The following is a 121,896-nucleotide window of genomic DNA, read 5'->3' on the forward strand; positions in this document are numbered from 1 at the left end:
TGGAATTTTTCCCACTGACTGACAATGAACCACGTAATGTACAAACAGGACATGGTTCAGAGGAAAGGAAGTGGGTGGTACACTCACTAACTGCTAAGCAAGCTACTTAGCTCATTGAGCCTGTTTCCTCATTTGTAACCCGAGGATAACAGTATTATTTACTTCAATGGGATACTTGAGGGTTTAACAATATAGTACACATAAAGTACTTGGCATAGGCATTGATGTGATCAGTAAATTTCATAATACTTGTATAGTAGCTGTTATCTTATTTATTACAACTCTATCTGGAAATTCTGGTGCAATTTTCTTGGCATACAGACTGCCCAATAGGCTGGCTAAAGACTAGCAAGCCACTTGCCTCTGCTCACCCAGACCACTCTGGTTTCTGGTGCTTGTACGTGTGTGTGTTTGCACACATGCTAAATTGGTCTTTGCTTAATCCGATAGTTTCTGCCATCAGGCTTCAGTTTCTTTGGCTTTCTTTACCTTGCTTTATTCATGGGCAAAACAGAGAAGCTGTTTTAATATTTTGCTGTCTAACCTTTAAAATTATGGTGGAGGGTTCTGACAAAAAGTGATCCACTGGAAAGGGGATGGCAAACCACTTCAGTACTCTTGCCTTGAGAACCCCATGAACAGTATGAAAAGGCAAAAAGATAGGACACTGAAAGATGAAATCCCCATGACAGTAGGTGCCCAATATGCTAACTGGAGATCAGTGGAGAATTAATTCCAGAAAGAATGAAGAGACGGAGCCAAAGCAAAAACAACACCCAGTTGTGGGTGTGACTGGTGATGGAAGTAAAGTCTGATGTGTAAAGAGCAATATTGCATAGGAACCTGGAATGTTAGGTCCATGAATCAAGGCAAATTGGAAATAGTCAAACAGGAGATGGCAAAAGTGAACATTGATATTTTAGGAATCAGAAAACTAAAATGGACTGGAATGGGTGAATTTGACTCAGATGACCATTATATATACTATTGTAGGCAAGAATCCCTTAGAAGAAATGGAGTAGCCATCATAGTCAACAAAAGAATCTGAAATGCAGTACTTGGATGAAGTCTCTCGACAGAATGATCTCTGTTTGTTTCGAAGGCAAACCATTGAATATCACAGTAATCCAAGTCTGTGCCCCAACCAGTAATGCTGAAGAAGCTGAAGTTGAATGGTTCTAGGAAGACCTACAAGATCTTCTAGAAATAACATCCAAAAAAGATGTTCTTTTCATTACAGAGGACTGGAATGCAAAAGTAGGAAGTCAAGAGATACCTGGAATAACAGGCAAATTTGGCCTTGGAGTACAGAATGAATCAGGGCAAAGGCTAACAAAGTTTTGCCAAGAGAACACACTGGTCATAGCAAACACCCTCTTCTAAGAACACAAGAGATGACTCTACACATGGACATCACCAGATGGTCAACATTGAAATCAGATTGATTATATTCTTTGCAGCCGAAGATGGAGAAGCTCTATACAGTCAGCAAAAACAAGACTGGGAGCTGACTATGGCTCAGACCATGAATTCCTTATTGCCAAATTCAGATTGAAATTGAAGAAAGTAGGGAAAACCACTAGACCATTCAGGTATGACCTAAATCAAATCCCTTATGATTATACAGTGGAAGTGACAAATAGATTCAAGGGATAAGATCTGATAGAGTGACTGAAGAACTATGGACAGAAGTTTGTGACATTGGGCAGGCGGCAGAGCTCAAGACCATCCCCAAGAAAAAGAAATGCTAAAAGGCAAAATAGTGTCTGAAGAGACCTTACAAATAGCTGAGAAAAGAAGAGAAACTAAAGGCAAAGGAGAAAAGGAAAGATACACCCATCTGAATGCAGAGTTCCAAAGAATAGCAAGGAAAGATAAGATAGCCTTCCTCAGCGATCAATACAAAGAAATAATGGAAAACAATAGAATGGGAAAGTCTAGAGATATCTTCAAGAAAATTAGAGATACCAAGGAAACATTTCATGCAAAGATGGGCTCAATAAAGGACAGAACTAGTAGGGACATAACAGAAGCAGAAGATATTAAGAAGAGGTGGCAAGAATATACAGAAGATCTATACAAAAAAGATCTAAATGACCCAGATAACCACAACGGTGTGATCACTCACCTAGAGCTGCACAGCCTGGAATGTGAAGTCAAGTGGGCCTTAGGAAGCATCACTATGGACAAAGCTAGTGGAGGTGATGGAAATCCCGTTGAGCTATTTCAAATCCTAAAAGATGATGCTGTGGAAGTGTTGCACTCAATATGCCAGCAAATTTGGAAAACTCAGCTGTGGCCACAAGACTGGAAAAGGTCAATTTTCATTCCAATCCCAAAGAAAGGCAATGCCAAAGAATGTTCATACTACTGCGCAATTGCACTCATCTCACACGCTAGCATAGTAATTCTCAAAATTCTTCAAGCCAGGCTTCAGCAGTATGTGAACCGTGAACTTCCAGATGTTCATGCTGGATTTAGAAAAGGCATAGGAACCAGAGATCAAAGTGCCAACATCTGCTGGATTATCGAAAAAGCAAGAGAGTTCCAGAAAAACATCTGTTTCTGCTTTATTGACTATGCCAAAGCCTTTGACTGTGTGGATCATAACAAACTGTGGAAAATTCTTGAAGAGATTAGAATACCATACCACCTGACCTGCCTCCTGAGAAATCTGTATGCAGGTAAAGAAGCAACAGTTAGAACCGGACATGGAACAACAGACTGGTTCCAAATAGGGAAAGGAGTACGTCAAGGCTGTATATTGTCACTCTGCTTATTTAACTTCTATGCAGAGTACATCATGCAAAATGCCGGGCTGGATGAAGCACAAGCTGGAATCAAGATTGTCAGGAGAAATATCAATAACCTCAGATATGCAGATAACACCACCCTTATGACAGAAAGCGAAGAAGAACTAAAGAGCCTCTTGATGAAAGTGAAAGAGGAGAGTGAAAAAGTTGACTTAAATCTCAGCATTCAGAAAACTAAGATCATGGCATTTGGTCCCATCCCTTCATGGCAAATAGATGGGGAAACAATGGAAACAGTGACAGACTTTATTTTCTTGGGCTCCAAAATCACTGCAGATGGTGACTGCAGCCATGAAATTAAAAGATGCTTGCTCCTTAGAAGGAAAGTTATGACCAACCTAGATAGCATATTAAAAAACTTTACATTACTTTGCCAACAAAGGTCCATCTAGTCAAAGCTATAGTTTGTCCAGTAGTCATGTATGGATGTGAGAGTTGGACTATAAAGAAAGCTGAGCAGCGAAGAATTGATGCTTTTGAACTGTGGTATTGGAGAAGACTCTTGAGAGTCCCTTGGACTGCAAGAAGATCCAACCAGTCAATCCTAAAGGAGATCAGTCCTGAGTGTTCATTGGAAGGACTGATATTGAAGCTGAAACTCCACTACTTTAGCCACCTAGTGTTAAAAACTGACTCATTGGAAAAGACTCTGATGCTGGGAAGGATTGAAGGTGGGAGGAGAAGGAATGAAATGGTTGGATGGCATCACCGACTCTATGGACATGAATTTGAGTAAGGTCCAGAGTTGGTGATGGACAGGGAAGCCTGGTGTGCTTCAGTCCATGGGTTTGCAAACAGTCGGACATGAATGAGTGACTGAAGTGAACTGAACTGACCCTTAAAAGTTCCCAACAAAGCAATCATATTTCTGGACCTCCCTTAATTTGTCTCAGTCATCAAACTATTTCATGTCAGACATTACACAGGGAATCAGGCGTCAGTTGGACTAGATGGAAAAAAGTGACCCAACCAGCTGGCAGAATATTTTTGGAGTCTTGCCATACTTTAACTATGCCTCTGACAGTTTTGGAACTTTGACAGTCTTAAAATCACACAGCTTGCCCTCAGTATGTTTACCTTTTCTTTTTTTAGATTAGTCAGAGCAATACAATCAGCATTTGAACTTAAAAACTGAGCCCAAAACATTTTTTGTTGCTAAATACCACTAGCATACGTATCTCGGTTAACATTTACTCCCGAGTGACCCCACCTCTCTCACATTTCTACTGTCCCCTTTAAAGAGAAATGTGTGTGTTTACATGACATAGTATACAATTCAAATTGTACAACAGGTCATAAAATTAAAAGTGGGCTGCCCACCTCCCTCTCAGAGATAATCAGTTAGTTTCTTGTGTAAAATATACACTTAAACACTCAAGATAGCATATATAAATATTCTCAGCCAAATTTCCTGGAGAGAATTAACCTCTCTAAGGTATCAGCTGTGTGTAATAAATTAACTTTTCTCCTAGGCATCAGGAAGGGTATTATGTACCGTCCTTGGGAGAATTGAAGAAATAATTACAAATAATTTTCTGTGTGCTGTGTTTCAGATGAGGAACTCTAGCTGAGAAATGCTTTTATTTAACAATCTAGTTTGCAGATTATATACATGGATACAATAGAGCTGCTGTCTTCCTCCTACCCATTCTCATCCATTTCCATACTCTTCCTCTTGTACTTTTCTTCATTTTTCACCGAGTTATAAGTTATAAACTGTATACAGTGCACCTATCTTAAGTATACAGCATGAAGAGTCTTGTATTTGTGTACACCCATGTAACCACCATTCAGATGGTGATATAGAGCAATTTTATCACTTTCACACCCTCAGAGTCAACCTCTAGTTCTGTCACTACAATTCATCCTGCCTGTTTTGAAACTTTATATAAACAAGACCATATTTATATTTTCCTTCTTTCCCTCAACATATCAGGGAGATTTTCCATGTTGCTGAGCATATCAGTTATTGTTTTTATTGCTGAGTATTATTTCATTATGTTAATGGATTCACCTGTTGATGGACATTTGGATTGTTTCCAATTTGCGGCTATTTCGAATAAAGCTGCTAGGAACAGATTTACACGTGTCTTTTGATGGTTATGGGGGAAACACCTGGGAGCAGACTGGATCATAAGATAGGTCTGTGTCTAGCATTAGTGAACGTTACCCAACAGTTTTCCTAAATGGTTGTTCCAACTTAGTTTATTCTTTTTAACAGATGAATAGTTCTTGCCTGGAGAATCCCATGGACGGAGAAGCCTGGTAGGCTGCAGTCCATGGGGTTGCACAGAGTCGGACATGACCGAAGTGACTTAGCAGCAGCAGTATTATATGATTTTTCCATGATTTCTTTAAACTACTCCACTTTTAGTAGAAATATAAGTTGTTTCCAAGCATTTGCTATTACAGCATGTTTCAGATATTGTCCTTTTACATAAATCATTTTCACATATATAAGAAGAATATTTGCTGGATCCAAGGATATATGCATTTTTAATTTTAGTAAATATGAACTAATTGTCCCTAAAGTGTTTCAACTAGTCAACTGGCAATATTGGACATTGTCTCACCTCACACTCACAGATATAGTGTATCATAAACTGTTTTAAACTTCTCTGTCCAATGGGTATAAATTATAAATTATTTGTGCCTTTCATTTTAGTGTTCCTTATGATAAGTGATATTGAGTGCACTTGTATAAGTTTAGAAAGCATTAGTAGTTCCTTTTCTGTGACTTCTTTTAAAATATACTAATTATTCTTTTGAGTTGCTGGTCTTTTATTGATTTAGGGGAACTCTTTTTATACATTAAAGAGTCTTTTCTCTGTGATGTGCATTACAAATATCTCCCTTCAGGTTGTTGCTTGTCTGCCATCACGGTTAGTAACTGAAAGAGCATTTGAAATAGCCTTTATATCAGTTTCCAAAGCATATTACAAAGCTTAAGCCTACCCTTTCTTTCACCTCCCACAAGACAGGTCTTGATATTATTAGTGAATAAAAAGTTCATTCTCATCTATGCTCTCAATGCATTCTATGGATTTTCAAAAATAATCATTCCCTAATGCATACTCCAGAGAACTGAAAGGAAGCCTGTATACAAAAAAGCAATTAGGAGACATACAGAACATGAGCATGGCTGCTATCTTAATTTTAGGACAAGTTGCAATCTAGAAAGATTCTGTGTTAGGGTTACTTGTTCAGCTTTGAAAACTGTTTATATGTGGCAATCAGATGCCTTATGCTTCCTTTGCTATGCTATGCTAAGTTGCTTTAGTCGTGTCCAACTCTGTGTGACCCCATAGACGGCAGCCCACCAGGCTCCACCGTCCCTGGGATTCTCCAGGCAAGAACACTGGAGTGGGTTGCCATTTCCTTCTCCAATGCATGAAAGAGAAAAGTGAAAGTGAAGTCGCTCAGTCGTGTCCGACTCTTAGTGACCCCATGACTGCAGCCCACCAGGCTCCTCTGTCCTTGGATTTTCCAGGCAAGAGTACTGGAGAGGGATGCCATTGCCTTCTCCGTATGCTTCCTTTAGAGCAGCCCAAAGTAAGAGAGAGATTGATGGTCACAGCACACTGCTCCCAAATCCTTGGTCAATTTAGAGTACCTCATAAAATGCCCTCAAAATAAGGCATTATTCTAAATAGTTGTATCAGTGAGATGCTTCAGAACGATTAGTCTCATTCCTCAGGATGATTTCTCATCCCCCACTGACCTCTTCCATTAAAATCAAAGCATCGTAAGCTTACAGTGCACTCACTTTCTTCTCCATTAGCTTCTTTGCGGCCAAGTACCATTTATTATTTGTATCAGTTTCCTATTGCTGCCATAACAAATTGCCACACATTTAGCAGTTAAAACAATGCCCATTTAAAAAAAAAATCCTATAGTCCTGCAGGCTAAAAGTTCAGGTCACCATGGTTTGGCTGATTCCTCTGCTTTAAGTATTGTAAGACAGAAATCAGGGTGCAGCAGGGCTATGATTTTTCTGGAGCCTTTGGAGGTGAATCAGTTTCCAAGCTCATTCAGGTGGCTGGCAGAATTCAGTTCCTAGAGAGTGCAGAGGTTGCTGTTTCCTCTCTGGCCATCAGTGAGGAGCTCCTCGCAGTTCCTTCAGGCCACCTGCTTTCCTGTTTGATTGCCACCCCCCATCTTCAGACCCACAGCAGGGACTGACTCCTCATATTTTGAATCTCTCTGAGTTTCCCCTTCTGTGATACCTTGTTGCAGCTAAAAGAGGTTCTCTGCTTTTAAAGGCCTATGTGATTAGGTGGACACAACTGGATAATATAAAATCATCTTCCCTTTTAAGGTCTGTAACTTTAATTATGCCTGCAAAATCCCTTTTGCCATGTAAGGTCACATATTCAGAGGTTGTAGGGAGAGGACACAGACATCTTTGAGGGACCATTAATATGCTTACCTTATGTATTGTGCTTTTTCCTCCTCTCTCCCTCCTCCCCTTTATTTCTGTCTTTCCTTCTCTTTATTTTCTATTCACAGCATCTAGCACAATGCTGGGTTCATAATGTAAGAGAGTGAATATTGACTAGTTGAATGATCTTTTTAGAATTCTTCATCTTGAGGCTTTAGTCTAAATTCTCAGAATATATATTGAATCCAGAATTTGTCAGCTGGTTTATAAACTGCCAGAATATCAGAGTAGAAAAAGCACAAGGGGCTTCTCATTATCTTTCTCCTGCAACCAGGGATGGAGGCCTGCCTGGTCCAGGAGGGTGGCTTTGTGTTTCTTGATCTAAACAAACACTTAGGGTTGTTTGTGCTATGCGGGTCTCTGGGGACAGAACAGATAGACTTCTGCGATGACACAAGCCAAATTTGGACTCACCAGGGTTTTTAGAAAAACAGAAGAATCTTAGGCACTCGATAGAAAGCACTTTATTTTGGAACAAAGAAATACTGTGATAGAGGGAAAACTTTAGGTCATTGTTACCTTATCTTTGGTTATGGGGTCTTCTTGGCAGAGAGCAGAGATATCTTTGCATGAGAATTTGATCACAATCTACACAGAGGCAACTGAGAAAGACAAATTCTCATCGTTCCCCAGCAAATTTCAGTAAAGATAAATCCTTATGGTTAAATATTCTCAGTGGAATAAATAAGTATCTCCAAATTTCTTGAGCAAAGTGATTTTGACTAATATTTTAGCTCCCACTTCTTGGTTGGTATAAAGTAAAAGCATTATATCATTATTGCTTTTTTTTTTTTTTGCAATGGTCAAAGACTAATTTCAGTTCAGTTCAGTTCAGTTGCTCAGTTGTGTTCGACTCTTTGCAACCCTGTGGACTGCAGTATGCCAGGCTTCCCTGTCCATCACCAACTCCTGGAGCTTACTCAGACTCATGTCCATTGAATCAGTGATGCCATCCAACCATCTCATCCTCTGTCGTCCCTTCTCCTTCTGTCTTCGATCTTTCCCAGCAACAGGGTCTTTTCCAATGAGTCAGTTCTTCGCATCAGGTAGCCAAAGTATTGGAGCTTCAGCTTCAGCATCAGTCCTTCCAATGAATATTCAGGACTGGTTTCCTTTACGATTGACTTGTTTGATCTCCTTGTAGTCCTTTAGTTACCTTAAAATACTATTTATATTTATTTTAGAGAATTAGATATTTACTAGAGTTTTTATGTATGTTTACAGCACAGTCTTCCCCTGGGCTGCACCTTCCTTGAGCAAAGGATTCATCTTTAACCCAAGAATATAGTACATTGTTGGGCATATAATAGTTTCTTTTTTTTTTTTAAATAAAGGCTCAGAGAGTCAAATGAAAGTTATTTGCGCAGTAACTTGTACACACTACTGTCTGTTGGGTCCCATAACCAGAGACATATGGATGATGTATAAACATAAATGATAGTTGAAAGAAAATGTGCTTCTGTGTGGTAAAATTCTGGAATTATCAACACTGTTGACTTTAGTTGAATACAGATAAACATGGAACCTAAAACAGATCATCTGAATATCATTTCTCTGCTACTGACGAGAAAATAAGCAGCAGTAACCATTAGTAACAAGGTAACATTACCTAATCCAAAACTGCTATGTAATGAAACTCAACATCATTTGTGTCCTACCTCAATGATTAATATCAGGAAATGGCAACCCACTCCAGTATTCTTGCCTAGAGAATCCCAGGGATGGGGGCCTGCTGGGCTTCCATCTGTGGGGTCGCACAGAGTCGGACACGACTGAAGCGACTTAGCAGCAGTAGCAGCAGCAACAAGAAAGATTCATGAAAAGGGACATTTTAGGAAAGTAACATCTTTCAAGTTCTGAGTCAAAAGTTATTCCAGTTAGGGTCTTCTTGGGAATCATAGCAACCCCCTGCTCAGAGGGTGTGATTATAATTTCCATTAAGAACCAGGGGCATCTATGTCAGTGTTGAGTGAGAAACTGGATGAGGTGACTTGGTTTTGCAGCTTTCTGTGTGGGACCAGGCTAAGTATGTTCACCAAGTACATAAAGAAGTTCTCCCAAACCGAATGATGATTTGCTTATGGCCGCTGAACTTCCAGACTTTCAGAACTAAGAATATTTCTTAGGTAGAGATTGCCCTTTTAAATAAAGCTTTGCATATTAATGATGGGGCATCTCAGAATCATTTCTAAAATTCAGTGAAACAAGCACTGACAAAAATGACAAAGGAATAGTATTTCAAACTACTGAAAAATTAAAAAATAAAAAACCCTCCATCCTGTTATCTCTGGTTGCTTATCAGGAATGCAGAAGTGAGGAAATGACCAAATAGTGTGATTGAGATAATAATTTTACAAATCATCATAGTTAGAAGGCAAAAAAAGTATTTCATTTAAACAGAAGACTCCACTTATAGATTTTCTTATAATAATTACAGTCTAAGCTTTAAAGCCCAAGGACCTTAGAGTGTTGGAACTAGAAGGGATTTGGAGTACTTTCCAGTCCAAATCCCTTATGTTATAGGTCATGGAATTCCTGAAGTGAAGTGAAGTGAAGTGAAAGTCGCTCAGTCTTCTCTGACTCTTTGTGACCCCATGGAATTCTCCAGGCCAGAATACTGGAGTGGGCAGCCTATCCCTTCTCTAGGGGATCTTCCTGACCCAGGAATCGAACCAGGAATCGAATCTCCTGCATTGCAGGCAGATTCTTTACCAACTGAGCTTTCAGGCTTCTAAAACTTTTTCTAATGACAGTATTTTATAGTGGCATTTATAACAACCTATAAATTAAACTATTTTAACAGCTGATAATTTATTTTTAAATCATTCTGTAATCATGATTCTTTTGCTTTAATTTTTTAGCGAAAACTGGTCATGAAGAATGTTTTTAGATATTTTGACATAATTTTGATTCATATAAGAAGGATAGGGAAATACTAAATATTGATGGCACAGTAAAATCCTGCCTCTAACATGTCCAACTGCTTTAAATATGTATGTATTACATATACACGTAAAAGAGTGTGAAGCCTCTAGTCAGACAGTCCTGCTTTCAAATGCTATCTCTGTCATGTAGTAACTGTGTGATCCCAGCAAATTATTTACTCAGTAATCCCACATCTGTTAAAATGAGTTAAAAATGCCTGACTCAAAGAATTTTGTGAAGTTTAAGGGGAATTATGCAGGAGAATGTACCTAACACAGTACCTCTCAAAACATATAGCTTAATAGCTGCTTCTTTCATTCCTTCCATCCACAATCATTTATCTGTCTTTACCTACTATTTAAGTACATTCTGCATCATTTCATGATTTCTAAATGGATTAGTCCTATTCTCCTAATAGCTATGCCTTCTAATGCTCAGTCATGTCTGACTCTTTGCGACCCCATGGACTGTAGCCTTCCAGGCGCCTCTGTCCATGGAATTCTCCAGGCCAGAATACTGGAGTGGGTAGCCATTCCCTTCTCCAGGGGATATTCCCAACCCAGGGATCAAACCCAGGTATTCCGCATTGCAGGTGGATTCTTTACCATCTGAGCTGCAAGGGAAGCTCCCTAATAGCTCGAGGAAACACATTTTTTTTAAACATTTGTCAGACTTTATTTTTTGGGGCTCCAAAATCACTGCAGATGGTGACTGCAGCCATGAAATTAAAAGACGCTTACTCCTTGGAAGGAAAGTTATGACCAACCTAGATAGCATATTGAAAAGCAGAGACATTACTTTGCCAACAAAGGTCTGTCTAGTCAAGGCTATAGCTTTTCCTGTGGTCATGTATGGATGTGAGTGTTGGACTGTGAAGAAAGCTGAGCACCAAATTGATGCTTTTGAACTGTGGTGTTGGAGAAGACTCTTGAGAGTCCCTTGGACTGCAAGGAGATCCAAACAGCCCGTTCTGAAAGAGATCAGCCCTGGGATTTCTTTGGAAAGAATGATGCTAAAGCTGAAACTCCAGTACTTTGGCCACCTCATGTGAAGAGTTGACTCATTGGAAAAGACCCTGATGCTGGGAGGGATTAGGGGCAGGAGGAGAAGGGGACGACAGAGGATGAGATGGCTGGATGGCATCACTGACTCGATGGACGTGAGTCTGAGTGAACTCCGGGAGTTGGTGATGGACAGGGAGGCCTGGCGTGCTGCGGTTCATGGGGTTGCAGAGTCAGACACGACTGAGCGACTGAACTGAACTGAACTGGATAAGAAAAATAAATTTAAAACTTTTGTTCTTTAGGTGAAAACAGATTTTTCTAGATTAAATATTTCTTTCCTGGCAGAAGAAAAAGTTGCCATGTATAAGTTTTGGAGAATACTTTGAAAGTAGTCATTCAAGTCATGCTATAGGACTTTTTTCTGTTGCTTTCCCAGGAAGAGGGGATAATTGCGAATAATTCATTATTTTTCCTTCCTGAAGTCTAGGCAAATTAACATCAACTTCATTTCAACTTTGGCACTAAATCAAACTTGAGCTTGCTATGGTTAAGGAGTAAGAAAAATAATTTTAACACCTCAAATGAATTATAAAGCTAACAGCTGCCTTTAGAGCCTAAAGAAAGAAACTAGTTTGCTTTTATAACTCTCCACAGGTTCTGTGCATTTTTGAAGTTGAATATTGGTAATTTATTAAACATTTAGTAAAACTTCATTCTCTTGAACCAGTTGACCACTTAAAACTCTATTTCTGAAGAAAACGTGTGCTATTTTGTATTTATACATTAAGCAGATATTTTACCTACTTTTTATGGTTTTATGTCAGACATCAGGGATCCAAAAATCAAAAGTAATAACCCCCAGTCTGGTGATAAGACAAGCAGACATGGTGGTCTTACAATACAACATAACACGTACTAAATTAGAACAATCCTGCCTTTCTGGTCTCATCTTTATTACTCTTTCCTCTACCTCACTACCCTCTAGTTATCTCAATCACACTTTTCCTTTCCTTGAACACACCCACTGATCTATGCCTCAGTACCTTTGCACTTGCCTCCCACCCCCCATAGGGATGTGTATTCTCCATGTCTTTCAATTGCTGGCTCTATTTCATTATTCAGGTCTTAGCTCAAGTGTCAACTTTGTTCTCAGTCTTTACCACATCATTTTTTAATTCTTTATCTAAAAATGCCTTGCTTACTAATTTTTTATTTATATCTTGAATATGCAATTGTAATTGTAGAATTAAATTCCATAAGACAGTTCCTGGTCTATCTTGTTCATGGCTCTATCTCCAGTGCCTAGCCCTTTGCCTTGCTCATAGTAAGCAGATACTCAATAAATATTTATTGAATCAAATGAAGGGTGCCATGAGGAGTAACTGGGGCCATCAGGCAAACTTCACAGAGAGGGTAATGCTTGAGGCTTGAAAGACCATATTTAAAATATGGGATTAACACCCAAATTGGGGATTGTTTAGAAGAGGGATTTCTGGAAGTGTGACCATTTGCATAAACAGAGCAGAAGATGGTCCCATACTTCCAAGATAATAACTTCAGTTTTGGATAAGGTGAGTTTATGATGCCTATGAGTCATTCAGGTAGGGATGTGCCGTGGACACTTAGACAAAGGAGAAAATATCTGTCTTAGAGACAGAGGTTTCTGCTACTTTTTTACCTTGTAAAGCGACTCAGGACAGTTGCCAGTGAACTACTCCTAAGCATAAATCTTTCAGGGACTGCTTTAATAATTTTTCTATAATTAGCAGCACATTTTGTGAAAATTACTGAAAATAGGGTGAAGCCAAACTGAAATATAAAGCTAGAGTTTTAAAAGCTTAACTTTTGTTTATCTCATTAACTTATCTTATAAGAATATATTCATATATTTTTAGCCTAACTAAAGTTTATTTGTATATTTTCATTTATTTTATATTAATATATTTTACGCCTAACTCAGGTTGAAGCATCAAAATTCCTGACTGCATTCCATTTAAACATCATCAATTTAGACTTTGTTCATGTGTGTCCTTGAATCCCTGGGGGTAGGGGAGAAATTTAAAGTATATTGAAACTTATGAAAATTTGACAAAAAGAATTCAGGACATTTTAAACTACAAAACTATAAAAAGTAAATTTGTTGACAGAAGGAACAAAGAAGTTTCTGAACTTAGCAACCAATGAAGAATTACCATTTGTATGATTTGTGACAGAAAGAAATTTTCTTCCCTTGTCCAGCTCTTTGAAGGAAAAAGCCCTTCCCCACCCGTTTCCTGGACCTTCCGCTCTTCTCTCCCACCAGGAAGGACGCCTGACTCCTTGGAGGAGAAGTCAGTAGACTGCTCATCTGAACTTGAGGTTGTGAAGAGGGAGCACCAGAACTCCAAGGGGGATGAGAGGAGGAGAAACAAGAGAGGCCAAGAGTTAAGAGTGCCTCCTAGACGAGGGAAGCGGGGGAGACCCAAGCAGAGAGGCTTTCAGATGTCCGTCCCAGGGGATTCAGTGTGTAGGAGGCAACTGAGATACACAGCAGAGAACCACCTTGCACAACCCTCTGCACTTCTGATCTTGATTGTCTAAACCGAAGAATTCTCTCTCTGAAATTGAAAGTGAAGTCGCTCAGTTGTGTCCGACTCTTTGCGACCCCATGGGCAGTAGCCTGCACCAGGATCCTCCGTCCATGGGATTTTCTAGGCAAGAGTACTGGAGTGGGTTGCCATTTCCTTCTCCAGGGAATCTTCTCGACCCAGGGATTGAACCCAGGTCTCCCGCATTGTAGACAGAAGCTTTACCATCTGAGCCACCAGGGAAGTCCCTGGTGAGTGTTTAATTGAGTGTTTAACACTTTCAGCCCTTCAGGGCATAGTTAAGAGATTGCAGCTGGATGCTTTAAGGCTCTGATCTTTTGGTGCAAAATGAGGCAAGGATGCAAATGAAGACCTGGCAGTTTTTCTTGGACTCGTCATATTTCAGCTTCCTAATATGCACATGCTCAGAAGTCTCAGGAAAGTCTCACAGGACTTCCTAATCACATAGTCCAATTCTCACTGTTTTATTATGATGCCTTCCAGAATCAGCAAAAATAAAACTTTACACTTTTAAAAAATGATTAGAACATATTTTTAAACTCTAACAAGGTGTTTAATTTAGAATGAAAGAACAAAAACACACACTGCCAAAACCAAGATGAACCTGAGGTTATGAAATCTGTGTACTTTTACAACAATAGGCATGTAAATGAGTATATGTGTGTGGTATGGGTGGAGAGCTGGGGAAGAGAACCTTAGTTTTTCAGTTCTGTTTTCTGACAATATGTTATTAGCAGTATTTGGTGGAGTAACTGGCACATGATGTCATTCAAAACCATTTGCAAAATAAGTTAATCATTTCAGAGAATCTCACACTGTTTTAGGGCCAGTTTACATGTCTTTTTTACAGGTTGTTCTGCCTGTAGAACCATCTCATTTCCGTAAATTGCCAGAATTTACAGGCTAGAAGAAGGAAGATGAGTTGGTGTAAAGATCAAAAGAAGCCAGAAAGTTGGGCTAAGAAATTAAGGGGAGTCAAGAGGTGAAGGACTAACCGGTGTCTGTTGAGTCTGGAAATTTCTAGGCCTCTGTGCTCAGCAGAGGAAGTACAAGAGCATGATGATTAAGAGACAGAACTCTAGAGTCAGACTTCTTGAGTTCAAATCCCAGATCTACTCTTGACAGTACGTTAAGCAGTTGGCTGACTTTCTCTCCACCTCAGGTTTTCATCTGTGAAGTGAGGATACTTCACAGGTCTCTGTAAGCTGACTCCCTGCCCGTGGGGAATGCTTGCTTCCAAGTGCTGGTCTCTGAGTAATGAAGGGTTTTTGGTGAAAAGTAACGCAGTCCAGTCATGATTTAGATAGTCCAGTACTACTAAGTGACTTCTTTCAATATTTTTGCCTTCTTTCTCATGTTAAATAGGAATAACACAATCTGTTTCTTGAACTTTATAGGATATATTTTGGAAGATTTTCACAAGATGATAAAGAACAACAAAACATGTGAAGGTGTTATTTTTAAGTTCAAACACTTTTATCATACTTTGCATGTGTATTCCCATGTATTCCAGGGCACCACAGCATCTGATGTCTGAAAATTGTGGCAAGAGTTTACCTTCTTGAGTATCTCTACAAGGAGAGGAAGTAAATCACTCCAATTTTTTAAAAAGAAGAACTTCATACTAAAGATAAAAAGTCTTCGGGCTTCCAGTCAGCTGTTTCTCTCTTTGGTCAGCCTCGTCCTTCTATCTCCACTCTCCGTGAGTGGTCAGGTGAGAAGGGTGATGAGGCGAGGAAGGTGCCCCAAACTTCAACCCTGGGTATCTCAGGTGCGGTTGAATCCTGAAGTCTGAGGGTGACCATCCCACCATGAGATGACAGAACTTGGTTTAGCTATCAAGGCATTTAATTTCAAAACTAGATTTAGTATGTATAGAATTTTGTTTTAACCATGGCACAATAGCAAGGGATATTTAAGTCTGGAGACCTTTTCTTGTTACTCCATGTCTTAAATAAGATGCGTACTACCTTCACATGATAGTATATGTTCTGTCAGCTTTTTAGAGCACATTTCTGCATTTTCCCAGTGTTAGAGAGAGTATCCATTGATTAATCAATGTTAAAATTCACAATTTCCCATGGGGAAAAAAAAAAAACAACAACATTCTTCTTTGTTAAGGTTAATTAGCTAACACACACACATACACACTGGGATCTTTAAAATAAATTCCCTATACTTGTTTTGGAACAGCATTTACCACTCATATTATTTTTAAGGTTTTACACCACCATTCAGATAAGTTTGAAGGCAAGCAGAAGGCTAATTTTAAAATATGTTTTATATGGGTCTGTTTTGCATAGCAGGATAATCTGAATAAATCTTCCTTTGAGACATTCCTTCCATTTATCTCTCTTGTTTCTACAACAGCCAGCTTGTTCTTCACCTACAGGAGGGATAACAACATTTCCAGATGTTGGACAAAATACAAGATTGAGAGAACCATGGTCTTCAAAAGTTATTCATCTCTTACATTTGTCTTTTATCTCTCAAATGCTATGTTCATCATTATGTTTGATAGAGTGATGTAAATTAGAAGTTATCCTATATCCACTTTACATTCAGATTTCACATCTTCCTAAATGTAAATCTATTTTTCTTCCTTTCATTGCCAGTGTCCCCAACATGGATGGCTCGGTTCTTATCTTGTATTCCTTCCTGAGACTTACTGAATTCTCAAATGTGAAGGCACTTTTCTGAACTTACTTTCGGTGTTTGTCGGTGGTGGAGTGAAGGATCCTCATCTGTGCTGCCTTCAGCAGCTGTGTAAATACAGCTGGAAACTTGCAAGTGGACAGTGTTGATTGTAAGTTGGCTTCCTTATGCGTTTTGGAATGCTGTTCTGAGAACCACGAACCCTCGATTTCAGATGAGCCTTCACGGCTGCAACTTTCATATACATATTTAGTGTAACTTTCTGGGTTTGGACAAACCCTTGCCCTTAGTAGACATGTTATTCATTAGGCCTAGGCTTCTTCTTGGATTTTCTATTGATATTTTACAATATCCTGAAACTGATAACAAATAGAAATCTTACAAATCCTTTACTATCCTGGATGCTTATTATCATGTGGGTGTATTAGTCTGTTAGGGCTGCAATAACAAAATACCACAAACTGGGTGGCTTAAACAACAGCAGTTTATTTTCTCACAAATCTGGCGATCAAGGTGTCAGCAGAGTTGGTTTCTTTCAAGATGATCTCCTTGACTCATAGATGGAGCATCTTCTCCCAGCATCTGTACACAGTCTTTATTTTGTGTGTGCACCTGGGTCTGAGGGCGTCCCTGGTGGCTCAGACAGTAAAGTGTCCGCCTGTAATGCGGGAGACCTGGGTTCAATCCCTGGGTCGGGAAGATCCCCAGGAGAAGGAAATGGCAACCCACTCTAGTACTCTTACCTGGGAAATTCCATGGACGGAAGAGCCTGAAAGGCCACAGTCCATGGGGTTGCAAAGAGTCAGACACAACTGAGCTAGTTCACTGGTTCTTTGGTTCACAGGGTCTTAATTTCCTTCTTATAAGGACGCAAGTCACACTGGATTAGGGCCTACTCTTGTGAGGTATTTTATCATACATGCTCAGGCACTAAGTCATGACTGACTTTTTGCAACCCCATGGACTGTAGTCCACCAGGATCCTCTGTCCATGGGATTTCCCAGGCAAGAATACTGGAGTGGGTTGCCATTTCCTTTTCCAGGGGATCTTCCCGATCCAGGAATTGAAGCCATATCTCCTGTGTCTCATGCATTGGCAGGCAGATTCTATACTGGTGAGCCACCAGGGAAGCCCCATTTTACCTTAATCATCTCTTTAACACCAGGGGTCAGGACTTCAATATCTGAATTTTGGAGGGGACACAATCATAGGACATAGCACATCATAGGAGGGATGCATGAGGGAAAGGGAGGTTGTGGTAGGAAAATTATTCAAAGCTTGCTGTTGGGCTACTGAATGTATGAGTTCTATACTCAACAGGTACAAAGATGAGCTCATTTCACTTCCTTCTCTTCCCAGATCCACTCTTCTTGTATTTCCTATTTCAGGAGGAACCATCATCATCTAAGCAGTCATAGAGCTAGAAACCTGGAATCATCTTGGATTCTTTTCTCCAGCTAATCCCCATTACTCTGTTAAACTCCTCATGAATTGTGCGATTCTGCCTTGGAGAAGGCAATGGCACCCCACTCCAGTACTCTCGCCTGGAAAATCCCATGGATGCAGGAGCCTGGTGGGCTACAGTCCATGGGGTCGCTAAGAGTCGGACACGACTGAGCGACTTCACTTTCACTTTTCACTTTCATGCATTGGAGAAGGAAATGGCAACCCACTCCAGTGTTCTTGTCTGGAGAATCCCAGGGACGGGGGAGCCTGGTGGGATGCCGTTTAATGGGGTCGCACAGAGTTGGACACGACTGAAGTGACTTAGCAGTAGCAGCAGCCTTGGACTGTAATTTGACTTCCACCCTCATCTCCTTTCCCATGGTCTCTATCTTAATTGGGGACATTTATAATTAGTCACCCGGAATACTAAATCCCCTAATTTATCTTATTTCCCCAATTCTGCCCTTTCTCCCTACTAAAATTTATCCTCCAAACTGCTCTAATACTTTAACCAACAAAGGTCCATATAGTCAAAGCTATGGATGTGAGAGTTGGCCTATAAAGAAAGCTGAGCACTGAAAAATTGATGCTTTTGAACTGTGGTGTTGGAAAAGACTCTTGAGAGTCCCTAGGACTACAAGGAGATCCAATCCTAAAAGAAATCAGTCCTGAATATTCATTGGAAGGCTGATGCTGAAGCTGAAGCTCCAATACTTTGGCCACCATATGCAAGAACTGACTTATTGGAAGAGACCTTGGTGCTGGAAAAGATTGAAGACAGGAGGAGAAGGGGACGACAGAGGATGAGATGGTTGGATGGCATCACCGATTTGATGGACATGAGTTTGAGCAAACCCTGGGAGTTGGTAATGGACAGGGAAGACTGGTGTGCTGCAGTCCATGAGGTCACAAAGAGTTGGACACTTCTGAACTGAATTGAACTAAGGGCAAAAACCTGGTCATGTCAATTTTAGATTAAATTTCGTCAATGGTTCTATATTGCCTTAAGCATGGAATTCAAATTTCTTAGTTCTAACATGCAATATAATTACTTCCCTTCAGTCTGTTGGTCACATGCTCACATCTGGGTGAGCATTATTATATCCAGGCAATTCAATACACAGATTGGCTAAAATAATTAGTATCTACTCTTTAGGGTCACCTTCCCTGGAATCTGAGCGACTGAACTCCCTGGAATCATGGGTTGTATGGGAGAAGAATGGGGACCAAGACAAAATCAGGGTTTCATTAAGAATGTGGAAAAGGAAAGAGACAATGGTGTCAGGCAGGTAATCAAAAATGTCTTTAGTCTGTCCCTTCATGGAATTTGCAGCCTAGTGGTGAAGACAGAAAAATAAAGTAAAAGTTACAGGGCAGTATGATAAGAACATTTATAGAGTTTTGTACAGGGTGCATATTGAGCAGGAAGGTTTCTTTCTAAATTAAACCAGGGCTTCAAAGAAGATTTCCTAAAGGAGGAGATACACAACCCAAATTTGTGAAAAATGAGCAGGAGCTAACACACTGAAGAAGAGGGAAGAGGCACTGTGGCAACAGGAGCCACAAGTGAAAAGACTAGAGTCATGCAGGACTCACTGGGGAGCATCATTTGGGTTGACCAGAGAGGAACTAGAGACAAGGCCAGAAGCAGACATGGGACAAGCCACCATATGTCATGTAAGTTTTACTCTATAAAGTTACCTAGAATACTTCTATTATAGTCTATGAAGCTACTGTGTATGTAATGCTAACTAAATGCTAAACATGGTATGCAGTTCTACCTAATACAGCACACTGGGTTTAGAATGTAAACCCCAACTTAAAGATGAAGAAACTCAGACTAAAGGGTTAAACAATTTATCTAAGGTCATATATGCTTGGCTGGAACCGCGTTTATACACAACTTTTCACTTAGAATTCAAACTCACCTAACTTATTACATAAAGCAATGAGAGGCTTAAAAATAGTTTTCTTGCAGGAATATATATTTGAATATACGAAGATACATTCAATAACCATATATCTAAGAGAGATTGAAGGAAAACCTATATATAAAGCACATCTTCTCCTTCGACCAAGTCCTCTGATGGGCTCTTCTTTTGCATACATGTTAGAAATACAATAGAGCAATCAGGTTCTTATGCACGATTCTTCTGTCAGTGACTATCAACAGTCATTGATCAAATATTGTAGAGTGCAATATTGAACAGGAACCTGGAATGTTAGGTCCATGAATCAAGGCAAATTGGAAGTGGTCAAACAGGAGGTGGCAAGAGTAAATATTGACATTTTAGGCATCAGTGAACTAAAATGGACTGGAATGGGTGAATTTAACTCAGATGACCATTATATCTACGACTGTGGGCAAGAATCCATTAGAAAACATGGAGTAGGCATCATGATCAACAATAGAGTCTGAAATGCAGTACCTGGATGCAATCTCAAAAACGACAGAATGATCTCTGTTCATTTCCAAGGCAAACCATTCAATATCACAGTAATCCAAGTCTATGCCCCAACCAGTAATACTGAAGAAGCTGAAGTTGAACAGTTCTATGAAGACCTACAAGAACTTCTAGAACTAACATCCAAAAAAGATGTCCTTTACATTACAGGGGACTGGAACGCAAAAGGAGTAAGTCAAGAGATACCTGGAGTAACAGGCAAATTTGGCCTTGGAGTATAAAACAAAACAAGCCAAAGGTTAACAGAGTTTTTCCAAGAGAACGCACTGGCCATAGCAAACACCCTCTTCCAACAACACAAGAGAAGACTCTACACACGGACATCACCAGATGGTCAACACCGAAATCAGATTGATTATATTATTTGCAGCCAAAGATGGAGAAGCTCTATACAGTCAGCAAAAACAAGACTGGGAGCCGACTGTGGCTCAGACCATGAACTCCTTATTGCCAAATTCAGATTGAAATTGAAGAAAGTAGGGAAAACCACTAGACCATTCAGGTATGACCTAAATCAAATCCCTTATGATTATGCAGTAGAAGTGACAGAGTCAAGGGATTAGATCTGATAGATAGAGTGCCTGAAGAACTATGGATGGAGGTTTGTGACATTATACAGGAGGCAGGGATCAAGACCATCCCCAAGAAAAAGAAATTAAAAAAGGCAAAACGGTGTCTGAGGAGGCCTTACAAATAGCTGGGAAAAGAAGAGAAACTAAAGGCAAAGGATAAAAGGAAAGATATACCCATCTGAATGCACAGTTCCAAAGAATAGCAAGGAGAGATAAGAAAGCCTTCCTTAGCCATCAATGCAGAGAAATAGAGGAAAACAATAGAATGGGAAAGACTAGAGATCTCTTCAAGAAAATTAGAGATACCAAGGAAACATTTCATGCAAAGATGGGCACAATAAAGGACAGAAATTGTATGGACCTAACAAGCAGAAGATATTAAGAAGAGGTGGCAAGAATATGCAGAAGAACTATACAAAAAAGATCTTCATGTCCCAGATAACCATGATCGTGTGATCACTCACCTAGAGCCAGACCTCCCGGAATGCGAAGTCAAGTGGGCCTTAGGAAGCATCACTATGAACAGAGCTAGTGGAGGTGACGAAAATCCCATTGAGCTAATTCAAATCTTAAAAGACAATGCTGTGAAAGTGCTGTATTCAATATGCCAAATTTGGAAAACTCAGCCGTGGCCACAGGACTGGAAAAGGTCAGTTTTCATTCCAACCCCAAAGAAGGGCAATGCCAAAGAATGTTCATACTACTGCGCAACTGCACTCATCTCACACGCTAGCATAGTAATTCTCAAAATTCTCCAAGCCAGGCTTCAACAGTATGTGAACCGTGAACTTCCAGATGTTCAAGCTGGATTTAGAAAAGGCATAGGAACCAGAGATCAAAGTGCCAACATCTGCTGGATCATTGAAAAAGCAAGAGAGTTCCAGAAAAGCATCTACTTCTGCTTTATTGACTATGCCAAAGCGTTTGACTGTGTGGATCACAACAAACTGTGGAAAATTCTTGAAGAGATTGGAAAACCAGACCACCTGACCTGCCTCCTGAGAAATCTGTATGCAGGTAAAGAAGCAACAGTTAGAACCAGACATGGAAAAACAGACTGGTTCCAAATAGGGAAAGGAGTACGTCAAGGCTGTATATTGTCACTCTGCTTATTTAACTTCTATGCAGAGAACATCATGCAAAATGCTGGGCTGGATGAAGCACAAGCTGGAATCAAGACTGCTGGGAGAAATATCAATAACCTCAGATACACAGATGACACCATCCTTATGGCAGAAAGCAAAGAAGAATTAAAGAACCTCTTCATGAAAGTGAAAGAGGAGAGTGAAAAAGTTGGCTTAAACCTCAACATTCAGAAAACCAAGATCATGGCATTTGGTCCAATCACTTCATGGGAAATATATGCGGAAATAATGGAAACAGTGACAGATTTTATTTTGGGGGGCTCCAAAATCACTGCAGATGGCGACTGCAGCTGTGAAATTAAAAGACACTTGCTCCTTTGAAGAAAAGCTATGACCAACCTAGACAGCATATTAAAAAGCAGAGATATTACTTTGCCTAGTCAGCCTAGTCAAAGCTATGGTTTTTCCAGTAGTCATGTATGGATATGAGAGTTGGACTATAAAGAAAGCTGAGCACTGAAGTATTGATTCTTTTGAACTGTGGTGTTGGAGAAGACTCATGAGAGTCCCTTGGGCTTCAAAGAGATCCAACCAGTCCATCCTAAAGGAAATCAGTCCTGAATATTCATTGAAAGGACTGATGCTGAAGCTGAAACTCCAAAATTTGACCACCTAATAGGAAGAAGTGGCTCATTGGAAAAGACCCTGATCCTGGGAAAGATTGAAGGCGGGAGGAAAAGGGGATGACAGAAGATAAGATGGTTGGATGGCATCACCGACTCAATGGACATGAGTTTCAGTAAGTTCCAGGAGTTGGTGAATGGACAGGGAAGCCTGGCATGCTGCAGTCCATGGGGGTACAGAGTCGGACACAACTGAGGAGCTGAACTGAACTGAACTGATAGATCAAATGTTTTAGTTCATGCTCTCTTCCCAGTGAATGGTATGGCCCGCTATATCTTCCTCATTGGTTCCCTTGGCCCCATCGAAGAGTCATCTGACCCCAGATGTCAGAATATTCCTGAAATTGAGGCATTTTGGTTTGTCAGTGTTTGTATGAGTTTGTTTCCTAACTGTTAGTGGTGGCGGGATGAATATATGCCCTAAGTAATGAACCATACAGAAGCAAAGGACTGATAAACCATGATTGGGAAAGAAGTGGGGTGATAAAACTAGAATGTTAGATTGTGGTCACATTGTGGCAAATTTTAAGTAGAAGAGTAAGTATGTATGGTCTTTGTACTATAATGGAGCAGGGATTAAAAAGTATTTCAGGAGAGCAGATCTACCATGTCACCCACAGGATAGATGGGAGGGGTACCGAGCATGATAGCCAGGAGCAAGTGAGACAGCTGTCGCTGCATTTCTTGAGTGAGGTGCCATGGCGGGTGCCCCTATGCATGTCCCTAGTGGCTAGTGTAGTCTCCTGCACTCAGAGGACTCAAGAATGTTTCCTATAGTTGGTTTGCAATGGTTTTCTGGAACACAGTAAGTAGATTATGATTCTGACCCATTGTTCTTATTTCTTGAAAACTCCGTGTCACCTAGCTGTCTGTGATTAGACATAAAGAAAAATTAGCATATTATAATTTCCAAGTTTCCCTGTGTTTTGAAAGAATGTCATCTTAGGTAAGTTTTGCATAAACACTAAAGTCAATGTGTGTCCGAGGAAACCAGACTTGAAAGAGACACGTGTACCCCAGTGTTCATCGCACCTCTGTTTACAATAGCCAGGACATGGAAGCAACCTAGATGTCCATCGGCAGACGAATGTTTAAGAAAGCTGTGGTACATATACACAATGGAATATTACTCAGCTATTAAAAAGAATGCATTTGAATCAGCTTTAATGAGGTGCATGAAACTGGAGCCTATTATACAGAGCGAAGTAAGTCAGAAAGAAAAACACCAATACAGTATATTAACGCATATATATGGAATTTAGAAAGATGGTAACAATGATCCTATATGCAAGACAGCAAGAGACACAGATGTAAAGAACAGACTTTTGGACTCTGTGGGAGAAGGCAACGGTGGGATGATTTGAGAGAATAGCATTGAAACATGTATATTATCATATGTGAAACAGATCGCCAGTCCAGGTTCTATGCATGAGACAGGGTGCTCAGGGCTGGTGCGCTGGGATGACCCTGAGGGATGGGATGGGGAGGGAGGTGGGAGCGGGGTTCAGGATGGGGAACACATGTACCCCTATGGCTGATTCATGTCAAAGTATGGCAAAAACCACCACAATATTGTAAAGTAATTAGCCTCCAATTAAAATAAATTAAAAAAAATAAAGTCAATGTGTGTGTGGGTATGTTTGTAGAAATGCTTTCTTGTAGACATAACTTTTGAACATATTTTCCTGGGATAGATTTTTGGTCCATGTGGCAGTGCCCTCTTGGGTTTCAAATCTGATTCTGAGGTTACCTACGATCTCAGTGTTGGGGTGCCCTTTCAGACCTACAGAGGCAGCCCCCAGGCTTCTGCCCTATGCCACTGCCTCATTTACTCCCCAGACCTGCCTTCCATCATTTTCCGGGCAGGTGAACCCTGACCCTGAAGGCATTAGGGACATTCACTGAGACTTGTTTTTTCCCTTTGTTCCTAGTTATGGTTCCAAAGTAAGTTTTGTTGTTGTCCTTAGGAAAATATCTGTGATGTTTTAGATTGATTCAGGGAAGCTCCAAGTGGGCCCCTTCAACTTTACACCCGCTAGCAGTCTAATCAGTATTTGCTGCTACTTTTGTAGTGAAATGTTTAAGAACTTAGTTTTTCTAAGTCCATCCGCCCTTTCTTTTGATTGTTATAATGGAAAACATTGCTTTCAGTGATCAGAAGTAAAATGTTGATGGCAATTTTAAAAGACATTATGATCCTTCATATCTTTTTTCTTGGCAAAGCAATTTAATTAGGAAATAGCCCTGCCCTCTAACATCTGACAATTACCATAAAATTATATCCTGTTTGGTTGGCAACAAAATCAGCTTGTTCGAATTTGTAGCAAAATTTTGAGCTTTTAAATTACTGTAAAAAAGACAGTCATATTTTAAGCAAGAAAGATGAGGTTTTTAAAAAATCAGAAATGCAAAGAACCTCTTTTAAAATGCAATCTCCAGTTTTCAAAAGTACCATTTCAGTGGGGCTGAGAGTGGGAACCTACTAAATCTTGGGGAGGGTGTCTTGTGCTGATCATACCAGATCTCAGCCTCTTGCTGTTTGTGCACGCACGTGTGTGTGTGTGTGTGTGTGTGTGTGTGTGTGTGTGTGTGTGCGCGCGCGCACGCGCGCACAGCCACAGGGCCCCGGGGGTGCTAGGGCTGCGGGCTTCTTCGCTGCCGGGAGCGGGGCGCGCGTACCCGGCGGGGCCGACCCGGGCCGTGCGCAAACGCGGGCAAGGCCGGCTCTTTGTGTGTCAGTGCGGATCCGCGCCGCCGCGGGCACCATTTTCTGCTCCGCTCCGGACAGGCACATAAAAGGGAAGGCGGCTGCCGCCGGTCGCCGTCCTCTTTCCCTCAGATGCCCTCTGCTGCAGGTTTATTATTACAGTACGGGCCGCGCCGCCTCTCCCCGGGGCCCTGGCCAGCCGCCGGGCTGTGCAGCGCCCTGGCCGCCTTCACGCCTGGCGCGCCCCCAAACCGCCTCCTCCGCCTCCTTATTTGTCTGAAAAGCAACCGCACGTCGAGGCGGAGAAGCCCGCCAAGGGGGAGAGGCCGGGCCGGGTGTGTGCGCGCCGCGCTCCGGGGGCGGGGCCGGGGCGGCGCGCGGAGCCGCGGGCCCCTTTGTCCCCGGGCCCGGCAGGCGCAGGGGGGCGGCGCGGCGCTCGGGGTTCCCGGGTGCGGGGGGCCGGGGCGCGCGCGCGTTGGCCGCTCGCCGACCGGGCCCCGAGTCGCCGATTCCTGCCGAGTAAGCAGTCTGGCTCCGCCGCGGCCGCACAGTGGCAGCGAGGCTGGGGTGCTGGCGTGGCGCCAGCCCATCAGAATTAGCTCATTGTTCACTAGCACACTAGCAGCAGCAGAGAGAGAGAGAGAGAAACTGACTCTTAGAGAAAGAGACACACACTCTTGGAGAGAGAGCGCGAGGCAGGGAGACCTTCCCCCTCCTTTTTCCAAGGCTGCACTTCTTGGAAGTGAAGCCGGTTTGGGTTTTGTTTCCCTTCCCCCTCCTCCCTCCTTTTCCTCCACCCCTTTTCCCTCCCCCCGCCCCCTCCCCCCACCCCCCTTCCCCAGCTGTCTTTCTAGCATGATACCCTTTTTCATCCACATTTGTGTTTCAGGTGTAGAGAGGAGAGAGTGAACAGGGAACGGGGCTTTTGTCTGTAAGTATATACCATTCCCATCCCCGGCCGGGAGCGCTGCTTTCTCTTTTGTGTCGATTTCTTGCCGTTGCTCTTTGCTGGACTCCAACCCTGCAGAGTTCATGCTTCTTCCCTCTAAATTTTAAAGAACGGAAGCCTGTACTTAGAGAAATTCTGGCATTTTGGTCCCGCTGCATTAAGGCTGGAATTTGACTTGGGTGTTTTTTTTTCCCTAATGCACAAGTTAAGAGGGAGAAATCTGTTGGGAAGGGGTGGGGTTTTTCGCTTGTTGGTGTGATTTTTGTTCTTCTTGCTAATAAAGCATTGTTAGGAACTGTTTTGTTTCTTTGCATTAAATGCACTTCGGTGCATGCACACCCCCCCTCCCCTTTTATAAAGTGGATTTGTGTTCCTCCATCCTTAGTCTTTATTACTCTTTCAAAGCTGCTGCGCCTCCAAGGGTCTTTTCAGGCATTCGATCTTGCAACACTTTTCCCCTGCATTTTCTTATAAAGCAGCTGAACTTTGGGGGAGGGATGGCTTAAAAATAAGTGACTGCTTTTTGCTTGATGATGATAATAATCTGATTTGCATTTCTGTGTGTCTGTAATGCCATTATAGGAAAACTCGAAGAGCTTATAATACCCTGTTAGAGAACTTTGTTTCTCCATTCATCTTAATTTTTGTCATAACTTATGTTAACAAAAGAACTGTATTCTGACACAAAGGTTGAGAGGAAAATCACCGCAGCACGTACATTAATGTTTATTTGGTTTAGGGAGAAGGGCATAATGGTGTATATTCCTGACTTTTCCCCCTTAGTGTAGTGTTGTTTTTTTTTTTTTTAAACACGGAAGGTTATGTAATGCAGTGCCATTTCCAAAAATATCCACTCTGAGGCATTACACTACACGGTGCAAGGCTGATTCGTATTCTGCTGTCTTGATTGCAAATATACTGCCAGTAGTATGTCTGGGAACAAAGAGCGGCCAGAAAACAATCTATTTTTATCACTTGATTCTACTTTTAAGTTATTAAGCCTTTTAAACTCCTGCAATTTAAAGATGAACCCAACACTAAGAATAGCCCAGGACTCTGCAAAGCCAGGTACCAGGGATTCCTTTGTCCCCTATTTAAGCCTGCAGACCGTTTGAAAAGCTCTTTCAGAAGCTCCAGTGGTTACAATAATTTGCATGTAACTGAGCTTAACCACAGAAAATGATTATTTGTCTGTAACCTCTAAACAAGCATTTCTCATTTGCTGACCTATGGTAAGGCAATTTGTCTACTGTATTTAAACATATTTTGCAGGTTGGTTGGTCTCCTTGGACTGAAGAGAGGGAGGGTGCAAGGCCAAGACTGTTAAGGATTCTCAAAATGGTAAGAATTGGTCATCAGAGGAGATTCTCAATTGCTTCTTACCAGTCTTTATTCCATATAAATATCAACCACCCACCTTCATCTCCTCTGAACCCTTCATTGTTTCTACCCTATATGACCTTTCAGAGGTTCCTATCCAGCTTGGCAAGCTTCTGCAGTACAGCAATTTATATTAATTGGATGTGATGAATTAGGAATAAGATCTTTTGATTTTCAATCATTTTGAGTAGAAAACACAAATTCCTTTCAGAAGTGAAAAATTTTTAACTTGAACAACAGAAACTGTTCTGTTCTTTAAGAAGAGTGATAAATTGTGACATGCGTGGAAGAGGTGGCAAGCAATGGGGCTCAAACAAAGCAATGGGTCTTTTAGTAGAGAGAGCCAGAACTTATCCCAAAAGTAGGAGTCTGTGTCCAGCTAATCCAACAGCTATAGTATACGCTAAAGCGGTATATATGTAGAGCATGGACTTTTATGTTAATACACTCTATTGTCTCCCAAATATAATTACTGTTTTATTGTTGTCATTGATTTATAACTTCATTTATGAGAGACATCTGCTCAGTTTTAGAAGATAAGCGTGTTATCCTCTAAATGAAGGTGTAACTATTTCTGACAAGCATTATGATCCACAGAGGAGGCAGCTTAGTGTTCGATGATGGATTAAAGAAATAGATGAAATACACATTAAAAACAGTTGAATACATGTATTACTCTTTTTTGAAAAATTTCCTCTATGGAAATGAAGTTGAACTGAAAAAAAGAACATAAATGTCATGAAACTTTTTAGTTAAGTACAGCATGTCCTACTGCAGATGTTTATGCTCTTTAAAACACCTCTTTGCCACTTAAGAGTGTGTGGTTTCCAAATTTAGTTTTCGTTTTTTCTTTTAAACGAGGGAGGAATTTAATGAATCAAAATTGAATCCGATATACTTGATGTTTTCTTTGAGAGCAATCCAAGTATAAGCTTCCAAGGAGAAAAGTGAGTCAGAAGCAGTTAAATGAATTCTATTTGAATTCTGTTAATAAGTAAGCTGTTTATTTTTTGTGTATGCCTCACTTATCATTTCAACAGGTGGGTGTCAAAGCATCAAATAAAATAGATTTTGCTTGGGCATAGGTTGATAATGACCAAATTAAGTAACTTAAGGTAGAAGGCAAAAGGGATAAACAGGAAATTAATCAGTAGGTTTTGTGCAAATGGTTCCTAAATGGATATTAAATTCCTGACTAGCCATTGTCATAGGGTTCTAGGATGGTAATAAAATAACCTACTGTAAAGTGTTTTTATTTCGTTACCTTTTACTGTGATTGGCCACGCCACCTTGTCCTGTAGCTCTTTATCCCAGAACCTTACCCTGGAATAAAGAGGGTGTGAAGAGTCATGTGTGTTTTAATGTCAGGTGACCAGTTTGGTTAAACATCAGTCTGACCACTGATTCAGCCAAAATTAGTCCTATAGATCAAGCTCAAAGAATAAATATCGTGTTTCCATAGTAGTGAGCGGAGTAAGCTTTGTGGAAGGACAGCATGTGTGCCAAAGCCAAGAATGAAAGTTGGAACAGTTCTAATGCAGAAGAGCAAATTCGAATTATTGTTACATGTTGTCAATTTCGTACAGTTGTCATCTATTTATGGTGGCAGAATGAGAAATCAGTTTGTTGCTCTTGGAAGGATTTTTAGTCATGGAAAAATTCTCACAACTTTTTGGTGATCCTTTCATCAAGATGTCAGTCCCTTTTGGCACAAGCCCATTGCCTGAAATGAAACCACCGACAGTTATTGTCTGTGGGTGATTCCAAGTAACTTTCTAGCAATTTTCTTATTCTGGGAGGTCTGAGCACTTCAAAGTCTTTTCACATACTAATGTAAAAAAAAAATAAATTTTGATTGTCTTTTTTTTTTAAACTGAAATTAGAGGTGTCTTATACCTCCTTTTCTCCTTTTTGGAAAAATGAAGTTATTTTCTTTCCTTGATTAAAACAGGAATTACTTTGCTGATCTTTAAGTCTTTACTTAAAGACTTATCTCTTATATGATAGAAACTAGCTCTGGGGAAGCAGTGGACTTAACACCTAGTCACCTCTAGAACATATATAAACTTTTATGTATTTTCTGTGAGACATATCTTTCCATTTATATATAAACATGGATTTCCATATTTCAAAACACTAAAAAGGGTCTAATTTCAGTGTTTTTGACCTGTTTAGTAAAGGGCTTATTCCAAATACAAATTTATAATGAACTCATTCCAGAGTAAGAAATTAACTAGTAGACTCTAGGATCCAAAACAGAATGGTTCAATATTTAGGCATTTGACATACCCTAAAATGATGTTTCACAATGATAACTTTTTGCATTATGAAAAAAAACAACTGCGTTGTTAATCTATGAGGCGCTAATCACACTGTATTCCGTATACGGAACCCTTTGGGCACAACTCCAGGGGGCATCATTTACATAGGCTACAGAGTGCATCTGGGGTTGTGCATTTTAGGAGTGCTGTTACAAGTTTTAATTTTGAGTGTGGTTTGCCTTATCTTCATTTTCTAGAATGTTCTTTTTAATAACATCCCCCAGTTTTTTTGGTTTTCTAGTAAGCATAACTTTTTCTAGCACCCCACCCCCGACATGTCTTTGCAGTTAACAAGATATTGTGAGTCTGCAAAAATCCTCAGCATTTCTTTAATTTATATTTGGCTTTTTGTTAAATTTAATTTCTAAGATTATATTTAATATTGGTCCTTGGGATTTACTTAGTTGTTTTATTTTAAAGGCACTTGCTTTGGATACATCACTGAGAAGAAAATATTTCAAAAATAAGCAGATGGTCTTACTGAATAGTTTGAAAAAATAAATTATTTCATTCAGTGTCAAAGTTAAGTCCTGATTTTCAACATGACTTCCCTTTGTGCTGTAAACTTACCTCCTGGTACGAATGTGCCATGGATTCACAGTGGCAAAAGCTTGGGCTCATTATGTTTTAACAGAGACCTAGGAATTGGAACAATTTTAGATTCTCTCTAAGTCTGATGCTGAGCTTTTCAAAATGATGAGTTGACTCCATTGTACTGCTCATAGAGCTTTGCTTTCTGTACAGTCTGTGAAGTGGCATTCATGAACTTACAAGGAGACTCTTTCAATAATCTCTCCAGTAACATAAGGTTTTCTTGTTTAAAGAAAAAGAGAAAGATTGCAAAGGGATGAGGTACTGTTGGTAGCTGTGCCGTTGGGTTTTGGAATGTAAATTTACAAGTTACTTAGTGATTTTTTGATTGTGGGGATGCTGAAAAGTACCTAGGAGAGTAATTTTAGATGGTACTGTCTTCTCTTTTACCAGTGCTTCTAGCTCATTGTGAGGGGAGAATTGGGAATTGTTTGGGGAATTAGGACAGTAGGGATGGTCTATCTGGGTTTAGCCCCAGTCCCTCTTCCTCTTGAGCTAAATAGATAGGTCAGGCAGAAGAAGGTATTTGAGCAGAAATCTTGGAATAAACAGGTATTTAAAATATCATTCTATTTTTTTATTTGTTCTGTTTTAAACTGATGCAATTCTTAAAACTGGCATGTAAATCAGATCATCATAAATACACTGAAAGAATTCTCTTTATTTTAAACCCTAAGATGAATGGTTTTCCCACGTGGTGCAGTGGTAAAGAATCTGCTGGCCAATGCAGGAGATGCAGGAGACACGGGTTCAATCCTCGGGTCAGGAAGATCCCCTGAAGTAGGAAATGGCAACCCACTCCAGTATTCTTGCCTGGAAAATTCCATGGATAGAGGAACCTGGCTGTCTAGAGTCCATGGGGTTGCAAAGAGTCAGACATGACTGAGCACAACACAGTCTAAGATGAATACTTTAAAACAGGAAAATATACTTCTGAAATATGAACACTTTACTAATCCAAATGAATAACCTCCAGATGATGAGTTTTATACATTGTGCTCACTTACACTAGACTGACCAGGAGCCTTAGAGTGAGGTACTGTGGCTTCCCTGCTCTTGCACATATGTTTTTAAGTGCTGTTTCTGGCTGGTAAGTCTTTTAGGACCTTATCCTCACAACCAAAGTGAAATGGAGGGTTGAGATAATTATCTGAATAATTATGCTTAACACAAAATAACTTGATTTTGTCTGATTCATCTTGCTTTATTCAAAATGTTGCTGGAGTGATGCAGGAGTAGAAGGGATTTGCCTGAATTATCTGAATAATTCCTTTGTTATATGGGAAAAAGACTAGCAATAAGGAAATCTTACCAGTGAATCCAATTTGAATATACCAGAAGAAAATGTAATGGATGTAGCTGGACTGTATCATCTTAGTTGATCAAGATATATTTTAAAAATTCTGGCTTTAAACCACTCCTTTGCTTTATATTGGAAAATTCACTGTAAGTCTCAGTCCACATCTGTAGAAATTATGGTTCCTAAAAATCCTATTTCTTGGATCTAAATCTATCTGAAATGAGTATTTCTGGACATGTTTTGCACCTATGGACAGCTTCAAGAATCTCTCATCTCAGTGGTTTAAAAAACAGCAGTGATCCTGAAATTGATCTGTAGTGCATGACAGTATCAGCAGTTCTAATGGTTTGGGATTTAAACATTAGCATGGCTCTCAACTAAATTCTAAATATCAATTCAGTTATTAGTAGCAATGACATGGTATTAACCTGGTGTAACACTAGATTATACTCTTCTGCATTATTTCTTAGTTGGATCACATGCATTTCTTTCACTGACCAGCTAGACTGTAGACTTCCAGAAAGTTTAAAAACTTCATATGCAGTGTTTAATGAAATATTAAATATATGGTAGAAGCTCAGTAAATATTTGGTCCATACATGCTAATATCTGTTAAGTTGGACTTTTAAAAATATCCTTAATGACTTAATCTTGTTTAGTTTTGATGGACTAGAAGTAATTTTTATCCTTCCATTCTTCTGAAGAGCTAGGAAGTTGAAGTGAATGTGATGTTAGCTTCCACAGCAAATTATTTTCCATTATTTATTAGCAGAAGAAAAAAATTATGATTAAGCCATAAAGCCACTTGTCAAAAAAGTGTCTTGCAGTTGCTCACCTTTATCAACATTTAGAGCCATCCTCTGAACAACCTGATGTGATTCTAGCCCTCTAGGTTTGATCCAGCTGTGGTATTCAAAACTGACAACAACTTTTCACTATAGTCCTAAAAATCCCCTCTGGGATCCAGGAGAAACTTTGCTCCCAGTACTGGAACTTTAAAGCCTTTACTTATTTCCAGTATGATCTCATTCTGTGATACCATGTAAATGATCCCAAGAAAACAAAGTTGCCATGTATGGAAGCACTGAAGAAAATGAGAAGAGTTAGCAGTAGGATTGTGCGTCTCTTCCTATGTCAGCTGAACAAGCCTGTTTTTCTTTTTTTAGTATTTTCTTTGTGCTAAGTTTGTTGCATTATGGAATGTAGATTTATATTTTACTTGTGGCAGGACGACTAATATGCGTGATGAACTTTTACAATATAATCTAGTGCTAAATTGTAAGATGCAGAGGAGCGGTATCACTGGAGACTGGGAATTGGAGGTGAATTCTTTCTTTTAAGGAGGTTAAGCCATACCCAGAGATGACAGATACATGGTTTGTGTGCCATCTCTGCCTCCTCCTCTACTTGAGGCAGACATTGCGAATCAGTGTCTTAACACACATTATTATTATTATTCATCCTGAATATGATTTCCAAATCTTCACTGTCTTGTTACATTAACAACTGATTGGAGTCGGCACAAAATTTGAAACCTAGAAGGTCCTTGAGAGCAGGTACTGTGCCTTCTTGATGTTTTCAGGGCTTAGCAACTATCCTTAGTAAATATTGAGTGAGTGAAGAATGGGTAGATTTAGATGGGAGAAAAGCATATTTCTGATAAAAGAAATATATTTATTGGAAAGGTATGCTTACAGGAGCGAGCATAATACATGTTTACTGCATTAGTGAATGTCCTCCTCCCTCTATTCTCAAAGGCGGACCTCACACACTAGACCTAGAAGGCAAAGACTCCACTTGCTGAGCTAGAGGCAGCCACTGCGCAGGGATCTTGGAGATGGCCCCAGGCTCCCACTCAGGTTCCAGCCTGTCTCAGGCTCTTTGCATTTTGACTGTGCCCAACAGAAAAAAGCACACATGTTCATTCACATACACCTTATTTATTGCTGCCTCTCACTGTCCTTGGGCCGTGGTAGAGTGGTAAGAAGGAAGGTCCCTAGTTGGAAGGAATAGGGAAGGGAGCACACTTAACCTCTTTCTTGGGAGAAAGTGGCTGCACTTCCCCTGGTAAATGCCAGAGGATTCCTTAGTGTCCACGTGGCCAGAGAGGGCGGTGTTGCTGTGCCGGCTGTGAAAGCAGACCCCATTCTTCCCTTCTTTGCGGCTAGCCATGTGCTAATCAGTCGCAACCACGCAAACCCAGCTGGTTCTCTCTACTTCTTCCTGATTAGCCAGACGTACATATTCAGAATTCAAGCCAACGCTTACATCATCATAATAAAATTGTTTACAATTTGAGGCCTATGGACCGTTAATAATTTAGACAGTAGTCTAGTGATCATCATAAGGGAATCTCATCACATGTAACTCAAAAGTTGGGGAAAGCCAAGACCAAGAAGGATTTTTCTGGAATCTCTTCTGGAAACAGGACAGACTCAGAAGGCATCAGCTGCAAGATTTTCAATATGAAATGATTTTACCAGTTCTTCTGGACCCTTGAGGTGTGATTGGACTCATCCCCTAGATAGTAAGTGACATACATAAGTGCTGTTTCCTTAAATTCCTTATGCCTACTTTTAAATATTTTTTTCAACTTCTGTGTTTTAAACCTTCATAATCTGAATCTCTGTGGCTGAGCAGCCATTCCAGTAACTATGTGAACTCGTGTTTTATTTCTAGCTACTATAGCATTTATTTTCTTAGAAGGACCAGGCTACTTGTTATTCTCAACATGCCCCAGGAGGCCCTCCCCTCTGTGCCTTTGCTTACTCAGTCCTAGAAAGAATGCTCCTCCGGACAAATAAAGCTCTTCTTCCAGACTGAATTTAAATGACAACACCTCCTTGAAACTCTCCCCAGGACATGTAGCAGGAATGATCTGCTCCCTTGTACACTAAACGCACACACAACATTCTACTTGTGGCTGGCTTCTTTCTGCATGCCTTTCTACCCTCCAAGAATAAACGTGAAGCACGCTGACCACTAGTAAGTGAACATCGGACCTCTTCTTATGGTGCAGTTGAAGCTGTGATGCCTCTTTTTCCCCTTTTCCTGTATCAGGATGGTGAGTTCAGTTGTGGAACAGTTGAGAGGCAACTTTAGAACAGCTAGTGAAATTGACTGGCATTCTTTTCCTACAAAGTGAAAGGAACCCCTAACCTTCATGGACCTTGAAATAGATTACACCTCCATGAGCCAGTCTAACCACTGCTCCAATACCTGTGTAGGAACTGGCACATCCTTAGTTTGTTTAGTCGCTCAGTTGTGTCCAACTCTTTGCGACCCCATGGACTGTAGCCCACCAGCCTCCTCCGTCCATGGGATTTTCCAGGCAAGAAAATCCTGGAGTGGGTTGCCATTTCCTCCTCCGGAGGATCTTCTGACCCAGGGACCGAACCCGGGTCTCCCACATGGTAGGCTAGATGCTTTACCGCCTGAGCCACCAGGGAAGTCTAGTAACACATAATCTTTCTAAAAATCCTTCGGTCTTAATGCATTTGCCTAGAATTGCAAAGTGCAATTTAACATTGATAGCAAAAACACTTGCAGCGAATTCCTAAGCAGAAGCAATTCCTCTTATTGGTTACTAAGGCACATCCTTAGTAACCAATAAATGTCTGTGGAATAAATGAATGAGTGAGAGCTCAGGAATACATGGAGATCTATTATTTCTGGGCAGAGCCAGGTGGCTCACCTTGAGATTTACAACTCGTAGTAGCCCAACACTTTGCAGGGGTGTGACAGTTCTGATTATAAAATGTAGGACCCAGGAAATTAAGTCACTACACACAGGTGATGAATTTGTTGCTGAAAACCATCTCTCACTGAAAAAAGAAGGCTCAGTGTTAAGGAGGTAAGAGCGGAGAGTTAAGTGAAATGTAAACACGATACAAAACCAGCTCCTCAGTTCTGCGCTGCCTTCTGCACTCTTTAGACAGAAGAGGCCCTCAGAGTGTCCAGAAATTTAGTTTGATGTGGTCTGCTGGAAGAGGACTCTCAGCTTTAGGGTAGAGTCACGCGTCCATCCGGCTGGGGGATGTCACTGTGCTTCAGGTCATCAATGTCGTATTGCCAGCGGTCCACGGTTTGCCTCAGCAATCTGACTGAGTCAGTCATGACAGTAGAGCATCATCTGCTCTGGTTTCACAAGGTAATGAATTCTTTACAAATAAAATAATTGCCTGTTGTTACCTCGGAATGATTTCCGGTTTAAGCCTGGTGCCTAAGAAGTCGCTCAGTTCATGTCCAGCTCTTTGCCACCCCATGGACTGTAGCCTGCCAGGCTTCCCTGTCCATGGAATTCTCCAGGCGAGAATAGTGGAGTGGGTTGCCATGCCTTTCTCTGGGAGATCTTCCCAACCCAGGGATCAAACCCAGGTCTCCTGCATTGCAGGCAGATTGTTTACTGTCTGAGCCACCAGGGAAGCCCTAGATTTATGTAGCTGGAGGTATTTTTAAACCCTGGATTTTAACTGTGCTTGTTCAGTATTCATCCTAACTCTCATAGACTAAAATACAAGCATCACGCCTGTTTGAAAAGGAGAAGGGAAAGATATTTAAGAGAATGCGGTCAGTGAAAGGAAGGTCTGTTTGCTCCTTTTATGCTGAAATTGGGCATCAGAGCCATTGATTGGAAAGAAAGGGAGAATAGCTGAATAGTTGTTGCCAGTGAAAATATGAGCCAGAGACCTGTACCAATACGTAATTAAAACAAGAGGGAGGTGGATAATGTGCACAAAGTTTTGGTGTGGTTGCCCAGTTCTAGCTCTTGTCCCTTCTCCACTCCAGCCCGTACTCAGATCACCATCACACACCGCTGTCCTTTGATTACTAGGGCAGGTAGCAGCCTTCCTGTCTGAATTGTGTTTGATACAGTTCCAGCTGGGAAAAGTACTGCAGTCCACTCACCGAACAGGGGGAATTTACAAAAGTTGTGTTTAAAATGGATCCAGGCATTTTGTGGTCTCTGAATAAACCCATTGTCAGATATAGTAGGAATTAGGAGAAGATACTGTGTGTTTGGCAGCCAACATTCGAAACTGTCAAGGAAAAACTGGATTCTGTGGTTAGTTGAATAAAACTTATTGACTAAGATACTTAAAAACATGACCCAAGTAAGGGATTGTTATTAAGTACTTTTCCAAGAAGGACTATTTCTTGCCCTTCATTTAATTCATCATAGTGAAAGTTACCAAAAGGCTTATTGAGACCATGCTGGGAAAGTCTGCCGTCGGGCACATTCGCCAGGCAGTTGCCGAGCCTCTGTGTACCTGGTGCTGTGTGGGTTTGGCAGCACGTGTTTGAACGTTTAGCCTAGTGCCTGCTGCGTTGTGGGGACTCAGTTAACACTGGCTGAAAGAAGGAATGCTGGGCAGAGAATGGACCTACTATTTGAAACATGCAATCTCATGGACTTTCTGAGGTCGCATGGTTATGAGAATTAGAAATTGAAAAGATGAAGTTGTTAATTAACCCTCACCTTTCCTGAATAGATATCCCAAGATTTGGTGGCTTAGCTCTAAAGAAACTTTTTTTTTTTTTTTTTAATGTGTTTTCTTTGCTACTTTAGCACTTGCAACCCAAACTAATGGGGAATTGTCTTTCCTAAGATGTTCATTCTCTGGAGTTGAAAGCTACCTACCAAAATTCAATACTTCATAGAAAATAAGCATTTAGTAAATATTTCTTGACTTATTGATTGGATAATTAATATATATATACTCAACCAATTTAGTTAATACAGCATCAAAAATTCTGTCCACATCTTGGAGCCCTTCTCATCTTTGTAATTTTGATCTTTTATTACCTGGATTTGATTGTTTCCAAAGCCTGAATGCTCTGGACCCTATAAAAAAGCTGTATAACTGAAGCTCCATTTCACGGTGCCCTGTGGAGACTTGGGTCTAATTATACATCGTGGAATGCCTCTGGCCCTTGTATGTTTTGCTCGCTTCTTGATAATAGAATCTTAAATTATTCTGATCTTGTTATCAAGGTCTGGGAGTCAAATCTCTACATCTTTTCATTTCATCTTCATTAAGCCTATTCCTTTTTCTTTTTTTTTCATGAGGACTGCTTTTTAAACTTTAATTTTATTATACAGGATTAACTGTCTACACTGTCACAATCAATTCAATCAGAAATTCAATTAAATTTGGTTTTTGGCATCATAGAAACAATTCATCTGATAATTAATGTGAATTTGTCCCCAATTGATCAATGTTCTTATGTTGTTTAGACAAAACCAGAGGTTCGTCATGTCTTTGACTGAATGAATACAGTACTCTACATGTGGTTTGAGGATCACAAAACACTTTTCTTGTTACATGCTATTTGTTACCTTCATGATAGTAATAACTAATGATTGGCTTGTTCCCTCATCTCTGTGTTTCCATTTTTGTCATTAGAACTGATTGCATTTCTTAGACTATGTTAATTAAAAGTTCCCAACTGGAATCAGGTTAGATTTGTTTTTCTTTCGAATTACCATTCTTAATAGTTTATACATGCCTGTCTATCCTAATAAGTATTTATTTTCTTCCTCTTCAACTAGGATCACTTTATACTTACATGTTGTGTATGGTTTGCATACCTGCATATTATTGATCAAGAGTTTAATTCTCCTTTGACTAAACAGTTTGTTTTGAAATTGAAATTTTGAAAAGCAAAGTTACAGTGAACATGAGTTCTAATGGTATTTGTTGAAAGATATTCTGAATTAGATTGTCCATTGCCTGGTCATCAAAGAAGTTGTTTGAGAGTTTATTTAGGGGTCATATTGAAACAATTTGGCTTCTCAGCAAATACCCTTTGTAATTAGCTGCAGTGTTTGCTATATATTTGTATTGTGCTGAACCTTTCCTTCCAGGGAAAACTGAAAAAAGACAGAACCGTGGTGATCAGTGTTGCTTGGCTTTAATTAGACCCACAGTCTTAAGGTAGCCAAGTGAGAGCCGCTGCTCTAAACGTTGTCCTTCCCCAGTGACTGTAGCGACTGATGGACGCTGGCGAGCACGCCCTGTGTGCCTCCAACAGTGCTGAGTGTTTTAGGCAAGTTATTTTTTTTAATTATTTTAATTGAAGGCTAATTCCTTTACACTATTATGGTGGCTTTTGCCACACATTCACATGAATCAGCCACGGGTGTACATGTGCCCCCATCCTGAGCCCCCCTCCCACCTCCCTCCCCATCCCATCCCTCAGGGTCTTCCCAGTGCACCAGCCCTGAGCACCCTGCCTCATGCATCGAACCTGGACTGGCGATCTATTTCACATCTGATAATATACATGTTTCAATGCTATTCTCTCAGATCATCCCACCCTCGCCCTCTCCCACAGAGTCCAAAAGACCGTTCTATACCTCTGTGTCTCTTGCTGTCTCGCATATAGGGTCATCGTTACCATCTTTCTAAATTCCATATTTATGCCTAGGTATACTGTACTGGTGTTTTTCTTTCTGGCTTACTTCACTCTGTTATTTTTGAAGGGGAGCTATTTATCAGAAAACACACACACACACACAAAAGAAAATACAGCTAGCAGAGAAACAAATATTTCTGAGAAAACTACTCTTGATAGTAGGTGTCAACAATCCACTGAGTAGAGACGCTCAGCACCTACCGAGGGATAGAAAGCAGGCCCGCTCTCAGGGCCTCGTGGCGCCACTGCAGCTGGCTCCGGGGAACAGCAGACAAGACTGCTATGGACAGGCCGTGTTCTCTGAGAAGAGAGGCTGGATGTGCATCCTGTCTTCTCCATTTCTCGGCTGTGTGACCTTGGGCACGCTCCCTGACGGCGGAGCGTCCTCCTCTGTCAGACGGTGAGGCTGATGGTGTGACAGCTGACCCAGGCCCACTTGGTCCATCTGTGCTGACCCTGTTGCCGTGGCCTTACATGTGCTGATGCATTTCATCCTTTCAGCGGCACCCTGAAGATTAAAGGGGTGTGCCTAGAAAACGTGCCTAAAATTTAAAAACAAAAAATTATAATGGACTCCAGTGTGCAATTCCCACAGAAAACTGTGGCTCTCCAAACTTAAATATTCTGCCAGTGTGGGTTCCAACCACTCTCATGTCTTGCTCACAGTTCTCTTCCTTTGGAGAAGTATAGTTTTGCTGATTGGTTTACCATGGAAGAAGAACCGAAGGGAAAAGCCCCAAAGATGTCAATATCAGTGTCTTCTCTTGTCTCAGAATGCAGTCAGGATTTAGAATGAAGTTCTGAGTTTCCAATGCTGTCTTTTTCATGCTAATTAGAATATAAGTGATCCCTTTACCAGAGAATTTAGCCTCCTAATTTGGCATTCCTTTTGCTGTCATCTGCATGACTCTCCAGGTATTTATTGGTGACTCCTGGTCCCGAAACACCACGTCCATTTGGCTCGATGGCCACTGCCTTTGGTCGTCTCTGCTTCCTGTGGCACTGCCGGACTGGCCTTTATCAGGGAGAAGCCGCCTTCTGAGTCAGACCCCACTCAGTGGGCCTGAGAGTCCAGGTGGTGCACAGCGGCACATCTATCCTGACCTGCTCCTCTGTGCTCTCAGTTTTTTGCCAGTTTCCATATAGGAAAGTTCCCCAGAAGCCGCGCGGTGCCCCAGCACTTAGGATGTGCAGATACAGGTCTGGCTGTGTTCCCCTCTTTAAAGCCAAACTTCTTAAAAGATAATCAACTAGCGTCTGATTTAAACCAAGTTTAATTACATCCTCTCCATAATAGAAACCACTTTCCCTCCGAATTTGGTGATCTGTTGTGATGCTGTTTGCTGTTGAAGAGTTATCTCGTCTTCAAATGACCAAGACAGTACATGACAAGCACTGAACTGTGAGATGACTTTTGCTAAATGCTGAGCAGTTTGCAGCTGCCAACAGAAGAGGGTGCATTGATGGAAAGAGTGAATAAATTCTTTTGGAATGAGCACTTTGGGAGAAAATGCAAACTTTCTGGAAAAGTCAGTCTTGCATATGTCAGCAATAGGAATGCTTTGAAATTGTTCATAAGCTCATCAAAAGCAACTGACTATCTCATTATTCACCCAGATCAAGAAAAACCCCAAATCCATATGTCCAGATAAGTATTTATTTCACTAGCTTTTAATTTAGGGCTTTAGGAAAAAAGACCCTGAGATTCAAGGACTTTTTCTTTCACGTTGTTGGTGAAAACTTTCATAGATTTTAGTGAATAGCACAGTAACTTTAGAACAAGAAGAAAGAAAAATTAGCATTCTTGGTGAGTAGAAATCAGACTTCTTATAGTTACATGAAGGTGAAATTCAGTATACCTAAAATTACTCAAACTGGCTAATAAAAGCAAGTCTAGATGTTTCCTATTAACCTTGGAATGTGCTTGGAAAAGGTCCTGCTAATTCCAGATGTCTAGTATTGGAAAGGGTATCAGCAGCATGACTCATTTGTGGCAGAGAATACCGTTCAAAAATTCACAAGTGCAGTTTGGTGCACTCAGGCCCAATATGGTTTTCTTTTCTTCCTTACGGTGTTTATTCTGTCCTTCAGTCTTTTGCTCTCTTTCTTTCTGCCTCCCTCTTTCTTTCTTCCTCTCTTCCCTCCCTTCCTTCCCTTTCATCCTTCCTTCCTTCTCCTACCATAAAAGTAGGAGGAACATTGCAAAATGTGGTGTTTCTAATTTCTTGGTTGCAAATGAAAACCAATTTATATAAGGGAATAAGGTGGTCCAGACTTAGAACTCAGATGTGTTAAGTAAATATTTACTCTGGTTCCACTCCAGGGAGGTAAAAGATTTTATTAACATATTTGTTGAGGTCATGGGGCAAGGAAAAGCTTATGCTGTGCTTAAATGCCTGAGGGGCCTTTTCTTTCTTTTTTTTTTTCCTTGCTAGTTAACAAAGGCCAGTATTTTTTATCCTGCTGAAAAGAGCAAATGTCTTATTTTTGTGGCCTGTACTTTCTTCTTGTTCACTCACAAACTGCTTAATCTCAAACCAGAGTTTTAAAAAGCTGCTTTATTTTTTCCCTTTGTTCAGAAAATCTCTTCTTAGATATCCTTTATGAGATTTGTTTCCAAGCTTTCTTCTTGTGCTTTTTCTCCTGGTTTACTTTGGGCTGTTATCAGCTGTTTGTACTTTGTTTTGTCTTCATCACTGAAAAGAAAAATCGCCCATTAAAAGTCTAGATTTGAAGTGTTGAACTTAATTCCTTGAGTCCAGTCCACAATTTGGCTCTGCTTAGCATACCAGGCTGACCTCCAGCACAGGGGAGGGTGCCTTGGCAGAAATCTGAGAATTCCTCGATCAGTAACTCCCTTTTTTGGATTTATGGAGCCTTTAGGTGGATTGCTTTGTGCTAAGCATTTTCCTATTGGAAAGGAATGAGGCTGGGATGAGAGGAGTTTGCACAGCACAAAATGTTTGCAGCCGACCTCCGGTTCAGCGTGCGGGGTTCACCAGCTGCTGCTGCATCCTGTCTTGAAGCACGCGCCATCCAAAGCCCCAAACTCACATCATGAACGGTTTCAAAGAGCGGTGACAAAGCAAAGTTGGGTAATGTTAACCTTTTGTGGCTTGCTTCTGACTTGATTCCTTGCTCCTCTTTAAGTCTTTGTTTTTATTCTTAGAAATCAAATTTTAAAAGACTCAGCAGCCAAACAGGCAGAACATTATACTGTGGTACAGAGTGACTGTGAAAGCTCTTTGTGCTGACGATTAATTTCACTTGTAAACACTTTCATTTTGTTGCCAGCGAGGAGACTTCCTTTTCCTTTCTCTGCCTAGTTGAAATCTAGAAATGAAATTCCACAGCTGTCAGGCTCCCACATATTCATCAGCGGCCTCTCAAGATGGCTTCACAACAGGCAGAGTGAATCTAGAGGATTCTACTGTTAAACTCTGAACACCACTTGTTTCAAACACCCCAGTTCACAAAGGAAAGAAATGAATCCTTTGCCTGCCTGACATGTCATCATGGGCAGTAACATAATCTGCTGCATAATATGAGTAAAATGTGGACATTTTCTGAGCCCATAGTAAACATCTGCGCCCAAAGCAAAGTTAATTCGATGGGCTTAATCAGCTTGTGTGCTGTGAACCACGGTTGTCTCCCCCACCCCCATTTCTACAGGTTAAGAACTTCAGTTTAGTTCAGTCACTCAGTCGTGTCCGACTCTTTGCGACCCCATGAATTGCTCTGGAGTTATTTCTCCACTGATCTCCAGTAGCATATTGGGCACCTACTGACCTGGGGAGTTCCTCTTTCAGTATCTTATCATTTTGCCTCTTGATACTGTTCATGACTTATCAGGCCATAAAAAACCAAGAGTGTCAGCATGTATTGTAGTGCAGCAGTGTCCCCAAAGACCATCCCTTCCTTTCTAGCAGGAGGGCATTTGTGGTTGAGTGCAATAGTCAAGTGTTTGTAATGCTTTCTCTGCGATTATCCATTGGTTACCACAGCCAGCTTGTGTATGTGTGTGTGTGTGTGTGTGTGCATGCATGCACGCACACTTAAATTAGATCCCTGCACGTTTCACTTAGTTCTCAAACCAGAATGTTTGCCAACTTAGGGACCAACTAACACATTTATTTTACTTTCTAGAATGTGCAGAGATGACGTCCAGTGTGTGAATGACCCGACGTTTTTCTTTTTGTCTTTTAGTTGCAGTGCCTTTTCCGCACTGTGTACGCCATCTCCAAGCAGCATTCACAGGGGTAGGCAGAGCTCTAAGACTTGGTCTCTAGAGAGACAGCTCAGCGCATCATCTTTTGGCACCATCTAATCCTTGATGTAATACTGTTCAGAGAAAATGATCCTTGTAACTCATTTATGGTTTCACTTTACATTCTGCCCTCTCACATGACCAGTCACACCTGGGAGCAGACCAGCTTTTGAGGGAGATTCTTAATAGGGCCACTTCAAAGGGTATTTGCAGAAATGAAGTGCATGTGTGTGCACATAAATTCTGTCTTACAGTACTGGGTTTCATAACCTCCCAGCCAATTAGGCAGAATAGAAGATGTACACACACACATACACGTGTGCACACACACACACACACACTCACACACAGAGTAATTGGCAGAGAGATTATACTCTCTTTACACTCTTTATACACTCCTTTGCTGCTCAAAGAATTAATTATGCAGGTTGGACATCTGCTGCTCTGGTTCACTCTTCTAATTACAGGGGGTGGGCACCTATCTTTGATAAATCATAAAAGGGCCATTGTTTAAGCACATAGAACCCCACAAAGGCTAGAAAATAATGTTATAATTATGGTTGTTAACAACCAAGCCATGCAGCATCTTCATCACAGTTTTCTGAGAAGGTATGTTCACTGGTAAAGTAAGCAACATATATATATATACATTTAGGCTCCAAATAAAGCCATGATCCTGCCTTTGAAGATTGTTCTCATCTAACAGTCTCCCCAAAGAAATACTGATAAAGATGGTAAGTGAGTAAAGGGAAATATGGATTAAGAAACAGGTAATAAATAGATGTAATTCAAAATTTTCATGCAGTATGGTAGAAGTGATAGGAATCATGTCAATTAGATTGATTCTGAATATGGACTATGTTGTTATTCTTTAGTTGCTAAGTTGTGTCTAACTCTTTTCTACCCCATGGACTGTAGCTCACCAAGCTCCTCTGTCCATGGGATTTCTGAGACAAGAATACTGGAGTGGGTTTCCATTTCCTTCTCCAGGGGATCTTCCTGACCCAGGGATTGAACACACATCTCCTGCATTGGCAGGTGGATTCTTTACCACTGAGCCACCAGGGAAGCCCTAAACTTTGGTTTATTTCTTACAAGATATTCCCATGTGCTTGCATTTCTGAGATGCTCACACCACCGCCACCACCAAGAGAGAATTTGGTGAAGCTTAAAAAAGGAAGTTGGTTTAATAGGTGTTTATGAAGAACACAAACTTGAATCCAGAAAACTGAATATATGGGAAACAATTTAAGCCATGTGTCCACTTACAGAGCATCATTTGACATATGCCAAGAAGAATGAGCAGCTTTGGCGTCCAGCAAGAACAGGTGACCTCCAAAAAGATAGGTCAGCTTATCCTTTTTTCTGACCTACTTGTTATCAGCACTTGAAAGGCCCTCAACCTTCTGTCTTCCTTGGCTTGCATCTGGCAGCCTTTACATACCCTTGCAGATCTGCTCCCTGCCACCCTCCTTTCCTCTGTTGACAACACTCTGGATGTCTTGCTAATTGTTGGTTTTGTTTGTTTTTTAAATCTGTTGATAGATATTCTGAGAACTATTACATTTGACATAACCTATACTTTAAAAACAATTGCACGTAAAGCACACTCTTCATTTCTAGTCAAGGCTGTGGCTTTTCCAGGAGTCGAGTATGGATGTGAGAGTTGGACCATAAAGAAAGCTGAGTGCTGAAGAATTGATGCTGTTGAACTGTGGTGTTGGAGAAGACTCTTGAAAGTCCCTTGCACTGTAAGGAGATCAAGCCAGTCAATCCTAAAGGAAATCAGTCCGGAATATTCATTGGAAGGACTGATGCTGAAGCTGAAGCTCCAATACTTTGGCCACCTAATGCATAGAACTGACTCACTGGAAGAGTCAGTCTTTCTGCTGGGAAAGATTGAAGGCAGAAGGAGAAGGGGACGGCAGAGGATGAGATGGTTGGATAGCATCACCGACTTGATGGACTTGAGTTTGAGCAATCTCCGGAAGGTGGTGATGGACAGGGAGGCCTGGCGTGCTGCAGTCCTTGGGGTCACAAAGAGTCGGACACCACTGAGCAACTGAACTGAACTGACTCATTTCCTAGGGCTGTCAAAACAGAGTACCACGACTAGATGACTTAAACAACAGAAGTTTATTTTCCACAGTTCTGGAATCTTGAAGTCTGCAGTCAGCGTTGGTTTCTTCTGAGTCCTCTCTCCTTGGCTTGTAGATGGCCATCTATCTCCCAGTGTCCTCGTGTGTCTTCCGTGTGTGCATGTGTGTACTAATTTCCTCTGCTTATAAATAACCAGTCATATGGATTAGGGTCCACCCATATGACCTTAGTTTAACTTAATTACCTCTTTATATACCCTATCTCTATATACAAGTATTAGGGGTCAGGATTTCACATATGGGCATTAGGGGGAACACAATTCAGCCCATACCACATTTAAATGATCTTTTAGATCTTTAAGTGATCTTGAAAATGATCTTTTAGAGGATCTATCACCCCACTGTCTCCCTCCCCTGCCCCTTGATTTGAGACTCTAGGTGACAGGAGCTCTGTCTCTCTTCTGGTGGTATCCAGAGTCTAACTGTCCAGCACACTGCAAGTATTTCAAAAACTCTTGGTGAATGCCGGCATGGACAGAGGTATTCTGAGTTATCTGATAGTAAAGATAATGATTATCATTGATATTTTTTCCCTTAAGTTATTCATATTTAGCTAGTTCAGTTCAGTCACTTAGTCATGTCCGACTCTTTGCGACCCCATGGACTGCAGCACCCCAGGCCTCCCTGTCCATCACCAACTCCCGGAGTTTTCCCAAATGTCCATTGAGTCAGTGATGCCATTAAACCATCTCATCCTCTGTCGTCCCCTTCTCCTCCTGCCCTCAATCTTTGCCAGCATCAGGGTCTTTTCAAAAGAGTCAGCTCTTTGCATCAGGTGGCCAAAGTATTGGAGTTTCAGCTTCAGCATCAGTCCTTCCAATGAACATCCAGGACTAATCTTCTTTAGAATGGACTGGTTGGATCTCCTTGTAGTTCAAGGGACTCTCGAGAGTCTTCTCCAACACCACAACTCAAAAGCATCAGTTCTTCAGTGCTCAGCTTTCTTTATAGTCCAACTCTCGCATCCATACATAACTATTGGAAAAACCATAGCCTTGACTAGACGGACCTTTGTTGGCAAAGTAATGTCTCTGCTTTTTAATATGCTGTCTAGGTTGGTCATAACTTTCCTTCCAAGAAGTAAGCGTCTTTTAATTTCATGGCTGCAATCACCATCTGCAGTGATTTTGGAGCCCCCCAAAATAAAGTCTGTCACTCTTTCCACTGTTTCCCCATCTATTTGCCATGAAGTGATGGGACCAGATGCCATGATCTTCGTTTTCTGAATGTTGAGCTTTAAGCCAACTTTTTCACTCTCCTCTTTCACTTTCATCAAGAGGCTCTTTACTTCTTCACTTTCTGCCATAAGGGTGGTGTCATCTGCACATCTGAGGTTATTGATATTTCTCCCGGCAATGATTCCAGCTTGTGCTTCATCCAGTCCAGCATTTCTCATGATGTACTCTGCATATAAGTTAAATAAGCAGGGTGACAATATACAGCCTTGACGTACTCCTTTTCCGATTTGGAACCAGTCTGTTGTTCCATGTCCAGTTCTAACTGTTGCTTCCTGACCTGCATACAAGTTTTTCAAGAGGCAGGTCAGGTAGTCTGGTATTCCCATCTCTTGAAGAGTTTTCCACAGTTTATTGTGATCCACACAGTCAAAGGCTTTGGTATAGTCAATAAAGCAGAAATAGATGTTTTTCTGGAACTCTCTTGCTTTTTTGATGATCCAGCAGATGTTGGCAATTTGATCTCTGGTTCCTCTGCCATTTCTAAAACCAGCTTGAACATCTGGAAGTTCACAGTTCACGTATTTCTGAAGCCTGGTTTGGAGAATTTTGAGCATGACCTTACTAGCATGTGAGATGAGTGCAATTGTGTGATAGTTTGAGCAGTCTTTGGCATTTCCTTTCTTTGGGATTGGAATGATATTGGTGATAGAATATTGGAATTATTGGAATAATTGAAATTACTGGTGATAGAGGCAAGGTCCAATGCTGTAAAGAGCAATATTGCATAGGAACCTGAATGTTAGGTCCATGAATCAAGGCAAATTGGAAGTGGTCAAACAGGAGATGACAAGAGTGAACGTCGACATTCTAGGAATCAGTGAACTAAAATGGACTGTAATGGGTGAATTTAATTCAGATGACCATTATATCTACTACTGTGGGCAGAAATCCTTTAGAAGAAATGCAGTAGCCATCATGGTCAACAAAAGAGTCCGAAATGCAGTACTTAGATACAATCTCAAAAATGACAGAATGATCTCTGTTCGTTTCCAAGGCAAACCATTGAATGTCACAGTAATCCAAGTCTATGCCCCAACCAGTAACGCTGAAGAAACTGAAGTTGAACGGTTCTATGAAGACCTACAAGACCTTCTAGAACTAACAACCCCCAAAGATGTCCTTTTCATTATAGGGGACTGAAATGCAAAAGTAGAAGTCTAGAAACACCTGGAATAACAGGCAAATTTGGCCTTGGAGTACAGAATGAAGCAGGGCAAAGGCTAATGAGAGTTCTGCCAAGAGAATGCACTGGTCATAGCAAACACCCTCTTCCAACAACACAAGAGAAGACTCTACACATGGACATCACCAGATGGTCAACACCAAAATCAGATTGATTATATTCTTTGCAGCCAAAGATGGAGAAGCTCTATATAGTCAGCAAAAACAAGACCAGGAGTGGACTGTGGCTCAGATCATGAACTTCTTATTGCCAAATTCAGACAAGTTGAAGAAAGTGGGGAAAACCACTAGACCATTCAGATATGACCTAAATCAAATCCCTTATGATTATACAATGGAAGTGGGAAATAGATTTAAGGGACTAGATTTGATAGAGTGCCTGATGAACTATGGACAGAGGTTCATGACATTGTACATGAGACAGGGATCAAGACCATCCCCAAGAAAAAGAAATGCAAAAAAGCAAAATGGCTGTCTGAGGAGGCCTTATAAATAGCTGTGAAAAGAAGAGAAGCGAAGAGCAAAGGAGAAAAGGAAAGATATACGCATTTGAATGCAGAGGTCCATAGAATAGCAAGAAGAGATAAGCCTTCCTTTGATCAATGCAAATAAATAAAGCGAAATAAAAGAATGGGAAAGACTAGATATCTCTAAGAAAATTAGAGATACCAAGGGAACATTTCATGCAAAGTTGGGCTCAATAATGAACAAAAATTGTATGGAGCTGACAGAAGCAGAAGATATTACGAAGAGGTGGCAAGAATAAACAGAAGAACTATACAAAAAATATCTTCTCGACCCAGATAATCACGATGGTATGACCACTGACCTAGAGCCAGACATCCTGGAATGTGAAGTCAAGTGGGCCTTAGGAAGCATCACTATGAACAAAGCTAGTTGAGGTGATGGAATTCCAGTTGAGCTATTTCAAATCCTGAAAGATGATGCTGTGAAAGTGCTGCACTCAATATGTCAGCAAATTTGAAAAACTCAGCAGTGGCCACAGGACTGGATAAGGTCAGGTTTCATTTCAATCCCAAAGAAAGGAAATGCCAAAGAATGCCCAAAAAAGTCATTCATATTAGAGTCTTCAAAATACCACAGGTATAGGAAAGAATGGAGCTGTTATGTAGGTAGCATGGATTTCCAATAATCTACCACCCTTTCCCAAAACCAAAAAATAGAAGTTTATTCCCCTTTAGGTTTCTGTGTCCAGGAATTTGCTGAGTTCTTAAGAGACCAGCCAGGCAGGTGTTAATAATGTAAATGAGATTCTTCTGTCTCTGCCATTTTGGGGTTAAAATTCTGACTCTGAAGAAGACTATATGAATTTATCACAAAGCCAAAATTACATTTGTCTTTCCTAACACCTACGATGATTATGATTCACACACTAAAAAAAAAAAAAGCCTAATTAGAAATGCCTTTGGTCACTTTATAGCTAAATTGATATGTTGCACAAGAGCAAATTTGAGGTATGGAAGGAAGTTTGCTTACTCATGAGTTGCTAACAGATACTTACGTTCCTGAGTTCATTGGCAAATATTATTGGCTGTTTAGCTTTTAAAGAAGAAAGTTCTTAGGAAAAAGTATAAAAAGTATTGTGACTAAGTATAAGAATTTCTGAGAGGCAAGCTATTTTCCCCTACAAATCCAGCCTGGGTTGCTTTAGTATTGATGCTTTGGACCTAGAAGTTAGATGCTAATGTAGTGTCATTTTGTTAAAATAGTATATCACAGAAAAGCAGAAGAACACATATATAACATTTAATTGATTTTGCTTTTCACTGCATCCATATGCCTACTAAGCTTATATATGTATTTCTATCAATATTTTTGGTTTACAGTGAAATACTTTTTCTTGCTAATACCTGTCATGTTTTTAATTATACTTAAAGCATGCCTTTAAAAGCAGTAATATAGAGATGCCATCATCTTTTATCTGTTTATATTAAGTGAACTTACAGTGGATCCCAATCTGAGATCTCCTAAAATTTCCTAGAGTGGGATTTTGTGTACTGTGACTTTCTTTTAAGCCTCAAAGCACAGCGTGTGTATCGAAGATTGCAGTTTTGTTTTCTTCACCCATTCTTGGTTGAAGAGAATGTCATGGTGGTTGTTTGTCCCAAATGAGGCAGATGGTGGAATTTTACTAGAAGGAGCTGAGCAGAGGAGGGGAAAGCTGAGCAAGAGGAAGGAGTTTGAGATTGGCGGAACCACATGGCCCAGAAAGCGGGCCCAGTCCAAAGTCAGCAAACAAGCCCAGTTCTTGCAGGAGGAGCTTTCCAATATTTAAGACCTAAATGTGTATGGTGGCTGTGGGCTGGTGTAATTTTGAAAGAGAGGTTGTAGGCAGTTTGCATTCTGGAATAATTTGAGGGCATCTTTAAGGTGCCAATAACTGAAATCCCGCTTTAGAACTGGGAATCTGGCTTGAGTTTGAGCCTTATCCTGTACACTGTGTGACCGTTCTGAGTGGCAGTTTCCTTTTCTCTGTAATGATAAGACCTATTCACAACTTAGAATCAGGATAAATTAGGTAATGTACACAAAATTGCTTTGTTCAGTGGCATGTGCCGTAAATGCTACTGGAGTTGAGCAAAGATAGTTTCTGTTAGACTGTCCCACAGAACCTACACAGCCATCCACATTTCATGCCTCAGACCAGATGGACTGACATTGGGACATTGATATCGTTGCAGTGAGCCCAATGATTAGGCTACCACATCTAATGCTTTCAAAAACAAACCACAAAAAGATGCATAAGTATTTGATAACTGATTAATGAAGTGAGATTCTTAATGTCATTTATTAAATGTAAAGCTTATTTACAGCATTTATAGAATCAGATCTGCAGGGGATCTCATCTAATTTTCTCCCTCCCTTCAAGAAGGGCTGTATCAAATGTAAATTAGCCTTGGCAGATGGTGATTGGATTCAGTTTCTAAATTTCTTAAGGAAGATTTCACAGTTTTCCTCTCTAAATTCTTTCAGTAATTTAACAATTCTTATGCCAAGTTCTTCCTTACAGCTGACCTAAATCTGTACTTGTAAAAGTCCTTCCTTATCCCCCTCCTCCTGTCTTTACCAGAGATAGAGAACAGCTGGCCAGCAGCCTTCTTATGATAATAACCCTTTTCAGTATTGAAAAAAGAGTTACTCAGTTGGACTCAGTCGTTCCATCTCGTCCACCCCTGCACCACCACCCCATTCATCAGCTATTCTCTGAATCATTCATGATGATGATGCCATCCCTCGCCCTGTCCCTGTCTCAGACCCTTGATACTTTCAAGCAGCTGGGCAGACCTGTGACTCTGGGGAGGAGGCAGGCTGCCTCTTCCTCTCCTCCCTATGCTTTGTGCATCATTGAGCCTTCTAACAAATGAATCGGGATAACCCTTAACAGTGTTGGGCGAGTACATGACACATTTATCTCATAAACATGGAGTTTTGCAAGGATACTAATCACAGGTTGCTTTGAAAATTGGGCCTCCCCAGTGCCTTAGTTTGCTTAGCCAGTCAGGCCATGACGCTACCACTTTGCGTGCTAAAGATAACACTGATTGATATCTCTGCTCTCTTGAACTTAGTCTTGGAAGACACTGAGCTAAAACTCTCCTGAGTGTAGAATCTGCACACTGACTGAAAGAGAGAATGGGCTTCCCCAGCTTTCTAAGTTACAATTGGGAAATAAGTGACCATTGAGGACAATTGAGCTCATTAAGCTGATCCCAAGAGGTTTCAGAGTGGCTCCTCTTTTTAATCTGAATGTGTATGCTTTTATGTCTCTCTAGGTTTATTACCCAGAGCTTTCTGTCTGGGTCTGTCAAGAACCATTTCCAGACAAAGAAATGGAGGGAAGGCTTCCTAAGGTAAGATCTCCAGCTGACATTTTGTTATGGTGCTTTTTTTTTTTTAAAATATAGAAACAAACAACAACAGCTATTCCTCATTTTAATACTCATTACTGTCTACTATAATAATCCATTAACCTGATACCATAATCCATAACCTATTATCATCTTGGAAATAACATGTAGTACAAAAAAGAAAAAGAATATCCTGATATCCTGTGATTCTTACAATTCATATTATCTTTCTTTCTTGATGCCCGAAGTCCAAAGCAAATTTTCATTTAAGAACAATGGAACCAATTCGTCATATATACATTTTATAGGTTTTTTAATTTGTTCCATTCCGATGTAGATAAATCCAAATATGAATACATCTAACTAAAAGGTCTCTTAAAAGTATAGATGATAATTTTTTCAGTAATAAAACCTGACTATCTGATAAAATTACCCATGAAACAAAACAGAAAGAATATTAAAAAGCTGCTATATTTTTTCTTCTAAGTTTTAGGCCCAAAAGTATTTTCTGTAATTGCTCAGACATTTTCAGTGTGACAGTTCTCTGCCATAAGAAAATTTGTAAAATTTACATTGTAGATTTCAGCAGCATTTCAAAACAACAACAAAAACATTTACCAGTTTTTACTGTAGATACCTTTGAACTTTGCTTGTTAGGGTAAATTTCAATTTGACCTTAAGCAAGGAGGATTGTATTTTTTACCACTGACCTGTTGATTCTGCAATTACAAAAATAGAGACCATTGAAAATACAATTTCCATTTAAAAATTTCTTAAGTGTAATTGACCAATGGAGAGGACTCCCTAACTATTGCTGCCATTTCAGCTTTGGTAAACTATCTTACTTGCCCTTAATGGTTTCAGCAATTCCCTACCTTTTACTGACAGGCAGACATTAGTTAAAGAGATTATGTTGACTGGCAGTTTGCACTGAAAGAAAACAGTCCTAAATCACTTTTAATCTTTCAGAGAATTTCTGAAGGTCAAGGTCGAAATCATTGGCAAGAAAGTACGTGAACTAAATGATTTGGTCCCAGCCTGGGCCAGACTTTTTCTGATCTTGTAGAGTTGGAGTGGAGGTGAGCAAAAATACAGGAGCTTTATTTAAAACACACTCACACCCAAGCACTGCAGCACCAGGGTTGCAGTGGTCTAGATGTTCTTTGCTGGACCACCTCAGGGCATAATTCCCCGGAGTAGCTGAGGTTAAGATGTGATCATGGAAGGGAAGAGGGGGAGTATAGCTTTTTCATTAGTTCCTGCCCCATTCAGGAGTCCAGAGTTCTTATCTTTGATACATCAACCAGACAAGCAAGACTGGCCAAATTCCTCAGTGAGGTCAACATGCCTCCCTTTCCTCTTGAAAGGCCATCTGAGTCCTAGGCCTTGTCTGCATTGAGGTATGCTCCAGGGGGCTGATGGATCCTGGAATTCAGGTCTTCTGTTATTTTGAGTTCTTTCCTCTCTAAATATATGAATAGTATTTTAAGCATAATATATTTGTCCTTTTTCTAGCTGTTGCCTTCTGGAAAAGTACATCTTTGCATAATCATAAGAAAAACAATCCTGGCTTACTTGGCCCAAAACACATTACTGAGTAACTGGGGGCCTCATGTACTAACAGTCGTCGGCAGGGAGAGCCACCCAGGAGCACAGTCTCGGGGGCCCCCAGAAACGTATCTGTATCTCCTCCTCCAGCCTTTTGGTTTATTCAAGTTCCTCAGTCCTGTAGGGACCATTATATGAGGGATGATGGAGGAAAATAGGACAATTTTTGCATAAAATTCTTCCAAGGTCTAACCTTGGAAGACATCTTCCTGTCTCTTTGAAATACCTCCTTCTCTTGTTGCAGAAGCTTGAAATTCCTTCAGTGGGGGCAAAGATATCTTTTTTGCTTTCTTTCTCTCTCTCTCTTTTTTTAATGAATAGGAGATAGGGACTGAAATCTAGCGAATCCCAGCCTCCAAAGGAAGGGCGCACAGAGCGTTAGCTCCCCAGAAGCTCCCAGGGTGTCTGATATCAGAACTCCCTGCAAGGCTTGTCACCACCGCTCTGCTGTCCTCCAGTTACTTGGGTGGCTCCCATATAGCATGTTAATTTGGGGGCAGGCTGGAGGGACTGCTTTTGTCTCTCTTGCCTTAAAATCTAATAACTGTTCAGTCCATTATAGGCATGCAGAATGTGAATAATGAAGGAAGGACACATCTGAATATTTGGGGGTCTTGAAAGAGAGAAAAAAATACTAAAAATGGTAAATTCGAATCTGAAATAATCTCCTTCAAATTTTGTTTTCCTGGAAGAACTTCTTTCCAAATTACCCATATCCCACCCAGCTCCCACCCATCCTCCATCCATTTTGTTGTATTTTTTTTTTTCATGGAAATATGAGGGTAATGAGACTGACACATAAAAAGACTAACTGATGTTCTGTACATTCACTTAGGAGTAGGTCTGAAGTAGGCAGTTTTAAGGCCAGCCATGATGGTAAGTGAAGTGTGTTACGAACTTTTGATTTCCTTTTCTAGGCCTATGACAGTTAGCATTGAATTCTTCATTTGTCTAAAACTTGTTTGTCATACCCTGAACCGTGACGCTAACTGGTTGATACGAGAGGAGAAACAAACATTATTTTAAAGACATCGGGTTTCAGTGGATTTCTTTTTTAAATACTGGGATTGCATGCCAAATTTCAAAATTGAAATTATTTTCACAAAAGAAAGGAATTGTTTGATATAATGCTTTTGGATATTTTTCTGGATCCCTTAGGGCATGTAAATGATGAATAAAATTTTAATTTTCTGGTTTGGCCCTTTTGGCATTTAATGATACCAAAACAACCTCTAAATCACAGACTAAGACTGGAGCATTAAAGTACATACTGAGGGGATTTTATATACATTCTGAAAATGTTACATGCTCTAAAAGTCTGAGATATTTTTTAAAAAATTTAGATAAAACAGATGTTTAATATGAGAACTCTGTACGGTAAATAAAACTTCTTAAAGCTGAATTCTCTGTTACATTTAGTTCACTCTGCGGTTGCTGAGTGAACTGAACAATTTGGTTTCAAGTTGTTTGGATGTCTCTGATTTCTGAATTCTTCAGTTCAGTTCAGTCGCTCAGTCATGTCCAACTCTTTGCAACCCCAGGGACTGCACCTTGCCAGGCTTCCCTGTCCATCACCAACTCCTGGAGCTTTCTCAAACTCATTGAGTTGGTGATACCATCCAACCGTCTCATCCTCTGTCGTCGCCTTCTTCTCCTGCCTTCAATCTTTCTCAGCATCAGGGTCTTTTCCAATGAGTCAGTTCTTCACATCAGGTGGCCAAAGTATTGGAGCTTCAGCTTCAGAATAAGTCCTTCCAATGAATATTCAGTACTGATTTCCTTTAGGATTGACTGGTTTGATCTCCTTGCAGTCCAAAGGACTCTCAAGAGTCTTTTCCAACACCACAGTTCAAAGGCATCAATTCTTTGGCTCTCAGCTTTCTTTATGGTCCAACTCTCACATCCATACATGACTACTGAAAAAAACCATAGCTTTGATTAGATGGACCTTTGTTGGCAAAGTAGTGTCTCTGCTTTTTAATATGCTGTCTAGATTGGTCATAGCTTTTCTTCCAAAGAGCAAGTGTCTTTTAATTTCATGGCTGCAGTCACCATCTGCAGTGATTTTGGAGCCCAAGAAAATAAAGTTTCTCACTGTTTCTATTGTTTCCCCATCTATTTGCCATGAAGGGATGGGACCGAATGCCATGGTCTTAGTTTTTTGAATGTTGAGTTTCTTAAAAAGATTCAAATATGGTAATTTGTAGATTACAAAGCATGATTATCACTTTAACTCAAGTACCTATGTCCAGTCAAATTGGCTTATTATAACTATCCTTTTAGAACATGTGGCCTTAACAAAAAGAGAACAACAACAACAAAAAATCCTAACAGATCTTTTAAAACCATAATGGATTTTTTTTTTCCCGAGAAAATTCCTGTACTTAATGGTTAGGCTAAAAGAGACTCTTGTCATATGTTCACTGTTTTCATTCCTGAGTGGGACATAACATCTGGTTTTGATAAGACCTTTATTTTGTGGCATCGCTTGGGCAGATGGGCCTCCTTGTCCTGTCCACCTGCTGTTTGGCTGTGGTGGGGATCTCCTCCCTGTGGGCGCTCAATGGGTCCTCAGTCACAGTGTATTTGGATTCTCCTAGTCAGATACACAAATCCTCACTCATCAGGGTTGTGAGGATAGACTAGAAGAGCTGCAGCCAGTCCCAACTAGCTGAGTCTCCCGCTCTCTGGGCCTGGTCTCCCTCTCGTCGCCTCTCTTCTGCAGCTTCTGCCTCCCCAGCCCTGGCCCACATGATTTACCCCCCAAACACTCCCCTGTCTTTAGTGCCCACTTTTGGTCCTCACTGTAAGGCCTCTAGGGCCTGGGCCACTTGCTTCTAGAATAAAATGTTCATAAATTATATTTGTTGCAGTTGTGATATGCTTTAAATATTTTTACTATGTATTATAAAACAATTATCCCTTTCCACCACAGCCATTCAACTCTTAAAAAAAAAAAACCCAAAGCGTTAACACTCCTAGGAACTCCTCTCACCCAGCCTTCTGTCAGGCCGTATTTGATCCCGGAAACTGTCTTTAGAAACCCAACTGTGGGGAATGCTGCCTCCCACATGGCTGGGCTCAGCCCTTAGAGAAGCCCTTGATTCTACTGCAGCCAAGGCAGCTAGTGTTTAATTATTTCATGCCCTCACAGACCTAATATTTACATTCAGGTGAACTGTGTTTAATATGTAAACTCTGCAAAATGTGGGGAGTTCAAGGATAAAAGTTGGGAGGAAGAAGCAAAAATGTTCAAATGGTTTTCAAAGCGTGACTCAGTGTGATTCTTTCTGTGTGTGTCTGTCTGTGTGCTCTTCAGGGACGACTTCCTGTCCCCAAGGAAGTGAACCGCAAGAAGGATGGCGGGATCGGGGATGCCTCCCTGACTCCACTTGGCAGCAATGAACTCCACTCCCCAGGAACCAGTTACCTCCACTCTTTTTAATCACCTCCATTTGTATTACATATGGTGTATGGGTATTGATGAGGTCATGGTATCATATATGGGATTTTTTTCTGTGTAAATCATCAAGTATAAGAAGAAACTATGGGACTCTGAGCCTTGCTTTAGAGATGTACAGTGGACAAATAGGTATCATCAAACCAGTTTTTAATCATTCTGACTCAAGTGAAAACGCTCAGAATTTCACACTGTGAATCCACGTTTACAACCCTTACAGGTGGGCCTTCAGGCCTGGTTTGCTACGACGATGTCTTCCACAACTCAACCCCCCTCTGCTCTCACACAACCGGTCCACTTCTGCCTTTTCACTCACACAGCTCCTGACTGCTTCTTGCAGAGGCTGAGAGTCCCCTTTTTTTTTTTTTTTTTTTTTTTTCATTTAGATGTAACAAGCCTAGTAGTTTATGTTCATCAATTGTCTGTATATCTCTATATTTTATCCATGTACTCTTTTGATGTATAGAAGTAGTTTGAAACTCATTGTTTCCTTGTGGTAAGTGACCGAGATGCTGCCACAGGACCTGAGACACTGATGAATGGTGCTATTTTGGACTTTCAACATGCTCCTTGGCGAGGTAGCTCTGATGGAGTTATTTTTTATTTTCATGTTCTAAGAAGGTGTTGGTACTCTGTTTCCCTGAATGTCGTTCTCTAGACTGGATTGACTTGTTCTCCTTGTGTCTTCAGTGTGGCTTTCTTCTTCAGCGTTGTAGGTTGAGCGAGTGCCACCGCAGAGCAGGAGACTCCCGTCTCGCGGGCTGGCACTCCCGGACACGCAGTCACTGTAGCGGGAGCAATCACAAAACTGTAATTTCCTTACCAAATCTCTTCCTTTCAGTAGCCTCGCCTGCCTAACTTAGTGAACGAAAAGCAATAATTTGACAGGCGTTTTTAGGTGTCTCTTTTGGTTCTTTCATTTGAAAAAATATTCAGGGGGAAAGGGGAAAACGTTTATTTTTTTTCTTTTTATAAATGCCCTCTGGGGGGGAAAAATTAGCATCTCAGTAGGAACATGAAAGTTACACCTTTCCCAAAAATTAGGTTGAAGAAACTGTCTTTACCCCCCACCCCCAAAAATTTTTTTTTAAAAGGCAGAGCACTCTTTTTCAACAGTCCTGATAAGCAAGGTGTAGATTTTACATTTTTGTCCTTGCTCCCAATGAAATGGATAAACAAAAATACAATCAGACAATACCATCTACTCATGGAATGTTGTTGTGTTAGCCAGTCTGAAAGCCCACCTTGATTTTTATATAACTGTCTTCTAGCTCTTCCTTTGACAGGGCAGGCTTTGTTCTGAACTGTTCCGCTTCTGACTGTTACACATCGACTGACGCATGCGCTGCACTTCTTCGTTCTCTTCTCGCTCCCCATTGGCCTGAGTTTCCTGTGCATTTCCCCCTACCTCCTTTGTTAGAGTAGGTGTATCCGCTGTGTAAATAGAGCAAGAAAACAGTATTCTGCATCTGTGGCATTTACGTAGAGTTGCAGTTGTGTACTGCTGAATATGCAGGCTTTTGTAACAATGTGATCTTTACTGATGCACTCACGACAAGTACCCAATGTATTTTAGCTATTTTAGTAGTATTTGTTCAATAAATATGCAAGCTGTATGGTAACTGGCTTGGCTCATCATTGGAAATGCCTACTTTTGAATACTTACACTGTCTCATGTTAATTCATGTGCTCTCAGAGACCCAAAAGTAGATCCAAGGGCAAATATCAATAGAGATAGAATCAGCTCTGCCTTTCATGCATTTTCCCTTCTGAGGGTTTTATGAGATAAGGGCCTAGGCAACGGCTCATTGGGATGGTATTTGTAGAGCTGCCTATGGATACAAAGGAGAATTAAACCAAGCCCCTTTTATTTCTGTACTTTTGTTTTTCTCTTTCCATGCACTCCCTCACACCTCAAAACATTCTTTTTTGCCCTTGCCATAAAGACTTACTCTGTGGTGTTTTTTACCCTTACCAAAAGATACTTGCTTCTTCATGGAATATTTGCACATACACACAAAAATGTATAAATGTATAAGAAAAGTTTTGTAAGTGGGTAGAATTTTGAGATAGAATTTTAAGTCATGAATTCACATGTACCCAGCTACCTGTTATCTAGATCTTATCTAGATCTAGAGAAGCATCACCAGAACCTTCTGGAGGTGTCCTGGAATGCTGAAACCCAACAATTCAGGGAATTTATTCTCTCCCTGTGTATGAGAAATGCCAGCTGGTCCCTCCTCATCTATTATCTGTGAAACCTCATTTGGGTTTACATATTAATACAAGTTGTTAAATTGACTGGTAGGGGTTAGCTCTTTGTTCCGTTTCACCAGAACAGGGGCTAAGGAGCAGATCTCTAAGAGCCAGAGAGAGATAGGAGAGGAGCCAAAGGTAGCATTGCCCCAAGCTGGGAGTTCAGGCTTTGGAGAAAGGGGATCGGATGCTATCTGGGGAATCTTGGTTTTTGACACCTCTGTTTGTGTCAGGAGGGACTTTTAAATTGGGAGTTGCTTTTGAAATTAATGCATATCTCAGATTTTGGTTAAGATTCTTATTTTATCTTAATGTTTAATCTTATTAAGAGAAAGGAGCTTTAGGGCAGAATTGCCTACCAGAAAAAATCTCAGCTGCCTACCAGATAATCGGAATTTGCTCAACTTGGAAGAAAAGTTTTAAATAGGGCTACACTGTTTTGGTAATCCCACCCGAGGTTGGTGCTTCTAAATGTAAGAGAAGTGCTCTTCAAATACAATTACCTTTCATCTTATAATGTTACCATTTTCCTCACTCAGGAGGCTCCCATCACTTGTATGTGTTATCACAGCTGTGAGGGGTTACATCTTGCCTTCTTGCTCTTGTTAAACTCAGAAAACGTGATGGGGCCAGGCCAGGGGGATGGTAGTCTGGGTTGCTTGATGCCCCTCTGTATTCATCTTTTGCCACCTAATTTAACAACCACACTTGACACCTTGGAACAACAGAAGTTTATTTTCTCCCGAATTCCGTTGTTCAGGGGTCAGGAGCAGCTGAGCTAGTGGCTATGGCAGAGCATTTCTTCTGGGTTTGGAGTCAAGAGGTCAGCAGGCTGCAATTATCTGAAGGCTTAACCAGGGCTGGAAAGTCAGCTCCCAGTGTCGCTCGCTCACATGGTTGTTGGCAGGAGAATTCAGTTCTCCCACGCATGGGCTTCTCCACAGGGCCACTCAAGTGTGCTCATGACCTCTGGCTTTCCCCACAGTGAGTAATTTAAGAGAGAGCTGGGAGCAAGCCATAATGCCTGTGACCTGTTCTCAGAAGTTACCATCATCCATCATACTCTATTCATTAGAAGCGAGTCACTAAGTATAGCTCACCGTCATGGAGAGGGAATTAAGCTCTACCTCCTGAAGGGAGGAGTATCAAAAAATTTGTGGACACATTTGAAAACCAGCGCACCATCTGAAGTTAAACCCTCAGGGTAATCGTAGGCCGGGGGCTGAAAGTGAGAACGGCTGATAGTAGACTCATAGTTATTTCTTTGATTGAAGAAGTTTTGCAATCTTTGGAGCTCCAGAGGCTGAAGGCAGAAGAGGAGAGCATCCAGGAACTATAATACTGTTTCTTAACCCAAGTGCTATTGACTTTCAAAGGAATATTTAGAAACTGTTATTGGAAGCTATCAAAACAGGGATGCTAGAATAAATGATGTTTAAAGTTCCATCCAACTCAATGGCTTGGGTTTGATGATGACAACTCCCTCGTTCCCTATGAAGCTTGAAACACTAGATAATTGACCATGCATTTCAATGTAAATTTGCAGGATCCATGTTGTGAAAATCAGCTACAACTTGTTCAGGGTTAATAAAGCTATGGTTTTTCCATATGGTTTCCACATCATGTATGGATGTGAGAGTTGGACTATAAAGAAAGCTGAGCACTGAAGAATTGATGCTTTTGAACTGTGGTGTTGGAGAAGACTCTTGAGAGTCCCTTGGACTGCAAGGAGATCCAACCAGTCCATCCTAAAAGAAATCAGTCCTGAATATTCATTGGAAGGACTGATGCTGAAACTGAAACTCCAATACTTTGGCTACCTGATGTGAAGAACTGACTCATTGAAAGAGACCCTGATGCTGGGAAAGATTGAAGACAGGAGAAGTAGGGAACGACAGAAGATGAGATGGTTGGATGGCATCACTGACTCGATGGACATGAATTTCAGTAAGCTCCAAGAGTTGGTGATGGACAGGGAAGCCTGGGGTGCTGCAGTCCATGGGGTCCCAAAGAGTCAGACACGACTGAGTGTCTGAACTGAACTGAATAAACTGCTGAAGTGGAGCTAAAAAACTGGAGCACTAGCCAGAGTCAGAGCAGGAGGCCCAAACTGATTAAAGACTGTGCTTTGTTCTCTCTCTAGAGGTAAAAATATTACCCTGTGGACTTTGGGCAGAGATTGCTAACCAAAAACCATGGACTAGATATAACCTGCAGACTTGTTTTGCCTGCAAAATGTGTTTTATAAAATTGTTGATTTAATTTCCACCATTTACAAATTGGAAGATTTCACATGAAAATTCAGGTTTGGGGCTTCCCTTGAAAAATGAGAGCTGAGTAGTGGCCTCCATCTCTGATGAGGCATGGCCCCTCACACATCCAGTCCTCACCCTGCTTATCTTCTCGTACCCTGTCTGCTTTGTTCATTTACCTCCCCTGCCTCACTCTGTTGGCATGTGAGTTTGCAACAGGAATCTTCTAATTTCAGAGATGCTGATGTGCGTATTTACACCCACAAATGGTCAAAGGACCTTCTAAGATCTTTGTTTGATAGTTGTGAAGGCCAGACTGGAAACAGAGGCTTCTTGTTACTGGTCCCCAGACAGAGCTGCTGCAGTTCCCTCTGCATCTCCAGGCCCTCTTCTCAACTTTTGAGTTACCCTCCCCCGTTGACTGAGAGTTCCAGGCTAAAACACCTAGGACTGGGTCAGGTTAGACTACATATAGGTCTGAAAAATGCATGGTCCTCAAACCAGGGTATGTGTACCTCAGGGCATGTGAAGTCTTTCCCAGGAGTCTATGCTCATAGATAGTTTTAAGGAAACTCATTTCTAGATCTTCTATGCATACTGGACTCCTTCCTGAGATTGTTCTGCTGAGAATGAGCCTATGTTTATAATAGTCCTCTCCACATTACTTTAAAAAAGATACAGGTCTCATGCATACCAAGTCTTAATATAAGACATTGTACTTAATATGACACAAAAACCGTAGATGTGGCAAAGAGGAAGGTTCCTTTAATGATTAATCATAAATCCATTATGCTTTGGGCTTTCCCTTCTTATACACATTCAAAGTGATAGATTAGAAAACAGAAATGAGGTGTTTGGATTCATGGGATTTCAGAATTCAGATAATTGGTAAAATGCAGTGATGGAAATAATGACAATTTTTATTTAATACTTTGTCCTCCTGACTCTTGTCAAAAAATGCCTCACCCTTAAGGGAGAGTCCTAAGAGGCGGAAGCAAAGAGAAAATCAATAAGAAACACTGAATACCCAAAATGGCTTGTTCATGTGATTTTAAGCATTTTTTACCCACTGGTCTCCATACTTATCCATAGGATATTTCTTACCTGGAAAGAAAGTACCTAGAACAGCTAGCGCAGTAAAAGCTTGCATTGCTGATTATTCTAAATGTAATCAGGATGCCTTTTGAAAATACTCAATTTTTACAAGATAAAAATGAGTAAAATTCAAGGATTAAAAAATTTTCATATGGTCTCTTTCAGACTTGATGTGCATTAGTTAATAAAACTGTCAAAACCTGTGGTATCAAACCATAGCATAAAATACTTGTTTGAATTATAGTCAAGTCAACTTTCATCATATCCTATCTTATAAAATGTTTAATATGTTTTTCATAACATCATCAAAAATATTAGTGTGCTGCTAGACTGATCAGAAGCCTAAAACCCTTCTATTATTTGTGGCGCTTCCCATTTTTTCACAAGTTCTTATTTATCCTCCAAAGTCAGTCAGCAGCATTCAATAGCCTCATTCAGTTTTACTAGAGACATGTCATGCCTTTCATCATTCTTACTTGATTGAAGAAAGTATAAGGATAATTTTGTTTTTATAACTTATTTAAACATGGAATAATTAATTATGTTAGGTTCATATCATTTTAATTATGATTGGTTTCAGTGGTCAGTTTCACAATATAGACTTTTAATGCTCATTCATTTTTTATAATAATCCTCAACATAACTATCTGAATTGAAAAATGAATTCAAAGTGTTTTTCTACAGAGAGTGTATCTGATTTGACTAATAGGTTTGACAGTGAAGACTGGCTCTGCCAATGATGTTTGTGATGGACAAGTTCTGTTAATGGGCTAAATCTGCAACTCTAAGGTAATGATAATATGGTTAAGGCAAGAAATATGATAAAAATATTTTATCAAAAAGCTTTGTTTTGGCAAAAGTGTAATGAAATTAATATCTATCTATTATTCCTTTCATTTCTGAAGACATGGGATTTTAAAAGGTGGGTTTAGGTGAAAGTATTACAACATAATTAACAATCATTTGATAAATCTTAGCAAAGATCTTTCTTCCCAGAAATTGAGAAAGTCAATTAGATTTTAATGATGAGAACAAATCTCTTTGCAAGTCAGGGTGCTTTCCAATTCGTTGCTTATTTAAAAAAATGCAGAAGGACCTAATCAAGTTGTCAGGTGAAAGAAGATTAAAAATATGTTTTGATAGTAGATCATCATATGAATTTTGGCATATAACATGGAAGGAGTTCAAAGAGTTAAATTACATTACTATCATAAAACATTTTCAGTTCCTACAGTTTACAGCTTAAAAACATACAAAAGAAATAGAATTGATGAGAACCTGTGTCTCATTTTAGCATTAAGTAATATTCATCTACAGATGCTTGAACTAATTGAAAAAATTCATCATCTTATTAAGGTGTATTTTCATTCTAATTTAAACTTTTGTATTTAATAATAAATATAATATATTAATACAGTTTTAGTTAGTAGTGAATTGCTAATAATGCTAATTCATACAACCAGCTTGTTTTAATGCTTACAGTTTTATGATCACAGAACATAAAAGTTTTAAAATTTAGATACATTTTTTACTGCAGATAAATGTGATAGGTTGATCAATAAAGTCTTATAAAAATATTATTAATTACAACTCTTGGAACTGGAATAAAAATTTAAGTTCATGAAAAAAACATCAAATTTCTGCAAGTTAAAAAATTGTTTTTAAAAATGAAATTATGGCTTATCAGTTGCCACAGTGTTTAGACTTGATTGCATACATTCATGAAAGAAATTCAACTTTTATGTTAGAAATGTTTCAAATTATAACCTTTGAAAGTATTTAAATTTAAGATGAAAAACTTTACTGTTAACTTAGAAATTGCAGGCTGGAAATACTCTATTAAGATTCTCTTTTCCAAATTTTTAATTTTAATTTTTTTTGCATTTTGGCCACCCTGCACAGCATGTGGGATGGTTCCCTGACCAGGGATTGAACTCAGGCCTCCCCAGCGAAAGCACCAGTTCCTAACAAGTAGGCCACCAGGGAACTCCCAAGAGTCTCTTTTTTTAGAACAAAAATATTTTAATATCTCTGAACTAGATAACCACCTGTATCCTGGGCTTTGAGGAACTCACTTTTGGCCAGAAGTACTTCTTCCCCAGCCACAATGCCTGAATTCTCCCATTATTCTGCACGGAGAAGCTTTGACGTTTGCTGGCCATGAACTTAGTGTGCTTCAGGGAACAAGGCTCCCAGGGAACATGGGGAAAGGAAAGAAAGACGGAGACTACCTGGTTCCCCAAGCCCCTGACTGCAAAGGGAAACAGGAGGAAGGTCTCAGGGATCGGTCTTCCTGGGCTGCAAATTCATTAAGTCGGTAATTATTCTTAGAGCCTTTACTTCATTCATTTGATTTTCAAGGTCAAATCTCTTTAGTGATAATCCTTTTCTTCCAGAGTCTTTTAAACACTTCAGTATATCTCTGTTCAGCTGCGTCAGAGGTCACAGGAGAGGGGGACCCGGATCGGTGAGAAGTGGGATTGTACAGCAGGCTTCTAACCCTCGAATCCTTGGGACCCCAGCAGCCCTGGAGAAAACCTTAGAACATTAGAGTAGAAAATAGGGTCTTTTTTTCTTTTATCATGAATGTGTCCATTAGGCTTACCTCTGAGCATAGCTACATAGAGGCAATACGCAATTAATCTATTCCCTTTCACAGCACACAGTGCCATTAATAGACAGCTTAGCTATTTCACTGAGAGACCCATGTGGCTATGTGAAAGCCTCATGGAATAGAGCGTTTTAAGAATGCATTAATTTGTGATTCCTTCAAGTTGGGCAGCTTTAATTACTAGTTGGAACCTTTTTGAGCCCAACACTTTTACTTTCCACCCACCCTTTGGTCCTAGCTGAGTTCTCAGCGCTACAGAGACTAAGTGGGCTCTTTGCTTCCACACAACAGCCTTTCATGTCCTGTTCCTCTGCCTTTTGCTCTTCCAGGCAGAACTGCCTCCATTCCTTTAGCCAGTTTCCTTGGGATCTGTTTTCTGGAGCTTTCACCACCCCTATTGCCCTCTTAGAAGAACCCTTGTTTGTGGCTGACCTTGTAGCCGCGGTGTGGGAAGGTTCAAGGGCGGAAGCTTCCGTCAGGAGCACACTGTGTGCGTGCTGGCCATCAGGGTGGCCTGTGACGCGGCTCAGCTGAGGCACTGGGGGCCCCGTTGCTGACCTGGTAGCTGCTGCAGGGCCCCATGTGCCCTGCTCCCAAGTCTTCCTTAGGCTCCTCACCAGTGCCTCTCTCAGGGCCACGAGAAGACAGGAGACAGACAGGCCTCTTTTCTCAGAGGCCCTAGACCTCCTCCCATTCCCTCCTCTCCCTGGGCTGTTTGTGCCTAAGATTCTGGATATCTGGGAGAGGGGAGCTAGCAAGGGTACTTCCTCAGGCCTCTGCGGAAACCACCTCCCCAGCTCACTCCTCCAAATCCCAAAGCCATCTTCCGAAAAACAAGTGTTCCCTGCAGAGTTGAGGGGCACCACTTTCTTGGAGAGAAGGGTAACTGGTATGCTCTAATTTGTCATTAACAGCTAGGATCTGCTTTGTCAGATGTGATAATGAGAGAGCATTTGATGTGGTTCTTGTGGAGGAGGACTAGCTCCGAGGGACATTTAAAAACTGTGGTAGCAGCTCCTGGGAAGAGTGTGAAAAATAGCCGCTTGCTCATTGTCTGTGTAGGACACTTGAGTGACTGTCACTTATATGATTTCACATGTGGCTCCTCGGCAATGATGCGATGCGAGGTCAGAATCGTTAGCTCGGCTCAGGGATAATTAGCTGCCCACAATGAAATAGCTTGTCTGAGATGGCAGAGCCTCTTCCTTAATCTGTGTATTTCCTACATGCTCATAAGTGGCTGTTGGGAATGTAACACAGTATTAAATATAGAACCTACATGTTACTCATCAATCCTACACCTAGGTGTATAGCCAAAGAATTGAAAATATGTGTACACAGAACAAATGTACATGGCGACATTATTCATGTTCACCAAAAAGTAGAAATGACTTAAATGTCTATAAGTTGATGACTAGCCAAGCAAAATGTGATATATCCATACAGTTTAATATTGTACAGCAATAAAAAAGCAATGAAACACTGATACCTCTACAATGTGGATGAACCTTGAACACCTTATACCCAAATCAGTCCCATAACGTTATATATTATATGATTTTATTTATATTAAATATCCCAAATAGGCAAATGCAGAAAAATAGAAAGTAGGTTAGAAGTTGCCAGGGGTGAGGAAGGAGAGAATGGAAAGTGGTTGCTAATAAATACGGGTGATTACCATGTTCTGGAATTACATAAGTGTCATGATTATACAATCTTCTGAATATACTTAAAACTACTAAATTGTACATCTTAAAATGATGAGTTTTATGATATATTACTTATATCTCAGTTTTACAAAATACGATAGTAAAAAACCAAGCTATCCAAATAGAAAATGGCAAAAGGCATGAAAAGAATTTCAACATAGAGAATATACAGATGGCAAATAAGATTTGAAGATTATTCAACATCATTAGCCATTAGAGAAATGCAAATGAAAACCACAATGGGATACCACTATACAGCTATCAGAATAACTAAAATAAGAATGGGGCCAACACCAAATGCTGGTGGGGGTGAGGAAAAACCGCAGCACTCTTACATTGCTGGAGGGGGAAAAGGTTCAGTCCCTGTGGAAAAGTTTCTCAGTTTCCTAAAAAATTAAACATTCAACTAACGTATGACCCAGCAATTGCACATCTCTTGAGAAATGCAAAGTTCTGTTCATGTAAACACACCTAAGCCTGAATGTTTACGGCAGCTTGATTCATCATTCCCTCAAAGTGAAAGCAACCCAGATACCTTTCAAAGGGCTGGCTAAACAAACTGTGTATACCCATATCATGGAATACTACTCTTGGAATAAAAAGAAATGAATTATTGATAAATGCAACAACCTGGATGAATCTCCAGAGAATTAGGCTGAGTGAGAAAAAGCCAATCCTAAAAACTTACGTACCGTATGATTCTATTTACATAACTTCTTTGAAATGGCAAAAAGTGGACAAATAGATAACAGATAGGGGCTAAAAAGAGGCCGTGGGAATGATCAAGTGATTAAAAGCATGACAAGAGGGATCCTTATAGTGATGGAAACCTTCTGCATTTTAACTGTCTCAACATCAGCATTCTGATCGTGATACTGTGCTACAGTTTTGCAAGATATTATCACTGGGAAAACTGGGTAAAGAGTACATAAAATCCCGCTGCATTAGTTCTTACAACTGCATGTGAGAGTACAATGATCTCAAAATAAAAAGTTTAATTTAAAAAGTTTAGGAATAAGGAAGATTGAATGGCTGCAAAAAATTCAGTTATGGCAAACTTTCTTATCAATTACCTTATTTTTCACACTCTGAATAATGCTGTGATGAACCTCTTTGCCCCCAAAAGTATATATGGTCGTGTTTCCTTATTATATTTTGCCAAACTGCTTTCTCAAAAGCTGGTATCAAGTTACACTCTTATCAACAGGGTAGACATAGATGCCTGTCCTAGGGTATACTCACCAGATTTGCGGTATTTGCCTGGTTTCCTACCAACTCATTTTGTAAGAGTAAAATAGTACTTCATTGCCTCTACTGGCTTTTTTTTCATATTAGGGAGGATGAACATTTTTAAATGTTTATAAATCATTTGTATTATTTTATGATTAGTCTACTCATCAAGAATCAAGGGATTCCTCTAACTCTTCATGCATGAAGCAATGGGCACAGGAAACATGAGCTGGTTAAAAATTGATTGTAAAATTTTAAAACATGGAGTAAAAGTAACAGATTTGGGTGTTAGGGGAATTCTGAGGTGAAATGTAAATTCCGAGTTAGTGATGGACAGGGAGGCCTGGCGTGCTGCAGTCCATGGGGTCGCAAAGAGTCGGACACGACTGAGCGACTGAACTGATAAGCAAGAAATGGGGAGAATGAGCAGACATAACCGGGAAAGGTCAGAGATGGGGCCATACATGATTTAAGCCTGGGAGAAGTCAGGAAATGATGTCTGTACAGATAGAGGCATTATAGCAGGAACTTCCTAAATCAAGGGCTAGTTGTAGTCTCTCAGAGGAGAGAAGGGGCCCGGGGTGGGTAAATATACAAAAATCATGCAAGAATCCAATGGCTTAGAAATACAAATGGCAGAAATCTAGAGAAGTAGCCCAGGGCACTACTTTAATCCCAGAAACAAGGTCCTATTGTATCTTTTAAAACAAGTAGAGAATGAGGGTTGTTTGAGGGTGTGTGTCTACCGCTGTAAAGTGGAGAACGGGGAATGTCAGACTGGTGGACGTTTGGTTCACCTGAAAGAAACATGAAAGCAGGAAATCACACCGCTTGTAGCAGGAATAAAGGTGCAGCAAAAGAACACTGCACCGTTTTTCTTAAAAAGGACAGAGTTAGACATGAAGAAAAAGTGATTTCTCCAGACCAACCTTCTCAATCTGTAAAACTGCAAGGCTAGAGAACCCTTCTGTGACCACCCGTGGATAATCACATCTCAATTACACCTACAAGAAAAGAAAAGGGGCCCATAGTACAGACTCTGTGTGCTGGAGAGAAGGACAGAGACCTCTCTATATCTAATCTTCCACCCTCAGCAGGAATCTCCTCTGAAACCTTAGATAAACCTCTGATAAGTCCACAGACAGCTTCATCTTGAATACTGACCTTGACAGGAATTTATTTCAGCAAAAGATAGCTTCATCTATTTTTATAATACTATAATTGCCAGAAAATTCTTTTTCTGAATTGACTATTTTCTTATTTCTCATTCTTACCCATAAACTCTAGTTCTCTCTCTGTAATTACACAGAACAATGACAATCATAGTTTATGTTTAATATATATTTATTTATATTTAATGAGTGCTGGCTATTTGACACTGTGTACATTATATACATTATTGCCTTTAGTCCCCACAGCAATCTTAAAAATAGGTAGTTTTTTTTTTTTTTTTTTTTCAATTATCCCTGCCTTATAGATGAAGAAATGGAGGGCAGAGAGATTATGTAAAATTCCCAAGTTGGTGAATGGGGACAGCCAATATTTGAGCCCAGGCTTTTTTTAGTTTCTGCTAAGCTGCCTCACAGGTCTGAGCCCATGCCTTCATAAGAGCCCTGCCAGTGTTGGAAGCCAGCTCCTCCATAAGAAACACAGATTTCTGCCACTAAAATATTGTTGAATCTGCCTCTAGAAACTTCTCTTTGAAAAGTATGGTCAGATGACATAAAAGGATAGATTGTATGAACTGTTTTGTGCTTATTTACTGATAGATGTTTGCTTATTAGACGTCTGATAGACATGTGGAAGAATTTGTTTGGAGACCTGCTTTCAATATGACTTAGTAGTGACTTTGTAGGGAGACAACTAATCTCACCCATTTCTATTATCTGCCAAAACATCTGCATTATCTACAAAAACAAACTAAAAAGAACCTCAGTGAATGATCAAACAGCTCGGGACAGCCAGCAACAATTGGTTCTAGAGATAGGTTTACAAGAGTGAGGAGGATACACCAAGGGACCTGACCCGTGTGGAGTGGAGGGGAGTGATGGGCTCCCTCTCTGACCATGGACCTCTCTGCTCAGTCCCAAGACCGCAGCCGCTCTCAGCACACTCAGCGTCCTGAGACCAGTGGAGCTTCAAGGACTCAGCCTCCAGCCCTCGTCATTTTCACACTTGCTGCTGGGCCATCCCAACTTTGGACAAGCTGATGTGAGATTTTGGTTCACTCAAGGCTAGCTTGTCTATGTATAAAAGACTATTCAGGTGTTGACTTTGTTTTCAAAGATTGATATTCACTTTATTAAAGTCACTACTTTTTAATAACTTCATTCTTCCTCAGGTTCTAAATTCAGTTTATAAATCCTGTTATTCAAGTTGTGCCTAGCAGTTTTAGCAGTTACTCTAATGGCCTTTGAACAATATTTGATCCATTTAAAACCAGTTAATTAAATACTTTCACATATTTTACATTGCATATATAAATTTAATATATTTTATTTCCATTTAATTTGATTGCCTGATTGGCAGACTTTCCAAGTACTGAGTATTTCATATAAATCTAATAAATTGAGTTTATAAATATCATGAACCATGAGTTAAATGTTGAAATATTGTATTATATAGTTAGTAAGAATTCCACTGCAAACCAGACATCTGAATCGATTACTTCAGACAATTTACACTGAAGTTACAAAGCTGTCATTCAAATGCAATTCCTAACATAAGTGTGTAAAATATTGAATTTTAAGTTTTCTTGATGCAAAAATATTAGTATTATTGGGTTTTAATTTTCTACAATATTTCTCTACTCAGTTTTCAATTCTGAGACTGTAAGATGCTTACCTTTTAAGGAGGGCAAGTACCATCCTAGTTAACTAATAACTAGAGTGTTTAATCAGGACCTTGATGAGATGCAGTACACCTTTTTAATACTTGATTCCATAACTTTAAGAGTGGCGTGCCATGTATCTACATTTTTGGATTCAAGGCACACACATTATGTCTTTTTCCCTGAGTCTGCTCATAGAAATCTGTTAACTCCCCATTCATGTGCCAAATTGACCACATGATTGATTCTCTGTCTCCCAACGTCTATCTATACATAATCATCTTCCTGCCCAGGCTGAAAGACCTCTGACCAGGCCAGATCCCTGCATTATTTTTCATTGACTTTCTAAAATTACAAATAATAAAATGAATTTTGGAGGTCTCTCCTATGACTTGAAGTTGTAGGTGATATGAAAATTTTACTGACAATCTTATTTTAACCTAATCTTAGGTTTTTATCTTGTCAAACTTAGGCTGAAATCATTTTGGATGGTAACTCTGCCATCTTGTCCAGTTTCATGTTATCCTTGAACGTGATCAACTTCTCATTCTTATCTGAGATATTGATGAGAGTTTTGACTGGAATGGAGCATGCATGGAACCTTGGGACATCTCTCTTCAGGTTGCCTTTGGTCTATCAGTCAGCTTCCTTCAAAGATGTCATCCCTGTCTGCTCCTGGGCGTCATCTGGGGAGCTTACCAAAACCTGACTTCTGGAATCCACTCCAGGGTCTAAAGGACCGTGGCACAGGCATCTTGGACCTTTAACAGCTTCCTAGGCTGCTCTTAAGCAACTGTTTCAGCACTAGTCTAAGGATTAGCTTTTGCCACTGCTGCTTCTGTTTCCCTGACTTGATTATGAGGACAGAACTTAGACTTTGTCAAGTGCCTTGCTTAAGTCTGGCCTCACTAGGTCTAAAGCACCCCCATCTACCTGTAGGGTAATCATAGCCGTAAAAGGAAACCGTATCTTGGCATGACTTTTCTTTATGACACAGACTGGCTCTAAACGTTTGCCTCCTGCTTCATCACGAACTCAGAAAAATCCCCTGAGAAAGACATTAAATGGATTAGTCTTCAGCATTTACCATAGTCTCCCTTTTAAACACTTAGGTCCTTCCCTCCCTCTGTATTGCCCCTCCCCCACTGAATCCTCCAGCTCTGTCTTTGGTCTCCGAGGTTAGTTTCTCAATAATTATCTGTGATGAATCACTGACCTTATCGTCAGCTTTCTTTTATCCATGAATATAAATTTTCCAGGTCTGAAAAAACAAGCATAAACAAAATAGGTATATATTTTAAAAAATAAAACCATACCAAAATGAATTCTAGCATCAAGATGTGAAAAATAGGCTCTGGATCAATAACTCTAGTTGCCTTGAATACTTAAAAATAACTTGTCCAGTTTTTATCTGAATTGTACTCTGGCAAAATGATCTTTCTGTATTTAAGGTTGTTAATAACTTTGCTGCTTCTACTGTTCTCTTTGTGTTCTTATTTTCTGGTATTCCCAAAAGCCCGACCCTTTCCCCCAGCTGCTACCTACCCCTCTCCACACCCAAGCCCTGCCCTGCCTCTGTCTACACTCACTATCCATTCTTTCTGGTTTAGAATAATACTTATAATAGAAATGCATTTTATCTTATGGAAAACACTGTCACAGAACATGATCTCCTTTCCAAATCCCCAGTTTGTATGGGCATCTGTGACTACCAGTCTGAGATGTGTGACTCTAAATCTCCCTGGCCAACCACCTATCTTGAAAATCTCTTCTTCCAACTGGGAAAGATATTTGCTAACATGCCTATGATAACCTCTTCATGGAGGGCTTTTTCTTGGTCCCTTTCCTGGTCCACCCTGACCACCGTAGAACATCCTCCTGACTCAGGGCTCCATTCTTCCTTCGTCCCCTTTCTTCTCAACCTCCCTCACTTCACTCCAATTTCTGCTTTATCCAAAAGCTCAAATTTCTTTATTTTCTCTCACAAAAGGCTTCAATGGCCCAATTGGTAAGAGACTTGACTCATACTGATTAAACATGAGCGCAAATCTTCAACTACAAAAAAAACTATCTTTACTTTCCCAATAAGGCAGTTTTCATCCTCAGAAACACAATTACTTTATCCACTGACTGGGATGAACAGGGCACATTTATGTTCCATCCTGGGGAAGGTTACTTTACGTCTTAGAATGTGCCAAGAAATGAAAAATGAGTGAGATTTTATCCCCACAACACGTTTATTCGCATCCTGAATTTTATGTCAGCTCGCCTTTATAGGTGAGTATGCAGATAGGTGGTAAGAAGGTGAGTGGGCATGGTGGGGAGGTGCTAGGTCAGGGGAAGGAGAGGATGTGGACAGGAGTGGGAGGCTGGGGATTAGAAAGTAGGAGTACGGGTGGTACTCTGCAAGCTTGAGCCTTCCTAGAGCTGGGAAGATACCTGCAGCAGTCCAAACCTCTTAGAATTCTCTTGTCCATTATCCCTTAAAACCCACCACTTGAATTCCTGCCTTCATTCTTTTTTTCCCTTGTGTTTGCAAGGAAGCACACTGATTTTCCTTAGTACACTGACTGCTTATAAGAGTTCTTTGATTCCAGAGAGAAGCAGGTGATTCTAAGTAGAAATAAATAGCACCAAGTTTTGTAAATGCGTAACTCTTATTATGACACTAAGCAAAGAATTTTGCAAGGTAAATTTTAGCCTCATCATAGCAGAAGACATCATATGCAGAGAAGATTGCCAATAATGGAAATGAGACTCAGAAAATATAATAGCAGTGTTTTTGAATACTATGGAGTTCAATGGAAATTTTGAATAAACAGATAATTGGATTTATTATTCTGTAATAGAGGAATCATGGTACTAGACAGAGTATAAAGGTGTCATCTTGTGGTTCTCATTCCAGGGTTAACAGAGGCAGTATTGTTGACAAAAGTAAATGGAATTATGTTCATTTAAAAAGCATCTACAAAAAACTGTCAATTAGAAAACCTTTGTTAAGCATTATTGAATGTATTTCCTTGGTCTCCTGTAAGATCTCATTTTTAGCAACTTTAAAGAAGAGAATGAGGTTGGTACTCACCATCTACCACCCACCCACACACACAAGCCACCCAATTTCAAGACACCTGGAACCACCCATAAGGCCTCATATTAAGTTCAGGGAGTTTTTTTTTTGTTTTTTTTTTTTAATTTTAGAATTTTTGCATATATTTGCATGTTGACTTTTAAACATATGGAATCATACATACAAAAATAAGTTTGATAGCATCCTGCTGTTTTGGTGGCCAAACTCGATTCAAAGAATTATCACGTGTAAAGAATTCTAAATTGATTAGATCCTGGAGTATAGGAGAAAAGAAATATATAGAGAGACACAGAGATTTAAGGAAACAAATGGGCTATATGAAAAGAAATTTACACCATGAATGGTCTAATTAAATCTACTTAAAAATATTCCTTTGTTAATATTGCCTGTAAGCTTGTATCCAATTCAATAACAAAAAGGTGGGTTTTTTCCTCACTCCTCAACCTGGGAATTCTGGGAGATTTCCTTAAGCTTACTGTCACACTGCAGAAGCACCTGAAAGAGTCAGATGTAGACAACTGTGGAATCATGACATCCTAATATCATTGAGAAACATTTTTATGTGACTGCTGGCATTTTGTGGAAAAGAAAGTAAGTGTAAAGCAGTTAGTTTCTAAAACAATAATTATGAGGCAGGATTTCCTTAGCTTTCAGTTTCCTCTGAAAGAAGAATGTCTTATGTTTTGGTCTCTTACCAAATGCCCATTATTGACCTCCCTTGTTTCCAGAAGTCACATAATATCTGTTGCTGTATTTTCAGAACAGGTTTCTCTCCTTTCTTCCAATCATCAAAGCAAAACATAACTGTAAAATCAAGTTCAAATGTTCAGAGAGGGTGAAAATGTTCCAAAATCACATAGGCAAGTAATAACCTATCTTCCAGATCCTTCTGTTTGCATATATAACCTATTACACACATATAATTTGTTTTAAAAAGCCAAATTGTTTTATATGTACTGAATAAAACTTGCTTTTTTTTAAAACTTAAAACATTGTGAATGTTTTCCATGCCTGTTTATGCATCTCCCTCTTGTTTTGAATGTCTGCTTAATATTCTGTCTTTTTTGCTATATCATAATTTAACTATCATATTGATAGACTTTTAAGTTGTTTCCAATTATTCATTACTATAGATATTTCCATAATAATCATACTTATGTAAATTATCTTTGTGCCTGTATGTGGACATTGCAGTGAAGAAGAGAGGTTAGACTGTTTCAAGAAATGAAATTGTCAGGAGTAATACATATAATAGAATATTACTCAGGCATAAAAAAAAAGAATGAAATCTTGCCTTTTGTGACAACATGGAAGGGTCTAGAAGGAATTATGCTAAGAGAAATAAGTCAGATAGAGAAAGATAAATACTGTATGATTTCACTCATATGTGGAATATAAACCAACAAACATATTAAAATAGAAACAGACTCACAGATACAGAGAACAAGCTAGTGATTGACAGACAGGAGGGGGTTGTGGATTGTATATAACAGGTAAAGGGGATTAGAACATACAAACTTCCAGTAATGACATGGAGGTGGTAATGTACAGCACAGGAACTATAGTCAATAAAGATGGAATAAATTTGTATGGTAACAGTTGTTTACTAAACCTATCATGGTGATCAGATTATAATGTATATAAATGTTGGGTCACTATATTGTACACCTGGAACTAATGTAATATCTTATTATATTGACAGTACTTCAATACAAAAAGAAAAAGAAAAAAATAATCTTTTGTGACATGTGAAAATAATATGAAGTTCAAATACCAGTATCCAAAAACAAAGTTTTACCTGAATTTTAAATAAAAGCTATTACCCTGCCCTAAGGATACAGTCTTAGATGAACCCTGAATTATAGATACTCAAACATAATGTTATAAGGTTATAGAAATGAAAAAGATAGATTCCCTTTTAGGGAAATCTCCAGAACCTGTGAATATGTTACTTTACATATAAAGGACATATAAAGGTATAAAGGACTTTGAAGACATGATTAAAGATCTTGAGATGAGGTTTCTGGGACTATTCATATGAACCCAGAGTAATCACAGAATTCTTATAAGAGGCAGACCAGAGGGACAGTGAGGAGTGGTGCGATGGCAGAAGTGGAGAGAGATTTAAAGATACACGCCTGCTGCCTTTGAAGATGGAAAGAGTGTGGGTGGCTTCCAGAAGCTTGGGAAAGCCAAGGAAACCGCTTCTAGAACTTGCAGAAGGAACACAGACCTGCCAATCGTTTAATGGTAGCCCAGTGAAAGCCATTTCAGACTTCTGCCTCCCAGGATTATAAAGGTATAAATTGGTGTTGTTTTAGTTTGGGGTAATTGGCACTAGAATGCAGATGATTAGGGACAGTTAAATGGAAGATAGTATTTCAACTGACTTTGATGTATAGCTAGGATTCTGATAGAAATGAGAAATGGAATTCTCAGCAAGAGAGCAGCATGGGCAAAAGGCACAGAGGTGAGAAAGTATCAGGTATGTCTGATAGATATTAAAAAGCATGGGCGCCAGTAAGGAAGGAGAGCCTGGGAGACACAAAACAATACCTGACCTTACACGCTCTGTGAGCAGGGAGTGCTTACATGACCTCAGAGAGGAGGCGGAGGAGATCCTCTGTGGCAAGGCCTTGGAAAAATAATATGTGTCTGGTAGCTCAACTAGAGTTAAGTGAAGGATGGGAGGGATGCTCTACCAAGGGGAATGGGATAGCAAAGAGCAAGAATCCATCACTGACAAGAAGGGGCAGGGTAAGGAGCTGCTGGGTGGAGAGGAAGCAGGGAGGTTCAGGGCATGCTAAAGGATGCCTCTAATAACAAGCCAAGGGTTGTGACCTTCTGCAGGGAAACACTGAAGGGATTTGAGGAGGCTAGTAATAGGAGCTGTAATTTGTATCCCTTTGTTCCCTATAGAATGAGCGTGCAAAGCCACGTCATGTCCTTTAGCTGCTCCAGGGCTGGCTGGTGAGGGGAATGGACAATTTTTGAGGCAGGGAAAGAAGAGTAGCGAGCAGCTTCATGTTTTTTGGCTGCAAAGCTCACATCCTCAGACCTTATTTGGTGTGGCATGCAGACAGCTGACTTGTGTAGTCTGGAGGCTTGAGTGGCCCTGTGGGATGGGTGGGACATTGGAGTAACCCTTGTGAGCCACTTGGTATAGTATCAAGAACCCTGAGCTAGAAATCAGGGAACCTGATTATGCTGCTAAGTTGCTGATGAGAGGCAGAGGGCACTGTTGGGTGAATGGTCTTCTCGAAGACATGGGTCCTTGCTGGAGACTGAGGGAAAGAGAGCAGAATGGGACGCCGCAGATGGATGAGGGCACTGTGCTGTGCTCGTCCATGCAGAAGTACAGCACAGTCGTATGCACGTAGCCCAAAATAAGCGACCAGCCAAATTCTAGCATATCACGAGAAAAATAACTGGGCTTCAAACAGTTGCAGAGGGTTCCCCCTGGAAATTTGCATTTTGACCAGCATTAATTTTCAGATTTCAAGGGACGCACCATACAAGTCTTCATCCGTTAGGCAAGAATTCCTGAATCAGCCGTAAGCTAAGTAGTCTTCCAGCTGGAGCTGTGACTAACACTGGAAATCAAAATTTCAAGGGGAATCCAGGGTCACCATTCAGAATTCAGTCTGTGTATTTGCTTGCAAATTGTTGGAATATCAGGCCTCTTCCTTAGACTAGCTATGGGGCAGAGGATTCAGTAATATAGAGTTCATTCAAATTCAGGCACTACAACAGGGGAGTGACTTGACACAGGAAAGTCCTTCGGACAGTGAAATATACCAGAAACACTGCCTTTCTGCCCTGGAAAATGTTGATGGTTATGTTGCACTGGAATTTTCCTGGAAGATTTAACTGAACCATTTCTTTTGGTCCCATCTAGAGTATTCTCGGAGAAGGCAATGGCACCCCACTCCAGTACTCTTGCCTGGAAAATCCTATGGACGGAGGAGCCTGCTGGGCTGCAGTCCATGGGGTCACTAAGAGTCGGACATGACAGAGCGACTTCACTTTCACTTTTCACTTTCATGCATTTCTTGCCTGGAGAATCCCAGGGACAGGAAAGCCTGGTGGGCTGCCGTCTATGGGGTTGCACAGAGTCGGACACAACTGAAGCGACTTAGCAGCAGCAGCAGCTTTATGCTTTGGTGAATCAAATTGGTCTCCTTAGATGTCATCTTCAATCAATGAAATTGAAGGTGAACCTGGGGCAATGCCAGTTAAGTTGTAGCATAAGAACAAGAGCAAAGGGAGATCACTCAATAGAAACAAGATCATTTTTTAATACATTGTGGTTGTTGTTATGTATCAGTGAATTGAAGAAATAAGCCTGTGCCAACCAAACTTATTACTATGTAGCCATTAATTGTTCATTGCTAAAAGACAGCTGGCTTCCAACCTGAAAATCCAGAACTTGCTTTCTGCTGCCATTAAAAATAACTGCATGGGCATATTTTATGCTTATGCCAAGAATATTTGTTCTAGAAAGTAAAATTCAGAGAGCTCTGAGGAACTTTGAAGTAGATGGTAAAGCAAATAGTATGTCAACATTCTGACATGGAAAATTCTGAAAGAGATGGGAATACCAGACCACCTGACCTGCCTCTTGAGAAACCTGTATGCAGGTCAGGAAGCAACAGTTAGAACTGGACATGGAACAACAGACTGGTTCCAAATAAGAAAAGGAGTATGTCAAGGCTGTATATTGTCACCCTACTTATTTAACTTACATGCAGAGTACATCATAAGAAACGCTGGGCTGGAGGAAGCACAAGCTGGAATCAAGATTGCCAGGAGAAATATCGATAACCTCAGATATGAAGATGACACCACCCTTATGACTGAAAGTGAAGAAGAACTAAAGAGCCTCTTGATGAAAGTGAAAGAGGAGAGTGAAAAAGTTGGCTTATAGCTCAACATTCAGAAAACTAAGATCATGGCATCCAGTCCCATCACTTCATGGCAAATAGATGGAGAAACAGTGGAAACAGTGGCTGACTTTATTTTGGGGGGCTCCAAAATCACTGTAGATGGTGATTGCAGCCATGAAATTAAGACGCTTACTCCTTGGAAAGAAAGTTATGACCAACCTAGACAGCATATTAAAAAGCAGAGACATTACTTTACCAACAAAGGTCCGTCTAGTCAAGGCTATGGTTTTTCCAGTAGTCATGTATGGGTGCGAGAGTTAGACTATAAAGAAAGCTGAGTGCCGAAGAATTGATGCTTTTGAGCTGTGGTGTTGGAGAAGACTCTTGAGAGTCCCTTGGACTGCAAGGAGATCCAACCAGTCCATTCTAAAGGAAATCAGTCCTGAATATTCATTGAAAGGACTGATGTTGAAGCTGAAACTTCAATACTTTGGCCACCTGATGCGAAGAGCTGACTCATTGGAAATGACCCTGATGCTGGGAAAGATTGAAGGTGGGAGGAGAAGGGGACAACAGAGAATGAGATGGTTGGATGGCATTACTGACTCAATGGGCATGAGTTTGAGTAAACTCTGGGAGTTGGTGATGGACAGGGAGGCCTGGCGTGCTGCAGTCCATGGGGTCGCAAAGAGCTGGACACGACTGAGTGACTAAAGTGAACTGAAATGATGTGAACATCCTGGATACTTTGTGTAATTTTCTAGGCCACTATTAACACAAGGAATGAAGCACTGGAAAGCTGCCAGAGAAATGAGCAGCGATGTTGGAGTGCTTTGCCTTGAGTGTGTTTGGATGAAGTGGTGGATGTCCCAGAGGCAGTTGGGAAGTCGAGTGCAGAAAGCAGATTTCTGTGCAGCAAGCCAGGCATCTCTCAGCCATGTTCTTCCTGCTGGGCCTACCAGAGGCTTCTTTCATTTTCTGATTTTAACCCTGCAGTCCTTCCCGCCACACCATTCCACCAAACCCTAATGAAGCCTCTCTATGGAAATCTTCAAGGAAGTTAGCATCAAGGAGATAGCTTAGGATTTTCAGAAAGACAGTCAGTGAAAACCAATGAGGTGTTTGCAGACAAGAGAGAGGATCAGAATAAAGAGGAGAAAGGCTGTTACCCTGATGGTGATGTCACCTGTATCTCCTTTTTTTTGAGACTTCAGGGCCTAGATGTTAATTGCATTTTGACATCTATAGTAACCCCTGAATTGTGTTCCTCCCAAATTCATAAGTTGAAGCCCTAGGCTCCAGGACCTCAGAATACAACTGTATTTGCAGATAATTTTAAAGAGGTGATTGTGAGGTTATTAGGGTTTCCTCATGGGGCTTACAGGACTGGTGTCCTACAAGAGGCTGGAGAGACACCAGGGTTGTGTGAGCACAGAGAGCTACGTGAGAAGGTCTGCAGCAGGAAGGTGGCCATCTGCAAGCAAAGGAAAGAGGCCTCAGAAGAAACCAGTCCTGCTGACACCTTGACTTCAGACTTCTAGCCTCCAGACTGGGAGAAAAACGCATTTTGTTTAAATCATGCAGTCTGTACTATCATTTTATGGTGGTCCTAGCAAATGAAGACAGCTCCAGTGTTGGCAAACTCTCTAGCTTTTTGGGTAACTTTTCCTTTTAATTCAAACAACAATGACAGTAAAACAAACAACCCTCTCCCCACTCCAAAAACTATATATATATAAATAATGATAGTCTGAAATCCCATCCTGTGCCTTGTGGAGATCTCATGTTCTCATATTCTCTACCCCTCACCACCCTGGTGAATTTTGAGAATTTGCTTAGAAATGATTTTTCTTTTCCATTAAATGAATTGGTCTCCCCTGTACCCTTCAGGTGGCTTTCTTGCTCTGACTGATATTCCTTGTTTATTAATCATTCATCTTTTGCTATCTTGTAACTTGTGAAGTGAAATTTGCTCAGTCATGTCTGACTCTTTACGACCCTGCAGACTATAGCCCACCGGGCTCCTCTCTCCATTGAATTCTCCAAGCAAGAATACTCGACGGGGTAGCCTTTCTCTTCTCCAGGGGATCTTCCCAACCCAGGGATCAAACTCAGGTCTCCTGCATTGCAGGCAGATTTTTTTACCATCTGAGCCACCTTTATTTTCTTAGGCTCCAAAATGGGCATGAATAGTTCCTCCAAGTATCAGGGAGTCTGTGTCAATGTTTAACAAAGGCTTATTGAGATATTAGATATAAGAGGAGGCAATGATGATGCAAAAAAAGAGAAAATTTAAAACTGGTTTCTAGACAGGATGTCTTCTGGAATCTCATCCTAGGGGCTTCCGTAGGCGGTCTTGGTCCTGAGCTCCCTATACCCTGTCATGAAGGGATCTCCTGACCTCTGTGCACATGACTAAGCTTATTCTCCTTTAGCCAGAGTGGAGACCTGTCAGTCTCACTGACAGGTGAGTGACTGTCAGCTCAGTCCCAAAGAAAAGGGAATAGTTCTTCTTTATAAAGTTGGGATCAAAGCATGATTTATTTTCTCCCTGGGTGTATGGTCGACAGAGGAAAATCCCACCCTTTATAGGATAGCCTCACACCCACTCCCAGGGTGTGACACCCCCACCCCCACAGCAAGGCAACTTTATGACTCTGTGCTTCATTTCCCAGAGTCTGGCACGTAGTTGTGTAACTAAAAGGAGTAGTTAGATAGGAGACAGTATGTGAGATTCATTAATTAAAAATGAATCTTAAAAAAAAAATCACAAAATGTCTGTGATGTGTAAGAGACTCCATTCCTGGGTTTAGTAGAGGGTGAAAGAATCATGCCTTAGAGTATTGCTTTCCCAGAGGGTTTCTTCATGGTGGCTGAAAGTTGTGAACAAATAAGAAATGTTTCCCCATGAAAGAAGAACATTTAGGGATAAGGAGAGACATCACTCAAAAGTATATGCTTTTCTCATATTCTTCTTTCCTAATTATAATCTTGCAACACCCCTACCATAATGATTACAACCATAAAATAGACCTCCTAAGCTAGACTGGTAATTCCACTTCACTGTAAAAATAACAACAGCAGCATCTATAAAAGTAGTAAAGATCTAAGTGAAAGTCGCTCGTCTGTGGCTAAAGAGGCCACTCTTTGCAACCCCATGGATTATACAGTCCATGGAATTCTTCAGGCCAGAATACTGGAGTGGGTAGCCTATCACTTCTCCAGGGGATCTTCCCAACCCAGGGATCGAACCCAGGTCTCCTGTATTGTGGGCAGTTTACCAGCTGAGCCACAAGGGAAGCCCAAGAATACTGGAGTGGGTAGCCTATCCCTTCTCCATCAGATCTTCCTGACCCAGGAATTGAACCAGGATCTCCTGGATTGCAGGTGGATTCTTTACCAACTGAGCTATGAGGGGAGCCCAGTAAAGATACAGACACCATCAATTGGGGTCTTAAAATGTGAGAGGCATTGCCCTATTGCTTTACAAAAATTATCTTGATTGGTCTTCATCACAATTTATTCTGAAGTAGACTTCCCTGGTGGCTCAGACTGTAAAGAATCCACATGCAATGCAGGTGACCTGGGTTGGGAAGTTCCCCTGGAGGAGGGCATGGCAACCCACTCCAGTATTCTTGCCTGGAGAACCCCCATGGACAGAGGAGCCTGGCAGGCTACAGTCCATGGGGTCGCAAAGAATTGGACACAACTGAGCAACCAAGCGCACACACCGGCAATGTTACCTTCAATTTTTAGGTGAAGAACCTGTGTTTAGAAAGTGAAACAATTTAACCATTAACCTCATCTCTCAGAAAGAGTTGTTTTCTTTTTTAACCTTTATTCTCTTTACTTTTCCTTCCTAAGCTGATTCCAGGGCTCTCCTTTTGTCTAAGAGAACATGATGCTGACCGTATCTTTCTTATATGGATACTGGCATTCCTCTTAGCCAGGATCATACATAATGATAGTTTGTTTTTTCCCCCAGGAAAAACCTATTATCCTGAATTGATTTTGGAAACATAAAATGGTTTTAAGGTGGGCAATTTAATTAATTTGGATTAAGATTCAGTGAGAGGCTTAAGAGGCCACTATGGCGATTGCATCACCATGAGAGGACCGAGTTGAACGAGAGACTGTCTCTGCTTCAAGGATTCTGCATTAGTACTGTCAACAGAAGCCACCTCTTTAGGAACAAATTCCCTGTACATGGGCTGTATGGGGCACATGCTCTCTGTAAAAGGTTTCAAGTGGAATGCTTTGAGGTGCTAAGCTTATTCTTGGTGCTCTGAGAATAGGAAATGAATTCCTCTACATCATCCATTTCAAATGTCATCTGGAAACAATTAAGGGCCAACAGCTCTTCAAAATGACTCACAAGTGATACTCTTGGCAATTGGTGGCCAAATGTTTGTGGAGAAGAGAAAAACCCACTCTTTTCTAACCACAAATGAAAATACAGTAATTGCTAAAAACAGCTCCTCCTTAAATGGTCTTTTGGGGAAGGGCCAAGGTGACAGGCTGTGCAGGTAGTCAGGTAACTAGAAAGCACATACTTTACAGCAGTCACTAGTCTAAGTAATCCCCAATTTACTGGCAAAACACCAAGGAAAGGAATTAACAGATTGGGCAATGACAAACCATGGGCAGCCAAAGGGTGAAGCTATTAAAATTTCTTGGTTTGGAAAATGAGGTCAAGAAATGTAGCATTGCACAATAGCATCTTATTTTGAAAGAAAAATTACTTATATACCTTTCAGAAAAACTGATAATCACTAGTCAATATTTGTAGTAGGCAATATCTCTCTGGTGAGAATGATGTTATTATTTATGCATATTAATTTTGTAAAGCTCATAGTCTTATGAAATCTGCTTTCTGGGTGACGGAAAAAAGACAGTAGCATGCCAGTGTGGCATCATTCCAGTTTGGAATCCAATGGGATCATCCCAATCATGGCTGTGTTGTGATTCTCATCATCCTTAGATGCTTTGGCCTTTGCGGACCCCTTCTCTATTTAAAAGTTAAAATTGAATTCACAACTTCATTGGTATAAAGACAAACAATTCAGACTAGATTCATTGTTGTATATTCATATTCAGTATAGTCTTTTTCCCTTTTGATTTTAAAAGAAAGTAAAATGATATTTTTGGAGGATCCTAAAAGGATTAATATGATGAGCTCTAGGCACTGTGCCTAAATGGATAGGTCGGCCCTGTGCCCAACTGAAAATACTCTTTACCTGACTCTCTTGCAGCTGAATATAGCCTTGTGACATCAGCTCAGAGTTTCTTGGAAATTCTGGAAGGGGTGATGCTTCCTTCTTCCTTATTCTTTCTGTCTAGAATTAAGGACACGAAACCCACAGATACAGCAGCCATCTCGTAACAAGGAGATGATAATGTTTTCTTTTTTGTTTGTTTGTTTTTTTTTTGTTTTTTTTAATTTTTTTTAAATTTTATTTTATTTTTAAACTTTACAAAATTGTATTAGTTTTGCAATGTTTTCTTATTAAGGAGAGTAGAGCAGAAAATAGAAGTCTTGCTTCTAAGGGCACTTTGAGTTGCAGTGTTAGACATATGGAGAAGGCAATGGTACCCCACTCCAGTACTCTTGCCTGGAAAATCCCATGGATGGAGGAGCCTGGTAGGCTGCAGTCCATGGGGTCGCTAAGAGTCGGACACGACTGAGCGACTTCACTTTCACTTTTCACTTTCATGCATTGGAGGAGGAAATGGCAACCCACTCCAGCGTTCTTGCCTGGAGAATCCCAGGGACGTGGAAGCCTGGTGGGCTGCCGTCTGTGGGGTTGCACAGAGTCGGACACGACTGAAGCGACTTAGCAGCAGCCACAGCAGTTAGACATACATCTTGTTAGATAAGGGGGGCGGTCAGGAAAAAAATCCTACTTGTTTAAACTGGTGGGGATTTGGCTTTTTGATATGAGCAGCTGTCTTCTAACTCGTGATGCTGCAGGGCCTCAGCACCATTCTCAGCAGTAAGTGCAATGTCAGGACTTTACACAAACCTGTTCCAAAATCAGGAAGCAGCCTGAGGACCTGGAAACGTGTAATATCTACTGGCACAGAGAGTGACTACAAGACTTACTAGTTCTCTGAGAAAAAATACAGAATGAAGAAGTTTTGCCCTTTCCAGGTGTGATTACAAAGCTGATGGACCCTAAGAAACCATACTTACTTAACAAACCCACAGAAGCCTTCAATTAATCACAACACACGGGACCTTGAGATCCAGGCTTCAGCTGCCTATACTCAGTGGTTACGTCTGCAGTTACTGAGGGATCTGAAAGGGAAAAGTATGATGGGAAAGAGAATGAACTCCATTTTTTCAGTGACATTTGGCTGCCAGTAAGGACCCTTTGGCACTGGGGTAAAAAGCTCCAGGGCCTATACAGAAGGACAGAGATCTCTGCCGGAGAAGGTCAGTGGACAAACTTGAGGTGGGCTCTGTTCCTGCTCTTTCATAATCTGAGGAGCAGGCAGTAATGTGTTCCTGGATCCTGGGGTTGAGCTGGGTGCCTTAGCAAGTCTGTAGTAGCAAGTGAAAAACTCAACTATGTGAAATAAAAGCTGTATGAGAAAAGTTTCTTGCTGGAATTCATAGGGTAAATGAGTTAGAAGTTGAAGACGTGAAGAACAGTAGTCCCTGTGAGTCTATTATGAGAAAGACAATTTATCTTTAGATGAAATACTTTGGGGAAGACCCTACTCTACCTGGGGCTGGCGACTAGGGTAATATTTTTTACAAATTCATTTTTATTTATAATATTTTGTCACTTTTTTATTCAACAAACATTTATTCACTGCTAGTGTGTGACTGATGCTGAAGCCCCAATACTTTGGCCACCTGATGCAAAGACCTGACTCACTGGAAAAGACCCTGATGATGGGAAAGACTGAAGGCAGGAGAAAAGGGAGGGTGACAGAGAATGAGATGGTTGGATGGCATCACCAAATCAATGCACATGAGTTTAAGCAAACTCCAGGAGATAGTGAAGGACAGGGAAGACTGCCATGCTGCAGTTCACGGGGTTGCAAAGAGTTGGCCATGACGTAGTGACTGAACAACAAGTGTGAGTCAGACACTGAAAGAAACAGACTACATTCCTGCATTGAGGAGGGTGAATGAGCTGGTAGTGTAACAGAACGTAGCCCTGTCTGTGGCTGTGCAGCATTTCCCCCCACCTCCTCCAATTACTGGGAAATTAGTGGTTAATTACCCAGGGATATTAGTGGTCCTGTTCAGCCATTGATCAGTGCTCGTGGGCCCCTCCATCAAGTGGCTGTCATTGAGTGACCGTTAGTGGTTCTGTTCAGCCATTGGTTGACACTGGGCCCCTCCCACAAACAACCATCAATGAGCCAGTTAGTGGTTCCATTCAGCCAACGGTGGTGGTCATCAGGCGGAGAGTGAGGTAAGAGGCAGATACCAGCCTTCTCCTCAGGACCCTCCGGTTCACCCTGCCTCAGGCCAGCCTGTGAGCTGGGGGGGCCCAGAGAACAGGCTGGGGGCCGTGTCCTGCAGGGCTCCAGAGCTCTCACCACAGCCGCCCAGTGGCGCGGTCCAGTCCCGGAGGCAGCAGTGAACCTCCCCCACCATTCCTGTCTCTGCGGCCTAATGGCAGCAGGGTCCGCATGGGATGCAGCCTGTGGGACCTGGTCTCCACCATATGGGCGGCCTCAGGAGCCTGAGGGCCAGTTGGGTCCTGGGTGTCTGGCTCTGTCAGCGATGACAGCTGGGCAGGGTCTGGGGACCTGGCCTTGAGGAAGCCACCCGCTGAGCCTTGCCTCCTTTTAGCCAGGACCAGGACCTCTGAGAGGAAAGCTGTGCCTCCGGACCTCCCCCTTTCTTGTCAGGACAGAGGATAACATTCATTAGCTGGAGATTTACAGAAACATCATTACCTGAACGTGACCTGACCTCTAGAACAAAGGCTCTGATACCAAGAAGTTTGTAACAACTAACCAGTTTGTAACTAACTCTCCCAAACCTTTGCAAGGAAAGGGTTTTGCTAAGAGGTTTGGGGGATTTGGGGCTTTTTAAGGCATGAACCTCCTGTCTCCTTGCATGCTATGCTATGCTATGCTATGCTAAGTCACTTCAGTCGTGTCCGACTCTGTGCAACCCCATAGACGGTAGCCCACCAGGCTCCCCCGTCCCTGGGATTCTCCAGGCAAGAACACTGGAGTGGGTTGCCATTTCCTTCTCCAATGCATGAAAGTGAAAAGTGAAAGTGAAGTCGCTCAGTCGTGTCCGACTCTTCGCGACCCCATGGACTGCAGCCTAACAGGCTCCTTTGTCCATGGGATTTTCCAAGCAAGAGTACTGGAGTGGGGTTCCATTGCCTTCTCCGGTCTCCTTGCATGGCCCTCAATAAACCTTTCTCTGTTCCAAACTCTAATGCTTTGGTATTGTTTGGCCTCACTGCCTGGGGCACATGGACTTGCAGTTTCAGTGCAGTAGGGCAGATTGGATGAAAGTGAAGACAAAAGACAACAAGCTGCCAATACCTGTAGTGAAAATAAAATGGAGGTGGCAGGTAGTTTGAGGATTTAAAACAGTGGTTCCTAAGCATGTTTGGATTATTAGAATCACCTGTTCAGTTCAGTGGCTCAGTCGTGTCTGACTTTGCAACCCCATGGACTGCATGCAGCACGCCGGTCTTCCCTAACTCCTGGAGCCTGCTCAAACTCACATCCATCTAGTCAGCAATGCCATACATACCACCTGAGGATCCCCTGAAAATCACCCGAGGATCTTTTAAAACTCCCAAGGCCAGGCTGTACCTCAGACCAGACATAAGCTGACATGAGACGTAGGCACCAGTATACTTTGAAGATTGCTATGTGATTCCAACGTGCAGACAAGTTTGGCAACCCCTGATACGGAGGAGGGGGGTGGCCCTCTTCCTCTTAAAAAAAAAAAAAAACAAAAAAACAGTATTCTGAGCTGAGCCACACAATCACACTGCTCGAAGTGGGAACTTGTTAGAAAAATAGAACCTTGGGATCCACCCCAGAACTACTGGATCAGGCTCTCCTTTTAGCAAGATGCTCGGGTGATGGTAGATGCAGCAAAGTCCAAGAAGCACTGCAAAGCAGTTGTCCTCCAAGTGTGGGCCACAGATCAGTATCACTAGAAATGTGTTGAAAATGCAAATTTTCATTCCTATTCCTGACCCACTGAGTCAAACATTTGGGGGATTGGACCCCACTGACTGTGCTGTTACAAACTCACCATGTGCTTCTGATTCACACTGATGTTTGAGAGACCCTGGCTCAAAATAGGAGTATGTTTTCTACAGATGAAGATGAGTGGATGTCAAGAGCATGGACTCATGAAATTCAGATGAGCTGTTAGGGAATCAGGATTGAAAACATGTGGGAAGAAAGATTGGAGAAGTAGCCCAGGAAGAAAATTGAAGAAAATTGAAGGCCCTCAATCATCTTCCAAAATGTACCTCGAAGGTGATATGTATAAAAATACTGCCAGGTGAAATTTTTTTTATCCTTCTCTGTATGATTGACCTCAAAGAAAGTTAAGAAAAAATACAAACAGATTCACCCTTCTTCATTTGGGGTTTGCAACCCTAAATGGGCCATCCATCTGCACTCTCCAACTTGTTCCTTCTTCTTCTTCTCTGGATATCTATTTTCAGACATTTGATTCACTCCTAAAGAATAAAGGTTTACTGAAATTAGAAATACTCAGAGAAATGAACTAAGGGCTCTAGACAATCTGAAAAAAAATATTTTCAGCATTACAGAATTTATAGTCTTGCTAGTTAACTGATAGGAAGAGGATAGAATTCATCTGTATGTAAAGGCTCTGGTTTGTATGATTGAAAGTCAGCTGAAATAGATGAAATTGTTTTTTAGTCAAGATAAATTGTACTTTACCATTTCTTGATGAAAGGATGCATTATAATTCTATATGATTAGTTGTTCTGAAATGAATTATTTCAAAAGGGCTTTGGTCTATGTGTATTATGCAAATATAGTGTGAATATGCATGTGTGTATATGCGCAAACAATTCAGAAACAGGAAAATATTAGTTTTCTCTGATTGGTAGAATTTTAGATAATGGGTAATTTTTCCTTTTATGAAGGAAAAATTTGTATCTTTTTATGAAGGCACATTTGTATCTTCTACAGTAAGCATGTGTAACTTGTACAGTAAGTTTCTTTTTCAAGAAGAAAAGTTACATTAGAAAGTAAGTAGAATAAAGTTCTGCTCCATATGATGGAAATAAAACCTACAGAGGCCCTGAGTAAGGAGCTACCAGTACTGGAGAGGAACTCCAGGCAACCCCACTCTGCCCCTGGGCTGCCAATCTCACTCCAGTTAATCCCCTTTTTATCCACTTTTATACTGAGATTCTTTACAAGCTTAAAAATAGATTTGATATCAATTTAATGTTTAAAAATCTCTGACCTGGCTCCTTGAATGATCCTGAAATAACAGGTTTTTTAACTGCAGTCTGGACAGGACAGGGGGAGCTCCTATGGAATAAAGCCATCCTGCATTTTTGAGAAAGGGAAGACCCATTTGCTTTCCTTGTCAGATGTAGAGATGGTAAGGTGGACATTCACATAGGAAGATTATGTGGACATCCGTCCACTGAGTTATGGTTCTCCAGAGAAATAGAATTATATGTATATACACACACAGAGAGACACACAAACACACACGCGCACACACATAAAAATACATGGGCTTCCCTGGTGGCCCAGATGGTAAAGAATCTGCCTGTAATGCAGGAGATCTGGGTTCAATCCCAGGGTTGAGAAGGTCCCCTAGAGAAGGGAATGGCTATCCACTCTAGTATTCTTGCCTGGAGAATTCAATGGACAGAGGAGCCTGGTGGGCTACAGTCCATGAGGTTGCAAAGAGTTGGACACAACTGAGTGACTTTCACTTTTGCTTTATATATATACATATGTATGTATTCGTTGTGAGAAGTTGGCTCATGTGATTATGGAGGCTGACAAGTCCCCAGATCTGCAGTTAGCAGGCTGGAGCTCCAGGAAAGCTACTGGTGTGGTTCCAAGGCAAAGGCCAACAGGCTTGACATCCAAGAAAGTCACTGTTTCACTTGAGGTGCAAAGGCAGGGGAAGGAAATGGCAACCCACTCCAGTGTTTTTGCCTGGAGAATCCCATGGACAGGAGCCTGGTGGGCTGCCGTCTATGGGGTCGCACAGAGTCGGACACGACTGACGTGACTTAGCAGCAGCAGCAAAGGCAGGAAAAAAATGCATTTTCCAGCTTGAAGCCAATCAGGAAGGAGGAGTCCTTTCCTATTTGGAGAGTATCAGTCTTTCCTTCTACTCAGGCCTTCACGTGATTTGAGGTCCACACACTAAGAAGGGTAGTTTGCTTCACTAAGTTTATTGATTTAAATATTAAACACATCCAAAATCACTGTCACAGAAACACTCAGAATAATGTTTGACCAAGCATCTATGAAACTTATGACCCACTCAAGTTGACACATGAAGGTAACCATCATATCCACTTAGAAAACTGTGACCTCAATGGAGGTCAGACCACCTCTAAAGAACCTGGGCTTTTCCTGAATTACTTACTTTTTGCCCCAACAAATTTGCTTTCCAGGCTGTTCACCAGAACTGGCCCTGCTGCCTCCATTAACAGAGTCTGTAGGGCTTGAGGCCAACCTGAAGACTCTTCTTGGAGAATCATGTACTGCTGTCTGGGGCACCAGGATCTGGCATTATCATCAAAGTACCCGGAAAGACCAGGCATTCATGGTTATCTGGCATCACCTCCCTGTGTTCCCCTCCATGGCTGGCCCGCTGCTCTGAGAAGCATGGTCCTGTAGAATGTAGAGGAAAGATGAGCAAGTCTGGAATCAAGAGACTTATTACCTTTGTTTCCTTAGACAAATAACATTTTAGTCTCTTTTTATCTAACTGTGAAATGGGAATACCCACAGCCCTCATAAGATTTTGTGAATCTTAAATTAGTACTAATCATCAAAAACTATACAAATGGCACTTCCTATTATTTTTAGTAGCTAGAACTAAATTCATATGAAAGAATCATTGACACTACTATTTTTACAGTGTAATGACTATTTGGAGTGTAAACTTCTGGAAGACAGAAACCAGTCCACACAACTGTATAGTAGGTGGGCAGGTAATATCCTTATACAGATAATGTCCTTAATACAAATGTTGCTGATGACAAAAGAATAGTCTTTTAATCTTTATCCTTAATACAAATGTTGCTGATGACAAAAGAATAATCTTTTAATCTTTTTCAATTGGCTTAAAATTTCCTTATTTATGGCACACTAAATATGTCTCCACAGAAAAAGGATTGCCAGATAAAATTCAGGATGCCCAATTAAATTTGAATTTCAAATAAATAATGACTACTTTTTTAGTACAAGTATGCCCCATGCAAATCGTTTGCTGTTTATCCAAAATTCAAATTTAACTAGGCATTCTGTATTTTTATTTGTTAAATCTGGCAACTTATTCAGAAAGGCAGTTGGCAAAATTTCATGTTAAAATTGAACATTAACATTTTCTTAGATGATGAATACTTAAAACATACTATATGAAAAATACTATATTTAAGAGTTTTTAATGGTCATGCAACTGTTTGGCATTTAAAAATGATTTACTTAAAAAGGTAATGGACCTAAATATGTTATAACCTTACTAGTTTCAAGATGAGGACAATAATATTTAATGTACAGGACTGTTTCCATGTTTACCTGGGATTACATGTGAGAAAGTTCTTTGTAAATTAGACCCTGAAAAAGAGTCTCAGAGGAGCATGGACATTGCTATCTTTCATTCTCACTGTTGCCATTTATTGCTGTGTGACTTTGGAAAATCTACTTAACTTTTCTATGCCTCATTTTCTCATTTATAATATAAGGACAATAGTAAAACTGACCAATAGGAGTTTTATGAGGAGGGAAAAATAAAACACATATGTAATGCTTCATGCATAATAAAGCACTTCGTATAAACCTTAGACTTAAAAAAAAATCTAGAAAGTGACCCTTTATAGAAAATCAGTAATATGCAGGGAAATTATGGTCCTAACTCCAAGCATACAGACAAAGGTCCACATAGTCACGGCGATGATATTCCCAGTGAGAGCTGGACCATAAAGAAGGCAGAATGCCAAAAAATTGATGCCTTCGAACTGTGGTGCTGGAGAAGACTTCTGAAAGTCTCTTGGAAGCAAGAAGATCAAACCAGTCAACCACAGGGGAAATCAAACCTGAGTACTCATTGGAAGGACTGATGCTGAAGCACCAGTATTTTGGTCTTCTCATGCGAACAGCCAACTCATTAGATAAGTCCCTGATGCTGGGAAAGATTGAGGGCAGAAGGAGAAGAGGGAGTCAGAAGATGAGATGGCTAGACGGCATCACCAATGCAATGGGTATGAACTTGGGCAAACTTCGGGAGATGGTGAGGGATAGGGAGGCCTGGTGTGCTGCAGTCCATGGGGTTGCAGAGTCGGACACGACTGGGCAAACTGAACAACAACAATTCCAAGTATAAACTCTTCCTGTGTCTGAAGTTTCCTTAGAATAGAGCATGTTTTGCTTCCGTGCCATCAAGTGCTCAGCCCTTGCTGTTGACAGGATGGGCTAAGACATGGGGCTCTCACCACAGGTCCTCTTAGTGAATATAAAGGTAGCAACTCTCTTTCTGCTCTGAACATGTCCTTACAGGCTTTCCTGCAAATGTGTCAAGCTTCCAAAAGTTTATATCAGTCCATATCACTGTTTTAACTTTGAAAACAGCATTAATATAACCATCAGGAAAATACAGCATGTTTTACAATTGCTGCCTTAACTTTAGAAATCAACCTGATGGGGATACAGTCATGCTTCTTGTTACCTCAGAGCCTTGGCATGCTCCCTCTGCAAAAAGAAGCCAAGAGAAATCATTAAGCATGAGCTCACCTGTGAGGTCAGGCCCTCAGACCACTAGGCTTAGGGAGGGATTGTAGTGGGCTTGCCTGTCTCGAGGGGGTTTGAAAAGTTAGGTTTAAGAGCAAAGATTGTAAGGTAAAAGGCTATACATCTTTTTCTTTTGGTAGATTCTAGGTTCCTCATGACTAATAAATATTTACATTAAACTCATGACCAATGAATATGTATGCTCTCAAATGTTCCTTCAGGAATTATTCAGGTTTTCCTGGTACTTCATGAAAAGAAGGAATGATTGGATCACAATCTCCCAAATTTTCTCCCAAGGTTCAAGTTTATTTGATTAACTAGGTGATCAACAGCCATTTGTTCCATTAATTATGTTCTCTCATGTTAATACGGTTATCTTAAATTCCACATTTTAAAAGTAAATATTACTACTTCGGCATAGAGGCATGCTTTATTGTATGAATCGCCAAGTTTTTAAAATAGAGCTTTAAAAAAAAAAAGATGAGATTGATAAAGTTAAGACAAAAAATGGAGTTGGACTCTCAGACTCCTTCTTTATGGCCAGCTCTGCCTGATGGCATCATGCCTTCTCACACCCCCTCATCCCCACCCACTCACATTTTACTGAGCAGCTGTGCCAGGATTTCATACAGGAAAGGCTTTATGCCACATGGTTTTTTCAGACATCACATCTAAATCATCTTCATTAGCCTTGAAAACTTGGATCCCTAGCAGGGTTTCTGGCACCCCAAACAGCAGAAGCCCTGTGTGTGAGCTTGAGGCATGAAGCCACAGCCGCAATGGCATCCTCTGGTTGAAATGCATTTTCAACAACTTGTGTGCCACTGAATGCTGCTTCTTGCCTCCTTTTGGTGACAGGAAACTTCAAAAGATTTGGGTGTATAAGATTTACAATGCATTGTTGAACAGAGGAAATCATGCGTCCTTTGGAAGTTTCCTGGTGTTTAAGGAGATGTGCGATGGTCATGTTTTCTAATGTAAATATCAGAATCTTTGACTGTATTTGTTGAAGTAAAGGGACAGAATATCTAAAATCAGAATTATGGATGGTAAGTATGCCTCTCAGGAGTCAAAAGACCAATGATCTTTTTTTTTTTTTTGCTTCAGTATCAGCTAGGAAGTCAGTCTTCTGGTCTCTTCCCAGTTCTCTCTCGATTTTTCTAGTCTCTCTCCAGTGTTTTATGTTTAGAAAGATTCTTTTTTCTCCCCCTGAATTATTTGTCTATAACCCAGGCCACAGGGAAAAACATCAAGATATCAGAAGCCATGCTGCTGGAAAACTTACTAGATGAAAAACTCTTTTGGCTCCCAAACATAAACATGCAAACTTGAGCAGATTTCATGGTCCCTGAGAAGCACCCCTAACCCTAGAATCGGCTCTGTGCTCCTCAGTCAATGTTAACCCTACTCTTACCCTAAAAATATTGCTTTTCCAGGATAATAGTAGTAATAATAATACTGATAATGATAACAGTTGTTATCAAGCTCTGACATTTAGCCAGAGCTTCCCAAGTGTTGGAGGACTTGCAAACTCATTTAAATGTCCGTGTAGTTTCCTTTAAAGTCTTCCTGGAAGTTTTGAGAGCTTCTCTGAGGATAACATATTTTTGAATTTAGAGTAAAACTGTATTTTATTAGAAACAATATTTAGAATTTCAGGAGGAAAAAGTCAGAAAATATGAATAATCAAGACAAAAGGAAGAGCTGAAAGCACCCTCCATCTCTTGCTCTGCATTGCTCACCAGCAGAGTCCCCGGGGAAGCAGTGCTCTTCCAAGGCAGAGGCCAGGAGGAAGTGCCCTCCCATGCAGTGGGTCCAGAGGTCCCCATGGGCTGTATGCCTCCCAGGCTTTGAGGACTGAAACTTGGAATCCTAGCCCTTGAACTGAATCCTCCGTCCCTGCACTCATCCTCACCGCACCCCCTGCCCTAACCTGGAAAAGTTAAGGAGAGGGCCAGGGTGCCAGATATCTGCACAGGAGGAGTTCAGGTATGGAAGGCTAAGATGTATTTGTGATGGGCAGCTGGAGAGCTTGTCTTAGAAGCTGCATTTGCACACAGGCATACTACATTTACCCAGAGAATATTTAAGAAATGGATATAATTGATGTTGGATTCTGACAGAGACTGTGATGGGGCAAAAATCCTCCTATGATAACCCTTGATGTTGGCTTGTGGTTGACCCCACAAGGGAGAGAAACTTAATAGCACTTGTGCTCAGTTAGCCAAGAGAGAAAAGGTAGCCGGGAGGCAGGAAGAGGCAGTTGCGGCAGAGAAAGGGGCCCAGGACAAAAGCTCTTATGTCATCTGCAGGCCTGGGGCTGGTTCCCCCGGGACCCAAGCGGAGCAAACTCAGTTTGCTTGCTTTTGTCCTTAATGAATTAGAAGGAAGTCAAGGAAGCCTGTGTGATTGTAAGTCAGGGAAATGGAGTGGCTATTAAAAGCTTGCAACATCAAACTTTCCCACTGGAACTGAGCCAACCCGGGGCAGATGTGTCAAGCATCTGCTTTTGGCTGCTTTCCTCGTTCACTCAAGGAAGGGGGCAGGGGTAAGCAAGAAGCGGGTGCAGAAAGATGCAAATGTTGTTGGTAATGTTGCATCCAATCCCAAGTGGGGAGACCTACAGGTAAATGGAGCCCCACTTAGATAACAGTCTGGAAAACAAGAGCAAAGACAGAAAACCAAACAGCTCTCTGCATAGGAATGAGAGGGGAAGGGGGCAAACTTGGTGGAAAGTCAGGGCTGCCTAGAGGCAGAACAAATAACCACAGGCTGGAAAAGTACAGTGGAGGGGAAATGTGGGCTCGGCAGATTCCTCACAGGGTTCAGGGTGATTTTCCTTGGCATCCTATCAATTCTGTTGCTGTTGCCTCTGAGTTGGACCATCTCGTGCTCTAAGTAAGCACATTCTCCATATTTTCACTAATGGGGAGTGGGGAGAGCTTTCTGAGGCCCACAGGAGGCCCGGAAACCATAAAGGAAAAGGTTGACAGATTGGAATAGTTAAAAAGTCAAAACTTTTACTTGGCAAAATCAGCTCACATGAACAAATTTAAAAGTCAAATGAAGACTGTGGGAAAATATTTGCAACACATAGAAAAGACAAAGAGTTAACATCCATCAGAGCTAAAAAGCTCCTCCAAAACAGTATATAGAAAGATGAAAGGGGAAAAAATGAACAAATGATAAGAGGCATTTTAGAGAAGAAATTACGGAGACAATAACATTTGAAAAATGCCCAAACTCACTAACAGTGATAGTAATTGAAATTAAAACAATAGTTCTTTTTTTTCTGGTTAAGTTGGCAAAAATTGAGTAAGTTTTTGATGATATATAGAATAAGAAGATAAAGCCCTTTACATTTTGTTAATAGGTGTGACCATTTCAAAAGAGAATTTGGTAGAATTTATTAAATTTAAAATAAGCACATTTTCCAACCAAGCAGTCCCACATACAAGATTCTGTTTCAGAAAAGCTCTGCCTCTAGAGGGAAAGAGGTGTGTGTGTGAGGTGTGTGTGTGTGTAACAGCCCAAAACTGGAGATAAACTAAATGCTAGAAATAGAGAAGTGGACAAATAAATCATAGAACATTCACACCAAGGAATATTCCAGGACCACCAAAAAGATGAGTTGGATCTGAATGTATAGACATATAGTATGTTAAACTGAAAAAAGGACTCAGAAATATATTACATACTTATTAGGTATATAAAATACATAGTATATATGTACATATATAGTATAATCCTATTTTATGAAAATCAAAGCAAATATTTTATCTGTGTTTGTATACATAGTATAAAAAAAGTGTATACATAGACATACACACTGCAAACTAATGAAAGTGATTAGATGTCAGGGGATGAGGCAATTAACTAAAAGAAAATTGTTATATTTCTGTGTTGCTTGAATTTGTTGCTATAGCCTCTGTTACTGTCTTAGTTAAAAAGCACAATGAAGTGATGTAAACACATGCAGGCACATGCAGGCACAGGTGCACTCCTATTACCCTCCTCTGGTAAGCAGCATGCTAGTTGTAGAGTAAGAATGTGGTATATAGAACAAAACCCTTTGCTGTTTTTTCAAGATTGCTGACTGGCAGTAATGGGCAATTGTGGAGACAGTTCTCAACTGGGAACCAAAGAAACTGGACACTGCCTCCCCCACCCCAACTCCTGATGGTAAGATGATACACCTCAGCAGAACCTCAAGCAGCATTCCCCACATTGCCATCTCAGAGCTTGTAAAACAACAAGAAGTCACATTCTTTAGAATTCCTACCTCATTAGAGTCCTTCTGAGGTCAAGTATGTAGAGTATTTGAAAAGTGGTTGGCAAACAGTAGGTGATAGTAGATTTTTATTACTGAAGTGGTCAGAAATCTAGTGTGAAAAGAAGGGGATTTCAGCTTCCATCTGCTTTCCCAAAGGCTGAAGTCTTCTATTTCTGCTTTATTGACTATGCCAAAGCCTTTGACTGTGTGGACCACAATAAACTGTGGAAAATTCTTAAAGAGATGGGAATACCAGACCACCTGACCTGCCTCTTGAGAAATCTGTATGCAGGTCAGGAAGCAACAGTTAGAACTGGACATGGAACAACAGACTGGTTCCAAATAGGAAAAGGAGTACATCAAGGCTGTATATTGTCACCCTGCTTATTTAACTTATATGAAGAGTACATCATGAGAAATGCTGGGCTGGATGAAGCACAAGCTGGAATCAAGATTGTTGGAAGAAATATCAATAACCTCAGATATGCAGGTGACACCACCCTTATGGCAGAAAGTGAAGAAAAACTAAAGAGGCTCTTGATGAAAGTGAAAGAGGAGAGTGAAAAAGTTGGCTTATAGCTCAACATTCAGAAAACGAAGATCATGGCATCCGGTCCCATCACTTCATGGCAAATAGATGGGGAAACAGTGACTGACTTTATTTTTTGGGGCTCCAGAATCACTGCAAATGGTGACTGCAGCCATGAAGTTAAAAGATGCTTACTCCTTGGAAGAAAAGTTATGTCTAACCTCAGTTCAGTTCAGTCACTCAGTCATGTCCGACTCTTTGCGACCCCATGAATTGCAGCACGCCAGGCCTCCCTGTCCATCACCAACTCCCGGAGTTTACTCAAACTCACGTCCATCAAGTCAGTGATGCCATCCAGCCATCTCATCCTCTGTGGTCCCCTTCTCCTCCTGCCCCCAATCCCTCCCAGCATCACACTCTTTTCCAATGAGTCAACTCTTCGCATGAGGTGGCCAAAGTACTGGAGTTTCAGTTTGAGCATCATTCCTTCCAAAGAACACCCAGGGCTGATCTCCTTTAGAATGGATAATTGGATCTCCTTGCAGTCCAAGGGACTCTCAAGAGTCTTCTCCAACACCACAGTTCAAAAGCATCAATTCTTCGGTGCTCAGCTCTCTTCACAGTCCAACTCTCACATCCATACATGACCACAGGAAAAACCATAGCCTTGACCAGATGGACCTTTGTTGGCAAAGTAATGTCTCTGCTTTTCAATATGCTATCTAGGTTGGCCATAACTTTCCTTCCAAGGAGTAAGCGTCTTTTAATTTCATGGCTGCAGTCACCATCTGCAGTGATTTTGGAGCCCAGAGAATAAAGTCTGACACTGTTTCCACTGTTTCCCCATCTATTTGCCATGAAGTGATGGGACTGGATGCTATGATCTTCGTTTTCTGAATGTTGAGTTTTAAGCCAACTTTTTCACTCTCCTCTTTCACTTTCATCAAGAGGCTTTTGAGTTCTTCTTCACTTTCTGCCATAAGGGTGGTGTCATCTGCATATCTGAGGTTATTGATATTTCTCCTGACAATCTTGATTCCAGCTTGTGCTTCATCCAGCCCAGCATATTAAAAAGCTGAAACATTACTTTGCCAACAAAGGTCCATCTAGTCAAGGCTATGATTTTTCCAGTAGTCATGTATGGATGTGAGAGTTGGACTATAAAGAAAGCTGAGCACCGAAGAATTGATGCTTTTGAACTGTGGTGTTGGAGAAGACTCTTGAGAGTCCCTTGGACTGCAAGGAGATCCAATCAGTTCATCCTAAAGAAAATCAATCCTGAATATTCATTGGAAGGATTGATGCTGAAGCTGAAACTCCAATACTTTGGCCATCTAATGCAAAGAACTGACTCATTGGAAAGACCCTGATGCTGGGAAAGATTGAAGGTGGGAGAAGAAGGGGATGACAGAGGATGAGATGGTTGGATGGCATCACCAACTCAATGGGCATGAGTTTGAGTAAACTCTGGGAATTGGTGATGGACAAGGAGGCCTGGGCTGCTGCAGTCCATGGGGTCACAAAGAGTCAGACATGACTGAGTGACTGAACTGAACTCAAGTCTTCTATGTTTTTTTCTGGTGAAATGTGGGCAAGTGACCTAAAGGGGAGTTTGGAATTTCCTTCCTCCTGGATGGTTACAGGCAGTGTTACTGGAGTGGGGAAGGGGTCTTAGGAAGAATCAGAGAAGGGATGGGAATGGCAAAAAGGCAAGACCACTCCCCTGATTTCTCATGAAATCAAGCCAAGGTGAACCATGAGATCTTTAGCCTTCCTAAACCTAGGCCAACTGCAGAAGAAGGGAACACAGCGACTCACTGGTCATTCCATGGGATTTCCAATTGAAGTGACAAGTATTTACAAGGTGAGAGGAAGAAAATGGCGCTGAGAAATGCAATCCCCAACATAGTAAGGACAGGCTGGGCCCCAACTGTCCATGATGGAGCTGAGCAGAGACCCTGAGGGATGTAGAGTTTGGCAATTGTCAATACCATCTCCTGGATGCTCTCATGTTAGGAGTAATTATTCTAATAAGTTGGCAGATTCCCTTTGTTTTCAGCTTCTCACCAGAAGGTTAAAACTAGGTGGTAGAAAATATGGAAAGAAACTTGAAATAAGAGTATTTTGAGGTTGAAATGATAAGTATAATTTTTATAATTGAATTGGACTAAAAAAAAATCACTGCACTAGATAAATTTAAAGTGGAAAGAGAAAAAGGTGAGGACTCTGTTCTATGCTGATTTTGCAGTATGTGTCTACTTGTAGTAGGAGGAGGGCTTGCAGGAAAAAAAAAAAAAAAAAAGGTCAGGAGTTTGAGGCCAAGAAATGTATGTGTAGTTCCTGAAATTATGCTCACAATTCCCTTCTTCCATCTGCCAGTCTCTGTTCCTTCTCTTTGATCCTAAGGAGACATTTCCTTCCCTCATTCATGGAGTCATATAGTTTAAAGGGATCCCAGATAAAGAAATTAGTTCATCTTTAAGGTAAAAAGGATCAGGAGAGCTTTTTCTTATTGTTGGCTTATTCATTTTAAAGTACCATACTTTTAAGGCAATGTACTAGAAAGAGAAGTGAAAATGAAATACAGAGATTTAAGGGGTCTGGAACAAATATCTTAACCTTCCTTGGGCTCAGTTTCCTCATCTATAAAATCTGGCATTAGTACAATTAGATAAACTCCTAGATTTCCTCTAGTTCTTACATTATTTCAGCTTTACTTCATAGAACTGAAAGGGACCCGGGCTGGCATCTAGTCAAAACCCTTACCCTATATAAAAATGTTAGATGGGAAAAGTCAAGAGATATATTGAATTTCATGAATGAATGTCTTTGTCTTAGAATAAACTGAAACTTTCCTTGAAATATACATTATATAGATTAAAAAATGGTTTCCTCCAGCCACATTACCCGTTCCTTTTGTATGTGACTACAGCATTTATCCATCAAAGCGCTCTGAGCTGGACTCCAGGGTGAGGTTCCTGAAAGTTCCCTGAAGAGGAGCATAATGGTTCTGCACCACCAACACACTTAGGCAGAGACCAGGGATGCTCAAGAGTAAACACTATTAGGATTAGGTTATGCCGGTGGCAGCAGCGGACACACTCCTAAATCCAGGAGCTTGACAAACACAAAGGATTATGTTTTGGTCATGTGAAGTGCGTGGGTCAGCACGGCTGTCTGTCATCCAGTGACTCAAGAGTCCAGGCTCTGTCCATCTTGTGCTGCGAGCATCTCACTATGAGACTCCAGGGGCATCCTGCAGGGGAGGAGATGGATGGAGAACGCACACTGACTGCTCAGAGCCTAGGTCAGAAGTGCCGTATCCCTTCTGCTCTCATTCTTAACTACCAGAACTCAGTGACAAGTCTCCAGCTCATGTGAAAGTCCCCTGGAAAGTGTCAGCACATGGACAGTCAGTGAGCACTAGCTGTCTCTGGCTTCCCCGGTGACTCAGGGGTAAAAAACCCACCTGCCAATGCAGGCGACTCAGGGTTGATCCCAGGGTCGGGAAGATCCCCTGGAGATGGAAATGGCAACCCACTCCAGTATCCTTGTGTGGAACATCCCATGGACAGAAGAGCCCGACTAGCTACAGACCATGGGGTCGCAAAAGAGACAGACGTGATTTGGGGACTAAACCACCACCACAAGCTGTCTCTGGATGACTCAATCAGGGACACAAAATTACCAAGTGAAGAGCTGGTCCCTGCCTCCCATTTTTGGAGTGGGTGGCCAAAAACCTCAGTTTTTAATTTGATACTCTTTTAAACTTCTCCAAAAAGATATTAGTTTGGGACAACTGAGGAATATTGCTAAGAAGTAGATCTTCTCAACTGCAGCTCATCCCACATAGAGATGGAGCTGCCTTTAAGTGGCAGCATCATGCTGTTTCTTCACAACATCTTGAGGACAACTAAAATCCTCATGTCATTGTTCAGAGGAAATGCTGCCAAGCTGGGCTTCACATTTTCTAAGTGGCCTCGTCACTCGACTTTAAACCTAAACACAGGACTTTCTGTTTATTCTGTTCAGTGTCATCCTGTTATTTTCAGACACTTGCTTCAGCCTTCTGAATTTTTCATTTTATCATTTATCATAATAGCTATTTCTTCAGAATTTGCATCCTACACTCCCTGGATGAGTATGTCTTCGGTGTCTACATCCAAGTTCTTGAAAAATATAGGCCAAGGGCAGAGCCTCCAGTGGAACCCCAGAGACACCTCCCCGAGGGGCATCACAATTCATTACTAAGCACAGTGGGTCCATTTGTTCCACTAGCTTCAGGTCTTCCTCACTTCCTACACTATCAACCAGTTCATATTTCTCTGAGTTCTCAAGGATTTCTTGAGATTTCATGACCTGCTTGGATGAAAACTGAATTCCTTGACCTACTCCTACTCCTTCATAGTCTACTGGTTGATGGCGCCACCCAGCCACGTGCTGGAACCCTGGGCGCAGTCCTGATCCTTCCCCTCCCTCGCCTCCTTCAGAAGGGGACGGCAGAGAGCAGGGTGGTGCTGCTGGCCTTCTGGACCACTGCTCCCTCCTGGTGCCCTGGCAGCGGCCTCTAAGCGTCTCTGTGTGTCTCTGGTCTTTTCTCCTCCTGTCCTTCCTCTTCATCCTCACTGGAGTTCTTTCAAAACTGTGGGTCATATTCTCTAACACCCCTGGATAAAACCACCCAAATTCTATAGTGTAAGGGCAATATTAAAAAGACTTAACAAGTAGTTGAGCATGAGCAATGATCAAAGAGAAGGCCAGCAGGAAAAAAGTGGGGCAGCCCCCTAAGGGCTCCTAGAAGCTCCCTCCCACAGCTTCCACCCCGGGCAGTGGTTTTAGCAGACCCCGCATTTGCATCTCAACAGGGTAGTTCTCTTTTCTCCTTCCTTTCAAAGCTCCTTCTTGTCTCCTCTGAGGCTGGAAAGTTGTTCTTGTCATCATGCATTTTGTCCCACTCTCTGGCTTTTGGTAAAAAAAAACTGGCTAGTCTTTCGGGCTTTACTCTATTGAGTCAGAATCGAGGTTTTAGCATTCAAAAATAAATAAATAAATACAACAAAAGCTACCCCCCAGCTTCTCTCCTCCCCTAAGCGCCAGGCTCTTAGAACTGAAAGCTTTCAAGGCTTGCTTTTTATATTCTCAGCCAGAAATTGGGCTCTGTTCTGACTGGATCCTTTTGTGTCTTTTCTTTAGGGGCAGTCAACCTTCATCTCTTGGTCTGGATAAATGGTGAAAGAGTCACAAGGTAAAAAAAAAAAAAGATTTTCTGAGAAAGAAAAAGACTTCTCATAGTATTTCAAAATATTATTCCAATTCTTTGTTGATCTGTCCACCAACTCTACTAAATTCAGCTTCATGTGGGCAGGAACCAATGTTTGATTGACTTCTGCTTTCCCAGTGCCTAAGATGTATTAGACGCTCATTAAATGCTTATTGACTGAGTGATTAAACCAGTGAACAAAGGGTAGACCATATCTATGGCATTTTGCTAATTTTCCAGTATATTTTATAAAAAAGGAAATGGAATAATTTGACTTAGCTCCTCTGTTTTTGCTTGGCTCAGACTGCACAAATAGGAAAATGTATTGCTTCTTCTGAACAGGATTTCAGAAACCACAGTGATTTCAAGACCACATCCATGGCAATCAGTTTTTGTAGGGAAAAAAATCAGAATGTGCGCATAAGGAAAGAGAGAATGTAATAACAGTCTTTGCAGCTACAATTAGCGTACTAATTGTAATTTTTCAAATAGAAAAAAAAAAGCATTTTGTTGTTTTCTCATCTTTATGGCTATTTTCTCCTATTATTATTTAATTCATGTAATTTTATAAAAGTGAATCAGTAGCTTTGTCTGGACCCTTCTTTTCAAAGCCTGCCCAACCTACTGGACTCCCCATCCCAGAACTGGGCCTTAAGAATGGGTATATCAACATAACAACAAGTAAAATTGTATTTCTAGGGTGCTAAGTATTAGACCTTCTTCATTGTTATTTCTAGAGAAACTAGTTTTCTCCTTTATGTGATTCCCTCCTTTCTTTATGTGACATTTAAAAATGAATTATCATCGACCCTGCATGGTCATTAACAGATCACAGTGGCTCAGTGCCGCCGATGGAGGCACACAGCTGGTGCCACATCCAAGGCGTTCAGGTGAGAGCCATCCTTGCTGTGCTTGTAGAAAGCCATGTAACAAAGAGCAGGGGAGCCAGTGAGTTCTGGATCCAGAATTTGAATGACTGCTGGACCTCTTGCTTGGCAGGAATTACTTCTGAGTATGAGTGGAGTATTTTATACAACGTTGAAGATAACACCAATTGTTGATTAACCTGGTGACTCTCTACCTGTATCCTTTGATCTCTCTGAAAGAAGCGGTGGATGAGAAAGTAGGTGTGAGACTAGCCCACAGCACGAGCCTAGCCCAGGGCTGCCCCAGCCTACCGGGCCTGCTGGGGCAGAGGCGCCCTCCTCCCCTCCAAGCCATGTGCTTTTCTCCAAAAGGCACAGCCTTTGCAGCCAGAAGCCCTTTTGAGCCCTCTGAGGGGCTATGCTTTCCCATCAGACGGGCCCACAGGCTCTTAGGTGAGGAGGCCTTTTGTTACCCCATCTCCAGTGGCTGGATCATCATACAACTAGGCAAGCTATGACAAGTACCGGAGGAGATTTTCTTAATGCATCGCCGGGCTACTATATTAACCGTGTGTGTGTGAACAACTAAATATAGTGGGTTTTCTTTATCTCCTGGTTTCATTTTTATACCCAGTTCTTGAAAAGACATTTTACTCATTCTTAGTTCAGAAAAAAATTAGGCCCACTTCGCAGTTCAGCTGTTTTCAATTATGCTACTCCACCCACTCTCTGTTTTTCTGGGCATTCATTTACCCGCTGCAGGATTTATAAAGCACCCCTCTGCTCTTTCCCAGCCACTGCGGTCACACTGCCTCCACACACCTAATAAGTACCTCAGGAAGCTTGCTAGTTCTGCATCAGAGACTGTGCCAAGTGGAACATAAGCCCCTCTTCTTTCCCGCCTCCCCCCATTCCCAAACATTTGTTGGTATATGAATATCAGCCCACAGATGATATTTTGCAGGAATCATTATGTTTATTCATATCTTTAAATCAGCTTAAATCTGCCCTGAGCCCTCCTCCATCAAGGCTGGAGGGAAATACAATTTCAATCATTATTGGGACTCCCTACTTTCAGGACCTGGGCAAAGGAACTTAACATATTGCTCAAGAACACAGGTTTGTCCCTCTGGTCGTGGGCCACAGATTCCTTGCTGGCTGCTGCTGTGATGTGTGTTGTTTCAGCCCAGCTGGGGCCATCGGCCCCCGAGGCCATCCTCGGGTTCGCCCTGGAGCCAGGGAAGGAGCCCCTTCGGCCGAGGGCCACCTTTCCCAGATGCTGTCCGCTATCATCCTTGGGCCTGTTCTCTCCCCAGGCTTCTGTCAAAGAGCAGCGGGTGAGCCCCACATTAGAGAGGTGCTGACCCTCATCCTTACCATTTTGGGAAATCTCTCTTCCCCTTGAAAGTCACCATCTTGTCTCTCTTTCCTCTCTGGGACACCTGGCACAATTTCTTCAGAGGGGTTGAGCTTTCACAAAAGGCCAAAAAGGCCTTTGATGTCAAGTTTTCTGGTGTGCAAAATCCCTGATGCAAGCAAAGTGTTAGAAGGCTTGAAATGAGAAGATGGAAAAATACTGTGAGTCAATTATTTGCTCAAATATTATCCTGTTTGCTCTTTTTTAGATGAATAAACTCTAGTTAAGAGAACCACCTAGGGGAGACCTGGCAGGGAGGAAAAGGCAGTTGTGACATGCAGACATCTGTAGCGGAGCCGGGAGAGGCATGGTGGTGGCTACAGGCAGCGATTTCTCACAATACCCCTGCACTGAATGCCTCTATGAGGCATCTGGACTCTACTCTTCACTGCTGCTCCACTAGTATTTCTTCCTTTGTACCGTGCTTATCTCTTTTTCTTTATTCATTGCGTTTTCCTTCTTTTCCTTTCCTTGACATAACTTCAAGTTGGGCTTACCATTCAGTTTGATATTCCTTGTTAAGGTTTCCAGATACCATGAAGGACTGGTTGCTAGTCACTGAGCCAACTTCATAAGGAAAACAGCCCTCAATCCAGTCATTGTAATATTCAGATGACCAGATCAGATTGAATGTGATTAGAAGGTTGAGCAATCACCCTGCAAGTGTTTGAGCCAGTTTAATGCATAACTGTCTCCTTAATTACGGAGTCAAATGCAACATTAGCTTTTAGCTACAATCTGGGCCTCTCAGGCTGTTTGCATGATTGCTATCTTCTTGCCTTCTCTCAACTTGTAGCAAAAGGGAATTTCTGGGCCATTGTTTTCCATTTCACTTATTTTCCATATTTATGCCAGTAAAATATTTATAAATGTTTAAGTTTGTGAAAGCTGTTTGGTGGTTTAGTTGCTAAGTTGTGTCTGACTCTGTTTATTATATTTCTATTATCCACCTTTGTTGTAGAACATCTGCTTTCTTTCATATGCTCATTACAAAAAAAAGTTTTTGAGTTAAATGTACCATAAGCTTACACAATTTTGCAGTACATGATTTCCTGTGTACTTTTTTTCCATCAAAAATTGCTTTTCACTTCTTTAGTCCACATTTTTTATTCTATGAAACAGAGGTCAACACATTATTTCCTGTGGGCCGAATCTAGGCCATGGCTCTAGTTTTGTAAATAATGTTTTGCTGGAAGACAGCCACGCCTGTTCTTAAGTGTTGTCTATGGCCGCTTCCATGTTGTAGTGCCAGAGTGGGTAGTCATGATGAAGGCTGTCTGACATGCAAAGCCGAAACTATTACTACCTATATTTTTCCAGAAAATGATTGCTTATCCTAGGTATGGTACAATAACCAAAAATTGTTTCCATTGCAAAATCTTAGAATTCCAGAGGTGGAAAAGATATGAGCCTAAGAACTGCATTTTACAGAAGATAAACAGGCCCATGCAAGAGTCAGCTTTTACTGAATGCTATTATGTGCCAAGCACTGTGTCTTAGGAAAGACAAGCATTGTGTCTTAGGAAAGACTATCTCATTGTCTACAACCAGTGGGAGACACTGGTTATTTCTGGGAGAGAGACTTTAGAGTCTAAGAAAGTCGTTGCAACATTCAGCCTCTAAGTGCAGGAATTTCCTGGAAATCCCATAGAAAGTAAATGTCAAAAACTAAAGCCAGTGCTTGGTTTCCTGTTCTCCCATGCCGTCTATTAAAAGCAAAGATGTTTATTGACCTTTGTGTTCTGTGACCCAGGGAAGCAGAGGTCTTCTTCGCATGTCTTTTCTAAATCTTGACTGAAAATATACTGCCCATTGGCTGGGGTAAGACATCTGCTCTAGCATGCCTGGCATAAGTTTTTTCTCGGGTGAGTCACACAACTATGGCTCTGTTCCCTGAGAATTTGCTTGAAGCTTGACTTAACCTGTTAAAAATCTGCGGAGAGTGGAAGTGGACCACTATTAGAGGCCCCTCTATTCCCATGAGGAAATAGGACTCTTTCTCATCAAGTCAGCTTGTGGCTTAGCCTTCCCTGTGTGCAAAAAGTAGAACAGGAACTTCTATGTGGGGTCATAAAAATTCCTAACTAACATTTCCAATAGAATGTTGACAATAGACTGTAAGAATGATCAACTCCAAGTTAAGCTTTCATTGATGACACGAATACTTGAAGCTTCATGATCACTGGGCTCCACATAGTCAGGATCCCCAGGGCCTCAACATGGGGGCCTGGTCCCACTGCCTTAGGGACATATACTTCTCACTTTTTAGTCAATCTTACCTTTGTGTATTAACACCTTAGTATTTGCAAATTTGTTCTCTCTTCAGGTTTCTGCTTTGTCCTTCCTAAATATTTTTCCTGAAATGAAGGCCTTCCCAGTCCTAAATCCAGGCTGCTACACTACTAGAGAAAGTATCCCCCAACTGGGCAGATGAGAGTCTCCACGGAAATATGGTCCTCATCTTCAGCTGGGAGCTTGGAGTGGAACAGCCTGTCCATCTGTTTCCCTAGTCAACTCATATTCTGATTTCCCCCTCAAAACTCCCCCCAAACTTCTGACTCCCTTACCTATCTCATCAAATTGGAACTCTCCAAATCTCTACACTGGGATGCTCTCACATCCCTTTCCTTTTTTAAAAAATTGTTTTTTAATTGGAGTGTAGTTGCTTTACAGTGTTTCTGCTGAATGGCAAAGTGAATCAGTTATACATATATATGTGTGTATATATATCCCCTCTTTCTTGGATTTCCTTCCCATTTGGGGGATTTTCTTCCCATTTAGTTCTCCACAGAGCATTGAGTAGAGTTCCCTGAGCTAGACAGGAGGTTCTCATGAGTTATCTGCTTTACCCATAGTATCAACAGTGTACATATGTCAATCCTAGTACATCCCGGTCCATCACAGCCTGCCCCTTCCCCCCATTGGTGTTCATAACGTTTGTTTTCTCTCTCACTGCAGCACTCCTTACAGTAGCCAGGACACGGAAGCAACTTAAATGCCCATCAACAGAGGAATGGATAAAGAAGATGTGAGACATATACACATGGGATATTACTCAGCCATAAAAAAGAATGAAACTGGATCATTTGTAGAGATGTAGATGGACTTAGAGAGCATCATAGAGTGAAGTAAGTCAGAAAGAGAAAAACAAACGTTGTATATTAACGCATTTTATGTGGTCTAGAAAAAGGGTACAGATGATCTTATTCACATCCCTTTCCTACTTTGCACCTTGCATTTGAAAAGGAGACCCTCCTCCATGAAAGTCAGATGTTCCATAGGTTTTATCTTTCACATCATGTCTCAGCATCTCAGAGAACTTACACTGACCATTTCCCCAACCTCAGTTCACCCGAGCAGTAACCTAGCATGTCAATTTGTAAGAAGTGAAAAAAATCCCTGAAGTAAGTTGCTGTAGAAATATCATATCAGTTAATCCAGATTTCCATGTATTATAACCATAAAGTATAAATTGGTATTCCTCCTACTGAATAGAAATTGAAACCAAACAAAATAAAAGAAGCAAATTCTCCTCCAAATGTGAACACCACAGATGAACTTTTTTCTTGTGATCTTCCAGTTTGCAGGATGTTGTCACCGACACTGAAATCTGTCAACTGACTATCGCTTGGAGTCAGCTGAACTGCTTATACCACATACAGGGGAAAAGCATAAATGTGTGTTTGACTTCCATGAAATTAATGATAGATGAGCTACTAAAGAGAGAGCAAGAAGAAAAGTGAGAGCTGAGAAAATAACAATTTAAATATTATGAGCAATTCTGCCTGCCAGTCTCTTCACTGCTCACATGACCTACAATAGTGTTGTCCAGGAGGAAGAAAATGAATCCCTGGAGTGTGTACTATACCCATCTTTATCATCTCAAATCTCATCTCACAGTGAACTCATCTTTGTTGTCAGCATCGGTCATCATGGTGATCAACGTTATCACTATCAGAACTGGGCAAGAATACCCAGGATGCATGGTGAGTATTCACCATCATTGTTTCTCCTGCTTTGTTAAATGCATCCTTCTTCTTATCTTACTATCACATAATTTAATACCCTGTAGGATTATATTTTTCATGTTTACACTGTGTTATATCCTGTACATTATTGTGTGTTTTACCTTAGAGGAACTTTTATGCCAAACCACATACAGTCTATTCTATGTTCAATTTAAGAAATTCTCTAAAATTACTTTGAAAGAAACATGATTATCACTTTCCTCTTTGACTTTACAACTTAACGCCCAATATTTGCTGTGATCGCCTACAGCACAGAAAGTAATATTGTTTTCCAAGAGAGAGTGATTTATTACCTAATAATTGTACCTAAAGATGTTACCTTATTTTTTAAAAATTAAAGAAGAAAGCAAGAACTAGAGAATAACTGGGAAATTTTTGCCAACATAAAATCCAGAAGAAAGAACTCTAAAACATGTTTAAAAGAAAATCTGTAGCTAACATGTTTATTTCCATCCTTAGAGAGTTGGAGTGACCTAATAACCCTAAATCTAATCCTATCCCAACCCTAATACTCTGTCAAGTCTAAAAGCCAAGGAAAGGATAGACATAATAAATTATGTAAAAAGTTTAATCCTGTATTAACTTAATAGATGTCATAAGAAAAAATAGATGTTTAAGAAAAAGATGTCATAAACAAAATCAATAAACACAAGATCAGGAAACATATTTGCAATATATAGCCCCCCAAATTTAGCATATGTAATTGTATTAGTTATCTAATTCTGCAAAATAAATAACCCCCAAACTTAGCAGCTTAAAACAATATACCTTTGTTACTCACAGTTTCTGTGGATCCGGAAGTGAAAGTGAAAGTCACTCTGTCATGTCCAACTCTTTGCAACCCCATAGACTATATAGTCCTTGGAATTCTTCAGGCCAGAATACTGGAGTGGGTAGCCATTCCCTTCTCCAGGGGATCTTTCCAACCCAGGGATCAAATCCAGGTCTCCTGCATTGCAGGGGGATTCTTTACCAGCTGAGCCACAAGGGAACCCCAAGAATACTGGAGTGTGTAGCCTATCCCTTCTCCAGTGGATCTTCTTGACCCAGGAATCAAACCATGGTCTCCTGCATTGCAGGTGGATTTTTTACCAGCTGAGCTATCAGGGAAGCCCATGGGTCAGGAATCCAGGCACAAATGAACTACGTCCTCGGCTTTAGGGTCCCTCACAAGATTGCAGTCAAGATGTTAGCCAGGCTGCAGTCTCATTTGAAGGCTTGAATGGGGAAGAATCTGCTGCAAAGCTTATATTAATGTTTGCAGTATTTATTTCCTTGAGGAATATTGGAATAAGGGCCTCAGCTTCTCACGGGTCTTTGGCTGGAGGCGACTTTAGTTCCATGCCAGGTGGCCCTCTCCATCAGAGAAAGCACATAAGAAGAGCCACAGAAAGAGTATGAGCAAAATGGAAGTCATGGTCTCTGTGACATAATCACAGAAGTGGCATCCTGTCACTGTTGCTATATACTAATCTTTAGAAATAAATCACTAGACAGAGCCCACACTCAGAGGAGGGGATTACATAAGAGCATGAATACTAGCATGCAAAGTCATTGGGGTCCTTTCTGGAAGGCTGCCTTCTACAGTAATATACAAATTGCTTTTACATACTAGTTAGAAAAAGACAATGGAATTTAAATGTGAGCAAATGATAGAAATAGGCAATTCACTAAGAGGAAGTCTGTAGTAGTTGTGAAAATGCAAATTAAAATGGCAGTGAAAGAATCACATTAATTCTCAGATAAGACTCAGATAAATGTATAAAGATGCATTGCTAATGAAAATATGAATTCTACAGCCTTTTGGAAAGCAACTTGTTAATATCAATTAAAGTCAGAAATATGTATTTCTTTTGACTTGGAAATCTAATATATCAAATTAAAATCAAGAATTCACACACACACACACTACACACAAACCATACACATACACGCTCACTGTAGTATTATCTTGGTACCAAAAAACTGGAAACAAAATGGATAGCCTTCAACAGATAGCTAGTAAAATAGAGAGAGATATGTGTATATGTAATATTATGTAGCCATCAAAAAGGATGAACTAGAGGAAGAGAATGAATGCCCACCCCTCAAATAAAGGAAGATAGAGAAAAAAAGAAAGCAAATAAAGATGGTAAAAAAAGGGTAACTATGAGAATAAGCATGCATTTATATAAGATTATTATTTATTTGTGGCTTGTGAACAAAGAAAATAGATATAAGTTTTAATGCATTAGTTCTGTGTTAAGTGGAAGAATTTTCATTATACATTTATAATATGAGACTACTTTAAACATTGACTTATAACATATAGTACACATATGATGAATAACATATACATCAAGTTTCCTTGTTATCAAGGAAAATATACAGCAAGTTTTTAACATCAGTTACCTGAGCTGAGTTTGTTAGAGGAAATAGTGGAAAAAGAGGATAAGTTTTGCCAAATACAATTATGTAAAGTTTAAAAATAAAATAAAATTAAAAAAAAAAAACTAAAAAAAAAAAAAGATTATCACTGTCATCTGTAAAACCATTTACAAAAAAACACACATTATGTATTCTTTATTGTTTAGAAAATAAAATTATACTCTATTAAGTAAAAAAAAAAAAAAAAAGAGGATAAGGAGGAAGCTGTGCAATAAAACAAAAACAAATCATTATTTACACCTAAAAGTGAATATGATAAGCAGGTATAATCTTATTATATACTGAGCTAAATATACATTAGGCTTCCCTTGTGGCTCAAGAGTAAAGAGTCTGCCTGCAATGTGGGAGACCCGGGTTTGATCCCTGGGTTGGGAAGATCTCCTGGAGAAGAAAATGGCAACCCACTCCAGTATTCCTGCCTGGATAATCCCAGTGGACAAAGGAGCCTGGCAGACTACAGTCCATGGGGTTGGGAAGAGTCGGACACGACTGAGCGACTTCACTATCTTTTCAAATATATACATATATTTGTACATATAGAAGTACAAGAAAGTCACTGGAATATTCATAGTGGTTGCCTTAAGATTGAGTTCAATAAATTTTATTTTCTTCCTCATAGCTTTATATATTAATTTTTTAAAAGGGCCTGTATTATTTATGTAGTTGGAATGAAGTGAAATTTATAGATATGTACTTGCACACGTATGAATACACACATGGGTTATATATAAATACAAGCTCTGTGAATGAGGTGAATTGACTGGCAAGATTTCTGTTCAGAGGAAAGGAGAAAGGGCATTTTATGTCAAAGACACAGTATAAAGAGAGATGTTGACTCAGAAAAGCAAAAAATCATGTGAAGGGGAAACAAAATATCTGATTGGCTCATACCAGGAAAGAAAGTAGTAAGATTCTATGTGCAGGCTGGAACCTAATTAGGAAGGACTTTGAAGACAGTTTAGACTTTATCTAAACAGTGGGGGAGCAGAATTTGAGTTTAAGGTGATATGATAAAAATCTGTTGGAAGATGAATCTGGCCCTGGTGTTCTGGACAGAATGGTAAAGACTGGCCCGGAGACAGAGCGCTACTGAGGTTAATTATACAGACCCAGCATGAAGCAGTCAGAGCCCGAAGTGGGTTGTGTCTGGGGAAGAAAGGAACACACTTGGCGCTACACAAAGTGGCTTAATGCTGGGTTCCTGGCAAGGAGATTTTGAGGAAAAAGCATCTACAAGCATCAATTACACCAACACGCAGCCCTTGTTCTTATGCTTGTGTAACAGAAGATGTGCTGGCGTTTCTGAAATAAATCAGAATAGCACATTTTGTATACATAAACATTTACTTAAGGACTTATACATTTATTGTCTAGCACTTACCTTTAGTTTATAAGAACTTACACATTTATTGTGTAGCACCAGGGCTTCCCTGGTGGCTCAGAGGGTAAAAATCTGCCTGCAATGCAAGTGATCAGGGTTCCATCCCTGGGTTGGGACGATCCCCTGGAGAAGGAAATGGCAACCCACTCCAGTATTCCTGCCTGGAGAATTCCATTGACAGAGAAGCCTGGTGGGCTACAGTCCATGGGGTCACGAAGAGTTGGACACAACTGAGTGACTAACACTTACTTATCTTTGCAACAGTCAAGCAAGAAGTGGAGAGAAGAAGTGATGTCACACTTTCTCAGATGAAGAAGAGAAAGCTTCAAAAGATAAAAAACCTGCCCAGCCTCACATAGCTTAATTTCAATCTAAAGATTTGACCAAAATTTTCTCTTTGAGTTGGTCTTCAACCTTAGCCTTTGGAAGACCTTCAAGGTTTTTAACATTTCTGGAAATATTTCTGATAAATGATAATATGAACCATCAAGGTATAATCATATCTAATCTGTGTTAATATCTAATCTGTGTAATGACAGTTAAACAGGACACACTAGTTGAGTTTACTATCAATAACTGAATATTCACTTTCAAAATATAGGGAAGCATCCTAGACACAAAGAGAAAAGCTACTTATGTGTTTACATGTTGAAATTTGAACAGTCTGTAAAATTGTGCGATAGCTCATTGTGGCTGTGAAAATCATTAATTTTATGTAGAATAATTTTAAGTTGTTCTTTAAAAAATAGAAAGCACTTTCTTAAAGCAGTGCACAAAGCTTCAGTTTGTGGCATTGTTTCATCAAAATTATATCTTCTGGTATATGATAAGCCTTTACCTTAGTAAATTACAGCTAAGTAGAAAAAATAAAATTAAATCCTCAGGGAGGGAGGAGGGAGGAGGGTTCAGGATGGGGAACACATGTAAACCTGTGGCGGATTCATTTTGATATTTGGCAAATCTAATACAGTTATGTAAAGTTTAAAAATAAAATAAAATTAAAAAAAAAAAAAAAAATAAATCCTCAATGGCACCATCACTATCAGCAGTCTCTGAGTCTAGCGGAACTGTAAATATTGTTCCTCAGTTAACCTAAGTGGAAAGTGACTACTTTCTATTACAAATTTACAGCATAATGACCATAGAATCAGTCCAGTAACTGACATTACTGGGAAATTATTGATTCTCTAACATAATGTCCAATTTAAAAAACTTTGTCAACTAAAAACTTTGATATCAAAATTATCAAAATAATTAAATTGTTTTTAGACTAGAAGCATCCATTTTATGGTGAACTGAAGTTTCAAGTAGCCTTAGCTTTGTTGAAACTGGACATGAACTTTGGTCCACAGAACACTGTATCCCACTGATCTAGCTCCTATAATCAGCTAGTAACTGTGAGAACCAGGTTCAAACTCAGCCATTGACCTCTTGTGGTCTTCCCCACTAGAATACTTGCTTCCACCATCCAGGAAAGGAGTGGACACAGAGAAATCCTTAGCTTTCCAAATTATTTGGAGAGTACTGTTTCTCTTATTATCAGTGTCCCCTCAAAGCCTCAGCGTTAGTAGTGAGATCATGGCCAATTTGAGTCTCTTGGAAATATAACTTGTATTACCTTCTGAGCAAAAAAGCCCATGTGGTATATCAGTATTAACTGATTTGGATCTGAAAGGGAGTCGATCCTGACTTAGATTCTTGTGCAACAACCAACAGTATTATCCAGAATAAACTCTGAGTGACCTAAACTAATTTCTTGGAAAGTGTTCTAGGTATTTTCCAAAAAAGACTAGAATAGGAAGTTAGCCAGCTTGGCAGTGTTTATCCAAGAAACCTGCCAAAAGTCTGGCTTGATTTGCCAGTGTCAATATTCTAGAGTGCAAACATATTCTTGTGCAAGGGACATTGTGTAAGCTAGAAATTAATCTTAGTTCATTCATTGTCCAAGGATGGATGCTACAGAAAGAAGCTCAAGTAATAGTTCCAGAATCAAAGTATGGGCCTCTCTGGTGAAGCTCTACTTAATTGCCTTTTCAATAAGGGAGGAAAGCCCTTGTTTGAAACCATGTTGAAGGCAGTGGTGTGGGGGACTGCTGGTGGAAACAAGAGGGGGCTATTTTCTTCTTCATATCTTTGTCCAAACTAGAACTAAATATGTGCTCAAAGACCTTTTTGCACTTAGCCAGAGTGGGTTTTATTCCAGGTATCCTCTGTCTGTATCACGGCAGCAATGACTAGAATAAAAGTGGATTTGAAAAGGTCAGTCCTAGCCCAGCATTATTAATCAAGAGAATATCTTTATCCATTAAGACCTCATAATAAGAACTGAATCACAAGTATCAATATGGATGTAAGGATAATACCATACTATTAAGTCATGTCAAGACATATCATGATGTCAATCATGGTATACCAGGAAGTCACTGTGAAATGTTTAGGATGATAATTTCTCAGTACTGTCAGTTTCTAAGCAGTAGAATTGAATCTTTCACATTAATGGCAATTTGGGCGTCATTGACTGGAGCTCAGCTGCCTTACCATCAAGTCAAGGAGATGGGGTGAGGCTGGTCACAAATCCCAGAGTTTTGGATGGATCACTGAATCAGAGTTTGTCTGGTTTACTTTGTTGACAAAGGCCCCTTCCTACCCACGGCCCTTCCTTCAGGCATTGGAGTAAATAGAGTCCATCTCTCTTTATGGCTCACACTCAAAACTCAAAGACCAGAGAAGAAAACTGAGAAAAGATGGGACAATATCTTCCTATGACCTTGGCCTCATTTCCTTCTGGTCTGGCTCCTTGTCTTTGAGCTCCAAAGAATGTGGGCGAATGTTTGTGCTTGTGATTGATTTAATAGGAATAGAAAAAGATGAGATGGTTCAGATTGCTCTTGTCAGTCCAGAGATCAGTTTCCAACTCTGCTTTTCTATGTTCTCTAATGTAATGGGCCTGCCCAAGAGAGAAGAGAACAAAGAAATGTGTATGGGAGATGGTCATGATCTCTGTCAAGCCAAGACCACCCAGTGGACTAATGGAAGGACGGAAGCCAGCCAAGGCCACAGGATAATATTGCAGAGAATGTCTACTGAGACATAAGTAATGCTACTCCCAGGATCTCGTTTCTCCAAATACTCCATCTCTTGTAACACCAGAAACTCTTTTCTCCTTCATTTATTGTACTTCTGCAGCTTCTTCTGAAACTGATTGCTTGTTCCTTTTCAATTTTGTATCTTGTTATGGGTCATTTCTCTTACACTAGAGATGCTAAAGGCTGCAGATTCTGCTGGAAAGTGACTCATAAATCTCATTTGTGTTAAAAATTTAAAATCTCATGGAGTTTGGGCCAAACACAACATGTTAGGATGTTTGAAATCATATGAAAATGTAGATAAAGACTTTAAGTAAATAGCATAGTGACTAAAGAAACTGGGGCTAGTAATAGCTCTCACTTACTGAGGACCAACTATGTACTTAAAGGTACCAGTGACCAAGTTTCATTAGAACTGCTGCTGCTAAGTCGCTTCAGTCGTGTCCAACTCTGTGTGACCCCATAGACGGCAGCCCACCAGGCTCCCCCGTCCCTGGGATTCTCCAGGCAAGAATACTGGAGTGGATTGCCATTTCCTTTAGAACAGCATCTATTAAAAGATAAAAAGATGGTCTTCAAAGCCAACGGCTGGATCTTTTCAAAGTGGCTTCTGTAAGTTATCTAAGGAACTCAGGAGCACATTTGTGTGTATGTGAGCCTTGACACTGGCACTGGAGATGGAATCATAAGGGGTTTGAGTCTATCAAAAAGTGGTGGTGGCGGCTGGTTGATAGTGAGCCCTGGTGACCATTGTGGTATGGAGGATCTCAGAGGGGGAGAGTTGGCCCAGTTCTGCCCCATGACCTGTGGGTTTTCATGGCTCTCAACTTCACAGCAAGGACTGGACTTGAGAGTCCAGAGTCAGCTAAGTCAGAGTTGGTGAATGATTAGATAATAACATGCTTGACTGCCAAAGAGGGCTGGAAAGATGCCTTTTTAGGTGCTTCCAGCAACCAACCACTTTTGCCATTTTGCCTCCGCTTCACTTCTAGCATAATTTTAAATAATAATATTTAGCATATATTTAGTACTTGTTTTCTTCCAGGCTGCATTTAAAGTAATTTACCTGTGTTGTCTCACCCAAATAACAATTTACAAGGTAGCTAATATTATCATTCTGCATTCACTGATATGAAAACTGATATTTAGAGAAGTTTGGTAACTTGCCGAAGGTTACCCAGCTAATAGATGGTGAATCTACAATGTCTACCTTCCAGTTATACTATGATTGCAGCTACCTCTAAGAACAATTCTTTTGCTCTACCACTACGCATTCTCTCCTTTCTTCTATGTGTCTATGCTGTTTCTTATGCAATTTCCCTCTCTCTTGCAGGTTAACAAGTAATAGTACAATTTTTAAAGATTGCATCCTACTCAGAGAGTTTGGTCAGATCACTTGAATATATTGTGCTCCAAGTAGAGATATCCCCTTCCCCCAAGAGGCGCACACAAAGTGTAAACTCTTTTTGTGATCAGGCCAATCCCCAGATGTTTGTGAGGGTAGGAAACCCAAGTCATCCAACAATCAAGCAGAGAGTCAGTTGTAATAGATGCAGTGAAATATGATATGTTATAATTATGACAAGAGGCACTGCAAGATCCCAAACTACCTCAATTATCAGTCTTGCTACTTCAGTTCAGTTCAGTTCAGTTCAGTCACTCAGTCATGTCTGACTCTTTGCGACCCCATGAATCGCAGCACGCCAGGCCTCCCTGTCCATCACCAACTCCCGGAGTTCACCCGCGCCCATCGAGTCGGTGATGCCATCCAGCCATCTCATCCTCTGTCGTCCCCTTGCATCAGGGTCTTTTCCAATGAGTCAACTCTTTGCGTGAGGTGGCCAATGTGTTGGAGTTTCAGCTTTAGCATCATTCCTTCCAAAGAACACCCAGGGTTGATCTCCTTCAGAATGGACTGGTTGGATCTCCTTGCAGTCCAAGGGACTCTCAAGAGTCTTCTCCAACACCACAGTTCAAAAGCATGAATTCTTCGGTGCTCAGCCTTCTTCACAGTCCAACTCTCACATCCATACATGGCCACAGGAAAAACCATAGCCTTGACTAGACGAACCTTTGTTGGCAAAGTAATGTCTCTGCTTTTCAATATGCTATCTAAGTTGGTCATAAATTTCCTTCCAAGGAGTAAGCATCTTTTAATTTCATGGCTGTAGTCACCATCTGCAGTGATTTTAGAGCCCCAAAAATAAAGTCGGACACTGTTTCCACTGTTTCCCCATCTATTTCCCGTGAAGCGATGGGACCAGATGCCATGATCTTCGTTTTCTGAATGTTGAGTTTTAAGCCAACTTTTTCACGCTCCTCTTTCACCTTCATCAAGAGGCTTTTGAGTTCCTCTTCACTTTTTGCCATAAGGGTGGTGTCATCTGCATATCTGAGGTTATTGATATTTCTCCTGACAATCTTGATTCCGTACTTACCAGACCACTAATAATACACACATATTAATATAGTTCTCATTCCAGGGACACGGTAGATTGAGCTAACTAATGTGTAATGTTCTCTTAATGCAGTTATATAGAAATGCTGAATGAAGTAGAGTTCAAAGCTTTTATATCACAGCAGAGCCCAGAAAAGGAAAATTGCCACATGCCAGGAATGAAGAGTGAACCCCATCAGACCTGTGCATAGCTGATTGACTGCTTTCCTAAGAGCCTTGATGCAGAGACCCAGGCTCTCTGTGTCTTATGGTTCTACCATCTTTACCATGTAATTTTCAAAGTCACTGTGCTTATTTTCATTAAGCTGATGAAGGATAAGAGCACAGAGGATGGCCTGTTGGAGTTTTATGGATCAGACCTACAAATAGCCTATAGTACTTCCATTAAACTTCTGGTGAACTCACTTCACAGTGGCTGGGAATGTAGGCAGATTGTACCAGGAGGAGAAGGAGGAACTTTGTTTGGATATTATTGTATTGTATAATGCAATACAAGAACCTTATAATGTAATGTTATCATAAGCTAAGTAACCTTACCTTCTAAACATTCTGGATAAATAGAAGTTGGAAAAAAAGGTACAAACTCTAAGTCTCAGTTGCTTACATTTTGATGAAGAACAGACTGAGAAACTTTTAAATAAATTAATAGCTGAAAGTCTTTGTCTCTAGGTAGATTCTCTTTTTACATTTATGCTCATAGCTGTAAATGGATTCCATCTCTTCCAACAGGTGAAGCTGATATCCAATTGTATAACAAAGGAGGATGCTTTACTTTTCCATTAATGGCTAATAAGTATATTTCTGGATTCAGGAAAACATGTTTTCCTTTCACTACTCAAAATTGGTATGTATTTGTTGCCTTCCTTAGAAAGCTATGAGTGCATATAATACAGGAGGTTGAAATATCTGCATGTTTTAGAGATAACTGAGTTCAAGTGCCAAGGCCAAATTATAGATGTATCCAATCAGATGAAAACATTAGTTTTTGCATTTCTGAGCATATTTGCTTTGTAGTCATTCAAATAAGGGAGAAGGAAATGGAAACCCACTCTAGTGTTCTTGCCTGGAGAATCCCAGGGCCAGGGAAGCCTGGTGGGCTGCCATGTATGGGGTCACACAGAGTTGGACACGACTGAAATGACTTAGCGGCAGCAGCAGCATTCAAATAAGAATTTAGTTTTGCACATAGCTAGAAGGTCGGCCTGATTTTTTAGTCTGCTCTCACAGCCAAGCCCAACTCCACTCACTAGTCTCTGCTGCGGCTTACTGTAAGTGGCTACCTGTGAGCATTCCAAGTACAGCTTGGTGGAATCCGTAAGAGGATGGCTAAGTATTGTCTTTGGCCCACCACAGGCAGGTGGTTTAAGAGCTATCGCATATCAGTCCTCTTTAATTGTGCCTAGATTTGTTAACAGAGTAGAACAAAGCCTAGGAAACTAGAAATTATATTAGAAAGGTTTGAGATACAGAGGTAAAGTTGGGGGAGGGGCCAGCATCTTACAAAAGTGTTAGTGATATACATGGTCTGACTCTCTGTACTCTTCTCTTTGTACATTGAGCGTAAAGCCATTGAGTGGGGCTGGAGGGTGGCTCAGATCTGAGAACAAACACTGACCCCTCATTCTCCACTCTTGGCTCTCACTCAACCATCTGAGGAGACTTTGGGATCTCAGGCAAGGGAACGTCTCAGATTCTTTCCTGATTCCATTTCTGTCTTTGTCAGAAACTTTACGGAGGATTTTTCTCAAGACCACAGCTGCAGAGGGGTTGTTTCAGGTCAGTGAGAAAAAGGGATCCACTCCTTGGAGTGAGACTAAATAAAACTGTAAAGTCAAAAAGGTTGCAGTTTTCACAGCGATCCCTGAGAAGACTCAGGGAATTCAGGGCCACTGAACCACGGTCAGCAACATGTGGTGTGGACCTGACCTGGGATTCCCTTACAGCTGGAGCAAAGAACAAAAGACCATGAAAGAGCTGTCCTTTCTGAGATCTACAAGTGGGTGTCTGTGATTCTTCCCTTTGTTTCCATTTAAATTTTCATCATTTGGCCTTTATGAATGGACAGATATGAATCTGATCCTTGCTTTAAACTTTTTCTGGAGCAACAGGTGAATAGATTGCATGTCTTTTCTGCTAAACCTTGAGACAGATTCAAAACTAACCTTGTGAGAAGAGAAGGAACTAGCAGAGCCCTCAGCCAGTGTGAATCCTTCACTTGGCATCTGGGCTGGAAACTTCTCTCAACCACACTCTCAGTATTGTCAATCCACTAGCCTTTCCTCCTGAGTTCTGCCTTCATTTATGACTTTTCTCAGTGCTTCTTCAGCATTCTTTGACTTTTATCATGGTATTTGGCAAAGTTGCTTTTCACAGATGTGTTATTCTAAACATAAGTTTTCTCTTGAGCTATATAGGACATAGGTTTTTCCATGAACTGAACCACAGGTCTAGAGCCATCTTTTTGGTTGTGTTAGATGGATGGGTCTCCCCTGCACCTGGAATTACCTTGCCCTTGCATGTAACCTTATCTTTTGTTTGTAGTGGAATATGAAATATTATATGTGCATAATGCCCACAGTAATGACGTGTAACTTCTAGAGTGCAGCAGATGAGTGGTCTGGCAACAGTAGTAGGTCTGACATCTTGTCTTAATTCTCATATGTCCTTCCCCTTCTGTGATCAGTTTTTGCAAGTCCTGCATTATCAAAACATGGATTTGATAATATAACCTGTGTATATTACATGCATTACCCATAGAAATAGAAAACTTACAGAACACAAGCACAGGTTCCTCAAAGGTTAGGGATTCTTTCACAGAATCTTTTCAGCTCTCTAGCATTTCCTTCTAGAATTAACTTACTGCAATATTTTTCACAGAAACTGTGAGCCACTTCCCATTACATATGTTCTGCTTTTTGACCATAGGAAATCACATTTTTAGTTGGGTATGTTGCTGCGCAGCTAAAGGCACATTTCTCAGCCTTTCCTTTGCCGCTGACTTTGGCTGTGTCATTAAGTTTCAGCCAATGAGATATAAATGTAATTCTTAAGTCAAGTTTGGTGATAGAATTCCCTTAAGAGAGTCTCCTCTATTTGCTGTCTGGTAGATGTAATTAGAA

The 121,896-nt window shown here is 40.7% G+C and overlaps 1 protein-coding gene and 2 long non-coding RNA genes across 3 annotated transcripts; all 3 read left to right on the forward strand.

Annotated features, from left to right (window-relative positions):
- Positions 1-25,827: 25,827 nt before the first annotated feature.
- Positions 25,828-58,749, forward strand: NREP (neuronal regeneration related protein). Its single transcript, XM_055536511.1, has 5 exons — positions 25,828-25,903; positions 26,274-26,315; positions 27,606-27,674; positions 51,985-52,062; positions 56,987-58,749. Exons 3-5 carry the CDS (start codon positions 27,672-27,674, stop codon positions 57,110-57,112), a joined length of 207 nt encoding a protein of 68 aa, XP_055392486.1. The 5' UTR covers positions 25,828-25,903; positions 26,274-26,315; positions 27,606-27,671; the 3' UTR covers positions 57,113-58,749.
- A 17,527-nt stretch (positions 58,750-76,276) lies between these two features.
- LOC129620797 (uncharacterized) lies at positions 76,277-109,362 on the forward strand. The gene is made up of 3 exons (XR_008698706.1): positions 76,277-76,497; positions 108,356-108,525; positions 108,978-109,362. It is a non-coding gene; the product is annotated as an uncharacterized LOC129620797 (long non-coding RNA).
- LOC129620796 (uncharacterized) lies at positions 85,347-90,963 on the forward strand. The gene is made up of 2 exons (XR_008698705.1): positions 85,347-85,520; positions 90,715-90,963. It is a non-coding gene; the product is annotated as an uncharacterized LOC129620796 (long non-coding RNA).
- Positions 109,363-121,896: the final 12,534 nt, after the last annotated feature.

Source organism: Bubalus kerabau, chromosome 10, assembly GCF_029407905.1.
Source record: "Bubalus kerabau isolate K-KA32 ecotype Philippines breed swamp buffalo chromosome 10, PCC_UOA_SB_1v2, whole genome shotgun sequence".
NCBI classification, from domain to species: Eukaryota; Metazoa; Chordata; class Mammalia; order Artiodactyla; family Bovidae; genus Bubalus; species Bubalus kerabau.

Excerpts from the sequence above, each read along its gene's own strand:
- NREP (XM_055536511.1), top strand. Across the intron at positions 52,063-56,986 it reads TGGAGGGAAGGCTTCCTAAG|GGACGACTTCCTGTCCCCAA; the intron begins GTAAGATCTCCA and ends TGTGCTCTTCAG.